The 138364-nt window shown below is 39.5% G+C and overlaps 23 protein-coding genes across 23 annotated transcripts; 13 read left to right on the plus strand and 10 right to left on the minus strand.

Moving 5' to 3' along the window:
• Nucleotides 1–6486: 6486 nt before the first annotated feature.
• MELLADRAFT_107919 (uncharacterized protein) lies at nucleotides 6487–9691 on the plus strand (the record flags this gene model as incomplete). The annotated part of the gene is made up of 7 exons (XM_007411611.1): nucleotides 6487–6518; nucleotides 6668–7595; nucleotides 7668–7777; nucleotides 7847–9083; nucleotides 9148–9383; nucleotides 9451–9563; nucleotides 9642–9691. The coding sequence occupies 7 exons, from the start codon at nucleotides 6487–6489 to the stop codon at nucleotides 9689–9691; spliced, it is 2706 nt and encodes a 901-aa protein (XP_007411673.1).
• Nucleotides 9692–11083: 1392 nt separating this feature from the next.
• On the plus strand, nucleotides 11084–13493 carry MELLADRAFT_48948 (uncharacterized protein; the record flags this gene model as incomplete). Its single annotated transcript, XM_007411612.1, has 7 exons — nucleotides 11084–11545; nucleotides 11651–11936; nucleotides 12010–12094; nucleotides 12155–12230; nucleotides 12311–12389; nucleotides 12462–12838; nucleotides 12912–13493. 7 exons carry the CDS (start codon nucleotides 11210–11212, stop codon nucleotides 13131–13133), a joined length of 1461 nt encoding a protein of 486 aa, XP_007411674.1.
• Nucleotides 13494–15789: 2296 nt separating this feature from the next.
• On the minus strand, nucleotides 15790–17772 carry MELLADRAFT_88345 (uncharacterized protein; the record flags this gene model as incomplete). The annotated part of the gene is made up of 10 exons (XM_007411741.1): nucleotides 15790–15941; nucleotides 16014–16059; nucleotides 16127–16370; nucleotides 16442–16456; nucleotides 16520–16608; nucleotides 16666–16680; nucleotides 16760–16810; nucleotides 16889–17025; nucleotides 17085–17509; nucleotides 17615–17772. 10 exons carry the CDS (start codon nucleotides 17770–17772, stop codon nucleotides 15790–15792), a joined length of 1332 nt encoding a protein of 443 aa, XP_007411803.1.
• An 881-nt stretch (nucleotides 17773–18653) lies between these two features.
• On the minus strand, nucleotides 18654–20817 carry MELLADRAFT_37062 (uncharacterized protein; the record flags this gene model as incomplete). Its single annotated transcript, XM_007411740.1, has 8 exons — nucleotides 18654–18836; nucleotides 18907–18978; nucleotides 19055–19152; nucleotides 19271–19316; nucleotides 19389–19632; nucleotides 19798–19958; nucleotides 20136–20296; nucleotides 20364–20817. Coding segments are annotated over 8 exons (1419 nt in total), but the record flags the coding sequence as incomplete, so codon positions are not given.
• A 542-nt stretch (nucleotides 20818–21359) lies between these two features.
• On the plus strand, nucleotides 21360–21642 carry MELLADRAFT_88347 (uncharacterized protein; the record flags this gene model as incomplete). Its single annotated transcript, XM_007411613.1, has 2 exons — nucleotides 21360–21562; nucleotides 21624–21642. 2 exons carry the CDS (start codon nucleotides 21360–21362, stop codon nucleotides 21640–21642), a joined length of 222 nt encoding a protein of 73 aa, XP_007411675.1.
• Nucleotides 21643–28810: 7168 nt separating this feature from the next.
• MELLADRAFT_64427 (uncharacterized protein) lies at nucleotides 28811–29656 on the minus strand (the record flags this gene model as incomplete). The annotated part of the gene is made up of 3 exons (XM_007411739.1): nucleotides 28811–28815; nucleotides 28846–29560; nucleotides 29630–29656. The coding sequence occupies 3 exons, from the start codon at nucleotides 29654–29656 to the stop codon at nucleotides 28811–28813; spliced, it is 747 nt and encodes a 248-aa protein (XP_007411801.1).
• Nucleotides 29657–30220: 564 nt separating this feature from the next.
• Nucleotides 30221–32939, minus strand: MELLADRAFT_64428 (uncharacterized protein; the record flags this gene model as incomplete). Its single annotated transcript, XM_007411738.1, has 9 exons — nucleotides 30221–30827; nucleotides 30891–31051; nucleotides 31110–31298; nucleotides 31359–31472; nucleotides 31542–31758; nucleotides 31825–31915; nucleotides 32214–32426; nucleotides 32488–32651; nucleotides 32689–32939. The coding sequence occupies 9 exons, from the start codon at nucleotides 32937–32939 to the stop codon at nucleotides 30221–30223; spliced, it is 2007 nt and encodes a 668-aa protein (XP_007411800.1).
• A 242-nt stretch (nucleotides 32940–33181) lies between these two features.
• On the plus strand, nucleotides 33182–34672 carry MELLADRAFT_48953 (mitochondrial ADP, ATP carrier protein; the record flags this gene model as incomplete). The annotated part of the gene is made up of 3 exons (XM_007411614.1): nucleotides 33182–33562; nucleotides 33629–33963; nucleotides 34033–34672. The coding sequence occupies 3 exons, from the start codon at nucleotides 33294–33296 to the stop codon at nucleotides 34380–34382; spliced, it is 954 nt and encodes a 317-aa protein (XP_007411676.1).
• A 1479-nt stretch (nucleotides 34673–36151) lies between these two features.
• Nucleotides 36152–37341, plus strand: MELLADRAFT_88351 (uncharacterized protein; the record flags this gene model as incomplete). Its single annotated transcript, XM_007411615.1, has 6 exons — nucleotides 36152–36282; nucleotides 36333–36393; nucleotides 36515–36620; nucleotides 36718–36861; nucleotides 36934–37248; nucleotides 37331–37341. 6 exons carry the CDS (start codon nucleotides 36152–36154, stop codon nucleotides 37339–37341), a joined length of 768 nt encoding a protein of 255 aa, XP_007411677.1.
• Nucleotides 37342–38377: 1036 nt separating this feature from the next.
• Nucleotides 38378–39161, minus strand: MELLADRAFT_88352 (uncharacterized protein; the record flags this gene model as incomplete). The annotated part of the gene is made up of 3 exons (XM_007411737.1): nucleotides 38378–38525; nucleotides 38595–38827; nucleotides 38910–39161. 3 exons carry the CDS (start codon nucleotides 39159–39161, stop codon nucleotides 38378–38380), a joined length of 633 nt encoding a protein of 210 aa, XP_007411799.1.
• Nucleotides 39162–40610: 1449 nt separating this feature from the next.
• On the minus strand, nucleotides 40611–40832 carry MELLADRAFT_124498 (uncharacterized protein; the record flags this gene model as incomplete). The annotated part of the gene is made up of 1 exon (XM_007411736.1): nucleotides 40611–40832. The coding sequence occupies one exon, from the start codon at nucleotides 40830–40832 to the stop codon at nucleotides 40611–40613; it is 222 nt and encodes a 73-aa protein (XP_007411798.1).
• A 3863-nt stretch (nucleotides 40833–44695) lies between these two features.
• MELLADRAFT_116926 (uncharacterized protein) lies at nucleotides 44696–52291 on the plus strand (the record flags this gene model as incomplete). Its single annotated transcript, XM_007411616.1, has 10 exons — nucleotides 44696–44787; nucleotides 44872–45420; nucleotides 45516–47754; nucleotides 47828–48106; nucleotides 48178–48257; nucleotides 48323–48606; nucleotides 48704–49245; nucleotides 49344–49522; nucleotides 49610–51704; nucleotides 51811–52291. The coding sequence occupies 10 exons, from the start codon at nucleotides 44696–44698 to the stop codon at nucleotides 52084–52086; spliced, it is 6615 nt and encodes a 2204-aa protein (XP_007411678.1).
• A 3359-nt stretch (nucleotides 52292–55650) lies between these two features.
• MELLADRAFT_72241 (uncharacterized protein) lies at nucleotides 55651–57198 on the minus strand (the record flags this gene model as incomplete). The annotated part of the gene is made up of 2 exons (XM_007411735.1): nucleotides 55651–56816; nucleotides 56897–57198. The coding sequence occupies 2 exons, from the start codon at nucleotides 57163–57165 to the stop codon at nucleotides 56231–56233; spliced, it is 855 nt and encodes a 284-aa protein (XP_007411797.1).
• A 2001-nt stretch (nucleotides 57199–59199) lies between these two features.
• Nucleotides 59200–60097, minus strand: MELLADRAFT_107931 (uncharacterized protein; the record flags this gene model as incomplete). Its single annotated transcript, XM_007411734.1, has 4 exons — nucleotides 59200–59477; nucleotides 59579–59635; nucleotides 59750–59899; nucleotides 59971–60097. The coding sequence occupies 4 exons, from the start codon at nucleotides 60095–60097 to the stop codon at nucleotides 59200–59202; spliced, it is 612 nt and encodes a 203-aa protein (XP_007411796.1).
• A 1813-nt stretch (nucleotides 60098–61910) lies between these two features.
• Nucleotides 61911–68244, minus strand: MELLADRAFT_75083 (uncharacterized protein; the record flags this gene model as incomplete). Its single annotated transcript, XM_007411733.1, has 6 exons — nucleotides 61911–62735; nucleotides 62896–63072; nucleotides 63146–63565; nucleotides 63710–64089; nucleotides 66169–66173; nucleotides 68194–68244. The coding sequence occupies 6 exons, from the start codon at nucleotides 68242–68244 to the stop codon at nucleotides 62686–62688; spliced, it is 1083 nt and encodes a 360-aa protein (XP_007411795.1).
• A 14101-nt stretch (nucleotides 68245–82345) lies between these two features.
• Nucleotides 82346–82902, plus strand: MELLADRAFT_88357 (uncharacterized protein; the record flags this gene model as incomplete). The annotated part of the gene is made up of 2 exons (XM_007411617.1): nucleotides 82346–82800; nucleotides 82869–82902. 2 exons carry the CDS (start codon nucleotides 82346–82348, stop codon nucleotides 82900–82902), a joined length of 489 nt encoding a protein of 162 aa, XP_007411679.1.
• Nucleotides 82903–87612: 4710 nt separating this feature from the next.
• Nucleotides 87613–87853, plus strand: MELLADRAFT_88358 (uncharacterized protein; the record flags this gene model as incomplete). Its single annotated transcript, XM_007411618.1, has 3 exons — nucleotides 87613–87645; nucleotides 87690–87708; nucleotides 87750–87853. The coding sequence occupies 3 exons, from the start codon at nucleotides 87613–87615 to the stop codon at nucleotides 87851–87853; spliced, it is 156 nt and encodes a 51-aa protein (XP_007411680.1).
• A 2996-nt stretch (nucleotides 87854–90849) lies between these two features.
• MELLADRAFT_88359 (uncharacterized protein) lies at nucleotides 90850–91381 on the plus strand (the record flags this gene model as incomplete). The annotated part of the gene is made up of 3 exons (XM_007411619.1): nucleotides 90850–90992; nucleotides 91063–91118; nucleotides 91239–91381. The coding sequence occupies 3 exons, from the start codon at nucleotides 90850–90852 to the stop codon at nucleotides 91379–91381; spliced, it is 342 nt and encodes a 113-aa protein (XP_007411681.1).
• An 8650-nt stretch (nucleotides 91382–100031) lies between these two features.
• MELLADRAFT_37066 (uncharacterized protein) lies at nucleotides 100032–100455 on the plus strand (the record flags this gene model as incomplete). The annotated part of the gene is made up of 2 exons (XM_007411620.1): nucleotides 100032–100262; nucleotides 100324–100455. Coding segments are annotated over 2 exons (363 nt in total), but the record flags the coding sequence as incomplete, so codon positions are not given.
• A 2567-nt stretch (nucleotides 100456–103022) lies between these two features.
• On the minus strand, nucleotides 103023–104953 carry MELLADRAFT_64437 (uncharacterized protein; the record flags this gene model as incomplete). The annotated part of the gene is made up of 5 exons (XM_007411732.1): nucleotides 103023–103145; nucleotides 103224–103484; nucleotides 103528–103746; nucleotides 103885–104447; nucleotides 104536–104953. 5 exons carry the CDS (start codon nucleotides 104951–104953, stop codon nucleotides 103023–103025), a joined length of 1584 nt encoding a protein of 527 aa, XP_007411794.1.
• Nucleotides 104954–119595: 14642 nt separating this feature from the next.
• MELLADRAFT_107935 (uncharacterized protein) lies at nucleotides 119596–120006 on the plus strand (the record flags this gene model as incomplete). The annotated part of the gene is made up of 1 exon (XM_007411621.1): nucleotides 119596–120006. The coding sequence occupies one exon, from the start codon at nucleotides 119596–119598 to the stop codon at nucleotides 120004–120006; it is 411 nt and encodes a 136-aa protein (XP_007411683.1).
• A 5971-nt stretch (nucleotides 120007–125977) lies between these two features.
• Nucleotides 125978–126738, plus strand: MELLADRAFT_107936 (uncharacterized protein; the record flags this gene model as incomplete). Its single annotated transcript, XM_007411622.1, has 4 exons — nucleotides 125978–126089; nucleotides 126160–126300; nucleotides 126377–126445; nucleotides 126581–126738. 4 exons carry the CDS (start codon nucleotides 125978–125980, stop codon nucleotides 126736–126738), a joined length of 480 nt encoding a protein of 159 aa, XP_007411684.1.
• Nucleotides 126739–129464: 2726 nt separating this feature from the next.
• On the plus strand, nucleotides 129465–131339 carry MELLADRAFT_88361 (uncharacterized protein; the record flags this gene model as incomplete). Its single annotated transcript, XM_007411623.1, has 5 exons — nucleotides 129465–130350; nucleotides 130420–130572; nucleotides 130673–130780; nucleotides 130857–131084; nucleotides 131164–131339. The coding sequence occupies 5 exons, from the start codon at nucleotides 129465–129467 to the stop codon at nucleotides 131337–131339; spliced, it is 1551 nt and encodes a 516-aa protein (XP_007411685.1).
• Nucleotides 131340–138364: the final 7025 nt, after the last annotated feature.

Raw genomic sequence — 138364 nt, forward strand, 5'->3', positions numbered from 1 at the left:
CAAGGGCTTCGATTTTGAGGATATTGAAGATAGAGGGCCTCCACCTCCCTCACAAAAGAAGAAGAGGAAGAGTAGAATTGTAAGATATTGTATTTAATCTTTTTGTTTGATTTGTTTGTTCAATTTCAAATCTTTCTCTTTCTTCTCTTTCCATTTCTTTCATCTAGTCTTGAATCGATGGTCTCACAGCTGCTGAAGCTGCCCTCAACGACAGTGGTAGTGACGAGAACAACACGCCAGAAAGCCGATTTGTACGTAGCAAAAGAAGTCCAATTGGACCCTCAGCTTCGACTTCTAAGCGCTCTCGAACTACCGGACCCAAACTAGTGGCTGAATCCATCAGGCAGGCTGTCAATCGAGTAACAGGAATGGAGGATAAGAATGACAGTGATAGGGTAGCTATCGCTAAAATCAAAACTGAACAACACCCAATGCGACAAGAAGCTATGGCAATCTTCAACAAAGGATGCACCAAAAACCTCAAACCTCAACACATCATTGTCGCAGCAAACAAGTTGAAAAAAGATGATACAGCATCTTTCTTCTACCACATGGATAAGAATTATCCGTGGGACTGGTTGAAAAGTGAAGCAAAAATATTAGAGCAGTATCAAGAGCAAGATGAAAATAATGAATGATCTCAACAGCTTCATTTCTTCATAGGTTATCTCATATATCTCATTTTTTTATTTTATATGTTTTATTTTCCTTTTATCTATCTCACTTTTTCATTTCATCGTTTGTATTATACAGAATAAAGACTACAGTATCAATATGTATCTTACAAATTAAAGCAGTAATACATATATACAAAGATGAATTGATTGAACTTTTGCTAAAATGTGCCACAAAGATTTTCAATATGAGTGTTATCCAGAAGTTTAAGCCTGCCTACGCGCCACTGGTGCATTAATAAAGTCACGGAAAATCCACTCGGCGAGTTGGTCCCTTTTTTCGGATGCTTGAGTGCGTTGATTCGGATTGGGCTCGACCCAATCTGGTCCACCGTTGTCCTCTCCCATTCTCCTTTCCAAGCGCTCCTTCAACATGTATTCATCATAGAAATAATCTTCACCCGATTCAATCCGGATGAGATTGTTTAGGACACAACAAGCCATGACAATCATCACTTGAGTCTTGTATGGGTAAGACGGCATGGTAGCTAGGATTGGAAAACACATTTTCGAGACGCCAAAGATACGTTTAATCACGATTTGGAGTGCTCAATGTCTGTGATTGTAAAGTTTTTTTGGGTTTTGTGGCGTCAAGTTGGAATTCTTCCATTCCTTGAGGTGATACCGCACCAATCGATAAGGCGTTAGAAAGCCTGGAACGTTGGCATAACCAGCGTCGGCAACGTAGAAACGATCTGAAATGGCCAAAAAGATCAATATGATGATATTGACGAAAAGAGGAATGAAATCATTCACCTTCTGGCACAACAAACCGTTCTTCTTCTAATGCTTGGTGAAGAACACGAGCGTCGGCGTGTGAACCTTCTAAACCAGCATACACAAAAGTAAACATCATATTAAAAGAGCATCCAGCTAATACATTTTGCGTAAGTAATCCCTTTTGGTTTCAATGGGCTGGATGTTGATCAGCAGGAACTATGCAGGGAATGTGGGTGCCATCAATGGCACCCACGCATTTGTCAAAGTACGGTGTGAAACAAGGGTTGTTTCTAATTTCTTTAGGGCAGATCTCCCCTCTGGTAGGTTGAACAATGTACATTGATTCAAGGGAGGCGATGGCGTGACAGACATTGTTAAAGTATTTACTGATGGTATGTCCAGAGCGTTGAAAGCGCTCTCCAGCAACTCAATTGGATCCAGAATTTCCAATGATAAAAAGAAAGATCATAACTTGCTCTTCCTTTGATACACTACACTTGCGGTGGATGACAAGCTTGCTTTCAAGGGCTTTGATCAAGCCCTTGAAAGCACGCTTGTCCATTCAACAAATTTCTTGAAATCGGACATCACTGCCTTTGAGGATTTTGTTTGTATACTGATTTCCTCGAAGCTTTGATGTTCAACAAGGCCTCTTCTCGGTGATTATCGAAGCAAGGTAATCTACTCCAGCCTTGATGATGACCTTCAGAACCGCAATTGCCGGTCAAATAGATATAGAGGACGCGTCAGAGTTGGAATCAGAGGAACTCGGCATGATGGGAACTTGGAAGAAGGGATGGTTTGGGTGATCAAAGGCTCGAAACCTTTCTTTTGTTCATTGCAACTCTCAAGACCATTCTGGTTTTCAAAGATTTGAAGACTGTCCTTAATGATCACCAAAGCAAACACTTCATTACATCATTTTTCACAAATTCTCACAAAATGCGAAGTTCGGTTTTTTTTACAAAAATCACTTTTCTACATGTAGAAAAGAGGTCACTCAGAATTCGACTTCACAAAATCCGGCTTAAGTGAACGCAGCCTAAAGGTCATCAACTTTTCAGAAACACTAAATTCCACAACAACACTGGCTTTGAGGTACAGGAAACATTTTGTGCTTATTATATTCAATCACATGATCTGACATCCCTCTATAGTGCTGCAAGCAGCTATACAAAGAATGTAAACCTTGATGGCCCCATTTTCTGAAGCAGTGATCATGCTACTTAAGGACATTATTTTAAACCACAGGGTGCCAGAAGGATTAATCACCAATAACAGCTCTGGATTTATCTTGAAGCAATTCAAAGACTATGTCAAAACTTTAAACATCAAGCATATCAAAAATACACCATACCATACTTAAGCTAAAGGCTTGGTTGAGCAATTCCATGGAAATCTCATGAATAGTGTTCAAGTGGTGTAGCCCATGCAGTCAAAACCTCTGGGACAAATATGTTAGCTTTTATTGTACTCTCAAGTGAAGAAGCTCATCTATCATCTGAAATTTTAAGCATCAACTTTGACAGTTCTCTTGCAAATCTTGAACTGATTTATTGTCAGTGACACTTGTGAATCTACAAGCACAACAAAATATGAGAAGAACCTGTTAATTATCTCAATGAGAGAGTAAAAGAACAATACAGCCAAACCACCGGAGCATACGCTGAACAGAGTGTTGGACCAGGTGATAGAGTACTCTGATGTTTTGAAGGAAGACCCTCTAAGCTACATCCCACATGGGATGGACCCTTTATTATTAAAGATGCATTCCCAGATGGTACACTTGGATCAGTGACTTCAAACAAACATGTTCTCAGGCACAAACTAATGGCAGTCAATTAGTAAAAATTGACTGCACAATAGACAAGCTCTACTATGCCTCTCAGCCAACTTGTCAATTCCACAACCAATTCAAGTGAGCTAGAAGCAGATCTGGTCAAGTATATTGATCTCTTTAGCAGCCTTTTCAACATCATCAATGAAGATATTTTTAGCAAAACTCTTGATAGATCATTCACAAAACTTCAAGATATGAAATATCTAATCTTGAAGGGAAAAGATGCTACAATCTCAAAGACAAACTGGTAAACTAAGAAGTTTATGGCCTTGCAGAGGGGATGATTTTATTCCCAATTTTTCATTTTTGCTTCCATTTTCATTGTTTCCTAAAGATCTACTTTCATGCTTTCATAACTTCTATTTTTCTTTGCGTACTTTTCCATATGGCTTTTTCAGGCAGACAGATCTCATACAGATCCGTCCCAATCATTGTCACTACCAATTTTTGACTGGGTCCAGCAGTACCAGACCTGGTCATTCCTTACCAATTAGACTCTCTTGTATTGAGGCATCCCCTTTTCCTCAATTTGTACCACCTTAAAATTTCCTTATTTGTACTGTAGTTGGAGATGTTTGCTCATATAAGCCACTTCCACCTCCCAAGAAATGGAAACAGCAAGTTACTTCCCATTCATCTTTTGCCCACAAATTGTGAGTGGATCATATGGGCCTGTTAATAAAAGATGTCATTATTCAATACACCCCTCAAGTTCTAACACCAGCATTAGGTATACTCATAGGGACCTAAGTATGCTTGGATTAAACCGTATAAGTCCAATGTACTTGATCTCATAGTAGTCACACTTATTTTGCTACTTGTTACATGTGTTTGGAAGATGCAACCTTTTGTAGTGTTATAAATGAAGGAATAATTTGATCCATTACAAAAAAAGTGCTGTACATTGAGTTTGTGCGCAAGGCCAAGGCAAACAACTTTTCTCTTTTGTCCAGACCAAGATACATATTTGGTACGGAAAAGTGTAGAGAGTTGGCGAGATTGCTCCCTGAAAAAGGGGCATCTCTCAGGTTATGGAGAAGTTTGTTGTACATAAGTCCCAGGCTCAAGACCTTGTGAGGGTGTGAGTGCGAGTGCGGGAATTTTGTTAAGTTTAACCCAGCAGATATTCTGTCCAATTTGATCTACAAGAAGTTGAACAATTTATAAAACTTGGAAAAATAAAACAAATCAAATGATGTCATTTATGACGTCATATCACAGTGAACGGTATAGAATAACCATCATGTGACACTCCATCACAATCACAACATGACCATCTTTAATCAAGTTATGTAGTAAAGACGCATGCGGTGATGAGGTTGTGCTACTATGAATGTGACACATCTGTGAGGTTGTAAGGTTGTGAACATGAGGAGCTCCATCTGGCAAGCAGAAGAGCAGATTATCAGCGTATACGACACGGTGGCACTGGGCCACACTGCCAATAAATCCAGCAGAGCCATGTGACAATGGATTTCAAACTACAACAGAGTGAAAATTTAAATCCACATAGCAATTGACCTTCGCCCAGCGCGCGCGTCTCGCGTTCACAAGTCGGTCGCCTGGTGGTGTAGGTTTGTTTGTAAAGCAAGCCACTTCTACTCCAGCCCACATAAATTGTGGAGCAAAAGCCAAACGGTCAAGAACCATATGTTGGCTGTTGTAGGCTGAAAGCAAAAGCCAGATTTCGAAGCTATGGTTTAGTGTGTTGAATTTGAGGCGTCAAATTCTTGCGGCAAAATCTAAGATCGACTTTTTTTTACAAGAGATCTAAGGATGCCTTCCGAGTCCGAAGCCAGTTGAGCTTGTATGTATGTACAAACTTGCATGGGATACGAGGTTGGATGCGTTTGACCACGACGCATGGATGATGGATGCCTTTATAGAAACTGTGTGTCCAATCAGTCTATGCCTTACTGTTATCCTTGGTCCTCGGATGGCTTGGTGCTTTTGCTTCGTCGTTTCTTTAAATTCAGAAGGGATCAGGCTCATCGGATGCTATTAAGGTTAACGGTATAATCCTCTTTTGCGAGCGCGCGTCGCGGCACGCTGACTCTTTACGTGGTCGTGAGCTACTTAGAAAACTCAAGTCACCGAAAGTGTGCTTGCCACGGTTGACTGATTGAACTTGACTAGAGGGTGCACTCTCGAACTCAACACAAAGCTCATCCCTATATTTTTTTGAAGAATGGATCCGTCCGGTGATGAGAAAAACGTACACTTGGTGATAAGGAAGGGAAACTAAAAAAACGGATAGAGATCGGGAGGGAGCTGTTCTCTTTGACCATGACGATCATGGCTTCAAAAGGAACGAAAAAAGACATGAACAGTTTGCTGGTTTACGTAAATAAAACTTGAATACCAAAGGACGGATCGAATATAATCGTGATTTTAACTCTGAAAGATTTCAAATGAGTTTTTCCAGGTGCTTCCATGAAAAGAAATGATTCTGGAGACTTATGTTTTTTTTTTTGACAAGTGATGTGATAACTGGTTTTAAATGAACAAGATAGCGAGTATCAGCGAGCATCTTAAAAATGGATGATACTATAAAACCTTTATCTAATTCATCCTTCGGTTGAATTTCTTAACTCGATAGACTGATAGTTTTGTCATTAGCGTTTGTCTTAAAATTGATCACGACTAAGTTCACGATGACATAAAAAAATGGACCATTCTTGGTTTTGAATGGAAATCAAATCGATCAATTGATATTTCACTTTTTAAAGTCGAATTTCTTTTTTACACATCTCTCTGATGGCAAGTTCAAATGACAAATGGTGAGTGAGTTGAGTTGAGTTGAATTGAATTGAGTAAATCAGATTACTTAGATTATTTGGTTGAATTCTGATTTCCAATTGATTTGAAATACAAACCCACTACTACCAATAGACTACGACTACTTCCATCAAATCACTGAGTAGCACTGAGTTTTTTTTTTCCACAAAAGATCTATAAAATGTACTCTGCCATCCCGCCCTCAAAGATTCCTCTTAATCTGAACTTCTTCCCACTAAAACTTCTTTAAGTCTTTTGCGTGTAATCTATTCAAGCCTATGACCAAAACAGGAACCGTTCTTTTTTAACCTCCCTACTCTACTCAACAAAAAAATATCAGTTTTGCTTCATAGTTCCTAATTCATTCCTTTGATTAAAAATTTTTATTATATTCTGTGATTTCTGATCATCCTACTGAAAAGAAAATCAACCACAAGGAGTGCCAAGAAAACTCAGAATACTCCTTCAAGAAACATGAATCCTAACGTTCTTCATCAATTTGCCATGTCGGTCTCCTTTTTTATTGCATATTTCTTTCCTTTTGACTTGACCATTTTCAGCAGTACATTTTGTTTGGGCTTGTATCCAAATCCTCGCTTGCTGAGTTTTTTCTATCCTTTCTGACATTTTTTTTTTTTGAATTTGTTGGTTTCAGGGGTGCTCATCATGATGTTAAAGAACGACCGGTCTCTTTGCTCTCGCGGCCCAACCGAGCTTCTACTGCCTCATCCGGCGGCGATGATGATGATTTATCTACGAGTTCAAACTCCAATTCGAACTTTCAATCTCAGTTGTCAATTGACGATCGATTAAGTCGATTGGAATCTTCGATTGGTACCCTCGGTTTGATGTATCAAAGAGATATGAACGAGTTAAGAACCCAATTGGATTGTCTGATGAACAAACCGAAGGACTCGCCGCCCTTCTCAGCTATCAATTCTAGTCATCTCAATAAAAATGCTACCCCATTTGTACCATTGACTTCTACCTACCTTAACACCAACACTACTAATCATCACGAAAACGACGAAAAAAATGAAAATGCCAAGAACCCGGGCGCTGTCAATCAACCCTTTAACTCATTATCACAAACTGAGCAAATCCATTCTCTTTCTCAACAAGTTAACTTACTCTCTCAAACCATGTCTCAACTTTTATCTACTTTGATTACATCTCCTTCTGCCAACACTCCTTCGACTGGTCTCAATTTACCACCTCAATTACTTCCGATTCAAAATCTTAACGTGCCGAAATTACGACCAGCTGTTAGCCAAACCCTTCCACAAATCCCTGCACAGATTCCTAATCCACCTATTCAACGAAGTCTGAGTATCAATAGTTTCTCGAGTCCACCAAATCGAGCTCATCCTGGACATCCACCTCATTTGAACTTCAACTCTCCTTCAAATGATTATATCCAAAAAAGGCTTTATGATGCTACTTCTTTACCTTCACCGCAGTTGGTGCTATCACCCGTCAATTCTCAACACGAGCCTTACCCACCCAGAAACATGCTTACGATCTCCAATACACTTGGTCCCAATGCGTCTGCCTCTGTACCGCCTTCTCCTATGAGCCCCGCTGTTAGTACCTCTCGATCATCTTGAGCAATCTTGCAGTATTTTTGCTGATCTTTTTTTATATACGAACAACAGGCTTTCGATCAATATCATAGCGGTGGTAGTGCACCTGCTAATTCCCTTGCTGGCAAGTGGGAACAGCTAGGTATCACGGGTGATGTCTTACGTGCTATCGTTAGGTTTGGGTACGTGTGCTTTATGCTCAGATCGATTTGAGATGCTCAATGGCTGACTGTGAACTACCCACATCACAGAATTGGCCCACCAACCAAGACTCAACAAAAGTCAATTCCGTTGATGTTGGTCGGCAAGGATTTGGTCTCACAATCTAATCCAATCCAAGAACGTATTCAGGCCTACGTGATCCCAGCGCTTCAACTCATCAGTCACTCTGCTCGTGGTCCATCTTCTGGGGCTTATCCCGCTCATTTCCAACTCAACAAACCAGCCGCGCCTCCTGCACCCAATCAGACGGTCAAAGTGTTGATTATAACTGCTACCCTTGATGAAGCCTCTCAAGCTTATCGACTTGCCAATGGCATCGCTTCCTTATTACCGTACGCTTTGAAAGTCAGCCATTGCTCTAGCGACGCCCAACCTCCTCCTTCGCACCCAGCTGTTTCAATGCACCCTCAGCCTCATATCCTCATTGGAACACCATCGAAACTTCTGGATCCTGTCAACGGTCTGCGAGGATACAATTTTGACGCTAGCGACTTTATCAGTGTAGTCTTGGACGAGATGGATCAACTCTTGGCTCGAAACATGACAGATATGGTCACCAGCTTGATGAATTTCTTACCTACAAACCAAGTCACCTCTTCGCCGGATCGTTTGAGCCCACCTTTGCTACCTAAATCTTCCACAGGTGCAGACTGCCCTACTCCCGCTTTTGATAACGCTCATCGACCACCGGGGAGTCAGTACTCTGTAACTTCGCCCATCGGTCCCTCCTTCAAATCTGCACCTTCACCACTTACACCCGGATTTCCTACTACTCCTCAAGACCCTCCTCGTGGTCGTCAGACTTGTATCTTTAGCTGTACTGTACCACAAGATGTGCTGAGCTATGCTCGCACGCTCAATCTTCGAGCCCGAGTGCTTGTTCGACGCGATGAACCCGCTTCCAACAACTCGGCTACTCATCAATCTAACAACGGCCCAGCAGGATCTTACGAGGTATCCGATCTACGTGGACAACTTCCTAATTCATTGCCTTCCCTCTCTGGACGAATCAGTCCACAAGAACTTGTCAAAAGCCTTCGACAATACTATGTTTCGATCCAAATGGGTGGAGGAGTGACTGGAAGGAGAGGACGTGAATGGAAGCTTGATGCACTTGTTGAATTGTTATTAGATCTTGATCATCCACCCGAGGCTGCTGGGGGTGAGCATGGTCAACCTTTTGTGTTGGTGTATTGTAACAGTGTTGATTCGGTGGAATGTGTGAGCCAAAAATTGATCTCACAAGGTATCGATGCTCTTGCCTTGGTAAGCCCGCTTCATACTGCTCATCGTTTTCACAAGCTGTTTACTTACAAAAAACTTAATGTAGCATCAAGATATGGGTCCAGCTGCTCGTCACTCCATCCTGACTCGCTTCAACAAAGCACCTCTAGGCAACGGATTTGGAAACCAAAAAGGTCCGAAGATGAAAGCTCTGGTCGTTTACGACGTACTTTCAAAGAGCTTAGTAGACCTACAAAGTTATCAATCAATCTTGCCTGTCGCGCGTCAAACGATTCTTGTCAACTTTGAACTTCCACGCGCTGTTGAGGACTATGTACATCGGTTAGTGTCTTTTCTCATTTCTCCTCTCAATGAACGATCCTGATGATTAGTTCTTCGATTTCTGTAGAGCTGCTTGTATGATTTCAAACCATAAAAGACCAATTGGATCTGGAGGCGTTTTGATAAATTTTGTTTCAGTTCTTTCTGATGTTGAGATGGTCAGATCCATTGAAAGTTTTTGTAAGTTTGAGTTTATCAACCGAATAAGATGGTTATATTTGAAGCTTATGGACTCTGTTATGTTTGATTTTGATACAGATCGATGTCAAATTAATGAATTACCGCATCACCATTTACATCTCTTGTAGCCACTTTTCATCTCATTTCCTTCTCCTGACTGCCAAAAAGTCAACTCAAAGCTATCATCTTTTCCATATACCTAGGATCGTATTGATCAATTCTGTCCACTTCTCTTCACCCAAAACTTGTACATTTCATAACTTTGATCATATACCATTTCCTTTTCGATTTCAATCTGTTTTCTGCATCTATTCTTCTATATGCTTTTATTTTGTGTGAGAGCGTGTTTATGTTTGTGTGTGTTTATCACTGCAAGTGTTTGTCTTAAGATTATCTTTTCAGTTTCTTATGCTATGAATTGTTTTTTTTTCCCGGTTTTGTTTTGTTTTTCTCTTTTCTTTTCTATCTTCTTGCCATGCATTATATTTTGTAACTTGAAACCATATCAGAAAAAAAACAAACAAGAAATCATACTTTATTTTTATCTCTCTTCTAACTACACATCATATTTATTTTCTTTTTTTTTTTGTCTTTCTTTTTTTTTCTTTTGTATTGATCTGAGTTAAAATTTTTGTTGTAAACAAGACAAAACAAAAAATTAAATCAAGTTGATTTGTTTTTTTTGCTCAGATTATAACACAACTCATTCCATGTTCTTTTTTTGTTGTTCTTGCAATGATCTTGTTGTTTGAGATCTTTTAAGTATCTTTTTTATTCTTTTGTCTCTTGGATTCTTGTTTTTGTTTTGTTTTTTTACTTGTAAGTATCCATCTTATTGAGCGTCCTGCAGTTTGCATTTTCAAATATTCAAATATGGAAAAACGTCATTGTTTGACTCATCCTTGGAATCAAATCTTCTTTATCTTTCTCACGTGGATTGAGGCTGCATTTAGTTTTTCCGCATCTTTTGTGATCCCAATGCCTCTCATTCGAAGATTAGCGCAGATTCTCTTTTATCTGAACCGGATCTTTATGAGTTGTATAAAACTTGGATTTCCTTTCGAGCTTTTCAGTATCCTCATCTCCTTCCTGCATGCCTATTGATAGAAAAAATCTGATCAAGTTGATAATTTTGAACGCTTTGTAAAACATTGATCCCTTCGCGTTAACTTTTGAAATTCGGCTGAAAGAAACCTTGATACGTTGAATTGTTCATCATTCCAAATACTTTCATTAAATAGACAATTCAACACAATCGACTCGGGATAGGCTGGACAGAGCTTTGAAGGCAAGTTTCAGGTTGATTTTTCGCATTCTGGGGTTTTGACTCATTTGGCGCTCCACAGCCACCGTACATGTTTGAGTCTGAGAGTAGAAATCAAGCTGGGGCTAAGCAAAAGGAAGTTCCCAAAATCATGGGTTAAGTCTAAGTATGAATGGCTTTAGCCAGGGATGATGGAAACCTGTCAATCGATCTGAATCTCAGCCAATCCAATTTCAAATCAACCAACTCAAACTCAAACAAAACGAACTAAAGGACGAATAGATAGAAAACTAAACAATCAAAGAAGAAAGTCACTGAAGAAGAACTTAAGGGCTGTTTATTCAACTGATGAATCTATTCAAAAAGATCAAAATCGAATGAAATGTCAAGTCATCCAGAAGGAAACCCATTACCAGAGAATGGAGTAGTCGACAGATTAACGAAATCACAATATTCAACAGTCAAATCATTTTGGCAAGAGTTTTTCAAATTGATTGATCAAGCACCCGAAAGAGGAACATGGAAAGCAACAAACGATCAAGAATCCAACGAATCACAAACTAATAATGAAACTAATAATGAACCTGTTCCTTCGAATATTAAAGATGAAAACTTGAAAGAAAAGTTGAGATCTGAACAAGAACTTAGGGATGCTAAAGCTGCTTTAGAAAAATATGGTAGAATTAAGTTTTTAGAAATCTTTTGGGGAATGATTATGGTCAGTCATTTCTTTGGATCTTCAAAACACTCTTCAAAATACTAATCTTCTTGTGTGTGTGTGTTTGCTTTTATTATACTGGGATACTCATACTCCACACCTTAGATGGACGATCCAGATGTAATAGTATTGAAATTTTTAAGAGCAAGAAAATGGAATGTATCGGCAGGTGTAGCCATGATGGCAGCATGTATGAAATGGAGAATTGAATTTGGAGTAGAAGACATTATAGAAAAAGGTGAAGAAGGTTTAAAAGATTGTGAAGGGTTCATACATCAAATGAAGATAGGTAAAAGTTTCATTCAAGGTACTGATAAACAAGGTAGACCTATTGTTTATATCACGGTCAGATTACATAAGATGTCGGATACTGGGATTAGAGCTTTAGAGAGTATGTTTGTTAAGTTTATCTTCCATTCAACTTCACAAACAAACCTGATCGATTTTTGATTTGATGTTCTTAGAATATATTATCTTCGTGATGGAATCTGTTCGGATCATGCTCACTCCACCTATAATCGAGAAAACAACAATCGTGATCGATATGACGTGAGTATCTTTTCCTCCATAGTTATTCTCTTCTCAAATCTGACACACATGTCTTCTTAGTGGATTTGGTCTAGCGAATATGGATTGGAAATCACTTGGGTTCATTTTGAAATGTTTAGAATCTTATTACCCAGAAGTAAGTTTATCAATTCAAGCTCTGCTCATCAAGCAGTTTCGTAAAAGTTCATTTCAACTGATCTTATGAACATGAATCAGTCATTGAATGTTTTGCTTGTACATAACGCGCCTTGGGTGTTTCAAGGGATTTGGAAAATTATCGCACCAATGCTAGATCGTTTGTCTCTACCTTTAATTCATTACTCATGTATTCTCCTAATGATTTTTATTTTTATCTTCGCCTACATAGCGGTCGTACGGGCCAAGATTCAAATGACAAAGACACCCGAAGAGCTAAAAGTGCATATCGACGAACGACATCTAACGAAAAACTTAGGAGGTACCAATGATTGGACATGGGAATACGAACCAGTGAAACCATCTGAAAATGAGAAGATGAATGATCAACTTGCTAAAGCTCGTGAGATGAGACACCGAAACACGTTGATAGGATTATATATGGATGCCACTCGAAAATGGTGTGATGAATCTACTGATTCTTCTTTACCTTCAATGGTAGAAATCGAGCCAGATAATGAAAAGACAGCTATGGCCATAGATAACAGTCCAGAAGCAATCTTAAGGAGATATTTTATGTATCATCTTAGAGCACATTATTTTATACTAGTAAGTTTGATTCAGTTCATGTGATGAATGGAGTGTAATGAACTGATTTTTATCTTATTTTCTTGACTTACAGGATGTATATGTTAGAGGTAGATCATTTTATCATCGTAAAGGACATGTAGTAGGTAATGGTTTGATTACATTTCAATATCCCAAGGTCAAAGATAAATCAGGGAAAGAAATTGATGAATGGGAAGTATTGGGTTATCCAATGAGTCGAGAACAGATTTTAATCTTGATTCAAAGAATGAAAACTTTAATGAAAAAACGTAATATTGCTTATCCAGATATATGATTTGATTTTTCCTTCTTCTAATGTTATATTTTCTAAATTATAGTTTCAACCGTTTACTGCAAAAATCTTATTTATTAATTGTCCTCTATTTTTTATTCAAAGCTTCAACATTTTACAGTTTAGGTCAATAGGACCAACTATGATCATATAGCTTCATCCAAAACGAATGGATGATGTTGATGTCTTAACTCTGATTTCTTTTCTTACATTGTTGTTTCTCTAACTTTTGTAGATATCGTTGTATTTTCTTTATTGATGTTTGATTTCTAAATGCAATTACCCAAAGATGGTGTAAAGTTTTTTGATGTATACATGATTGATGATTTTGTCTTTTCAGCAAGATTGAGTTGATATGCAGTTAATCATCTTGGTGATACAAGTTGACTCATTTAAATGCCATCAATGGTCACATGGATGAAATGTTTAAATTTATGTACTGCATGTTTGCCCTAAGGCTTAAACCGCTGAAAAGGATGAGATTATACTGGCATTCGGCAAACCATACCCATTCCCAATTGGCAATATACCGTGCCTTGGGTGGAGAATGATTTGATATCATCACAGAGTTTTGGGAAATGGGGAGTGTTCACCAAAATTGTTTGTGGTGAGGCTGCAAGAGACCTTCAAAGATCCAAGGTGACGTTAGAACATGTCCTGTATAGGTTCGGCCGATGAGTCCACGGTGACGGAGCCGGGTTGGCTTCCTTCGCGATCCTCCTCTGTCCAAATATACCATCAAGAAAACTTCAACGATTTACAAAGCTAACCAAACCAAAAATGGTAAGCTCAACTTCATATATTCTATGAACGCTCATATTGATACACTTCCTGACGATTTCTCCTTGTACGTTCTGTGATATCCCGAATCGATGATTGTCCGATATTTTGTATGAAGGCAAAAGCGAATGCAAAACGAATCACGGCTCAAAACCAACGTTTACTAAATCAGCTGTCGAAATTCTTATTAGGTTCAAACGTACATTAGAATTTCCTCCCTTCATGCTCTTATATGATCCCTTTGCAGTCTGTTCAAGCTCTTGCAAGAGGAGAGAAAAACTTGACGCAAAGTTACAACGCCCGTATTTTTCAAAATAAAATCTCGTCATGATAAAGACAAATCCGCTGATTCGACTTGATTTTTTTGGGCGATTTCGGGCTGATTGTGTTCACGACCAAAAATAAATTCCATCATACAAGGCAATTCATCTAATATCAATAATAATCTTTAAAAATTCAACAAAATCTTACCTTTCATTCCACACAATTTTATATATATTAACTTCCTTTTTATCTTATGTTTCTTATTCTTTACTTTATACTTCTTCTGGTATAACTAATAATAATATAAGAAATCCAGAAGATTTATCAATAGGTTTAAATCAATATTTAGTTGATTTTTGTTATCTTTCAATTTTGATTTGGACTACAACTGGGATTTTTTCTACTTCATTTTGGTGGCTTTATTCATTAGTAAGTTGAACTCATACCTATTTTTTATTGAAATATTAAACTGATTTTCATTTTCGTCTGTTTTTAGATTCCAATTTATGGTTTTTATAAAAGTTTTAATTTTCTTCGTTTATATGTTTTTCCTAGACTTTTTGCATCAAGATAGATCACTTATTCTGAATCTTAAACTAACAAGTTGTCAGATCTGGATGACTTACTTCTCAAGTGGCATCTATACCTCGTGAAATAATCGTGGCTGTGATGCAAGTGATGCTCTTGAGGAGCTTTGGTGCCCATGTACATATCAAGTCTCTGAAACATGCTAGTTCTCAAGTACCAAAAAATGAACTTACCGGAATGAAAACCTTGTAGATGTTCCAATGAGAATGATGATATGCTGAGGTTAGCGCGCCTAACCTTATGACTTAAATTAAGTCCATGATGAGGCGGACGTGACCGCGTCGGATGAGGGGCTTAGTTGAGCTTACCATAATCAATCCATAATAAAGAGCCATCGCATTTCCAAAAAAATCTAGACAGACTTTCAAAAAGGAAGGATACAGTAAGGAGCATATTGATGTGCAGACTACATAACGACAAGCAAACATGTGTTGCAGTGCGTTGACAGATATATCAAAACAGGAAGAGAAACTGAAAAAAGGGAAACCAGGAGAGAGAGATCAGTTCATCCAACATAGAATGAGCCATACACAACAAGATAGAACGCTCTATAAATGCATCCCTAAAATCCATCCACAATCTAAATCTAATTGATTAAGACGAATGACCCTTCTCTTCTTTTTAACTGGGTACAATAGATTCATCAATGAAGCAAGTAACCAAAACTGCAAGACAAGAAAGCATCAAATTAAATTGAAAAACTTTCATCAAAGCTTTTGAATAACTTTCTTTTGCAATAAGTTTTAAAGTTTCAGTTGGTAATTCAAAACCAATTGAAGATTGTTTTCTAATTTTTTCAATCATCTATTGATCCATCACAAGAGAAAACCAATTAATTAACTTCGTTTTCAAAAGTCTTTTTTGAGAAGTATGTAACTGTTTGTACAAACCTCAAGTGATCCTGGTCCAGTAATCCTTTTCTGAAGTTCTCGAACTAATACATTTTGTAAAATTGCTCCACTCTATTCCAGTAGATGAAAAAAGTCAGCTAGATAGGATCATACAAAGTGAATATAGAGAGATTGACTCAAACAATTGCAACTCCTACTACTTGGCCGGTATACCGAAACAAGTAAATAAGTGCTGTGGCAATTGCCATCTCTTCAGCTGAGACTGAAACCATCAAACCCACTGTGGACCATAAAGAGACTGTCACTATGTCTATTTGACTTTTTCTTGCTACACTTTTTGTTGTAGAAATGTAAAAAAAAACAAAGAGCGAGATGAGACGGAGGAAGGAAATCGACATACCAAGTAAGGAAGTTAGTACCGATGAAAACCCAAAGCCGATTGGAATCTAGGAAAACAAACAAACGTTTAACATGATAAGAAAGCCGTGATTAAGCATAAGGATTAGGACATACAATTGCAATCCATTGTGACCATGCTTGTTTTAACCCACTCGCAAGCATGATAGCTGAACCAGTTCCAAAGAAAACAGCACCACCCACGGTAATAGCTTTATGCCGCGAAGTCAGCCGAATGAGAAGCCCGGATAGTAGAGAGCCAAAAGCTATGGCAATGGAATTTGAGACTAGGTGGAGGCCTGCTTCAGATGAAGTTTGGGATGCGACAGTTTCGAGGTACATAGGGTACATGTATAGCACACTGTAGGAGCCAGTGTGTTAATCTCAGCCAATGACCTTACTTGGGTGAGGAGAGGAGAAGAAGTAATGTACCTGTAGAAGACCATACTGGATTGAGAAATGATATGAGCTATGGCAATCATATTGAAGCAGAAAGGAAAGAAGGCGCACCTGATCAAAAAGTATGTACAAGCAATCGAGGATGGTGACTTCTGCTTGAGTAATTTGATTGGTAAAACGGGCTCAGAAGCCACTCGAGCCTCAATATAGAGAAAAGAGATGAAGAAAACAATGAAGGAAAGTGATGTGAGATAAACTCGAGGATCTGTCCACTGGAATTCAGCAAAAAAAAGAGGTTAATCTTTTGTTCTCCTTTGTGTAACGCATGAATTGAGCATTAATTATACTGACAGGTAATTGCTGATCATTTTTAAAACTGAGCGATAACAATAAGCTCCCGTTCTATGATTTTTCAACAGAACGCAATATACAAACCATGGTCAGTTTGAATCCTACAAACCACGAGAGAGGGGAACTGACCCATAGGACTAAGCTCAAGCTTCCCCACCAATCTATTCGGCGAATCAATTCCGCTTTATTGGTAGCTTCACCTTCGCAGCGATAATCAATGAAATACGCTACCATTCCCATTGCAAGGACGAGGACTGGTACCTGGCCTGTCTTTAAACAGGTAAGAATACTAGTATCAAATCAAGAATTGAGATTCAGACATTACCTATGAATGGAGATCTCCAACCTAATCCCTCTGCAAGCCATCCACCCAAAGGTCCACCCAAGGCCGCACCAGCCCCAAAACAGATACTTGTAAGTCCTTGAACCACTCCTCTTCGATTGAGCGGTACAAGATCACATGCGATGATACTACTAGTAGTCATCACCCCGCCACCACCTGTCCCAGCCACGAAGCGTGCAATGATAAATGAATTCATAGAGGTAGAAAGTCCGCATGCTATAGTTCCAATGGTAAATAAAGTAAGAGCTATAAAAATCGACAAACGTCTACCAATTAGATTTGAAAGACGACCGTATAAAGGTGAGGTGGCTGAAAGTGCAAGAAGATAAGAGGTTCCTAGCCAAGATACCTCGTTTGCAGCTGAGAATGAGGAAGCTATTGAAGAACTCAAAGTAGCGACAATGGTACTATCGAGCGCTACAAGAAAGACACTGTGGCGATTGGAAAATCAAATAAAGGTCGGCTGAGATTGATAAAGTGAAGAGTTAGAAGATGAGAAATGAAGGACTAACCCGGTCCAAGTAGCAGCAAAGATAGTGACCTTTTTATAACTTGGAAGGTCAATTGGTCTTGCTAATGGTTCTTGAAGGTCATGGTCATGAGATCGAAGTAATGGAGTAGTTTCATCGTTGCCACTGGATTGATTTCGTTTGATGGCCATTATCCTCATTTTCGTCTTTTCTACTTATCATCAACATCAACTGATTCTCAATAATGTTGTATCAACTTTGGTCCATTAACCGATCCCTCAACGATCAGGTGGACACTAACTTTGAGCCCGATATCGGATCCCAAGACTCTTTCTTGATATACCAGTTTTGCGGGGTTCAAAGTCTATCTATCGCAGAATGTCAGTGAAGATAACGGCCTCCCAATGTCAGTCATACTATACGACTCTGAATTGACAAGATCTGGACCACCATCAAGCCCTCGGAAAGCTCTGGGGAAATGATCCGTCCTCAAAGCGGTCAAAGTCGTCAAATCCAAACCATACAAACTGGGCAAAACCCAGAATTTGTGATCAATATCGGGTTCGTCGGTAGGTTTCTACAAAAATCAACCCAAGGAAATCGCACACCAATATTTAGGCGACAATCTCGGAATACTGATGATGAGATTGTTCATTCAAGAATTCGTGACATGATCTTTGTCGGGATTTGAGCAACAAACCTGATTGTAGGACTTCATTATCTGGGGACAGCGAAGCTTCGAGTCACTTGTACATATAGCATAAATGATGACCAAAATGACCCGTGAACGAAAAAAATTGCATTTCCAATAAACACTAACAAAAAAAGTCAAAAGACGTTAAGAATTACAGCACTAAAGATATTGATGCTTAGTGTACATACCAACAGACAAATGTGTGGTGATAGATGTCCCAAAAGAAAAATCAAAGCATAGAGAAGAGACGCTACGACAGAGACAGGGAGATCAATTTTGCAATGTGCCTTATATTCAAATCAGAATAAAAATGCTCTATAGATGCTTCACTATAATTCTACCATCATGCAAATCCAAATGATTATCAAGTAGTTTTTCTTCTTGTTTTCACCTTTCTACTGTAGATTCATCAATAAAGAAGGTAGTCAAAATCGCAAGACCAGAAAGAATTAAATTCCATTCAAAAACTTTCATCAACCCTTTTGAATAACTTTCTTTAGCAATAAGTCTCAAAGTTTCAGTTGGTAAATGAGAAACAATAGATGATTGTTTTCTAATCTTATCAATGATCTATTCATCAAGCAACACCAATTCATCAGTTGTTGTCTTCAATCTTCTGAAAAAAGTATACTGTACAGACCTCAAGGGATCCAGGTCCAGTAATCCTTGCATGAAGTTCTCGCACTAATACATTCTGTAGGATTGCTCCACTCTACTCTCAGTAGATAAATAGATAAAAGTCAGCCAAATAGGGTTAAGAAAAGTGACCATAAAGAATTAACTCAAACAATTGCGACTCCTACTACTTGTCCAGTATACCGAAAGAGGTAGGTGAGTGCTGTGGCGATTGCCATTTCTTCAGTCGAGACTGAAGTCATCAAGCCAACTGTGGACCATAAACACAGGCCATTAGCATGTCTATTCGACTTTTTCGCTCCGCTTATTATGGTCGGAACAATGCAAAAATGTCAGAGTGACAAAACAGAGAATTGAGATTGACAAACCGAGCAAGGAAGTAGCAACCCATGCAAACCCAAATCCGATTGGAACCTAGCAAAACAAAAAAGATGTTTAATTACAATAAGGATGCGATTCGGATCGAGCACAATTCGCAGGACGTACGATGGCAATCCATTGTGCCCATGCTTGTTGCAACCCACTCGCGACCATGATAGCTGAACCAGTTCCAAATACGACTGTACCAATTATAGTGGGTGTTCTATGCCGAGAAGTGAGCCGGATCATGAGCCCTGCTAGGAGAGACCCAAAGGCTATGGCAATGGAATTCGGGACCAGATGAAGGCCTGCTTGAGAGGATGTTTGAGATGCAACGGTTTCGAGGTACATGGGGTACATGTATAGTACACTTCGGAAGCAAGCAGATTGATCTCAGCTAATGAACATATTTTCCCAAGTGTGCTAGTAGAGAGAAGGAATTAGGTAGGTCGATTACCTGTAGAATACCATACTATGTCGAGAAATGATGTGAGTTATATCGATCATACAACAGCAGAAAGTAAAGAGGACAAACCTGATCAAGAAAAATGTACAAGCAATTGAGGATGGTGACTTAAGCTTGAGTAACTTGATCGGTAGTACGGGTTCAGAAGCTACTCGAGCCTCAATGTAGACAAAGACCACGAAGAAGCAAATAAAGGAGAGTAGTGTGAGATAAACTCGAGGATCTGTCCACTTGATTTCAAAAACATATTAATTGTTTGTTCTTATCTTGTAATGAGTCGAGTTTTGATCGTACTGACGGGCAATTGCTGATTATTCTTGAAACTGAGCGATAATAATAAGCTCCCGTTCTGTGATTTGTGATTTGTCAACGCGCGATATAAATACGACGGTCAGCTCCGCTTATACAAAACACGAAAGAGGAAAACTGACCCATAGTACTAAAGTCAAGCTTCCCCACCAATCAATCCGGCGGATCAATTCCGCTTTATCGACTGCCTCACCTTCACAGCGATAATCGATGAGATATGCCACCATTCCCATTGCAAGAACGAGGACTGGTACCTGGACTAAATTTAAATAGGTTAGAAATCTAGAGTCTTCATATGAAGTCGAGATTTAAGAGTCAGACTTTACCTATGAAAGCGTACCTCCAACCTAGCCCATCTGCAAGCCATCCACCCAAAGGTGCACCTAAGGCGGCACCAGCCCCGAAACAGATATTTGCAAGTCCTTGAACCACTCCTCTTCGATTGAGCGGTACAAGATCAGACGCGATGATGCTGCTAGTGGTCATAACCCCACCACCGCCCATACCAGCCACAAAACGAGCGAGGATGAAGGAATTCATGGAAGTAGAAAGTCCGCATGCTATAGTTCCGATGGTGAATAGGGTGAGAGCTATAAAAAGTGATAAACGTCGACCAACTAAATTTGAAAGACGACCATATAAAGCTGATGTGGCTGAAAGTGAGAGGAGATACGATGTTGCTAGCCAAGAGACCTCATTCGCAGCTGAGAACGAGGAAGCTATTGAAGAACTCAAGGTTGCGACAATTGTACTATCGAGTGCTCCAAGAAAGACGCTGAGAAAACCGGGAAACCAGTAACAAGATTAGCTGATAAACTTGAAGACCGGTCAAAAAATTAGGCAATCAGAAATTAGAACTGACGCTGTCCAAGCAGCAGCAAAGATAGTGAACTTTTTATAATTTGGAAGGTCAATTGGTCTTTGACGATTTGATTGAGATTGAAGTAGTAATGGAGTAGTTTCATTATTGTCATTGAACTGATCTCTGACTTGATTACCGTCAGGCTCTTCTTCATTTCTCGTCATCGCCATCGTCTGAATCAACTTTTGTATGGTCTTGCTTCTCTCAATTCCTGAAATCAATTGGTTGAGACCCGACATCGAATCTCACGAGTCACAACTTGCTCCTTAACATTTTGCGGGGTTCGATCTCGGTACGCAGCCCTGCAAATCAAGTTTTATAACTGGGATGTTGCGCTGAGCTCAAACTTAAAACTCCCCGTGAGCCAGTACCTGAGCTGTACCAGCTCGCTCAAATTTGGGTAAATGTCCATATTTCATCTCTGAAGCAAGCCCAACTCTGCTTGAGGGCCTGAGCTTCAATGTTGTGCTCTTGGAAGTTGAATGACATCGACCTCATGGTTCGAACTCTGAGCCCCAAGTTGTTACTACATATACGTGAAAAGGTGGTCAGCTTTCGGCCCGCTTCGGCGGTGCCATACGTTAAAATTGGAACGATACAGAGAAGATTAGCATGGCCCCTGCACAAGGATGACACATGTAGTCAGAATGGATTCACCTACGGGTGAAGATTTTTTTTTCTATTGTAACATCTGAATGACTGTTATTTACATCTCTTCTTTGAGTCGACAAAGAGCCAAGTAGGAAACATCAACGTTCAGGATTGTAATAAATTTTGATCATCTCATATTTTCTTTTGGCTGCATGTCTCTTAATCAACTGATTCTTTGATATCATTTGTAAAGCACATCGGAAATATATGATCGAGATTTCATATACTATTAGAAAAGATTACAAATTGGTTCGTTTTCCGTTACAAATTTGTCTGGTAAATACACATCAACTTTTGGGAGATACCGTCTATGTAGTATTCTTCATCTTAAACACATCTCATATGTATGGAGACCATAAGCCCTAAGCCAATCAAAGAAGTCGAGGATGTATCTCAAAACTCATCTTTGTTCAAGATATAAGCTTAATTAGCAAGAGGCTCATTATAATTGTAGTCTTTAAAACATATATATATACTATTAATTGTCATGTATTTACTATCTACTGTCATGTATTTACTATCAACTGATTCAACCCAATCATCTACTACCTCTCATCCATTCTCCACTTTTACCAGTAAGTTGTTCAGATCCAAACCATTGTCCAGCTTTCCCACTACCTGGACCTAAAGGTGGTGAAGAGAGGGATTGGCCTTCAGATAAACGTCCGTGTGATAGACGAGGGCTATGAAACCAAGTAGGTGATCGACACTGTTTCATGAACAAGAAAGTCAACTTCAACTCAAAATTCCCTACGGGACGGAGATCAGTAGACATTGTATTATAATTGAGCTTGAATTCTAACCTCATAAGACGAAGACGATTTGGTCGGTGCAGAAGGTCTGCGCGGTTTAATAATGATAGGCTCAGCAGGCAGTATAAGTGACAAAGCACTTTCTTCTGAGGATTCAGATTCCTGAGGCATGGTCAAAATAGGACGACTTCGTTGACCAAGGATAGCATCCCTGAACCGAACACCAGTATGCTCGCTTTGCAGTGCTTGAAGCGCTGCACTTTCCGTAAAGGCTTGATTTTGTTCATGGAGGCTACCGCCCAAACTATTGTGCGGCACCAACTCCATGGACGATTGATTTGTCTTACTCTGGGCTGCTTGTAAAGCCCTTAGCCGAGATGACAAGTGGTGAATGTGAAGGATGTGATGTGATAATGCCTGTGTAAGTTGATGTACAGATCTGTTGATCGTGTCCAAAAATGGCGGTCTACATGATACGCACAAGTCAGTAAAATCATCTCTCGAGCTCATGAGAGGAAATCAGCGTCTTACTGCATTTGACGACGCCCCGCCTTGAGACCGACAAGTCTTGAGCGCAGCGATTCCAGGGCTACAGAAACTTGACCCGTACCAAGCTTGATATCCTGGTTTGATGTAGCAAGATCAAGTTAGGCAAGCGCCGAGTCACAATAGCACAGTAAGATATTCTCACTTGGAATGACCGGCGCATACTTTTCTGACGCGCTAATTGGACTGGACTCAGTTGACGAGATCCCAACACCCTAAAATATCCAGGATCATTGTAAGCCCGAAGGATACGCTTTATCTCGTCGTGTTTCAATTCGGCTAAGCAGGAGGTGTGCATGAGTATCCAGCGGGGGGGTAATACGTAGACAATGAGGGACAGACCCTTGGATACCCCACTCTCCAGCGTACGAACAATCTGAAAACGGGAATCTAAGCGTGCGATTTCTATCTGAGCTTGCTCAGTCAGCGAGTTCACATGTCGAGACAATGTCGGAAGATCGGCCATTTGCCATTGTTTCAGCGTATGCTGGTCAGTCGTGGAATCATGTGGCCGCAGTGGTACTTTGCAGGCTTCGATGTAGCTTTGACAGGTATGGCAGACAGAGGCGAGCTTTTAGGTTATCAAGCAATCAGACGGCGTCAATGTGTTGGTGATTTTCTCAAAGATAGTACTCACTGATTGTAATGTCGAGGAAGAGATGTCAACAACTCGCAAAATGGCTTGCTCGATCCCGACCTCAATGGAGGGAAGGGTCTCAGGTTCTGAGCTAGCTATGATCTTTGGGACAAGGGCGTGATCTAATGATGTGATGGGGAGCGAAACTGTGGCTGGTTGAGTGGAAAACGGCAGCTTCGGGTCGTGTGGTGGCGGACCCTTTGTGCCGGACGGCGATGCAACCTTGGCTGGCGAAGCAAGTAGACTCGAGGGCCCACCCATAGTGCTTTTTTGCGTGACTGAGATTGAAGAGAAGTAGCATCAGATTTTCTTTGCTTAGTCCATCATTTATATGGTTGGGGTAAAGAGAAAATTGTGATCACCTGCTGATGGTCCCTCGTTCTCTTGCGATACTAGCTTCGGCAGATTTATACCGACAGGCCCGGCCAGCTTCGCATTAGCAAGTAGACTTTTACTATTGGCGCCGCCAGGTGAATTGAAAAAAGAAAGCTTTGGACCACATTGGCCTTGTTGATCGCGAAGACCTTTTGATTCTCCGGGTCTGCTTCCAGATAAATCTGGCTTTTGGGGCGTCCCAACACCAGCTGAGGACTCTAGTAAAGTTGGCAAGGACACCGATTGGTTGATGCGCGAAGAGCTGGCGGCGGACGTTACCGAAGGATCGGAAATACTGCGACTGAGGGAAGTCGATGGTACATGAAGAACAGACGTTGCCCCCGCCAAGGAAGGCGTCTTGGATCCGACCGGTGAAGTGCTATCAAGATGTGGGCTTCGATTTCCTGTCAATGCTGATACAAAAGGCGCGGAAGAGGTGGTGTTAGCAGACGTAACCGTCTCAGTCTGCACAAACTCACCATGTGTGTTCTGCAGCGATTGCTGCGACTGTGATGAGACCCGAGGTTGATTGGAAGGAGAATCCCGCAGAGGTGCTTTGGAAGCGGTCACAAAGGTAGGTGAATCACTTGGCTCCTGCCCGTGTGAATCAATCGAAATCTTACCTTTCGATGAAGGTTCGGGAGATAGCGCGGCCTTCTTTTTGTCCTCCAGTCCCGCTGACGCCATGGATGTCAGGATCTGTGAACCCGATGGAACAGGTCTTATAGGCCAACAAACAACGGTGTTAGCGTCTGAACTAACAGCATACTTTCGATATGACTTCAACATAGAATACGAACCCGCTTGGACCTACAGAAGTGACGTCTTTGGCATGATTTTCGGGTTGTTTGAGTTCTGGATCAGTAACAGAAGCTGAGCCAGTTGTCCCACCAGGTAGACATTTAGAGGTGGATTTACCGATCCATGATTTCTCAGAGCCTGTGGCTGAAGAATGTTCGGACCCAGAGTCAGATAGAGGAGGATCGACGCCACGAGAGGGGGTTATGGATGTAGATGGGACAGCATCAGCTCGGTTGGCTTCAAGGGATCGTGAGGAGCCCCGATGTTGAGAAAATGAAAGTTCATTTCCCGAGGGCGAATTAAATGTGTTGGAAGCCTTAAACGAAGACGAGCTCCCAGCAAAAGAATTCGAATTATGCTTTGTCGCATCCACATTTCGCTCAGTTGGCGCACCAAAAATGTTGCCTGTGTCACCTTTTGAAGGCGTAGAGAAACTCGTTTCACTATTTGAGAATTGTCCAAATCCTCGACTAGCTGAAGCCCCCAATCCTGGGGTCACAGCAGTTGCTTGGGGCGATTGTAGTGAGATCGAATTTGGGATAGATGGAAGTGAAAGGTCATTCCTCAAGGAAGAACCAACAGTGGCGAAAGCTTTAGACGAAGAGAGGGTGGCAGGAGGAGTACCCAAAATAGCATTCGTCGCAGAAGTCGCATTCCCCTTACCGGAATCAGTTTCACTTGGAAAGGTAGGTATTGGCCCACCAGAGATGTCGGCTGTCCTGCATTTTGAAGGCGTAGAGAAACTCGATCCGCTGTTAGAGAATTGGCCAACTGCTTGACTACCTGAAGCCCCCAGCCCTTGAGTTTCAGCTGAGGCTTGGGGCGATTGGGGTGAGGTCGGATTTGGAGTAGATGGAAGTGAAAGTTCATTCTTCAAAGACGAACCAACAGTGGGGAAAACATTAGACGAGCTCCCAGGAGGGGTACTCATGGCATTCGTCGTAGAAGCCCGGTCTCCTTCATTGGAAGCAATTACACTCGGTGAGGTCGGTGATGGCCTACCAAAAATGTTGACTGTCTCACCTTTCGAAGGGGTAGAAAAACTTGATCCACTATTAGAGAATTGTCCAAATCCTCGACTAGCTGAAAGCCCCAATCCCGGGGTCACAGCGGGGGCTTGGGGTGATTGTGATGAGGCCGCATTTGGAATGGATGGAACTGAAAGCTCATTCCTCAAGGGCGACCCGAAAGTGGTAAGAACTTTAGACGGAGATGAGCTCGCAGGAGGAGTACCCTTAATAGTACTCGTCGCAGAAGCTGCAGTTCCTTTATTGGAAGCAATTTCACTCGGTGAGGCAGGTGTTGAACCATTAAAAATGTCGGCCGTGTCACCTTTTGATGGCGTAGAGAAAGTTGATCCACTTTTGGAGAATTGACCAAATCCTCGACTAACTGAAGCCCCCAATTTGGGTGTCTCGGCTGTATTTTGAGGTGAGCGTGGCGAGGCTTGAAGCGGAGTAGTTGGAAGCGAAATTTCATTTCTCAAGGGTGAACCAACAGTGGCGGAAACTTTGGGCGAAGACGAGCTCTCGGGAACTGTATTGTGATCATCATTTGTCGCAGCCGGATTTACCTCATCGGAAGCATTTTCATTCGGTAAGGTAGATGTTGATTCACCAAAAATGGCGCCTGCTTTCCCTTTTGAAGGCGTAGAGAAACTCGATTCACTATTAGAGAATTGTTCAAACCCTCGACCAGTTGAAGACCGCAATTCTTGAGTCTCGGCCGTAGTTTGGGGCGATCGCGGGGAGGCCGGAGGGGGAGTAGATGGAATTGAAAGTTCATTCCTCAAGGGCGAACCAAAAGTGGCGAGAACCTTAGACGACGCGGGGGTTGCAGAAAGTGAAGTCTGACCATCATTTGTCGCAAGCGCATCCCCCTCATCGGAAGTCACTTCGCCCGAGGAAGTAGGTTCTGCCCCACCAGAGATGTCACCGGTCTCAACATTCGAAGTTTTAGAGATACTCGGACCAATTTCGACGACTTGTGCAACTCCCTGGACAGCGGGAGCCTCCGATTCTTCGGTCTCGTCAGCTATGGTTTGGGACGTTTGCAAGCGTTCGGATGATGTAGGGATGCTCGAGCCACCAACTTGTAAAGCAGAAAGGGATATGGTGGTAGACGCATCAGGACTGCTAGGTGTAGGTACATCAGAAGCGACATTCTGCTCAGGAGAAGCACTGGTACTCGAGGTGCTGGATTCTGGCTCCCCTTGCTCGGAACCTGAATCCGCGATTTCCTCAGTAATGACTGTTGTTTGCACAGATGAACCCAAGGGAGCGGAGTTACCGAATTGTAACCCAGATAGAGAAATTTCTGTAGGCTCATCAGGACTAGTAGATGCAAGCTCCTGGGCGAAACCATCCTCGGGAGCAATAGTCTCAGATGAAGGAATGACGGGGGACGTAGGCGTTATGTCAGTCTCTGTAACTTCGGCTTGTGTTTGCGGTGGCGATGTCAAAGAGCCACGAAGCTGAGTGAATGACACAGTGTTTCCTGGCGCAGACACTGCTGCAAAAGAAAGTGGACCATTCGAAGTCGAGTTTCCGGAAAAACTGCCAATAGGGGTTGCACAGGATGGTCGTTGTGGGGTTGAACTATTGTTGTCGCTAGCTCCCCAGAGGGCAGGAGTAACTGCATTCTCCCTGGGAATATTCGTGGTACTTGATGGAGTGGAAGTTGAAGCTTCAAAGATATTGCTAACACCAGCAGACGAATCAGTAAGACCGCCTGCACCTAGTTGAAGAGACGAAGAGGCGTTGTTGAATTGTGCAAATCCGCCAGTACTTTTTGAGCCTAAAGTGCTTGCTCCAGCAGTTTCTTGCAACGTTGTAGTTGAACCTGGATTAGCAAATGCAGCGAAGCCGACTGGAGTGGTAGATGAAAAACTGGAAAAGGATGTACTAGCTGGTGCAATAGTACTTGTAGAGCCAGGCTGTGTGGCCTGTCCGCTGCCGAAGACAGATGTGTTGGCTGATTGTCCAAAGGCCGATGAACCAAAGCCAGATTGACCAAAACCGGGTTGACCACTGGAAAAGGGTGTACTGGCTGCTAGGGGAGTACTGGTAGAAGCAGGCTGTCCAAAACTGGTCTGCGGGGTACCGAAGGCCGATGTGCTAGCTGATAGAGGTTTGGTGCCAAATGCCGAAGGTCCAAAAGACGTTTGACCGAAAGCGGTTTGACTACTAGAAAAGGGTGTACCGGTTGGTGCAACAGTACTTTTAGGCGCCGGTGGTCCAAAAGTGGCATGTCCGGTTCCGAAGACAGATGTGCTAGCTGATTGAGATTGGGTACCAAACGTAGACTGTCCAAATGCCGATTGACCAAAGGCTGATTGTTGGCCAAAAACTGTTTGACCAAAAGCCGCGGTACCTTGAGATGGTTGACCAAAGGCCGAAACTGGCGTAGCCTGTCCCGAGGAAAATGCAGAGCTTGTCGAGGCTACAGGACCGAAAGCAGTTGTCTGTTGTTGAGGAGCTGAGTTACGTTCAGGCGGATTGTTGGATGGACTTTTTGTCTGATCAGCGGGTGGTGAGTCAATTCCAGAATCCATTGACAAAACCTCCTGGTCCATCGCAGGAGCAACCCAAACTGGAGGATCGCCTTGTCCTTCAGGCGCGCTTAGTTGGGTACTCCATAGACTAAGAACACCATCGGTTGTGTAAGACCAAATTATCGAACATGTGGGTGTTGAAAAGGTAGCAGCCACCCCAAGAGGTGAAGCAGGTTCGCAAGACTCTTCCGAAGAAGGGATCTCCAAACGATGATCTTCGCTTAAAATCAATAGTGATGGTTCCGATGCATCTTCGAAACCAATGATACCCAACTCAGTGCTATTTGATAAAGAGACGATAATCAGATATCGCCAAGTTGCAGGAGAACAACTAGGTAATCTTGTCATTAATCGATTGGGACTTGTTTCTAGTACTCCTTGCGCAGGTGTAGGATCTGGACATAATCGAAATGAATAATCGATTGGCGCCGTCTGTTTCTTGACATGGAGGGCAAAAGTCTCGGTGGCTAACTCGTCAAAACCTTCTTTGGCGACTTGTTCGCAGAAAGTGATGATATAATCCTTCTGATCGATCCATTTGATATGAAGTACTGCATTTTCCCACAATGAGATACATCATGGTTCATGAGCTAAGATCATCCTAGAAATTTTTCAAATAGTGTTCACTCACCCTCCATACCTTCCGCCTGTGCTGGAGCTTCGATCACTCCCTTGGATTGCCCATCATGTGTGAAATATTCGAGTTTTCCGTCTTTGTAGCCCACAATTAGTCGTTTGCCCATAGGACTCCATTCAGCGGCAGTAATTGATTGAGCTTCCCAATGAACCTTTTGAACATCGTATAAATCAAGTACTCTGATAGTTGAATCGGCGTAGACCACAGCTATCAATCCCGAAAAACTTCCACCAGGTGCCGGGTTAGGAATCAAAGCTTGAACTGGAATATTCGAATGAGCAGTTAACTTTCGTAATGGAGTGATGTTGGTCTTGCTTATAAGATTTTGTAATGAGAAAATTGATAAAGTCCCATCAGAAGTAGCAGCCACAATCAAACGATCGGAAGCAGCGAACGCCAAGTGAGTCAGAAACACTGAATTCGGGTCACAAAAAGTTGAGATCGGTATCGTAACATGGGCGTCTTGTGAGGTGATCCAAGTATTGACATGTGGTTCTGCATTTTTTAAACTTTGTGAAAGTTTTTCAACGCGAGTGAGTATAAATGCAGGACCAGATTGATCATTTTCGAAAGATTGAATAGCTATAATCGCCCATCCGAATTGATTCGAAATGGCAAATAGACAAGATCGAATGTTCGACTGAGGTATGAAAGGTGTGGATAGTCGAAGATGTGCTCCAACGTTGAAGGGTTTGACTAATAAAGTGTCCTAAGACCAATCAATCAAGTGAATATGAATTTTTATTTCTTCATAAGTGAATTTGATCAATGTGCTAACCTGAACGTCCTTCTCAAGCAAGTCCATCATGTTCTGGTCATCAAGTTTTACAATTCTAGTGGACGGTCAAAGGGGTGAATTGCTGATCGACAATTGCAAGTTGGTTTTAACTTTTTAGCATTCATTCATCCTTGAAACTGTACCGTGTCTGATTCAACACCCGACCTTTGAAGAGGCACCGGATCTTGGGCCGGTACATAACACCGTCGATGTGCAAGTGCCATTCCAAAAATCCTCAATCTCAATCTCAAGAGCACTTGTAGGATTCTCATGTTTCAATTTTGAATTAAATGATTTCAATGTCATCAAATAGCACACATACACGTGAAGTCAAGTTATGATTATCCATCAGCAATCTTGAATGACCTCCTAACAAGCACCTCCCAAGGTATTCAATCATAGGGAACACGTAAATACATAAGACATAAAGCAAGTGGTGATCAATACCGCTTAAGATTGCATTATGTACTACATTCAAACACATTGATTTTCATGTGATTCAAGAAACATGAAAAACAACTTGCCAGTAAGCAGTAAGAAACCAATGATGAGTTTTGTTTTGTTACATATCCATTCAAACACACATCCACTTTAATCAGCTTCAATATCATCTTGAGTAGGTCGATCCAAGACAGCTCTTTTCTGTAATCTAACCTTGGATTGTAATCTGAGATGTGAAACTAATGGAGCTTTAGAAGATTCCGATGAGTTTTCTAAAAACCTTTCAATTTGTGATCTATCAGATGGACCAAAACTTAAACCTGTTCTACATTCTTCAATCCAAGAAGAATTCGCTTCAAGTTTTTCTACTAACACTCGGATTTGACTGGCTAAATTACGATTGGATGCTGTTTTTCCAAATCGTCTTAGCGTCACTATGGCTGGTAAAGCTAGTTCTGGGAATGCAATCGATTTGGATTGACAAGTGTAGTATTCGAGTAAAAGGAAAATCGTTTCGTTGGCTACTGTGTCGGCATAAGCTCGGGTATGTTCGTATTGTTTTGGGCATCGAACAAGGTACTCGAGATCAAGTGGCTTCAGGTTGCTTGGTTTGGGTCGACGTTGGAAGAGTGCAGAGTCTACTGTGTCAAAGAGGAATGGTGCTAGCGGAATAAAAGTACCGGTTCGTTGCATGATCCGTAGAAGTAGACGAGCACAATGTAATCGCAATGGGAAATATCGCGAAGTTGGAATCAATCTGGCAACAGGCATTTCGGTAAGTCAACAACTAAAAAAAACTTCCAAGACAACTAAATCTTACTTCATGACACCTGTGGTGATCTGGACCAAAGGGTATATCAAAGGTTGAAGTGGTGAGGGTGTCTTGCTAGAGTTAGCTGTGTCGCATGCGGTCGAAAGAACAAGAGACCAAAAGTCTAGACTATGGATGTATTGCCAGTTGTATACGGCTTGGAATCCCTCCTAAAACAGACGGTGCTTCAGTCAAAGTAAGCAAATAATTCACGAGCTTATAACTTACCTTTGTCTTGATCTTCATGCTGTTCCTCAGATGAATTGCCAGTTGGCGAATATAACTAAAGATGATTGGATATGCCGCTTCTTGATTGAGGAGAAACAGTTCCGATGCAGAGTTCTTCATAAGATTGATGGCTGGTAAAGTGAATGTGGCGGTATGTTTTGAAGCGCGGATCAGATTGGTATACACGCCCTGAACCGCACTACGAGTCAGCGAGGGATACAATCACTTGATGATAAAACATAAGCTCACCTTCATCAGAGATTCTTTGGTTGTATCGGCTGATGCGACAGCCAATCTACGCAGGGCCAGGAAAGACGCCATTCGAATCTGATCATCGGCAGTTGACCACAATTCTAACAAGGCCTAAAAATCAATGTGACATCAGGATAAGCATGTAAAATGGAGTCGATCAATGTGGTGTATTTAACATACCTTGGTCCAGTTTTGAACGATCTTGCGATTGTTAATGATCCATGGGGTCAGTTTAGCACTCTCTCGGACCGCCTGCTGTATCATGCTTTCATTTTCATCACCCTTGCCTTCACTAGATCTCGAAGGCAATTGTGAGATGAGCTCGAGTAAAGAGGAGAAATATGACTTCAAGATCCGTTGCACACTAGCATGCATCTTGCTGTTTGAAGCCACTTTGCTGTAGCGATGATCAAAGCGTCAATATCATGATCATGCCTAAATCACAAGGGACAAGACCACCCACAATTTGCCATTGGGCAACTCCTTGGCCGGTACCGTCAAATTCATGAACACGGGGATGTATCGGAAAGTAGTCGAAACCAAAGAATTGAATACTATGTTGCACATCACAAGCGACATCAGTACATGTATGAATGCACAAGATGAACGTAAGGCGCACATGTAGAGGATTCGATGCTGAAGGGAAGTTGGAGTTCTCCGTCTGTTTGTTTTGCGCTGAATGCTGCAGACCTGAATGCCAGCAACAGTTTCCGCAAAGCACGTATTGATTTGGTCTGATCAAGTTTCAGAAAATCACTAACGTCAGTCTTGTTATTACTGAGAGACTAGATTGCAAAACAGAGTTCATACTGACTTCAATGATTGACTTCTGCCAGCTTCGAAGAAGCTCACGGGTAAGCACAGTCGCAACATGAGCCTCTGCTTTGTTGTCTTCGTCGTCATCTGATAGGTCTTCATCATCAGATTCATTTTCTTCCGCATCATCTGCATCCATCTTGTCTGCATCAAAGTTGAGCAGTTCACGATCATTCTCTTCTAAATATTTGTAGAACTCTGGGTCTTTTTCCTTCAAGGCCTTAAGGTCCATTCCAGTGCTCAAGGAACCTATTGAATTGTGAGATGTGGTCAGGCAGGAAATGTACGGTCGAATTTGGCTTAAATTTACCTTCCGCACTAGCTAAAGATTTCAAGTCGTCATCATCGCTTGAGAAACCGTCTTCGTTTTCACTTTCACCGCCATCAGCTAATCCTTCTGCGTTAAGTAAGGCATCCAAAGACATATCGAGTCTGAAATCCATGGCAGTTAAATGAGATAATGTAAGCAGGAGGCTTCGAATATGCTAGCTAGCGAGTGACAAAAGCACACCTGGGCCGAGTTGAAATGGGATCCTCGTCATCATCGTCGTCGTTTCCACCTTCAGCATCATCATCATCGCTTCCGGCAGGTTTTGTAGTTGATTTAGGACCATGACCACGACCTGATTTCATAGACCGAGCCTGTTTACGACCTTCTATCTCTTGCTTTTTGGCTTGTTGTTTACGACGAGCTTTAAGGGTATGATCTAAATGATTCTTGGTGAACTTCTTGGTTCTTTTGGCTACTTTTTTACCTCCCATGGTTCGGTTTGAAGTGCTGAGCTTGTTCTTCTGGTTTGAGAAATCAAATGTTCGAATCCAAAAAAAAATCACATGTGAAAGATTAACCACTGATCTCATTCAATACTAGCATATTAGTCTTCTACTACATACCTGTCGGATAGTAATAGTACAAGTACCGTGCTTGCTCATGTAACTCGGCTCGGATCAGCCTCGAGTCAGGACTCAGAGTGGTGCTTCTGTTGTTGGAGAGACTGAGGAAGGGAACTACTATGAGGATGAACAGCAAATGAAGGATGAATCAACCAACTCACTAATCACTCAGACTATTTAACTCAGTACCAACCATCAAGCATCAAATTGGTTTTTGAATGAATGGCAACAAATCAAAAACCCTCCAAACAGACATCAAATTCAGATCTTATAATCTTACTTAAATCAGGATTAGCCGGTGGAATTGCAGGATGTGTTGCTAAGACTATCGTTTCTCCTTTAGATCGAGTCAAGATTTTATTTCAAACTGCACATCCACAATTCTCTCATCATTCAGGTTCGATTACTGGTGTGTTTGGTGCGATTCGTCAGATTTATTCATCAGTTGGGTTCTTGGGTTTGGTTCAAGGTCATAGTGCAACACTCTTACGGTGAGTTATCGACACTTTTGATGTAGGTTAGAGAAAGAAGACTGATGTGACGAATTTTTATATTAGGATCTTCCCATATGCAGCTATCAAATTCATGGCATATGATAGTTTTCACAATCTTTTAATTCCGGTTCATTTACGAGATCGACCACCTTCATCACGTCTTTTCATGGCTGGAGCACTCAGTGGGATCACAGCTGTCTTTTTTACATATCCTTTGGATTTGTTGAGAGTTCGATTAGCATTTGAAACTAAACAAGGTTCATCAAGGGTTAAAATATTGGATACCATTCGCGATATTTATACCGAACCTGCTAAAGTTGGACATTCGGCATCTAATCGATTATTCAATAATGTACCCTTCACCAAGTTCTATCGAGGGTTCACTCCCACACTCTCGGGTCAGTCTCAATCTTTCATTCTGCTTTGATCCTTCACTTATTCTACAATGTTCAATATGTCTATCACAGGAATGATTCCATACGCAGGCACCTCTTTTCTAGTATGGGGTACACTTCAATCCAAACTCTTACCAAACCAAAGATCGTCCAATACGATCCTCAACCTATTATGTGGTTCAGTAGCTGGTTTGATCTCTCAAACCGCTTCATATCCTTTCGAGATCGTCAGAAGAAAGATGCAAATCGGTGGTCTAGGTTTATCTCCAGTCATGAACATGTCACAAGTTGCTCGTCAAATTTTCCTCACTGATGGATTTAAGGGATTCTTTGTTGGTTTAAGTATCGGTTATCTTAAAGTCATCCCAATGACAGCTATCAGTTTTGTAACTTGGTCTACTCTCAAGATTCGTTTTGAATAAATCTCGTGTTTTTTTCTGGTTTTGCTGGCTGGTGTTCTGTATCCTACCTCCTTTCTTCTCGTCGTCTCATTTTTTTTCTTGTAGTTAAACTCGCATTTTTTCATCGTTGTGGTCAAGGCTGGTTTGTATGACCTTCAAACGTTGTATTACAAGATTGTGTGTGATAGGTACCGTTGTTCCCTAACAGACATTCTAAAGTTGATCAGCAAAGTATTGGCGACTAATCAGTGAAAGTACGGATCTGTGGATCCTTGTAAAGAATGTAGACTTGATTGATCGTTTTGTATTTGATGATTCCTTGGTTCAGCCACGGTAATAGGAAGACAAGTCAGAAGGTTGGCGGGTAGATATAATTTAAGACGACGTAAATATCATGGAATTTGGGTGTGCGTCTGTTTGCGTTGTGGCGAATGTCCCAAGGCGATGATGATGACGAGGTGACGGTGGTCAGAAACCTACACCCGATGCACATCTAGTGAGCACTTCTCTGGATGATCAATCGCCGAAAGACTGCATATGGTACTGCTACAATGATGGCGCCTAACGTCGGGAAGATCACACGTCATTGAAATCAGCTTGTAGCTTCAGATCTGAACTTCAAAGTCAACCAATGTCTTTGAGCTTTTTGTTGCTTTATTTTCAGCTTTGTTTTTCAAGGGTTTCTCTTTCAACTCTTTTGACTTCGGGGGGTTTCATCATCATCATCTTTCTTGCACTACTTTTTATTTATACTCATCTGTTGATTCCATCAATCTGTGAATTATTTCAAAATACTGCGACTTGAGTTTGCGGTTTTTTACTTTCTCTGGTCAATTGTTCCTCTTGTTATCAATTCTCTAAATTATCTTTGACTCGACGTTCAATATCAATGATCAAAATGCCTTCATAATCTTTCAGTGTTCTCTGCATTGTAGCTTTCTTTCATCTCACATTTATTGGGTTCTGACTCATTGGGTTCCTTAGCTTTTTGTCTTTATTTTTTTCGCTTTCCTTCGTCTTACTTGTAACTTATCACTTGTTTTGACCGTAACGTGAAACTCTTATTTCTCTGTAGCATAATTGTTGACTGTGTCATTGAACTCCATGGTATAAAAATATTCAAAGTAACGATATCCTGTTGATATCAAACAGGCGGTCCAAGTTTCCCCGCAAAGCAGAAGGAAATTGGGGCTGCAACATAAATTTTTGGTAAGCTTTGCAAGATCGACATCATTTACCACGTAATATCACAGTCGTCACGTCCTGTCACGTCGGATGTTTGAGAATGTTTGGATCGGAGATATGTCCATGGCGGACGCCGATGATACTATCTGAGACCGCAAGTGATTGCAGTTTGCACAGTCTGTAGCTTGTTTGATCTTCTGTCCAGACTCCAAGCTGTGGTGAACATCATCTTCTTTTAACGAAACCAAGCAAGTAGGAAGATGATACCTTTATATTCACAATACCCTTATCAATTGGGTCAAAGATTAATCGTATGTCCATTATTATCGCTCATGTTAGAGATTCGACGTTAACGACCCGAATCCTTTCCATGTCTCATCATGGAACAGCCAGCCAAAACCCAACTCATCTCACTCATCCCACCAGCTATCTTCTACTCAGTCACTCCCATCATGACCAATTTGATCAAGTACGATAACAAAAAGTGGCAAGATTCTTTATGCAACATCAGAGAACAACTCGACTACATATTGAATGCTTCAAGTAGAAATCCTGAAAAGTTGATAATTATCATCCTTTCATTTCGTCTATCACCTACATCTGATATGGGTGATTGGTCAACTGTACCTCCCGAAGGAAGGCTAGAAATCTTATCTGCTATCAATGCAAGCGCTGATGGTGACTTATTCAAGTCGTTGGCTTCCCAGAAAACTTGGATTGTCATTCTTGAAGCCTGGTTAGATCAATTGATGCTCATCGAATTGAAAACGCAAAGATACCTAAAAGTAGCACCTTTTCAACAAAGGATGTTATATTGAAGAATACCTTATTACTTTCCCTGCTAAAGGTTTGTCCCCCCCAAAAAAATCCATCAATTTCAAAGATACAGTATTGCATTGTATATGCTCTGCTCCATTGTCTAATATTTGATTATCCTCATCTCCTCGATGATTTTGGATCATTTTCAGATGTTCAGAAGAATACCAATTACATTAGAGATTCTCAAGAATTACACCTTTGCCACAAAGGTGATGCAGATCAACAAGAATTCTACTTCTCACCGTTTCTCAGATAGTTGAGTACAGCACAATCTGCCTGCCCCTGAAATCCTTCCAGAAATCTCAAATTTCATCTTGTTCTCAGTATTGACTAATCGCTTCATGATTTCAAGATGCCAACGTCTTGGCTGGCAAATTGGTGCACGAGTGGCGGCAGATGGTGAAGCTTGAAAAGACTCGGGTTGATAAGATCACCAATGAGTTATCTACACGTCCAAAAATTCCACACAAACCAACAAGATATCTAACCTTTCCAGGTATTTCAAGCCAGGAACTATACTATGTTTCAGGCAATTGCTTACCTTGATTTCTATCCCCCAATTTTATAGTTCAAATCCATAAGCCAGCGATCAACAGTAATACCAGCATGTCAACTACAATGAAGAATTTGACCCCAAGAGTATCCAGGAGGACCATAGACACATTGGAAACACCTAGATCATTTGTTTTATCCAAGTTTAACCCTCAGAGACCCCCGACACCCAAGGATACCCCCTCAAAAGCAACACAATCTCCCCACCGGGTCCGAGGAAAACCAAGTCTGAAAGCTAGTCTGAAAGATATGAACACTAGACTACTCTCTTCATCCTTACAAGATCCTGGCAAGGAAAGAAAGGTTAAACAAGCTAGGTTTGCTAGTGATGGTGAGTTATGTAAGATGATCATCTTTGAGACCTTGGAATGATATTTGTCTATATTGTACTATTTTATTTTTTGCTTCCAAAGAGGGTTTTTAAGTTGGTCTTCGTCAGTTTGGTAAAAGATAAGCCTGTGGTTTTTTTATCGGTTATCCCGGATGTCTTTTGTATTTGCATAGGATTCAGTGGTCAAGGATGTATGTAGAACATGAATTTAGTCAAGGCTAGGAAGCTTTATGGGTACCAGTTTATTTTCGAAAGTGATGTTGTATGTCTAGTAGATCACCAATTTGATGAATTGTCAAGCCAATCAAGAATCTTGTCTCGGGATTGAGTTTTCACCATTTGCTTGCTTTTTCTAACACTGTGGCACGTGTGATGTTACGTTCAGTGATGGGGGTGGCTCACATCTTACACAACTCCAGTAAAAATTCTCTGACCTCAAAGAGTCCATTTTTTGATGAGTTACAAATTAGGGTAGTTCTGGAATACTTGTGTTCTCTTGTAACAAAACAAAGCATTTTCGCAACATGTGTTGTTAAACCCACTCAAAGTGACCGCATTGAGATTATTTATCACAGATAAGAATTCCTTTCAAATAGCAAATACGACATGTAACAGCTGTTAAACTTTACCCCAAACAAGACACAGATTGTATCTATATAAAAAAAAATCCGACGAAGTGCTTATTCACGAATTATCTAGAGCCCCAAACCTACTCGATCTCTACTAATTCCTCCAACTATCGCAATTGGTTCGGTGAGTAAACTAAAAACGAAAGTGAAACAATAAATGAAAGAACGGAATGTCAAAGCAGACCAATAGAGATACTTAAAAATTAATGAAATCCATGCAGAATGAATGGCAACATTGATACGAAGAAAGAATGATATGCGGATGAAAGTCGTAAAACACAAGAAAAATTGTTGTAAATAAAGACACTAAAATATACACAAACGCGATTATATATATATATATATAAAGCGTTTGAAATCGGCTTTCTCTAGGAACGACGAATGCAAAAATCTGGTCTGATATTCTTGTTGCGAAAATCAAGACCCTAGTGAAGGCATTTGGAAACGAAAGCTTGAGCGAAGCCTACTCTGGAAGTTGATGAGTTTGATCAAAGTCGTGATCAATTTTGACGAGAAGAAGCCGCATATGGATGTGTGTAGAGAGAGCGTTGAGCAGCAGCCGAGTAGGGATGCGGGGCTAGAGAGTGAGAAGAAGTCGCATAGGGATGTGGTTCTAGAGGAGGGTCGGCGGGAGGAGTGTATTTTTGACTAGAGGAAAAATTCAAACCAAAGATTGTTAGATAGAGATAGAAGATTGGTCAAGGAATTGAGACCAACCTTAGGGGTGCACCAGAAATGAGTTCAGTCCTGGATTGTGGTTCGTTTGCGTACACATACCCGGGCGGGGGAGCGCCGTAAGTTTCTCGTTCTTGCGTGACCGGGTCAGAAAGAGGTGGGGCATGGTAGAGCGGTTGTGGGTTGTAGACAGGCCGATCACAGGATACATTAGGCGTCACATTCGAGGGACAAGGTGCAATTGCTGTCTGAGGTTGGGTTTGACCGTGGTAGCGCTAAAATCGTCAAAGGTGAAGGTTTGTTAATTTACAGAAGTTATGAAGACATGAAGAAAACAATGATAAAACTTATACTGACGGCAGAGACGCTCTGGGTCTGCCTGGACCGATATATACGTCGGAAGAGATATGAGAGACCAGTGAGAAGGATGGCACCGCAGATCGAGATGGCTGCTGCGATAGATAGACGGATGCCATATGAGAGTCCCTCGCAAATGGTCCGACCAGTGTGGGAATCGTAGTGGCAGCTAGCTGATACTTCATGGACCAAGATGAGAATGACGATGATAGGTAGGTATTTATTTTTCTTGTCAATCAAAGTAGACAGCATGATTGAATGATCGACTGAATGAGTGAAGCGTTTGTTGTAATCGTGGTGGTAGTGATTCCTAGTGGCTATTGTTCCTGTGGATTTGGTTAAATGTGGCGATGGTCTTGAGAATTTCTGCACGATGAAGATGAGGAAAATATGTAAAGTAAAAGTACAGCTGATAAGCTATTATTCTGTATTTTGGCGCGCAAACTTGGTTCAATTGTATTGCCGTGCAAAATACCGACCAGAATCATCGGAGAAAATCGATAGTATTAAATCACTTTCGGTTCACACGTCGATAGAATCATCCTATCGAAACATTTTGACACCATGATGGGAAAAGCTCATGACTCGAAAGCTCTCAAAAGACGTGCTGAAGGTTTCCCATTCAAACCATCACTGGCACCGTGTAGCGACGTGTACATGACATCAGTCGCCAGTTCGCATCAGTACAATGGGTCCTGCATGAGAGTTTGCCAGTTTTTGAAGGGAGTTATGTGAAGCACCCCCACGGTCCACCTCACACCATCAAGCCTTGAGGTATCCACTGTGATTGCTATCTGTGCGCTTTATAATCTTGGGTTTTTCCAATCAGGAGCTCAGTCTGAAGTAGAGGACTTACCCTTTGAATTGAAAAGATCTGGTTTTATTCAATCCTTCATCTTGAATTTTGAAAGGTTTCATTTAAGATTTTGGTCCAAGATTTGATCCCAGTGAAAAAGGTAGTCCACAGTGGATGAAGTAACTTATCAATCTCGTCGAGTTTCTTTGCTGTTGGGGAGGTATATTTCTGCAGTAACACGCACAAATGGCTTTTGCATCCACTTCTACATCAGCAAGATAGTTAATTGATCATACTTCACTCATATCATCTTGAGGCACTTTTAAGTTCTTGTGGATTTGGTTGATTGATAGATACAAAGATCGCTACAAGATTCATGACGAACTTCATGTCTACATGTTCCGCCAAGGTCCGGACCCAAAAACTCATGATATGTACATGGAAATTGACCATTGAATGTCTTGCAAGTCACCAGAAGAATAGCAGCTGCATTTGTAGAATTACGTGCAGGTTGCGGGGCGATGCATCTTTACCTTTTGTTCTCATTTGCATCAGAATCAAAAGAAAGATCAAGACAAGAAATCAAACTCGGATCTGTTGTGTCACGTTCCCTCAACAATCCAAAGATTTGGACATGGTAAAATTGTCTCTTGGGTGCTGAAGACCATTGTGTACTATCTGTTATATATAACTGTGGGGAAGAATATATGCAAAGAGGAATCATAGTAGGTTGACCCTTGACAGCTCAGCAAAGCAAATAATGCATCTCCTGCCTCCCAATCAATGGACAACAAAATGATTGCTCTTAACAAAGGTTTGATCACTGATTTCACAATGATAATGAAGTTGTGTTAGATCCACTCTCACACCACCCATGTTTTGGTAGAATACTGTGCTAGTTTCTTTCATTTTTGACCATGGATGTGGCATTGAACTGGTCCAACTAGATCACAATATGGACATCCAGAGGGTGGGTTTCCACTTTCGCTGGCATCAATGGCTTCGACCAAAGGCCCATCAGCCACTGTCATTTCTTCTTCGCTCTTGACACTGTGAATAATCGAACTAAAAGCTTGATTGAAGGCTACAAATGCCATGAAGATTGCTGCAAAGATGCTGAGTTTCATGATTATATCTAATTGGGTGACCAAGTTTTAGATACCAAAAATTGCGAAGAAGATTTGGTTGAATATTTCAATACTCACCTGGATTCTAAAGCCACAGGATTTAAAAGATTGTGTGTGGTTGGGTTTCTGGTGCAAAGTGATGGTATCTAGGCCAAGCAAAAGAGTGAAGTAGGGGACCATAAAGTATGAGCTTGGTTCATGTCTTTCAAGAAATCCTAAAATTGGCTGATGAAAATGTTGAGAAACATACCCAGGCAAGTGTGCAGGTTAGAAAAACAACTCAGTAGGATGATTGGATAGGGAGCAAATTCTCAGCAAATTGGTCGGCCTTTTATGTTTTTTAAAGACCGCCTGAGTTGCTGTCCGTCCAACTCTTTCCAACCATTGTGCCATTGATCATAATGCTGTGCTTGTTTGTATCACCTTCTGCAGAACCTTATCATGTTGACTTACAACATGTGACCATGCTGAAGTCTTGTATTGTGGAGAAGCTGGTTGAGGGGTTGCTTGACAAATGTCTCTGACAAGTTCTAGTCTCCACTTGCTTCACATTCTGGTGGGCACAGATCCAGTCCTTCATTGTGGAGAAGATGATTGTCATGTAACAAGTACACCCTTCAATACCTCACAACTTGTTTTTTCTTTCCGCTCAGATTGCGTAAACCAATTGGTGTTTGTAGTTCTCTTTGCTTTGCATGCAAAGTGTGATTATTGATCAAAGGTCAGGAGGAAAGCTATTGACCCTGCCACATTGATCAAAATTGATGTACACATCCCCACACCTAGGATTTGTAATCATCGGGTTCACAACAGGCCCCGGCCCCGCCGCTGCAGAACTTGAATGATTACGTAAACCACTTGGAGGGGACTGTACATGTATTGGTTGACTTGCCTGGAATCAAGACATTGGGGATCAATGGGTTTGAAACACAATTGAAGAAAGATGCATGGACTGGGCTTGCAACTTGAATCTTTGATCTCTGCTTTCTTCATGTCTTGGTGGTTGCAGATTGATTTTTGTATTGTGAGAAGCTGATGGCTGTGTACAACACCACCACGCTCCTATAGATGTATTATTGGCAAGCAGGGCAATCCAGCACTAGACCTAGTGCCCAAATTGCTCTGCTCTAAATTTTGTGTTGCTATGACTTTCCAAAGCAGTGCAACAGTCCGCGCCTATGGTTGCATTGACAACATGAGTTAGTGCCAGTTCAACACTAAATCATATACAGGTCCATAGTGGACCTGTTTTAGGCTTGCAGTCTGTATGACTGCATCAAATCTTGCATCCCACTTGTTCAAATCTTGCATCACACTTGTTCAAATCTACGCAAGCCTACAACTTGATGTAATAAGGGGTTTCAAGTTTGGATTTTTTTTGCATATTTCTTAAAAATTTGGGCAAGTGTTTTGTAAAACTAACACCGCTGTAATCTGAGACACCTTTCTGGGTGTCCTGCTGTAAAACAATTACACATATTTTACAAAAACAGGAAAGTTGTTGTAGCATAAAAATGCGTAAAAACCTTCAACTTGAAACCCCCTATTGTAGACTTTTGGTGCAAAAAATTGGTCAACAGCCACCAATACACATGCATCCAGCTCAGCACTCATTGCTTTCACTTGAAATCTTCCCTCTGGCCTCAAGGTTTCAGTATCTCAAAAGTCCTTGCCTGCTCAGAACTTGCTAACAAGCATTTTTTTGTAAAAAAAGATCTCCATGATCGATGTTAAGACCCTGATGATGTGAAGGGGACAAGAAGGCAAAGGTGACCGTAGAGTGATAAGTGGATTGCAACGTGAGGAAGCAGAAGTACAACATGGTTGAGCAGCTAGTATGGTTGCTAGTGCCAACAAGCGTCAAATCTTGGACCGGATATTTATCAAAAACTACACTTCAAGACAAGATTTAGTTATGTTGTAGAAACCAACTAAAACAAGAAGTTCAAATATTGAACTTCCAATGGCATATCTGGATTGCCACTAATGTCAGGAGTCCAACAGTATCCTTGGCTCCCAAATTCAGTGAGTTTTGTGGCTCGGCCTCAAGTTGGCCAAGTCATACTCGCTGGTCCAACCTTTGACGCTTCTTGGCACTACCAACCATAGTATCAAAAGTCTGACAGCCCTGTATAAGCATAAACCCTCTATTAGGCTGATTACATCATTTCACCAAGATAAAACAAGATGCGAGAAAGCTTGTTGCTCATTGTCAACACTTGAAGCCTTGAGTTTGATTCTGTATGGTCAGCAAGGTGATCATTGGCATACAAGTGGGTTGGATGTGGTTCAGTGAGATACTTTATTTTGATTCTTGACTTTGCCATAGCATATAAAGTGTTTTAAGAATGGATCATTGTTGGTAAATCAGACGGTAAATCATCCCATTGTGGATTTTATGCTCTTAACAATTTAGTTCCTACACACATAATTAAATTTTGCGGTTGGGACCACAGTGTTGGAACAAAGTACATTCACGTTAACAACATATATTTCCATTTAAACATTAACAATGATTGAACACATGTAATGAACTTTGTCATGTTATCATACTCACGAACTATGTAATTTCTAAACCTAATCACGTGATGTATCGCTAACTTAACTTATCAATCCATCCGCTTTGAGAAAAGCTTTCTTTTTCTTTTCTTTAATTATCTTTGAAAGCTTTTCTTCACAACTAAATATATCATCTAATCACTCTGGAACATTCCTTCATTATTGCATTACTGACTGATATATTTGTTGTTTGGATTGATCAAGGTATGATCTTGTTGTCTGTTTGTTTATGTTTAGTTTTGTTTATTTGTTTGATAGGAGATTCAATTATCTTTGAAAGCTTTTCTTCACAACTAAATATATCATCTAATCACTCCGGAACATTCCTTCATTATTGCATTACTGACTGATATATTTGTTGTTTGGATTGATCAAGGAATCTAAGATTCCTATACACAGAATTTACAATAAAACACTCCCACCATAGTGAATGCTCTAAGAAAGAATGGACCTATCTTGGCATTTACATACATTGTTTACCTCTTTAAAAGCACACAATATATGGGGCAGTAAAAAGACATCACTATTTGAAAGAGGCTGAAGGGCACATTCAAAAAAATGTTGTTAATATGAGGAATGAAGCCACTTCAGCATGTTGACACACAGTGGAAGTGTTTTATTCTCACATCATTGTAGAACAAAGATACCCATGCATCACTGCCCATTGGGGGTTTCAAGTCAGAGAATTTTTGTGAAAACTTTTTTTTTCTGCAAATATACGGTCAACAGCATTTGGGACACCTAAAAAGGTGTCCCCATTTTTCCAAATTTACGGTATATTTTGCAACATTGGACAACTTGTTGGACTGTAAAATACTGTAAATTTCTTGACTTGAAACCCCCTATTGTATCAGATTGAATACTGTCATCAGGAAGGTGTTTTATGATTTCTGGGATCATTTCATTTGGAAGTGATCTTATTCCTTTGGTAGCAGGAAGTCTTTTTTTGAACTTCTTTGGTTGATTTTGACTGGTTCTTGAGCTCTGTGATCTGATGGAATCATAAGAAATGTGTGGTTTGAATCCATCTCAAAGCTTGATTGTGAATTGGATGGAGATTTGGTTCAGATCACTTGCGAAGAAATCACATTTTACACAGCACAGAACTCGTGTTCTGTAAAAGTGTAGGAGTTGAAAGTTTATGGGTTTGTATCATGGGTTTGTGCAGTGATCTTAAGCCAGGGTTGAATAGTATTTTACCACTTTAAGCACTTCTTCACTTCAACACCAACATCATCACCATTTCTCATCCACATCCTCATCCTCAACAAAACTATTGACTATCCATCAAAACCATCGCATCCATGTTATCATCAACAAATGACAATCTAATCAACCTGAACACAATCATCAACCTCAATCCAATATCAAATCAAATCGAATTTCATCCTGAACTGTTAGTACACCTTCTTGATCACCCTCACCGTTTGATCAGAAAGAAAGAACTGACTTAAACTTTCATCAAATGGGTTCTAAACAGTCTCAATACTATCCTTCAACTTTTAAACTCATCATCATCATCGATCGAAAGACCATCAACTGATTTAAGTTTATCAAATCATTTCAGTTCATTGATCTTAGCAACACTACCACCTGCCTACTCAAGCACAAGTCAACACCAAATCACACCAGAACAACTCATCAGTTTCTTAGCGGATGACTTGTTTTCAAAATTCAATACTGAAACTCAACCTAGTAGAGTATCAGAATTGATTGCGGACTCGATTTGGGTGATTGAACAATCTATTGAAGCTAATCGATCTATAACTCAAGAGACCATCAAAAATGCTCAATCTCCTACTCCTACTGCAACAGAACGACTATCCATTCTTTCATCAGCTAGACAATCACTCATCGATCTTTCAAAACTGTTGATCTCTCCTAATTCAAATCCTCGAGGCATCTGTATCTTAGACATCAATCATTGTAAATTAAGTTGGGAATATGGTTTCTTATCTGAACTTGGAATCATTCCTTTTACGGCTGATCTTATTGGAAAACAAGCCACCAGACTTAACACAGGACTTCAGTTCAGTTCATTCATCTTATCATCCAAATTCAAATCTTCATCTTGTAACAAACACTCAATCGCGTCTTTTTCTTTTTGTGGTCATCATCCATTAGCTACAAACAACAAAGATTCAATTTATTACGAGAAGAATCAGAAGGATATTCACATCTAGCCACCGAATTACTCTCATCAATGGGTCCAGGAACGACAGCAGATCTAGTCCAATCAACCAGTCAAGGGGAGCCTACTTCGTATCCTAATCTGAGATCAATCCTGATTCCTGGTGAATCCGAAAAAATGTTAAGCGCAAGAATAGAGAAAGTGATCAATAATGTGAAGGCTTTGATTGGATTCTTTGACCTCGATCCAAATCGAACACTGGATATCATCTTGGATGTCTTTTGTTATAGCGTTACCACTCATCATAATTTCTTTTGTGGCTTGCTAAAGAAGACGCATTGGTTCAAAAAATCTAATCTGCCGACGACTACCGATGATCGTAATACAACACCGAGTGTAGGAAACGGCTTTCAAGGTGTCAAGGAATGTGAAAATACCAATTCTGGCTCAAAATTGATCTCCTCGTTACTTGGATTCAAATTTGTACATTATCAAAACCCCGATGAAACTGATTCAACACCTGAAGAGCTCTATCTGATGACTGCAATTTTGATTTGGCAAAAGATCATTTCTTTATCTGATATTCTTTCTCATCTAACACCTGATCCTGAAGGTATCAAGAAAATGGAATCAGATTGGAAAGATGAGGTTTATAATCAAGCTGCTGCTTCTGGACCTAAGAATGCACTTAGTATGGCAGGTGCATTAGACGGTTCATCTTCACTTGTACTTTCTTCAAATTCGAAACTTCCTCAAAACAAATCATCAACCGACACCTCGAAGCATAGAGAAGCTCTAAATCAAAAAACAGGACTCTTGAATGCTTTGTTGTCGATCGGAGCCCTTCAAGAATCTATCTTTTTACTCTCCTTACCTAATCATCAATTCTTAGCCTTTCGAAATCCATCCATCTCTGGATTGTTATTAAGATTAATCGATGTGGCTATCTCTCCTGCTTTCATCAATGCTGGACTATCACTCGCTGATCCAGAAATCAAGGAAAAACTTTCACGACCGAAGAGAAAATATGTTGGTGGAGCGTTACATCAATTAGTAGAAGCTGAAACACCTAAAGCTGTTCTATCATCCAAAGTCGGACCGAAACCTTCATCATTAATTCCAACTGTACCAGCTACTATTACTAAAACCGAATGGGTATTTTTCTGGGATCATTGGAAAGATAGAATTCCTGAAGCCAAGAATGGAGAAGAAGTGTTGGATTTGGTTTGGCCATTGATGAAATTCGTAGGACCATATGGGAATATGAATACATCAGTGTTTCATAAGATTTCAAAATTGACTGCTAAAGCTTTTGAAGGTGAAATTGAAAGTACTGATATTAGATGGCAACATATCTTACGATGGTATCTTTTACCTTCACTTTCGATGATGGAAGGATCTATTGCTGCTTCAAATTATGTTTGGGGTATACTTGAAAAATTTCCGTATGAAAGTCGATATATGATTTATGGAGAATGGAAAGAAAGAATTTATAATCGGATACCTGAATTAAAAGTTCAAAGAGTCAAAGCTGATAATGAAACCAAGCGAGTTTTAAAAACGATGACATCTGAAAATCTGAAAGAAAAATCAAGAGCTTTAGGAAAACTAGCATCATCGAATCCTTGTATTGTTTTTAATGCTGCTTTACATCAAGTTCAAACTTACGATAATTTGATTACTTGTGTCATTGAGACTTTACGGTATTTGAACATTTTCTCATTAGACGTTTTAACTTATTCGATTGTCGAATTTTTATCAAATCCAGATAAAGATAGATCTAAATCAGATGGATGTAATTTAGCATCTTGGTTACAAAACTTGGCTAAATTCGTTGGAAATGTATTCAAAAGGAATTTAATTTTAGATCCGACTATCATTTTACAATATTTATCTAATCAACTTTCAAAAGGAAATTCAAAAGATTTAATAATTTTAAGAGAAATGATTAGTAAGATGGCAGGAATTGATGTGCTAGTTGATCTTTCTAATTCACAAGTGATTGGTTTAAGTGGTTCGATGACTCTTAGATCTGAAGCTATTTCGCCTACTACTCTTACTGTAAAGAAAACTTCAATGTTTAATAAAAGTTCGAATCGGTTGATGAAGGCTTTGAAACAGTCGGGTTTATTGGTGCCTATTTTAGTTTTGGTTGCCTTACAACGTCAAAATGCGGTTCTATTGGCTGATGAAGATGCTCATTTGAAGTACCTTGGTGTCTTGGCTGATAATGTCAGTCGTTTCCTCTTTTCTCTCATCGCGCTTTCTTCCTTTTACTGATAATTAACCTTGACTGTTTTCATAGTGTCAGCAAGTTTTATTTCAATACTTGGAATTCTTACAGTCTCAACTTGATTTAGATCAATATTCGAAAATCTTACCATCAATTTCGGAAATGTGGGGAAAATTCAATTTGGAACCATCAATTGTGTTTCATACATGGAGACCAATCTTAGCTAATCAAGTTAGACCGATGGTTAAAATTGGAAATGATGGTGAGGTTATCATGGTTAAGAGTGATGTTGATGTAGTGATGGAGAATGCAGGAGAGATCGAGAATGGTGCGAATGGGATTGGTGAACAGGTTAGTTATTTCCTGATTTTTTACTTCTTAGTAATTCGTGCTCATCGTTTTGTTCCTGTGATTTACTGTAGGCGCAATATCCTAGTAGTCTTGATCCGGTTGTTGCGGTGGCTGAAAATATGTTATCAGAACAAACTAGGAAACTAGTCGGGTAAGCTCTTAAACGATAAGATATTGAAATGTAGCTGATAATCTCTTTCTTACTTACTATAACAGGTCACATTTCTTTGTCACTTTTTGGCAATTGGAACTTTATGATATCAGAATGCCAGATGAAAGATATTTAGCAGAAACGACTAGATTGAATAATCTTTTAACTGAATTAGATCGAGAATATGCTAATCCGAATCCATTAACATTCAATAAGGATTTAAATAGGGCAACAAGAGCTAAGATTTTAGAGATTCGTTCGACACTGACTAAAGAGATGAAAGTTCATATTAAACATTACGAATTAACTAGAGCTAGATTGGTGGCTGAGAAATCTTTTTGGTTTTCACGTGAGTCATTCAGTCGATCTAAACCTTTTGATCATTTAGTGGGTTATCCTTGTCTATTAGCTTTACTGATATATTTTATATACGTCTCTTTGAACAGAAATCTCGGGTAGATCACCATTACGAGCTCAATTACTTGAACACATCATTCAACATTGTTTAAACCCAAGATCAAAACTATCACCAGTAGATGCAGCCTATACAGCTCAATTTGTGAAAACCATTCATAGTTTGGGTACTTCATCATTTATGACATTAAAATTATTTGATCGAATCTTTTCACCGGATGTAGGACCTACCATCTTTGTTTGTTCGGAAACAGAAGCAAGTAATTATGGAAAGTTTTTAAGAGATTTATTAGGTTTAATTAAAACTTGGTTTGATGATGAAAAGATCTTTAAAAAAACTGGTTTAGGTAAAGATAAAAAAGGTAATTATTTACCTGGTTTACGTATGAAATTAAAAGGTGGGAATGGGGATGAAACTCCTGTTAATGGAAATGGAAATGGGACAAATGGGAATGGAAATGGAAATGGAAATGGGAATGGGAATGGGAATAATGGGGCGATTCCTGAGAGTGATATGTTATCTCATGATAATTTACAAAAGGTTTTCAAAAAGTGGACGGGTGTGATGTCCAGTGTCAGTCAACCAAAACAGCATTATCTGATTGATTACGAAAAATACTGATATCTTGTTTGGAATTGTTTCTTTTGCTGGCTGGGGTCTATCTTTTCTAGGTTTGTAAGGATGCGATTCAATGTGGTGAATATATGCATATTAGGAATAGTATTGCCGTTTTGAAAGAATTGGATGGATTAGTACCTTTGTTTGAAGATCAAGCTGTTCTTTTGGAAGGAGCAGTGACAGGACTATTGAAGAATGAAAAAAGAGAAGATGTTAAGGTTTTGGTCTATGGGTTCGTAGTCTTCCTCTATGTCTTTTACTCTCTTAAGTCATGCGGAATTGAATATAGCCTTTAACATGATTCTATTTTTTTTTGCAGATATCAATCAATGTTGAAACGAGCTGCAAAATTTGTGATTAAAAATAAAACTCCAGCTTCTAGTTCGGCTTCATCAAGTCTAGCTACAAGAAAACTGGACAATAAAGATAAAGCTCCTCCAGCTCCCTCAACTACAACCGGTCTACCAACAGTAGTGGCCCCACCTCCTGTTCAGTCAACAACATCGACTGCTACGGTCTCAAATGATCAGCCCCCACCGGCACCTAACGTGCTATCGACAAAAATAAATGGAAACGGGATCGTCACTCAGCCCGACTTGCGACCACCTCAATCATCTACTTCCTCCCGACCAGCCGGTTTACCTGAAAGACCTACATCTCGTCTTGCCCCACCACCTCCTTCATCCGCAGCGAGCGTTGGGCGTCACGAAGCTGATAGGAAGTTAGCTGCTCAAGGACCACCTCGTCCACCTGCACCTAATCTCGCCCCACCTGCACCACGACATCCTACGAACGTCGAGCTTGAAAAGAATGGGAGATCTGGAACAGATTTAACGAACGCCAAGGCTATAGCACCTCCTTCAAGACCTTCAGCCGAAGCTAGTGAAAGAGAAGCATTGGCTCGAGCTGCTGTTCAACGATCTCGCAAGTTTGCCACTAATTCGAATGGTGCTCTCTCTCAAAACCCGAATAGCGTTATCCCAAATCCTAACACGAGTAGCCTTCCGGGTTCTAATTCACCCGGAACAGGGGTAGTGTCTTCATCACCTCGACTCAAAGAAACTTGGCCACCAGCTGATGATCCTCGTAGTACTCAACATCGTCATATGATGGCTTCTTCTGGGGTTCGATCGAATTTGAGTAGTCCTAGTATGATGAATGGAAAAGTTTTAGACAGTGGCCCAGGAGGAGCTCGTTATGTACCATCTGGACCGAAATCATTAACATCAAGAACGATGAGTGGCAAAACAGAAGAAATGAGACCACCTTCAGCACCTAAAGCAGAACAAACTCAAAGGTTTCAACCTCATTCTTCACCCGTGACCTCATTGGTTAATTCAAGTCCAAGACATTTGAGAGATCAAAGTAATGTCAAACGTGGAGGAACAGATGATCATCGGATTAGAGAAAGATCGATTACTGAAGGAGCAACAGAATATACAAGAAGAGAACCAAGAGAAGAACATCATCGGAGGACTAGAGGAGAGGAATCTAGTGGAAGTCGAACTAGACAAGGTAGTGTTGAATCCATTAGATCAGGTAGAGATCGAGAGAAGAGAAGTAATGGGAATAGTAGTGGTGAGAAGAGGAAGAGGTCTAGATCTCCTTTGCCTGGAACGTCCACTCCAACGATTGATTTAACTCGAGGTCATCATCGTGATCATCGTGAGAGGGATCGTGATCGTGATAGGGACCGTGATAGAGATCGAAGTGATAGAGGGGAGCGAAGTACCAGGGAACGAGACCCGGACAGAGAACGGGATCGAGATCGAGAACGGGATCGAGGAGAACGGGGAGAACGGGATCGGGATCGAAAGGATCGAGAGACACGACATACTACGAAGGAAAAGGAGAAAGATGGTGGAGAGACGCGTGAAAAGGATCGAGGTGTGAGTGGTAGTGGTGAACGAAGATCACATAGAAGAGATAAAGAAAAGGAAAAATTAGAAGAAGAAGTTGGTAGTACCAAAAGACGAAAAGTTGCAGAAACAGGAGGGAATGGAACGACAGGAACCACAGATATGATGAACATTCCATCTGGACCAAGAGCATTACAAAACCAAATTCATCATTCACAACATCAACACCAACATCAACATCCACATCAACATCAAAGATTATCTAATAATGGAAACACAAGAATGGGAGTCAACAATGGATCCATACCGATGAATCGAACAGAACATTCACAAGAAATGATTGTTATGGATAAAGGAGGAAATATGATTACAGAACCAAAGAAGAATATCAGTATTAGAGGCATGGCAGCTAATGCATTACAGAAAGCAAATGAAGATAATGCAAGAAAAGATCATCGAAAAGATTCTGCTACTTCGCTTCCTTCATCAGCTGTAATGATGGAAGGCGGGGCAACATTATTAGCTAGAATGACAGATGAAAGTAAAAATGGAGAGGTGAGTGATTAATCTCGATTTTAGATTCTTACGGTTTCTTGTTTTTTATCATTGAGATCTTTATTAATATCTTTGGCATTGGTATGGTGTTTGTTTTCTTTTTTAGGATAGCTCTAATGGAAAACGTAAAGGAGGAACAACAACTACAACAACAGAAGATCAAGAGAATGGAAGAAGACGAAAAGGATCTGGAGTGGTTGTAGAAAAAAGAAGAGATAGAAGTCGAGAGAAAGGTGAAAGAGAAAGAGGCGAAAGAGGTGATAAAGAAAGGGATAGAGGTGATAGAGGTGATAGAGATAGAAGTGATAGAGATAGAAGTGATCGAGGTGATAAAGATAGGGATAGGGATAGGGATAGAAGTAAGAAAAGTAGTAGACATTGAAAAAGTCATGGGGTTTTTCTCAGATTTTCTTTTTTTTCATTCTTTTCTCTTGTGTTATATTCGATTGGAAGAAATAAACAGAAAGTTGGAATGAGATTGAGTTTCTTTTTTTTGAAAATAAACAGTTTGGTTTTTGTGAAAGTAGTTATGGTTGATAGTTTGAAAGAAATTGAAAATGAAATGAAATTTGTTTAGGTTTAAAAGGAAAGATTTCATTTAAAAGGTTGTACATATATATACCTTTTTTGTTTCATGGTAGCAAGTTGATGAACAATCTCTTTTGTGACACATAATCGAAATAAGTGTTCCCCTTGAGAACACATCTCTTATTATATATCACGAAATCGGAGAATTTCTTTAACGCTGTTTGGTCTGGTGTTACAAAGAAATTAATCAAAATATTGTAATATTTTGGGACCTTCGACAACTTTAACTGAAAGAAAGAGTTCCTATGACCCAAAAGAAGCTTTAACTCATTACTTACAACTAATTCTTACTGTTTTTAGAATACCTCTGCTTGGGTGATGCATGTTTTGAACGCTTTTGTCTTTGCAGTCATGAACTTGTTGGAAAACCAAGATCGGACGGAGAGCGCTTTTTTCCTTGAAACCAAATAATCTCAATGTTTGTTGTAATCTCTTGGGAGAATTGAATATGGTATAACATTTAAGATTGTTCAAGTACCAAACACAGTATAATCTTTGGTCTGTGACAAATCTGAAGTCTTATACTTACTCCCTTGAATGGACATCGAGAAGCAAACGAAAGGAAGGTTGATGTGTTGATGATCCTATAAGCTGCTGCAAAAGTCATCATTTAGGGTTTTCCGCTTGATTGAATGCTTCACATGAAATCAACAATCATGTTGTGGTACTATCAATACTAGGGGAACAGAGCCACTCGTACCAATACCAAATAGAATCGTGATATAAATGCAGTGCAATAGAGTGTGATGAAGTCCGGATAGATTGGGAGTCCGACATCAAGGTTCGAACTCCGAGACCTAAGTTGTTACTACATATACGTAAGAAGGTGGTGTACTTTCGGCCCGCTTCGGCGGTGCCATACGTTAAAATTGGAACGATACAGAGAAGATTAGCATGGCCCCTGCACAAGGATGACACATGTAGTCAGAATGGATTCACCTACGGGTGAAGATTTTTTTTTCTTTTGTGCCATCCAAAGAGAAGTTCGAAATACAACTTATAACTTATTTGGATGGTGAATTGTATGAAAATAAAAAAATCTATTATGGGACTTCTTTATTACAATTTATCTACCATCCCGATAAAGGAAAATATGATACTGATCTGAGAGGACCCCGGTATGCTCCTATGAAGGGTACAGATCTAGAATTGTGACTTTTGAGCTCGCGCGGAGATACAACATATGGGATTAAACAGTGATCTCTTGGATTTTACCGGTTTCTGCCTGAATTTCAGAGTTGCTAAGTCCAATACAGCTGATTAAAAAGACTAAACCTGTCTTAAAGCTATGGGTAAAGCCAGGGACAAGTTTCCGAGCGAGCTCAAAAGTCACATTTTTGGATCTGTACCCCTGATAAGAGCATACCGGGGTCCTGATCTGAGTCATGAGTCAGTAAAGAGTGAATTACCTAAACAAGTGTTTTTGTTTGTCCTTAACCTTGGTTTGAGTGTCATGAGAAAACCCAAGCTATCTCCTATTCTTCAGTATTTGTGATGATTCACCAATATATGTATTAAAAAACACTTTGGCAAAGCTATCAAAATCAAAACTTAATTCATATTTCATAGTATTACTTTTGCTAAAAAGCATGGCCCGATTGAGAAAAAATAAAACAGAAGTAGACCCAGAATTTCGCCGCAGTCGTCACAACGCAGCAGAGAGAAAAATTTTGGGGGTGCTGTGGGCTGTGGTGCAAGGTCCCTTCCATTCCATCCGTTTTATTCCCCTGCTGCCACCAAAAAAAAATTCATACTCTCCAAATCCCCATCAGTCACTTTGTTTTTGTCATTACACTCAACTACGGCCCTTGCTGCTTCTCGCACCTTGGAAACGTGTCTATTCATGGCGGACAATGGATTTCCAATCTCTGTAAGAAAAAAGTTACACTTTATCACTACAATTCCTCCCATTTCTCTCTTCAGAGCATTTCATTCGACTTACTGATAATCCCAAATATCTTCTCTGGGTATCCTTCTCCAATACCCACCACCATAGTGTCCCGAGTTGAACACTCAAGTTTGGATTCAAGGTGTCAAAGTTTGATGTATGGAGATCACAAGTTTTATTCACTAGGTCAAATCCGGTCAAACGGATCATACGTTGTGTTAAAGTTTTTACACTGTTCCTCCGATGTTGATAACGAGCGTTTGTTAACAAATGAAATTAAGGAATGATAAAGCTTTTATGGAGCTAACTACTGTGCTAATCTGAGAAAAAGGGCAGGTTGAATGAGATGTATCTTACATATCAGATATTCAAAATGTGCGTCAGCTTTCAAGGTGATTGAGATCATCAATATCATTGATTAGTTATGAACAATATCAAAACCAGCCAATTCCCGATTGATTCTCCTATGACTCATGAGAAAATCCTATGATCGCGAGTTGAGAACGATCTCAACTCTCTTATGAGGACGATAAAACGTAGATCAATGGGTTTGAAGTCATCCAAACCCACAGAAATTGTCTATGATGCTCTTATGAACGAGATCGAGCTTGTGTCATCCAAACCCATTCAATTTGTCTATGGTCCTATGAACAAGATGAAAAACGATCTCAGATTTCTTGAAGACATTCAAAATCCAAAGATTGACTGGTTTTGCTCGATCAAAACCAATCGACCTTCCTGTGTGTCTATGGAAGAGATTGGGAACAAATATCTCAGCTCCTGATGTAATCTAGAGACTGTTTTTTTAACAAGATCAAAGCCGATTGATTTGCTCGTGATCTTATGAAAACAATTGAAACGATCTCAATTTTCACATCAATCTTATCTAGAATCCCTTGATTCTAATTCCTATACAATGACAATTTTCTCTAAGTACAATTCATCTATTATAGACAATCTAGCTCGTTAATTCAGCTGTAAGGGCTTATGAGCTACCTTCCGGATCCGTTCAACTGGATTTGAATTTTGACCTAGACAATGAAATGTGTGATCTCCGGACATCAAACTTCAATGCATACTTCAAATTCGATAGGGTTCAGCTCGGGACGGTTTGGTGGTAGGTATTGGAGAAGGATACCTAGAGATGATATTAGGGATTATCAGTAAGTTGAATGAAATGCACTGGAGAGAGGAATGGGTCAAATTGAAGCAATCAAGTTTATCTTTTTGCTTACAGAGATCAGCAATCATTTTCCCACAATGGATGAGGCGTTGGTTGAGTTTAGTGAGCAAAACAAAGTCATCGACAGGGATTTGAAGAATACGAAAAATTATTGGTGGCAGTGGGGTAATTAAAAGGAAGAAACGGATGAGAGCTCAAGTGCACCCTAAAACTTTTTTCTCTCTGCTGCGTTGTGACTGCTGCGGTGAAATTTGTTTTTATTTTTTCTCAATCGGGCCAAGCTTTTTAGCAAAAGTAATATAATCTTTTCATGTTTCAAAAGAAAAAACTCCCGGAAGATATTTCGAAAATCACAAATGGTATAACAAATCAAATAACTGAAATGAACAATGTTTTGAAAAATAAATGAAACAACATGAAATAAAACAAACGCAAACGAAGCGAGAAAAAAAACGAGTTTGTAAAATCATCAATCATTCAAATTGTTGTGTTTATGAAATCTTGATCAACTGTAATGATGTTCATGTAAAAGAAGAAAGAGAACAGAGGAGGATAAGGAAAAAAAGGTGCGGGAAAAAAAACAAAAGTAAAGAGAAATAAAATCGATTGGAGTGTTTGAATCTTCGTGTATGTATAGGTATGAGTGTTTGAGAAAAAAAAGAAATCAAGATGATGACATAGAAATGTTAGCTATAAACAAAAGAAATTGTTGTAATCATCAACTTGTATAGATAAAAAAGATGCTTATGAGAACCAAAAGAGAATGCAAAAGAAAGATGACCAGGTTTCGAATGACTGGTTTGATTAGAATACATATGAACACAAGCCTAGCATTGATAAGACTTTTGACTTTCGTTTCTTGAAGAATCAGATTAGGTCCGAAGAAGTAAGCAGAGTAGTAAGTTGATCGATAGTTGAAGTCCGTTCAGAGTTAATCAAATCAGCATAACTCATAAAATTCAATCGATTCGAGCTCGATCCATGATGATCATGAAGGATAGATGAAGTTTGACGCGGTTGGATTAAAGTCGAATGAGAGTCTGATTTTGGTTCAAAGTTTAAGCTAGATAAAGGTATGATAGATGGAGAAGAACTTGAACTTTCAGGTGACCCATTGGATTCGTTTAAGTTAGTCGTAAAACTAATCGAAGAAATCGAATCTGATAATTGATGATGATGATGATTATGGAAATTCAAAGGAGAAGGTGGATCATCCAAAACCGAACTGATCGGTGAGATTTGTTGATCTAAACCTGGTCGTTTTCGAATCAATGGTGGAGTAGAAGGGATTGATGAATCTAAAATGATGTCTTCTGGATGAGTCGTACTCGTAAGAATCTCAACGGCTTCATCTAGGACTGATGGGATGGCTAATTGAGTAGCTTCGTGTGCTGTGAGATTAGGTTCTAAGAGTTCTACATCTCTTTCAAAGATTGATGAAGTAGATGTAGACCTTTTTTACGCAATTCAAATCAGATGATTAGTAAATCGAATTCTGGGGAGTTTTGTTCATAAATCATTCTTCATACTCACATTCCTTCAATGATATCATCTCTTGGAGTTGGACTAGGTGGACCTGAACCCAATAAAAGTAAAGTATGAGTAGGAGATTGAATTAAGTTAGATTTGTTGGATTGAAATGGTGAATTGGGTAAATGTTTAGGAGTCAGTTGAGTTTGATTTGATGGAAATATAAAAGGTTGAGTTTGAGATGGTGGAGTGATTGGACTTGATGATGGTTCGATCTGTTCTGTTGTTGAGAATGAAGTGTTAATTTGAAGTGAACCTGTTTTGGTATTCATCGTTCTTGTTGTTGTTGTTGTTGTTGTTGTTGTTGTTGTTCTTGCTGATGGGAAATTAGAAATTGGAAATTCAAAAAATTGCAGTCTTAAGGCTTAAGTCTTAAGTACTTATGTATTAAACCCTTTCAGTCTTTAGTTTTGGACTTGTTTGCTCCAAACAGAATGTCTGACTTTAATCAACAATCGGCTTCATCTTCGGATTTATCAAACAAACTTGACAATGATCCCACTATTAGCACTCATTCCGAATCCTCTCATCATCGGAACCTCTTTGTGTAAATATTCATCCGATTTTACTTTCATTTCGGGATCGTAATCTCACTGATTTAAATGTTCTATGATTCTATTTTTAATCCCATTCCTTCTTGCTAGATATGGAACATTAATTAATAAATCTATCTTAGAACGCGTTCTTGGCAGAAAATCAAGTGACTTGAAATTCGAAAATGGTTTGATATCAGTTTGAGTTCATTTCTTAAACCCATCAAAAAAAACATTGTAGAATTGATTGAAGTCGATCATTTTATCCGAACAGGATCACATTCGACTTCAACTACGTCATGCTGAGTACCCTGCTCTCGTGCCGAGTCATGTGGCCCAAAATGTTTTTCAACCTCAATTATCAGCTGAAGAAAGTCAAGTGAATGGTTTATTAATCATGGGTTTGACATTGAATGATTTTTCCAAATTGGATGAATTTGAAGGTGATGTAAGTAATCTTTCAAAGAATCCAATCACTTGATATCCAATTGATCCTTTCTTTTATATGATCCCAGGAATATATTTCAAACCCAATTTCTGTCAAAATCACTTCATCGTCTCATCAGATTCATGCAAAAGTTTATCTTTATTCTGAAAAGTTTTATTCTAATCTTTTACCTAAAGTTTGGTCATATGATCATTTCTTGAAATACCATTTTCAAAATTGGATAAATGATCCTAATCAATTTCTTGAAGTGGATCATCTAACTGAAGCTCAAACTGAAACTTGATCATTGAGATTCCATTCATTTGTTGTAAACCAGCTTAGATTATATGATTTTTTTGTATTCAGATTGAAAATTTAAAGGAGATTCTAGAAGAATCAGTGTTTGATTATTGCCAAGATGAGGAATAGATGGCATATTTCCTTCTAAGTCAAAAACACAGATATCAAACCTTTCAAGAAGGCCCAACTTGGAATCCTGAGTTGGCTTTAGGTAGACAAAATTTGATTGCATCCAGAAAAATGTGACATGTTGCCCCTTCCCATCCCATGGATTTTTTTCTGCAGGCTCAAACCAATCTTCCATTTCAACGCTGTCAAACTCTCTTGCTCAGGTTGACAACTGCAGCTAGATGAGGCAAGACAGTGAAGAATGGGGACACAAACTGAGCAGGGAACCACTTTGAGCCTTATGATTCTTTACATTTATAGTTTCTCAAGTTGTCCTGAGGAGACATGCAGTGAGGAAAACCTTTCAATATTTTTTACAATACAAATGATCAAACAACATATGCAGTGTCATTGTACATAGAGTCTTTTCTTCAGTCTACAGGTCATTGGGTTCAGATTTTTAAATGAACAGACAACCCTTCAAAGAAGACTGATTTGGATGTGGTGTGATTCCCTTTATAGGAATGTTGTATTCCAGTTCACTCATGTCACATTGGTTAGGGCTTTCTTACACTTATTGTATTGTACTATCCCTCACTTTTTTTGGGTTCCTTCCAATGTCCATATCAATGAAAAGATTAACACATTGTGAATACAGTCTGCCCGCTCCGAGAGCAGGAAAAACTCTGCAGCGGGGCACAAGCAATTCTCAATATTGTGAGTTTTACCACTTTATAAAGCTGAGATGATTGGCTGAGTGCCCAGGAGAGACACTCTGATGATAATCTATAACACATTTTTAACTACATACATATAGATATGATCCAGAAGACTGCTTGACTCCAAGGATTCTCAGTGGGTGAAGTTCCTCAATCTTAAGTAAAATGGTTTCAATTTTCGAATGAAGATAGATACATAATTTGATCTTTTTCTAATTTTTATTGGTTAGCTTGCAAATATTTTAATTCCTGTACCAAGGTTTCAATCTCTGCATTGATCTCGGCTTCAAGACCATCTGAACAGCCTACATGATGTTTTCCATGGACTATGTTAATCATAGAAAGTACGTAATGTGATTCTGTTGGTTTGAAATGAAATCGTGCAAGGTGATTCATTTGTTTGCGATCTTGTGGGAACCGTATGTTATATGCATTTGTAAATCGACCTGTCATCTGAATTACAAGCTCGTTTGAATTTTCACTCTCAACCACCTTGCCTAAAGATTGGTTTCCAAAGAAAGGTCAGCCTTTTGGAGTAGATTTTCTTTTAAAAGATTTTGATGCGGAATGAAGTCTTTCATCTGATATGATGACACACCGTTCAAGAGGACTTTAGTCCATTGGTCTAATCCTTTTTGGAAATGAGCAAGAGCATCTGTGATTTTCATCAATCCAACCAACGTTTTTCGAATCCAAAGAATCAAGACCAAAATGAATTGTATGATTAATCACCACTTCACAAGTCAATCAACATTACCAGCTCACTTACCTTCATTGAACAAACCACCGCTGACATGTTGGCGCTCAGGAAAATATGTGATCACATTCACAACGCCTTTGAACTTTGTATCTTTTCGTCTGGCTAATGCCTGATATTGTTGCATGATTCCATCCATCACAACTTTTGGATCGGGTATGCCTAAAAACAATATCTTGATGAGACTACACAACCACGGATATTTTCATGCCTCAAGCTGTATTGTAACTCACGTGGATCTTCATCAAGATTGTGAGCAAAGAGGTTGCCCTTCATGAACATGGCAAGTGATGGTGTTACCCACAGAGTAAAGACACATGATATAAGGGCAATAATTTTTTTAGACTTGAGAGGATACATGATGGGAACAAGATGAAGTAGAGTATTTTTTGACCTGAGAAGATATGTGAAGGAACTGACCAAAGAATAGGTAAGAGAGCCGCATAATTTATAGACAAACAAAGTACTAGATAAGGCAATCCCTGGTGCAAATTCACTTGAAGATTCTATAGAAACGCCTGCCAGTGAAACTCGTGTTCTAGCTGATAAATATAAATGATCATACATGATTGAAGACGAGTTCACTTATGATGTAAAGTTTTCTATTATCAAATCAACTGAATATGATTCCTTGTTGGAAAGAAGACTCAATACCCTTCTGACTATCTATAGAAAATCATTCACTGCAGGTTGCCTCATCTTTCAATGTCGCGCTCTTGGCCGGTGTGATAAAACACCTGATCAAGATCTTGTGATAAGTAAAGTCTCAATTAAAATACCTCTTATGTAAGATCTCACTGCAAATCAACAAGAAAGAAACTGGTGTAAAATTTATATGACATGACCTTCCCCGCCGGATTGCGCCGATGACCCCTATTTATAAAAACAATGCCGGCTGCGAATGTTTTGATCCTCCACGCCGCATTCTGGACCGGTCTGACAAAACACCTGGTAACCTGGCGAAGAGTAAAGGCTCAGTTAAAAGTTCTTTAATCAAAGGTCTCACTGCCAATAAACAAGAAACACTGTAGTAGAATACAAACTACGTGTTATATGTCATGATTTTCCCTTCCGGAATTACACCGACAATGAACCATTACTATAATTGTTTTTTTGGCTTTGAGGACATAGGTTTCAATGCTGCGATCCTGACTGGGCTGATAAAACATCCAATAAAGGCTCATGTAAAAAATAAAGCCTTGATCAAAATGTTTCTTTTTAAATTATTCACTTCAAATGAAGAAGAAACAGTAAGGTACGACATCAACCACACGTTATATCATACATGTCATGATTTTCCCCACCAAATTGCATTGGTGACCCCTACTTATAAAAACAATGCAGGCTGTGAGTGTTTTGATGCTTGAATGATGCATTTTTGACCAGTTTGAGAAAACACCTGGTAAATATTCGTGATAAGTAAAAGCTCAGTCAAAATGCTTCTGTTTAAATATCTACTGCAAACAAACAACAAACAGTGGGGTATGTTCAACTATGTGTTCATATGAGATGATTTTCCTCGTCGGATCACACCGGCAACCACTACAATTTTCTTTGACTTTGAAATATATTCACATTTCAATGCCAATAAAGGATTGATCAAAATGTGTATTTTCAAATCTTTCAATTCAAAGAAGCATTTTATCTTATACTGTCAAAGGCTTTCTCTCACAGATTTACTTACTTTTTTGGTTCTGGTTTTGGCAATGAAAAAGAAAAGTATGTTCAGATGACCATCCAGAACTAAATACCAATCAATCAATCAAAAAACCCATACCATTTTCTATCCTTGACATACCTATCTTCTTCCACTTCATATCCCCCTACCTCATACCTCATACCTCAGTCTCAACCAAACCAAACCCAAACCCTTTCTTAATCAAACATAATAAATATGTAATGCTGGATAGGTGATCAAAGCCTAGTTTGACAATATGAAAGACTCGATATAGTGGTAGCCAATACCAATGCAAAAAAATACTTTTTCAGACCAATCTGATTCAAAGAGTTTTGAAAAAATCAAAAGAAAGTTATTTACTTGACCACAAAAGTATATGAACATCCAAAAATAAAAAAAATTATCAACAAACTAATTATCAAAAAATAACCCATTTTTTATCTCTCTTTTTCTGTTCACAAATAATCTGTCTGTCTTAAACTAAATAAATCATATACCTCAAAGTACCTACCAACTTGTTTCTTAAAAATCCAATCCATCATTCACACACACACATGTCACACACACAAAAACAAAAACCACACCCATAAGAGCCCATAAAAAGGAAAGACGCTACAAATAAAATGAATTGAAATGAATTATTTTCTTAAAAAAAAACCCCACACCACCCTCTAAAAAAAATCCAACTTCTACTAAAACTTCAAACACCCTTTAAATTTTTTCATTTCTTTCTCAAAAACTTTTTTTTGCATCAGTTTCTTTCAACTTTTTTTCTTTGATGGTTGATTTTTTTCTTATATAACGTAAGTATATATTTTAAACCTCTTCTTGATCAAACTTTAATCATTAGAAAAATAAGAAACTTGAAAAAAAACAAAAGAAAAGAAAATCCAAGTAACCAATATCAATATCAAAAACTCCAAACCCTTTCTTCTTCTTTAGTTCCATCACATCAACCTATCTACACCTCTTCCTTCACTTCTCTTTTCCAAACCTAATAACCTCAAACCTCAACCCACTGTAAACCTCCATTCTCCAGTGTTCATCCAACCACTTACCCATTCAAACAAAAAAAAGAAAGAAAAGAAAAAAAGGAATGATTTATGTTGAAGATAAAAGAAAACCTTGGCAAAAAGAAAGAAACATTTTTTTTCATGGATTGATGGATCGAGTGATCGAGTGATTCAAAAGTTTAATCCAAATTATTTTTACTCATGATGAGCCATGGAACTTGAACTAGAAGAAGTATTCGGACGATGAGGATGATGATCTAATCTATAATCTTGAAAAACATTCGAACCAGTAACATTAGGAGCAATACTCCCATTCAAACTTCCCACCAGTCCCGTACTCGTACTAGCACCAGCAGTAGTAGTAGCAACAGTGTGATTTCCATTACTTCCCATCCCACCCCAATTTCCAAACGTTCCAGGTCCGTTTGGATGGTTTGAAGATGGATGATGAGTTAATGGATGATTACTGGTTTTCCTTTTGATCGAACTTTGTCCGTAATGTGATTCAGCATGTCGGGATAAGATTTCAATCACCGGTCCTAATAATCTTGTGAACGCCTTTTCCCCTAAGGCTGCTACTCTTAATCTACCTCCAATGGCTGTCACGGTTGCTGCTCTAGGTGCCGAGTTCAATAATGCGAGCTCTATTTGATGGTAACAAAAAATATCAGATAATGATCTCATTAACCTTCGAAAAGGAAGAAGAAGAAAACGTACCACCAAAATGATCTCCTTTTCCTAATGAACCGACAACTTCTGATTCATCACCTTCTCTCTTTTTAGTCACTTCAACTCGACCCGATTCAATAATATAAAACTCTCTACCAATCTCTCCTTCCTTAACGACTTCGACTCCTTCATTAATCGTTCTTTCTTCCAAAGAATCCGCAATCTTCGATCGCTCACCTGCAGTAAGTGAAGCAAGGATCGGAACTGTCGAAAGGAAAGATTCATACATCTTTCGTTTTCGCGAAGTGTGTTCCATCAAGATCGATCTAAATGTGACTCGATCGAGAGCCCAAAGGGTGGCAGATTGAGAAGTAGCCACCACCGTAGCTGCTCGAGGTGCGTTATACATCAAGGCCAATTCACCAAACGATCCACCAGGTCCATAGGAATGAACCTTTTTAGCAGGTGCTTGATGAGTGACGGTGGTCCCACCCACAGGAGTTTGACCACGTTGAGCGATGGGGTCTTGTTGAGATTGTTGATCGACTGGCAATGACAAAGTTCCAGTAGCCCCATTGGCGATCGGTGGAACATAGGTATAGGTAGCCGGACCTCTGACATAAACATCAAAGGTACCTTCTTCGACTACATAAAAGAAATCACCCACTCCACCTTGTACAATCACTTCTGTACCTAAACTGACTTTCAATTCTGACATCGCATTCAACACATCATTGTATTGTTCTTCATCCAGATTTCTGAATAATAAGTTTTCTTTGATCGAGGATTCGATTCTTGATCGTTGTTCGGTAGTCTTTGGAATGACTACCTTTGGTAAAGAAGGTCCTGAGGCAAGGTTCGAGGGTGATAAAGATTCAGCAGAGACAGATGTACGTCTTCCAAAGTTGTAACCGGATGGCACCATGGGTGGTTCAGCTGAGTCTGATTCGTCTGAAGCTTCTTCTGACGAGGATGATGATGGTGGCTTGAGTCTTTGATCGGTACCACGTTGATGAGGCATTGTAGCAGAGGCTTCTCTTGGTGAGAATTCTGAATGAGGAGCCATTCCGTAGACAGGCTGAGATGTTAAACGGTCGTGGTTAGGGGTTCCACCGGTGACCCTAGATGAAGGTCGGGATTGATGGTGTGAGGGGGAATGGTGGTGATGATGATGTGATGCGGGAGGTGGAGGAGGTGGATGATGATGGTGATGATGGTGTGGTTGAGGAGGTGAATGAGGATGATGATCGGTAGGACTGATACGCTGATGAGTTGGAGTAGAACTAGGACGACCGAACGAATAAGCGCGTTGTTCACCAGAAGCTATAGCTGGTGAATGGTGTTGATGAGCATGAGAATTTGAATCATGATGATGGTGATGATGGTGAGGTGGTGGTGGTGGTGCAACATGGTTTGAATCGATATGAGTAGGATGAGTTTGATAGATTGGTTGAGAAGTGAGATATTGAGTAGGTTGAACTTGAGCTTGAAACGGATTAATATAAGCTTGAGGAGCGATATGATGAGTAGGAAGAGGAATAGGAGAATAAGAAGGATTCAGAACAGGAGAATAAGCTAATTGGATTGGAATCGGATTATAATGATGGTTATAAGGCAGAGTAGTAGTAGTAGTAGTAGTCACTGGATGAGAATAAATGTCTTGATGAGTGGATGGTAAATAACTCAAAGTAGTAGCAGTAGGAGTAGTAGTAGTATTGGTAGTATTAGTACCCAAATTTCTAATTCGATCTTGTTCCAACTTTTGAAAGAACCAATTAGCACAATATTGAAGTGGATCAGAAGGAGAAGCACGTAAGATATCACGATTTAGTTCGTTTAAAAGACTAGTATATGCTGATGGTAATGACATGATCACTCTTCAGTCAGTCTTCAATCTGAAACTCGATTAATCTAACTTTCACTTTGGATTGGTGAATGATTCGATTCGATTCGATTTGATTTGTTTCGCTTTGATTTGTCGATTTGTCGATTTAGATAGGCTGGATTTGATTGGTTGATTGATGGTCAAATGGTTTGTTGATGATAATGATTTGGATGCTTGTTGATGATGATGACGTGTGATTGATTTTATTTTAATTTTTATTTTAATTTTTAATTTCTGACTTTAACCTAGCGAAATCCAAGTGACCCTCGCTGGAAGTTCCTTTTCAGGTAATCCTATCTTCACATCACTTTACTATCTATCTCTTCTTTCGGTAACACATATCACAATCAACAAAAGATTCTTCAATCCTCAAAGTGATATAACTCATACTTCATTCAAAACAAAGAATTCATGAATTCCCTTTAATTACTTCATTCAGCTTACACTTGTGTGTACCTATTCAAACCACTTTGCTTTCTATGCCAGAATACCCCCCATCGGTTGATACGCTCATGAGATTTGGTTGGTACATAATGGTCGTGTTGATATCTGAAATTCTCATGATCTAATAGGCAACTTGAATTCGACCATGAGCCTATCACCAAACATTGTTTTGCATAACGATGTCAATGATATCAATCAACAAAAGAAAAGAATACCGGGTTTAGATATTGATCAAATGCATCTGAAGCTACCTACAACGGGCTTTCAAACAAATCATATCGAGTGTATAAGGGGAGATATCGATATCAAGAAGGTCAGTTAAAGGACTTTCAAACCTAAAGGCGATATTTGTCCCTTCAGATATCACCACTCGTCTTACCACCAGTTCATCCTATACGAGCACCCCTTTGTAAAATATTTTCAAAGGCCATGATCAAATCTAGTTCAAACATCACCAATCAATTCCCTTTTCCTTTTGGAAAATTGACTCCTTCATCCAATCCTAAAGGCTTTTTTTAAAGCCTTTTTGTACCCAAGATTTCCTATGAAAGCTTCAGGACATTTCAATTGATCAACTCATGCGTGCTAAATCAAATTGAGATAATCATAACTTGGAATCTTCATTACAAAAGTGAAAAAGCAAAAAAAGAAAGTCGATTTATAAATTTGGTAATCTGGATCTTCCAATACACAACAAGACATTTATATCATCTGAATGTTTCTTTCTAAATCCGAGTATTACTTTTGCTAAAAAGCTTGGCCCGATCGAGAAAAAATAAAAACAAATTTCACCGCAGCAGTTACAACGCAGCAGAGAGAAAAAAGTTTTAGGGTGCGCTCAAGCTCCCATCTGTTCCATCCTTTTGATTACCCCACTGCCACCAACAATTTTTCATATCCCTCAAATCCCTGTCGATGACTTCGTTTTGCTCACTAATGTAAGGAACAAGATACACTCTACTGCTTCAATTCCTCCCATTTCTCTTTTCAGTTCATTTCATTCAACTCACTGATGATCTCTAATATTGTCTCTAGGTATCCTTCTTCAATACCTACCACCACACTGTCCCGAGTTGAACGCTATTGAGTTTGCAGTATGTGTTGAAGTTTGATGTTTGAAGATCACAAGTTTCATCATCTAGGTCAAATCCAGTTGAACGGATCCGGAAGGCAGCTCATAAGATCTTTACAGCTGAATTAACGAGCTAGATTTTCTATAATAGATGAATTGTTTTCAGAGATGCTTGTCATTGTATAGGAATTGGAATCAAGAAATTATAGATAAGATTGATGTGAAAATTGAGATCGTTTCAATCTTCTTCATAGGATCACAAGCAAATCGATCGACTTGGATTTTCTCAACAAAATCAGTCTCTAGATTACATCAGAGAGCTGAGATTGTTCACAATCTCTTCCACAGGAACAAAGAAGGTCAATTGGTTTTGACTGAGCAAAACCAGTCGATCTTTGGATTTTGAATGTCTTTGAGAGAACTGAGATGATTTTTCAGAGCATCCACAACGGTCCACCTACTTTGCGAGCCCTGGAACAGACCCCCGATCCTGATTTTGTGGATGTAGGGGGTCAAAAAAACAGGTGTCCACAGCGGTGCACTTGAAGTCAGGGGCCAGAACTCGATTGAGTGATATGGTATGCTTGTACCATATCATCTTGTTTCGAGTGCGGTTTGAGACGTGACTATATCGGTCACGTGGAAGCAGTGGCACGTGATATTGGGAGCCCCTATAGACCTCGCAGATGTGGGGGGTCCGGATGGAAATCTGGAGGCCCCCGACGTCTCACCCCCGATTGTGCGAGCTCCGTTGGAGCGTTTTTTTGCGTTTTGACCCCCTACATCGCTGGGGGCCCGCAAAGTAGGTGGACCGTTGTGGATGCTCTCAGCTCGTTCATAGGACCATAGACAAATTGAATGGATTTGGATGACTTATTCAAACCCCATGATTTCTTAGTTTTATTGACCTCATAAGAGATATGAGATTGTTCTCAACTCGCAATCATATGATTGTCTCATAGCAGATTCAAAGGGATCGGTCTTGATATCGTTCATAATCCATCGATGATCCTGTCAACCTCAGTTACCTTGAAAATCCACTCGCATTTCGGATATAGCTTTCATAAGGTATTCAATCTCAGACTTTTGTTATTCGGCTTGGTACTGGACAGGTTGAAGATATGTAAGGTACTAAAGCTTCAACATCATGTCTTTGTTTAATTTTTTAACAAATGCTCGTTATCAACATAGGAGGAACACTGTAGAGTTTCACACAACAGATGACTGCTTTCCTTGTCGAGCAGCGTTTTGTTTCTTGGTCATCGAGGGCCTACATCTCTTAGCATTGTTATAAGATGTAGTATCGTAGCCTTGGAAAGTCCTTTCTGAGTTGAGAAATCTTGAGGAATCCATTGCTTGGTTTGTCTGGATCGTGTGCAGTGGGTGGTGAAGATGACAGAGGGAGAGGGAGTGCAGGCAAAGCAATCGGTTTGTGAGCAGCACAAGGGGTAGTGCCAGTGGGATCTGGCGAGGTGTGGTTGTCTGAGCACCCTAAAACTTTTTTCTCTCTGCTGCGTTGTGACTGCTGCGGTGGAATTCTGGGTCTAATTCTGTTTTATTTTTTCTCTTTTGGACCAAGCTTTTTAGCAAAAGTAATATCACCAACAAAAAAAAGAGGTGAAACAAGCCTGGCTCGCAGCGCTACGTAGCGCTACTAGCCAGGAAAACGTTAGGGTAGTTACGGAGTAAACCCACAAATCTTGGTAGCTTTAGCGGTGACGAAAAAAAAAATCGGACCAAAACCATAGCAAAAAGCGTAAATATTTCCGCCGCGCTACTCAGCGTTACTAGCAAAAAGTGTTTATTTATTTATTTTTGAAGATGAGAAAAAAACAAAGGTGAGAGTCAACATAGTGTAAACAAGTGTAAAGAAAAGGCAAAGTAACAGTGTAGAGGAGTGTAAAGAACAAAAAACAATAAAAAAGATTTTTTGATAAAAAAACTCAAACACGAGTTTGGTGGTGTGGAAAGCAAACTCCATCCAACCCTCTTTCTTTTATATCAATGCCAAGCACCAGGTAGGCCTCATACAGAGCTTTAATTGCCGAGCTCACATTGTCATCCTCAAGGCCTGTTCCAGCTTCAAACACATCATTATTAAATTTAAATCTATTTCATACCAGAGTTGAACTATATGAATTAAAGGATAACAGAAAATTAACAATAATAATTAAAGATGACCTTCTTTGTTTTTTGCATTATATCATTTATAAACTCATTGAGTTCAGTTAAATTCAAATCGATCACAAGTTTATAGTCTCATTATTCAATCTCTGTAGAGTCAGGATCAAAAATGCAAATGAATCGAGGTGGATGCGATGGGAGGTGAAAACTTAACAATTGATTGTTCTATATTGAGGAAGCAATCATATAAAACAAAGAATGAATCAGTAAAGAAGAAAAGACAAAGAGAACATAAATGAATTACTTACTTAAATGAAGACCCTACAATCAAATACGAAATGAAATGGATCTTTGTCCTGGTATGAACAGTCAGAATCCAAATTGATGAAGGCAAGATCTAATGAAGAAGGATTCAAGAAAATAACAGAGAAAGTCAGTACAATGAGAGAGTGGAGAATGAAATGAGGACTTACTTGACATGATCAACAGTCAAAATCGAGATTGTCTTGGGTCAAGATGAGGGTAGGGGTTGAAAGTGCCAGAATCGAATTTGAGAGGAGGGACTGGGTTCAATTTTTGCATACAAACCTATGATGCACGTAGAGAAACAGGCTGGGATTGAAAATTAATTGAATAATAGATCGATTTCAAGGTGAGTAGGGTGGTGAGTCGAGAGAAACGGTGGAAGGAGATGGCTGGAAATTGTGTGGGCTGACTGCAATTGAAGATAGTGGAGTAGGGGAAAGCGTACCGGTAAAAATCCCAATCCAGAAATCCTAGCGCAAAGCGTAACGGCTGGATTTTTTGAGACCCGGGTAACGCAGTGGCCACGCCCGGCACTACGCCACGCCGCGCTCCGCGCTACTTTCTGCGCAGCAAGCCAGGCTTGGGTGAAACAAAAGAAAGATAAGTTAATAATTTCACATATGGTAATAGTATTCAGGAAGGCTACAAGATCTTCAATTGTCTCATGAACAATTCTTTCTTCCCTCCCTTTCCCCCTTAACTTGTAAAACAAATCTTCCGAAGTGATTTGTATAAAGAAGGAAAAATATATTTAATAAGAAAAAGCACAAATCAATAACAACCAAAACAAAAGACCAAGCCATATATATTGGAACAGTAGGTGGTTTCAAGTCAAATTTTTTACGGTATTTTGCAGTACATCAAGTTGTCCAAGACCATAAAATTTCACGCAAATTTCAAAAATTTGGGACACTTTTTTAGGTGTCCTGAGTGCTGTTGACTGTATATTTGCAGAAAAAAAAACACTGTAAAATTTCAAAAACTTGTCTGTTTCATAAATATCTTCACAATAATATCCTGACTTGAAACCCCCTAGTATGTGGTGCAGCACTTCTTTGAGTCATCTTTGTAAATTAATGATGATACATTGGGGTGTGAAATTAATGATGATTAGATATGAGTTAAAGTAAAGAGAAATTTGGCAAAAAAAAGCAGGAAAGATAAGAACTCTAAGATATAGTGTATGTAGGTAGATGTTGTCTTTCAAATGTATAATCATTGGGGCTCTCTTAGCCCAACCCATTGGTCAGTTTTTCTGATTTGAAATGGACTTCACCAAAAGATAAGTTTCAAGATTACTTCTTCTCAATTTTTTTTTCTTATGCTATTAGCTTACTTGTCCTGCAATCCTGCTCACATGCTTGCTACAACCCTGCACCAGCAACGTCAATGTTGCGTGTTGCTCAGCGGCGCTTTGCGGTTTTTTGGCCCCGCCACACAGCAGTGTTGCGGGTATTTTTGTGCTGTTTCAAACGGCACACACCAAGGTATTTGGTTTTTCAGTTTTTTTTGAAAGGCAACATAACACGGTTTACGGGCCTCAGAACTGCAGCAGTTGCGGTGTTACAGCCCCGTGTCAGGCCCGGATAAATTTCACGCTATGCCCAAAAGGGCAAGTCCTTCTCCACCACCAACATAGATGCCTCAGACCACAAAATTTCACACAAATTTCAAAAATTTGGGACACTTTTTTAGGTGTCCCAAATGCTGTTGACCATATATTTGCAGAAAAAAGAACACTGTAAAATTTCAAAAACTTGTCTGTTTCATAAATATTTTCACAAAGATATCCTGACTTGAAACTCCCTAGTACGTAGCAGTTCTTTGAGTCATCTTTGTTAATTAATGATGATCTATTGGGGTGTACAATTAATGATGATTAGATATGAGTTAAAGTAAAGAGAAATTTGGCAAAAAAAAAGCAGGAAAGATAAGAACTCTAAGATATAGTGTATGTAGGTAGATGTTGTCTTTCAAATGTATAATCATTGGGGCTCTCCTAGCCCAAGTTCAATCCATTGGTCAGTTTTTCTGATTTGACATGGACTTCACCAAAAGATAAGTCTCAAGATTACTTCTTCTCAATCTTTTTTTCTTATGCTATTAGCTTACTTGTTCTGCAATCCTGCTCACATGCTTGCTCCAACCCTGTACCAGCAACATCAATGTGGCGTGTTGCTCAGCGCCGCATTGCGGTTTTTTGGCCCCGCCACGCAGCAGTGTTGTATTTTGTTGCTGTTTCAACCGGCATACAACAAGGTATTTGGTTTTTCAGTTTTTCTTTAAAAGCAACATAACATGGTTTACGGGCCTCAGAACCACAGCAGTTGCGGTGTTAAGGCCCCGTGTCAGGCCCGGATAAATTTCATGCTGTGCCCAAACGGGCAAGTTTGTCTCTATGTTTCATCAACCATTATCGTACCACCATCCAATGGAGGTACATCTTTTCCATTTCTAGTATGCACCATGCTGCCATTCAAGATTTGATACATCAGGCAGCCAGGGGATGACTGTGCCAGGGTTGATCAATGCAATCTATCACATACATTTTCTTTCCTCTCCCCATCTGCGCTTGATTAAAGATTTTTTCTGACACCTCTTCTCTCCCAACTAACATCTGACTATCAACATCAATTCTTACTCCTTTTAAATTTTCACTTCACTTACTTGCTACAAACTTCTCTATCCCGTCTTGTATTAATTCTACAACCCTCATCAAAACTATCTCTCCATATTTACCAACCACAATTAGAATTATCGCCATCAATCACTTCATGATTGTTGTCAATGTTGTCTCAACCTATACTCCCTCACACCTTGCATGCAACTGAAACCAACACTCCACCTAGACCAGTTTGGAACCGCAAGCAGGCCAGCTACCCTAGCATGGTCTTGCCTTTGCCTGACTCTTGACAACAACTCAGTGTTGAAGCAGAAGCACCTAGGCTCTCAAAACGCAAGCGCAATGAGTTGAGTCAAGATTATCAAGATGATGATCAAGAATCTGTTACGTCTGTAGATTTTGGCAGGAAAAATAAGACAGCCACTCCACAGATACCAAAGCCAAAGCGTAAGACAAAGCCTAAGTCATCAGGCTCAACAAAGAAAGCCACGGCCTCCAAGGTTGAATCTGATGAAGTAAGTTATCCTCATCTAGACAATCCAGACATATAAACTTTTTATTGATTCCACTTACATCTTCCAGCAAATTTCAGAGAACATGACCAAAACAATGTTAAGAGCAGATTCTGATGAGGAGTTTGTTTCCAAGACTCAAAAGAGACGCAAGCTTGAGAATCCAGATAGTGATCTAGCCAAACTTTGGGCTTATTTTTGGCCACCGACGCATGTAATAGGTGATGTAAGTCATGTTTCAATTTCTCTCCGTCACTGAGCCCTGACTGGTAATGTTTCTTCAAGGATCAATCAAAACCACCCCTCTCATACGCCTGTTGGTTCTGCAAGAGGGATAAAGATGATCCTGTTTGTGTAAGCTACAGCAACATGACAGGAAGTCTTTGGACTCATCTCAATGGATACAATTCTGGCGGCCGTTCTGAAGTTGGCTGTCCTGGCTGTCTTAAAGCCCACAAATCACAAACAGTTCATGTACCACCTTTGGTTGCCGAGAAATGTATGGCTAACGTCAAGAAGGGCACAGCACTTGACCAGTTTGTAACTACAACCCCGGGTACCAAGTTCAACAACATCATGTTAAAACAGATGGCTTGCACGTGGTTGATCCGCCACACCCTCACTTGGAAGAGAGTTGAGGATCCAAGCCTGTGGGGAATGGTTCAATTTCTTGGAAACAATGCCAAGTTGTATGGCCAAAAATGGGTGGCAACTGAAGCTAAGAACATCAACAGTTCTTTGAAACAAAATGTATTCAAAGACCTCAAAGTAAGATAATTTCCTGTCTCTCCACTCATTCTTTGCTATTTCCTATTTTAAAGTAACTTTTTTACTGACTGGTACTTTACTTTTAGCAACTCACTTCACAATTCAATCTTGCCCATGATGGTTGGACAAGCAAAGGGAGCCGCCACAGTTTTATTGGCGCTTCAGTTACTTTTATCAATCCAAAATGGAACTATCACGTCCGTCACGTGAGCCTTAAAGTGGTGGCTTGGCATCACCATGGTCCGTGGTTGGCTGAACCAATCATAAATCTTTTGGTCTAGCATGAGATTTATCAAAAGATAAGTGATCAAAGCTATATTCTCTATTTTAATTTCCTTAGTATTTTGATGATTTGTATTTCAATTATTTCATAAGATTAATACATGCTTCTTTTTATGTTTTACATCCTCTGCCAGACCACGGATTCTGGCTCAAACAACAAAACAATGGCCGCCAAAATGCATTGCCAATTTGCCTTGCAACCACAACAACCCGGTATCAAATACCAATGGGACCCTAGCAAAATGCATATCTTTTTCTTTTGCCATAAGCTTGCCCTCATTGTCAATGCTGGGCTAGCCAAACTTGGAATCAAGGCGCCTCCCCCTGCTAAAGCCAAATCAGCTGCCCGGGGTGTCTTTCCCACGACTGGAACCATTGAAGAAGTTGACCAAGGTGAGGAAGATAATGATGAAACTGTTGAACACAACGAGGATGATCTAGAAGATATTACGCCAGTGGAGCCTGAAGAAACTGGAATTGACAATGAGGACAAATGGGATGCAGCCGACGCCGAGGATGGAGTAACGCCCACTGTGATCTTGGAAGAATCGGTGGCACCCACCCATTGTTGCGAAGCAAACCAGGTTTATTTTATATTGCAAAAGGTAGAGTAGTTCTTCTGAACCTTTGTAATCTATATCATCATACATTTAACCACAGTATTATCTTGTAGGTTGACTTTATCACTTGTAAAATTACACAGTCAGCTGCCTGGCAGAAATAATTCGAGTGTGTTAGTACCAAGAAAGATTTCAAGGGGTCTCTCATTGCAGGATATGGCATCAGGTGGAATATTAAGTACACAAGCAGGTACAAGGTGTGGCTTGCAAGGGAGGTGAGTCTTTTAATTCATTTTTCATTATGGACAGCACTATTTGGCGACCGCTTTTTTTGACCCGACGCCCTGTAGTTTTTCGGTACTTACCCGCGCTTTTCGCGCAAACCCGGACCTGACTCTGCCAAATTTGGCCGCAGCCGCCGCAATACCAGCTTCTGTATTGGAAACAGGGCTTCTCACCATAGAAACCGGGCTATGACCACCTCCGATCACATATCAAACCGGGCTACCACCAACTCTCTACCACTTATTTACATTGACATCGACCTTCAACACCGTTCGATCTGTTCAATACAAAGGAGCTTCTCTCTCAGTTTTGATCAAGATCAATGATTGATCTGAGGTTCTCTTTTTTTCCTTTTGTGGTTCTCTTGTTTGTATCTATCATGAATAGATTTTTGTTGTGGAAGTTATCTCTCAATTTGTGATGCTCATTACATTACAACATACACTTGTTTGTCTTATCACTTGTTTTTTTTCATCTTTTATCTCTACTTCTTTTTTTGTCGTTTGTTTTTGAAATCGATTGCAAAAAAACAATTTGTGTATTTGATAAGTGATCCGATCTTATGAGTCAGTTGAGGTGTCTGTCAGTCGCGGGTTCAGTCGAGGGGTGAGAAATGAGTCACGTTGGTAATTGGCTTCATCATGTGACAAGAAAATGAGCCAAAAGTTGCTGAGCAAGCCGGCGCGATTACAAATTAAACCGGGCGATGTTTTAGTCAAATAGGGCGATGAATAGTAATTACCCGAACTCCGGGCATCGGGTCAAAAAAACCGGTTGCCAAATAGTGCTGTCCTTTCATTATATCTTGAACTGTATGATGAAATTTGTTCTACATAGGTTATCAATCAAATGCGTAAGGAAGATCTTGATTGGGTACTTGCGGTTGGTCAACATCCTAGGAAGAATGGGAAGTCTTACGGCTACTTCCACCAGCTTGAAATCACCACTGCCGAGTGGGCTCAAGTTTGCCGTATCAATCCTGAACTTGAAGGATATTATCTTTATAATATTTTTGGTTAATGTATATTTAAATATGTTTTTTTGGTTCTTTTCCTTTTACTTCATTATCCAGATTCTCCTTGTTACGACACTGAAAATGGAAGGGGATGGACCCATGGGATGCATGATCATTCTGGAATGGGTCAAGCTTTGACACAAGTTACAAGAGAAAGTTGCAAAATCAAGTGCTACTGACGTGGTATACCCAATGTTGGAGAATATGTTAGCAAAAAAACAAGAGTACCTGGCCAAGGCCCTAGGGTGTGAAACACTCATCATGGCAACACTTCTACACCCACTCTTCTGCCTCAAGTTTTTCACCAAGTGGTTCAGTGGAAAGTTTGGTGCCATTCTGATGAAGGCCAAGTCAATGTTACAACAAATATACTCAGAATACAAAACCTCTTTGCCGGCTCGTCGCTCTGGAAATCCAAATGATGGATCTGAATTGACTGGCTCCAATCCATCAGCTCCACAAATCAAGTTATTTCATGTCTACACAGATGAAGAAAATGATGATGATGCGGCAGAATCTGTGGACACTTCTTTGGAAAATTATTTACGGAAGGCGGACAAGATGTGCCAGAAGGGTTACAACTTGGCAGACCCAAAGTCAGGACTTGTGTGGTGGTTGGTAAGTAAACTGTGTAATTTGTAAATGTAACATATGCTAACATCTTTCCTGCTGTTGGTTCTTCAGCATCATGAAAAAGATTATTGAATCCTTGCAATTATGGTGTGCAATTATTTGGCTTCAACAGGCTCTTCTTGCACTTCTGAAAGAATTTTTTCATGCACTGCTGATCTATGTGCCAGCAATTGTAGTAGTCTACTTGCACGCGCCATAGAAGCTTTGGTGTTGAGTTGACTCTGGTTGAGGGAAGGAGTGGATTTGGGAGTAGAGTTCTCAGACCTAGCTTCCGTCTTCAAGGCGCTAGGTGTAGTCACTACAAAAAGTATAATCTTTACCAGGCGGAAAAGAAAAGTAATGATGTAGAAAAATCCTGAGACACCAGGAAGAGAGCAAAAAATCAAAAAAAAATGTACCTTGTTCCTAGATGTTGGGGCGTCATGATGAGTAATTTTTTGTATTCTACACACAGATGTTGGTTAATGTACTAACAATAAAGGTTGAAAATCATCAAAAACCCACCTGTAACAATACCTGAAATTTGGCTCATGATTTTGAAGACAGGATTCTGAAATCTTCAAAAATCAATAACTTTTTCAGTTCTGCAGCAAATCACTCGGTTTTAAGTTCATTGAAAAGGCGAGTCTTTGCTCTACAATTATTGCTCAGACATCACATCTGTAGCTGGTCTGCAAAAGATTCTACATAGCTATTCATGTAGAACTGTTTGAACAAACATAGAGTGTTTACATGACTAGATAACACCTGACTACCTTTATGAAATTTGAAGGAGACTAGTTCAGCTTTTGAATGAACCAAAAATCAACTTTTTGGAGCAGAATTGAAGAAATTATTGGTGTTTTTAGACTGCAAAATATTGTCTCCACAATCATGGCCCAAATTTCAAGTATTGTTACAGGTGGGTTTTTGATGATTTTCAACCTTTATTGTTAGTACATTAACCAATATATGTCTGTAAAATACAAAAAAAAACTCATCATGACACCCCAACATGTAGGAACAAGGTACATATTTTTTGGATTTTTTGCCCTCTTCCTGGTCTCTCAGGATTTTTCTACATCATTACTTTAAAGATTATATTTGTTGTAGTGATACCATCTCAGCTTCAGAATCATTTTCCACAATGGGGGAAGAAGATTCAGATGAAAGGGACAGGGAGGTTGTTAAGGGCGGTTCTTGGGGTTTCTGGTGACAGGATTGAAGGGTCACAGGGAGTTCTTAATCAAGTATCTTCTTTCCTTATGATGATTGTTGGATGAGGGAAAGAGAGAATACAACGTGGCGCAGTCTACAAGTGCTGATCCCAATCTGTGACATGTGATCCCAGGGTGTCACGTGTTCAGTTCATAACAGAGGTTTAAAAGAGAAAAACACATATGGCACAGTCACACATTTGGAGCAGGTAAAACTTCTACAATAAAAATCTACTCCGTTTCTTATCCCAATGCAGTAAGAACCTTCTAACACTCTCCTAAATCCCATCACAATATCACCCTCATTCTAATAGATTTTTATGAATCCAATCTCAATCAGTCCAGAGGCCAAGAAGAAATTGTACATAACTCCTTAATGGTTTTGACACACAAAATTATTCTCCAAAAACTTGAGGTGTTTAGGAGACTTGCGGTTAGGAGTTTGGACAGATGAATGGGGAGAAGCTGGGGTGCTAGGGGGCGTGAGGCTCATTGAAAACTCTGGGGTATTGGTGTATGAGGCGTAGTTGGAACACATGAGGGAGGCATGGTGTCTATATTGGAAAGGATTATGATGATGAGCTTGAGAGGGAAAGTGAAAATACAGAGATACAGTTGCCAAATGGTACGCACAGTGAGAAGACTGTTACCTTGAGGAGCTTGATTACTGAGTCAAGAGACTGGATAACTAATAAGCTTTGTAGATGTTGTGCTTGAAAAAGATGGTATCAATTGACACCGCTGTTGTTGATTTTGGGCTAAGGTGAGGGGGAAGGTCGGTTGTGTTCCAGCCTGAAGCCAGGGATAGTGGGTGAGACAGCGGTGGTGATATCAATTCAGACTGAGCAGAATTTGATGACTTGTCCAAATGAGAGTGGCTGAATAATGAGGGGTCCTGTGCTTTGGTCAGGGAAATGGGTGTTTTGTGTTGAAGATGAGGAAGGGGCCAATTATGAATACAGATGAGTGTTTCTACAATAGGACCAGACCAGCACAATATAAGTTCAGATTGAGTGCATTTGATAGATCAACTGGAGGAGTTTGGCTGACTCACTAACAGATCAGACCAAACTGTTTGTTTTTTTAGGATGCACATGTTGTGTGACACAAATTGCTGTTTCATTGTGCCTCAGTAGATCATGGTCCACTCCCATGGTTTATTTTAAAGTTCTGTATTTTTTGATACACTAGAGAACAGGCGGGCATGCCATCACCAGGGACCTGGTTAAAATATCATTTAGCTCCTTGCAGTTACTTGACTTAAAATTTCATGAGGTGTAGATCATGAGTATGACTGTTGTCTGAGAGGCCAATTTCAAACTTTATCAACATCACAAAATTTTAAGTCTTGTTGAGAGCCAAGATCAACTGCCATCCCAGAATAAATCATGATGTTATTTTTGCAGTCATTGCAATGATTTACTGGTGTGTGTTTTGCATGATACACCTCTTGGTATAAGAATTGGTCAGTGTACTCAGTTCTGTGATATCATTTTTCCTACAACCACTGTTGCTTTGGTTATCTTTGCACATTGACATTTGCTATGGGTAACAAGAATATTAAATGTTGTAGTTGTTTCACCCATCAACAAATACTGATTGTTCCATTGAAATCCACATGGTAATTTCAAGATAAATACTATTCATCTATCTAATCAAGAGAAAAAGGTTGACATTACAAAAAATTGCCAGGAAGAAATTCTATAGTCAATTGTTTACTTTTGACAAATTATTAGAGGAGACATCACCAACAGTATTCATACACCTAAGATTTGATGGATGTTTTGGTGTAAATTATTGGTTATTGTCCACTCTGCAATGTCCTGCCTTTGAGTTGAGTTGACTTCTTGTGAAATTGTATACCCTTTGGTCAGGGTATGTGACAAAGCCAACTGGATGAGTGTTGAAAATAGCCACAACAGAAACTACTCACAATTAAGACACAAAAGTGTTGCAACATTTAGAATTGTGGTGCAGTACAAGGTTGTCAACCAAGAAATCATATTACATACTCTGCTGGTTATACACATCAAAAATTGCTGATGGTTTCTTTGAACTCCATAAGGTAATTTTAAGAAAGATATTGTGGATCTAATTTAAGATAAATGACTCTGATTTACAAAGATTTCAAGTGAAGATAATTTTAAGATACACTCTGTGACTGTGACAAAAACATAACAAACCTTCACCAACAGTATTCATGAAGGCTGAGCCAAAAGAAATTAATGTTCAAGTCTCAATTACTGGCTGTTGTTTGCTGTGTACCTATGTTCCTATGTACAGATTTATGGTTTGTTATATATAACAGCGTCAATTTGGAGAATGTCCAAAGCATTATCAAGAAATATATATAATTACTCACAATTGAGACACCAGAGCATCTTTCAATGCAAAATTTTTAGTTTTGGTGTAGGTTGAGTTGATGAAAAAAGACTATAACATGCTTTGATGCTTTACAACACAACAGGACTTTGTATAGTTGTCCATGTGAGAATACAGGATTGGGTAGCAGGACACCAACCTTGCTCAAACTCTGACTGGAAGGAGATGACTAAAAGTTGAGGAATTAAATCAAAACTGCAATAGGATGACACATGACTTTGTAGATGTCCATTGTACCAGACACTCTTACGATCTGGCCCTGACTTTGGTATTGGAGGACTTGTGGGTAGCCAAGCTCACATGCAAAAAGGCAATATGTAGATGATGGAAAAAAGTATTGAATACAATCTTTTTGAGTTCAAAATTAGCAGAGAGGAAAGGAGAAAATGTTGATTAAATGACATTGGAATGGGTAATTCAGAATTCTGTTGAAGAGTGCAGTGTGGGCAAAATGTGCGGTTGAATAGCTGAGACAACCGAGTATTTTATAGGCTAGATGAAGGGGGTTGTCAAGAGGCAAATCAGGCAAGAAGGGAAAGCAGTGTCACCCTATTGTCAAAACCTCAACTGCAGGAAATTGATGGAGGAATGAGCTGGCAGAAGGTGGTACCTTTTTAGTGGAGACAAAATGATTGCTATTGTTAAGTTTTCCACATTGTAAACATGCAATCAAGTGGGAATAGATCCATTGATTAACAAAACTCTTGCCCTTTGTAAGATACACAAATCAGTATCAAAAGTCATTGAGCTTTTAACAATGGCAAGTGAGAAGTCAGTTGGGCAATTGACTTGCTATGGAGATTGATCAACCAGATAATGTTTTCAAAGTGAAGAGGAAAATTTGTGAAAAGCTCAAAAGCCCTTAAATTTGGAACTATATAAAGAGTACGCACCCAAACGGAAACTTGGAGGACCAAGCAGAGAGAAGCAAACCCCGGAGTACCAAATGGTGGCGAGTCAGGATTGCTTCTTTTTAGTTTTAAGATAGTGGGTGACTATGAATCACATATATTAATTGTGTTATCATAACATCACTATCCTTGCTCTCACCTTGCCTCATGGTGAGGTGAGAGATATGTGGGAAAGTACACAGAGTGTGCACCTCTTTTGCTCTAGGTAAACCAAACCTTTAGTTCAGCAAAACCAAATTCTTGGTTGTGAAGACCAACGGTAGATCAATTTGATACTGTGGGTGTGAGCGCCCTGCGCCCTGATCAAAAGGATGGTACCTTCTCTAATGGGTGGGTGGGAGGCATCATGCAATCAGATAAGGATAACTTGAGAGGTGATGAGATCAAAGCTTTGGCAGCGGTAAATGTGATGCCTTATTCTCAAAGGGACAGAATTTAGTACTTTGGAAATTCTGTCTTTAACCTCACCTTGGTCTATGACATGTTACTAGACTGTCACTTCTCATTTCACCGTCAGTGGACACTTCCACCAAAGCGTTCCTTAATTGGTGTATCACACCCAACGCTTGGATTGAAGGAATGCTGATGGCATTCCAGGGGAGGTTAAGGGCGCGTTCACTTAAGGAATTTCTGACCAAAAATCACATTCTGGAAAATTTTTAATGCAAAAATGAAACATACACCACCAAATAGACACTTTAAAATTTTGCAGAATGTGATTTCTCACCAGAAATTGCTTAAGTGAACGCGCCCTAAGGGTTCATTGTAGGCAACAATAACTAGGACGGACAAATCTAACCAGTGGTGATATGTATTAGCTCAGACTGAGCTGATTTGATAAGCGGTCTGATGAAATTGGCCAAATGACTGACATATCAAGACAAATCATTTTGGTTTGTTGGGCATTGGAATGTTGTGTGACAACGAGGAGGGGTGTGGCAAGACAATTGTTTTGTTCTGTTTCAGAAGAGGGCATGTTGCTTGAGTCAAAGGAATGCTGAGCATGGCCTAGACCATTTTTGGTTGGTGTACTGAGGATGCAGTGGTGGTTTGTTGAATAAGATCATGTCATGCATGTTACAAGCTCTCTTGATTTGACTCCTTTTTCAGCGAGTCCAGACTTGTTGGAGAGGCAAGGGTTATGTATTTTTCACGCCTATACAGAGTTTGCTGATTTCTCACTCAGGCCTTGAGGCCTGAATTTGCTTGATTCTTTCTCTCTCAGATTCAACTACTGATGCCCACACAAGAGGAAAGAAGCCTTGTGCTCTTCATTGCCCCTATAATGTGATCTAGCACATGCGGGTCTGGTTCAAATGTCACCCGTGATAAGAGATTGTAACATCTCTTCAGAATGAAACTTGTGTTGAGATTTGCATTACGTATATGGTCACAGTTGATTGTGAAACATTTTGAAGTTGATGAAAAGTCATGGAGTGATATTTACATTGATTTTTCTCACAAATGAAATCTATTGTTATCACCAATCAATTGCAAATCAAACAGTGATGAAGAGTTGGTTGGACAATTTATGTACTTGCAGATTGAGTAAAAGTTTGGGATCAAATATGATCCTTTATGCGTGTGTGGTACAAGTACTCTCTGTTTCTTCTTTACGTACTTGCAGATTGAGTAAAAGTTTGCGATCAAGTATGATCCTTCATGCGTGTATGGTACAAGTCCTCTCTGTTCCATCGCCTTATTGCCTCAAAACAAAGATTCAACAGATACACACCTTTGGGAGGGGAAAGCGTCATTTAGTTTTTCTGATATAAAGAGCGCTGATTCCTTGTGCAGGAACATATTCCCAAGGCTTGAAGTCGCTTGATTCCTTCTCTTTTAACTTTCCATTAGTCATTAATACACTTACTTACTACTGCTATAAGATCCTGGTCATTTAGAGCTACATATATATTGGTTCCAGCTACTAGAAACAAATATTGGTGGGTACTTTTGATTCAGCTCTTGCTTTTGATCATTCTACTCCATACCAGCAATCTTTCACTTGTTAGACTAAGACAGTCAGGAAATATTAAATCACTTTAGATCCTTATTATTCCCCCCACTAATCCTCTTTACACCTTGACAAACATTATCTATGTCTTACTTGTCCAAAAGGATGATTGTTTCCTATCAATCCCCCTATATCTTCTTATCTCAATAATTCCCTTCTTCAATTCCTGACCTTTGATATTGGTCAGAGCCTTGGGCGCTGACATTCATATTGATATTTTTAACAGCTTCCCCAAGATGAGATTTCGACAGATGTTTGTTACCATCAATGTGTTGATGGACCACACTACTTCTGGTTATGTTATCCCTCAAATCGATGGTGCTAGTCACATCAGAAACACTGAAATAGCTAGCCCAGATTTCAGATCCACTGGAGTAGTCTTATCACCCAGTAATGAACGTCTCCATCAGCAACAGAAAGAAGTGGACCAGCTTGAAGCACAGGCAATGAAGACCTTTGGATCCCCATCTGTTACCATGAAACATCGAAAAATGCAGAATTTGCCAACAGCACCACCAGGCACAGGTCATTATCCAGTTGAACCAATGAACCCATCAGAATTCATGACCCCTGAACCAACCCCACATGATTCGATCAACCCATTTGCAGTGGCAATTGGGATAGTTGGTGGTTTGGCTGCTGTTTGTGGGGGTATATTATGTTGCCTCCGGTTTGCTCCTGAGGGCAAAGGGTGAGAGACCAGTTCATAAATTTCTTGTCACAGATATCATCACTAACATCTGTTTTGTGACTTAAAAGCCGTCCTGAGGTGAAGACACAGACAACAAAGTGAAAGTGCAAGCTGCATTTGAAACCTGCCATAGATAGTCATCTGAAGACACCCAAGGCAAATCAAAGACTTGATATCCCATCAGTGGAAAGGGATGAATGAAATTTCCAAACCTTTATATCTTCCTTCATATGACCATCTGTCAGCCTGAGTCTATAAAGTTGTAGCTGTTATCAAAGACTCTTGGTTGAAATGATGAAACTTACTTAAAATAAGTCAAGGCTTTTTTTGATAATTTGTATGGAGATAAATTTGAGCCAGAGTTCAATGCTTCCTGAGAATCAATAGTCTTCTACAAACGGGTAAGTTAATGCCCCTGTTCCAGGGCAAGTCTATACTCCACTTGAATTGAGATATAAGGAATAGTATTCAAAATCTGGTAAAAGATGTCCCAGTAATGTTTGAAAAAGATTGTTATGAATGAGTCTTATTACGGTAGACAACCTTTTGTAGAAAAAAGCTAGGCTATAGCGCAGGTTTTAAAACCACGATAATCAAGAAACTAGAATGTATCAAGTATAGGATAAGTTCTAAGTTTAAAGTGTTTGGCTGGGGTTTTAAAAGGCTGCTATATATGAGTGTTTAGATTTCTAAAAGTAAGTTGTATTGGTGTGTTATAGGATGGGGATCTATTATTTGTGGTAAGGATCTCTCAATCTTATAGCTTTACAAATTATGCCACAGTAATGATTTGATTATATCATTTTTAATTATTTAACATATCCTGACAACAGTTGCTTTAGAACTGGAACTGGTCAGGGCTTTGAATGCCCAGTCAGGGTCCTATTTGATCCCTGGCTTTGTATCTTTTCTAGTTTATATTTTCTTCAGTCAGAGTTATAAACAATTTTGACTGGTTTAATCATAGTACATATATGATTTCACTCTTGAAACTCAAGTGTGAGGTGTAAGGGTTGTATATAACATTTCCCAATCTTGTTTGCTCTCTAGACTGAAACCCTCTACAATTGAAAATTCCGGTCACTTACTCCTTCTTTACCAACCTCATCTTGTTTTGTGTGTCAAAATTTTCACCATGATCCACTTTGGTGAATCATAATCATAACATCATCATAAATTATCATCATAAAACTAAAGGCCCAACCGTGTTTCTCGGCAAAACTGGATTTAATCCCTTAACCCCTTAACTCTCAACACTATGCCCCTTTGGGGCTCCCTAGGCTACCACATCCCAATCCAGTTGCAACAAACAATACCATCCTCCTCTTTTGTTTCCCTGCTGATGTCAAGCCTGCCAGTCAGAATACTTTGATTGCGTGCAGGAAACCTACTATTTATGCATCCATAAGTCCTTTCCCTCATCCTCTCAATATTTCCGCCCAATGATACAAGCTTTCTACCACGTTGAAAGATAGCCAACTGGTTTTGACAATACACAGTGACATCTTGGATCTGCTCTCTGCCCCCAACAAGGAATTTGTAATCCAACATCATCATTGAAGGCTATATATCCATAACATACTCTTGCCCACTGAATCAGGATGTTATTGCCTGTCTGGAAAAGCTGGTGTTGGGGCACAGTCTTGAGCTGGTTCAGGATCAATGTACAAATGCCATTTAAACGGACACCAACCAAACCCCTTGCCACCTTAATAACCAATCTCTGCAACCGCATCCTGCACCCAATTTCTATAACTGTTAATCGCCACTTGCCAATCCAGGTTGTTCAATTGATCATTGAAGAGATCATTTCAAGAGACCCACCCATAGGTCCTGACCTTGCCAACTCCACCAATGTTGCGTTCTTGCATCACACCTATGTCACCCGCTCTCTGTGCTTACGCCTCATAGGCAGATCATGGGAGAAGACCATCTTACATTTCATTTTTGGCACCCTTTGCCTTGAAAGTGGACCAATGACCGGGAACCTGATCCCAACGTGGACACATTCGTTTTTGACCCCTGGCTTTCCCCATCTCAAACAGTTATACCTTGATGGGGTATGGCATTCATTTCCGCTTATCCAACAAAGCAGCATCTGAAGCTCACTGTCTGACAACAATCCGTGCCCTTACTCTATCTTACCTGAAGACACTGCGTCCATAATCGCTTTATGCCACTTGACTTTAACACATCTAAAATTAACACTCCACAAAATTTAATCTTTACCAGGTGGTAAAGAAAACTACTGACATAGAAAAATCCTGAGGCCACAGGAAGAGAGCTAAATATCTGAAAAAATATGCACCTTGTTCCTAAATGTTGGGGCATCATGATGAGTATTTTTTTGTATTTTACACACAGATATTGGTTAATTTACTAACAATAAAGGCTGAGAATCATCAAAATTCCACCTGTAACAATACCTGAAATTTGGCCCATGATTTTGAAGACAAGATTTTGAACTCTTCAAACATCAATAACTTTTGCAGTTCTGGAAGAAAACACTTGATGTTAAGTTCATCAAAAAGGTGAGTCTTTTGTCTACATTTACCATTGAGACATCACATCTGTAGCCGGTCTGCAAAAGATCCTACAGATCTATTCATGCAGAACTGTTTGAACATATGTAGAGTGTTTACATGACTAGATAAAACCTTGCTACCTTTTTGAAGTGTAAAGTAGAATGGTTCAGCTTTTGAATGAACCAACAATCAATTTGTTTGGAGCAGAATTGCAAAAGTTATTGGAGTTTTTAGACCACAAAATATTGTCTTCATAATCATGACCCAAATTTCAGGTATTGTTACAGGCAACACCCTTGGCGCTCCGCTTGCGCTAGCAATTTTTTTAGATCACGGCTTTTGACCATTGCTATGGCTATGGTCAAACCCAAAAAATTATAGCGCTTTTTATATGCGCTCTGTATAGCAAAACTTTGCAGTGCTATAAGGCACCATAGTGCAACAGAGGGCCAGGAAACTCATAGCTCCCCGAGCGAGATTGAGCGCCATCCATTCACCCTTGTACTTATGTCAACCTCACATAATGAGGTTGGAACAAGAGTATGGGAGGATGTGTGGTAGTGTGATAAATGACAATCACCCTGGAAAACCTCCTCGCAGCTGCTTGTTCACCCTGCCAATCAACCACAACAGGGCCAAAGAAGGATGTGTGCCTGTCTCATTGGACATCCATTCTTGTATTTATAATTGAGTTCATAAAGAGTTGTCAGAGGTGGCCTTCCGTCCTCTTCTCATTATATTCTTGGCAACAATCTAGTGATCCAATATCAAAACCTTTGACCTCATTTGGCCTTTCTCATCACCCAAGATCTATCTTCAGGTCTCATTTGAGAGACAACCATATTACAATCAAAATCATCAGTCAGTTGGGTCTTTACTTTCTGAGAATCAAGAGGACTACAATCAGATGGAGATTATGAACATCATTGATGGTTGGATTTCCAATACTACTTATCATCACCAATCTGATCTCAAGACCTTCAATGAATCACAAACAATAGCTACTCAAGAGACTCTTCTCAATGACTTAATTACCCCTCTACTAGGACACAGCCCAATGTTCTATGTCTGATGTGAATGACTGGTCAGTGATGTCATTGCTACAAGTGGAGAGTGACGCGACAATGCAAAGAAAAGAAGTCTTCTGATTAGGTTTTCAATTGGACATATTCCTAGAACCGATCTCACAAGGCTTTATCCAAACTTTTATCAAGTGGGTTTGTAGATATCAATTCAGAGACGGTCACTTTGATAACTTTGAATGAAGTCAACAATTCACATCATGAGACAAAAGTTGATTTTGATTTTGGACAATTGGTCGAATGTTAGAAGACCTTCATGCCACGCCTGATTGAACTGATATTGGCTTCTACGCAGGCCTAATCACTAGTCAGTTGCTTCTTTATTGCACGATAAATTGCAATTGATTTGCTGATAACAAATCATTTGAATAATCTATATATTTAGGTTTATTTGCCCTTTGTCAACTTTGTACCAGTAAGTCAAAGAGCCTGATGACACAGATTACTTTCATCCAGATCCATTTGACCAATTTACTATCATCTGATGAGTGTTACTTCAATTTCTATAGACATTTGGTGGGGAAGACTTTCTGATTGGATTGGAAGAAAACCAATCCTATTGACTGGACTGACAGGTTTGTCAATTAGAATCATCAGCTTTGGATTGTGAACTACCTTTATTGGATTATAATGGATCAATGTAACAATAGTTTTGAGATTACAAATTAAATCTCACTATTTCTCCCCTTACATTATACAAAAGTGTTATTCTCTTATACTTACAATTTTAATGATTCTTGGTTTCCTTTTTGTCTCACAAGTTCAATGTTTCATCAATTCTTTTTGATTTTGCTCCTACCATCTTATGAATCAATAAGTGAAGTGTGTTCTTGATTATTTGCCCTGTTGTGGCTGCTGCGCTACTTCCACAACACAATAGTGTTGCTGGCACAACCAAGGACACTGTTGCGCCTGCGGCGCTGCTGTTGTGTGCCTAAAAAGAGTTGCGCTCCCGGGTAGTCAGGTTTTATGTTGCGGTTTGAAACGCAGCGCTGCAGGGTTTGTGTTTTTTTGTGGCGTGTTGGGGCGCGACACAACGCCCGTTCGCAACGAAACGCAACGAAAAAAGTCAGAAATTGCGCTGCGCAATGAAAAAAACATTGCAATATGTCATTGCGTTTCGCTGCTTGCGCAATATCCGGTATCCAACTGGCATTTCGTTGCGCCAAGTCTCAACAAAATCTCAGTGAAAAAAAATACTCACAATGCAATATAATTGCAAAAATTGTGTTCAAGAAGTGCGCACAAGCGCTTTTGATTTCATTCCCATGTATACTAACAGAACCCATACACATACAAAGGTGAATTCCAATGTTGAGTGTTTTCTTCTATCAACTATAAGGTTTTATTCCCTTTCTTTTGTCTTCCCATAATCTTTTCCGCGATTTTCATAGCTTCTCCGTAGTCTCCTGGCGGCACAAAGCGCTTCTTGAGCCATTCACATAAGCCAACGGCGCGCTCGATTGTTCGAGAAGCCAAACCACCTCTATCGGCAGTGATTACATCTGCCGCCGCACTGAAAGTGCGCTCACAGGCACATGACGTACCTACGCAACAAAGATAGTCACGTGCCAGTAAAGCAAGCGTAGGGAAGTGTCGCTCGTGACACTGGTATGCACAGAACTCAAGTCAGTCTGCTGAGATATGCAACGCATGATTGTGAAAAACATCACTTACAGCCCACCATTCCAATATATCCTGGTTATCATCACACATATACTTGCGAAAGGTAAGCGTGAAGTTCTGCATCACCCGGTATTTCTGCCGCATTTTGAGACGCAAAGATGTTGCGCTCAAAGAAGATGTTTGAGGGTTCGGATTCCTCAGCTACCTTGGAAGTCGAGGAGTCAGGAGGTGGTTGATCCATGAGTAACTCTTCATAAACCATCTTCAATACGTCATGTGCTGACTCGCTGTGATTGGGAAACATGTGCTCAAAAAACTTCCCTCGAAACTTGGGATTCAACATAGTGGCGATGATGATTGCATAGCAGTGAAGCGCTTCTTCTTGATAGTCTTCAAGTCGGGATATCATAATTTGAATCATATCGGCTAGGCGAAGGTACGTAGTGTTCGATTTGATCTGCTTAAGAGCGCCGATGATGGTAGCGTATTGGAACAACACTGATGCCGCGTTCGGTGCGTCACCTTCCATGCATTTGGTGGAAGAGTAGAATATCTACATATCATATCAGAAAAGAACCAATAAATACCAATCAGTGCCCATTTCAAGAGAAAAATGGAGGTTTACTTACATGGAGCACGCTGATCAGTGACTCAATTGCCTTCCACTCCTCCGGAGTAAAGAGTGTACCATCAAAAAGGTCGGAGTCATCCTCGTTTAACATGCGATTAACAATCTGAAAGACCAAAAAAAGATACGAATTAGTCATTTGAGATGATCTTGATCATTTTTCCAAATACATACCTTCTTAGCCTTCACAAAGCGTTCTAACATGTCAAGGAAGATATTCCAACGCTGACCATGGGCTGCAATCAAGCCTGGCCCTGTGTGGCTTTCTTCTTTGGCAATTGCATGGAAAAGCTGCATCAAAGGTCCGTTTCTGGATATTATTTTGTTCACCTTTGCGCACTGTGAGAGGTGTGTTTTGATTAGTATGTGTCAAAAGGACTTGGAGTTTAAAACGAGACAAGTGAACATTTGACTGGCCTTGTGGATGGCTTTAGAGAAGGAATCACCTTCTCGGATTTCGGTTTCGCTTATTGAGGCTCTTTCATCATCATCATCATCATCATCGGCTTCAGAGTCTGGGTTGTTGTCGCATGGATCAGGGTTGTCTTCTGATGGCGCTTCTTCAAGGTCTTCATCTGATTCATCAAGTGTATCTTCAACATCATTCAAAACAATCGAGGGTGGAGTCGGTGGTTGAATCCTTTTGGGAAGATTGGGTAACAGTAGATTCAGTTTCCGTCCTTTCGGTACAGTCGGCTTGCACGTTCCTGCGCGAACTTTGAGACTGGCAAGCCCTGCCTTGACAGTCAATGCTAGCTTGTGAGCATAGCATTGAATCTGATGGCGGCTTGAATCCCAGTTGGTTGGGTCATCTGCCGATTTAAACATGTCTTCCAGCTCTTTAGCAGTCAAGTTATTAGTACCACCCGAGTCGGTGGTTTGTGCAACCATGTGGTTATCCAAAGATGAAAAAGTAAACAAAAGATTAGAATATGTAGTATGTGTCATAATGATTTAAAAAGACTTATCTTTTTATGAAGGCCGTGACGGATAAGAAAGTTTCCAACTGGGCGAGCCAGGAGGGCTCCGTAATGGTTCCAAACTACTAACTTGAGTGTCAAATGATGGACGTGGTGTTTCCATTTCTCGTTGATGTAAGAAACAGATACACCAATGAAAGCACACCGACCGCGCTTTGTCGTCCATACATCATGGATAAGACAGAATTTCCCCGGCAAACTCTAAGTACAGATCCAATATCAGGTGATTGATGGGAGGAATGTCTGTACGTCTTGGTTGAGAGATTCATAGCTTACCTGTAGTTTAGCAATTACATCATTATGCATGCCTTCGTATAACTTCATGGCCTCCTTAGCTGCCCAACCGGGATTGTACAAGACCGCAGAAGGATTGGCGAACTGAAATCCGGCAATGAGTAGCGGATCGGCCATCCGATTCCAAGGTAAAGCATGTCGGACTAGCCATAATACAAGCATACAGTTGAGTAACCAAACTGTGAACTTAGGTATCTCCAAAAACATATCGAGAAGGGATGTCTTGGGTCCTTTGGCTGCTTTGGCTGCTTTATTCGATGCTTCAAGTGCTTCTTGATAGGTCGGAGGAAGTTTAATACCAGAAGAGATAGCTTTCTCTCGGGAACAGCAGGGTTTACGGCCGTTTCCACAATCCCTGTGACCTTTTAGGTTAAAATGGTTGGTTGATCCATCTCAATACTTTTTACCACACCACAAACAGGGGTACAGCTTCTTTTCTGTATTTTCAGGCTGAGAGATGGGAGATGATTGATGTGGGCATGAGACACAGAGTCAGTGAACAGCAAGTGCATTTGAATTCAGATCAACTTACATGAGCGGTATCCCATTCAGGATCACCGTAGTAAATGAAAAGCGCGTCAGTGCTTTCAGCAGTTTGCTTTGATTGGCCAGGTTTTTTCGGATTTGGGTTTGGAATCATCTCGATGTCAGAGTCATTCTCAACCAAACCAACAAGCGCCTTTGGAACTTTGGTACGCTGAAAAAGAACATTGGTTAGCTTGAATAACGGAACTGTAAGCAAAAGAGTACACACTTTTTTTTCCCTTTTGCCCGACTCTTTCCCCTTTTACCTTTTTTCTTTTTTCTTTTTCCTCCGGATCGAGATGCTGTTGACTCGGCTGATGTTGACTCTTTGTCTGATTGAGATGAAGATTCATCACTACTGTCACTCTTTTCGACGAGGTTTCAAGAGGATGAAGACTGGCGAAGAGGAGAGGGTACTGCAAGACGAGAGTCGCGTGGCTGGGCAACGAAGCCTGGATCCGTTTGAGTTCCTTGTGGGCTACGCAGACGGAGGCTGCGGCTGCCAGAAGGCGAAGGAGGGGGGAGCAACAATGTTGAACTTGGAGACTTTGAACCTTCCACAGACTTGGACTTGGAAGCTTCCAAGCGAGCTTTGTTTGCAGCCTTGAGGTTGGCTGCAGTGGCCGCACCCGGTGTATAACGAGGCATTACGAGGAAGGTAGGTAATGTTTGTTTTTTAACTTCTAGAGTCAAAGACTTGACTCATATACTCACAAAAAAATAAAATTTTCACCCCCTTGCCAACACACGGGCTTCCTTCCTCTTTGAGCCTGCGTAGCAATGTCTGAGGGGGTGTATCTCAAGGTGTATTCAGTAGGCTTGTTCTGGATGGTCTTTCCAAAACAAGCCTACTACGCCCGCAACATTTCATACCTTACCCTTAGGGTAAATTTGCGCAATGAAACCGCAATCAGCCTATAAAATACACATTTCATTGCGATAGAACGCAATTACCTCAGTGCAAGAATGCATTGCGTTGCAGTTGACCGCAACGTAAATGTGGCCATTTCTTTCGCACAGCGAAACGCACTAAAATCCGCGAAAAAATTTGCTGCTGGATGGGTGTTGCGCGACACAAAAAAAAACCCGTGGTGCGCGCCTGTGCGTTGCTGGCGCAGGGTTGCTTGCTCAGACCACCAATAGCAGAGGTAATAACCACCCTATGGCTGCCAAAGTTCAATTGGTGTTTGCTTGTGCAGAAGAACCAGCGACTTGGGATGGACCATCACATCATGTGTGATGCTATGCCCACAAGCTGAACCTGGTAGTTGGGCATGGCCTCAAGGCACTTGGTCGGAAGGTAAATTATTCAAAGCCAGCTCTGGAAGTTAATGACGGGGAGGACAAGCCTGATATTGACAATCCTGATCCCAAAGAAGATGATGATGACTTACCCACTGTGCCTGACAGTGTTGACAAAGATGGTCATGAGAACAAACCTGTGGTAGCTTCTGATGAAGAGGATAATGTGTCAGTTGCCCTGAAGAAGCTATGTACTTGTTTTACCTTTATTTTCTCTTGTGTACATGTACTGATTGTCTTGTTTTACTATAGGTTGACACTGTAATTGGCCAGAGCTCTAGCAGTGCAGCCTGTTGTAGTGATTTCAAGACTTGCTCAACTCATATGGAGTACAAGGGGTGTATGCTCAAACAACCATGCAAAACCAGGTGGAATAGTCACTATGAGAGCCAGAAGCTCACTTGTGAAGCACAAGAGGTATGTATTCTTGTCAATCATTATCTTCCCCTCTTTCAAAATCTCTCAATTTGTCCTTGCACATTGACCATTGTCTTCTCTCCTTTTCACTCTCACTTGTTTTTGTCACAGGTGATCAACTTGATGATTGCTGCAGATCAAAAGGCGTGCTTTTTTAAGGGTGTTACCATTTCACCTGCCAAATGGCATGCAGTTGAAATGGTTGAAAGGGTACTGGAAGTAAGTACTTGTTCATAATTTTGCTGTATCTTGATGACATACCTGATGGCCATTTCAATTTGGTAGACCTTTGTGGATGCAACAGCTCATGTCAAAGGTGATGGTCCTACCGGTTGTATTGTCCTAGTGGAGTATAAGCAAGTGATAACTGAGATTCAAGTCCACCAAGTCAATTCTCTGGAGTTTCCCAGCCTGGACACTGTGATAAATGAAATGATTGATTGGCTTGTGAGGTACCAGGACAAAGTACTCAACTGCCATTGCATCACTCTTGCTGTCAACGGTATGAGGATTATTGCGGAGCAATAATCCCAAATACATTGCCAAAAATCCAAAAACTACATTAAAAAGAAAACTATAAAAAATACATTTTATAAAAATACACCTCTACACTCAGTTTCAAGAGTGCCATTTGAAAAAATACCAAATCAGTCGATATTAATATTTTATCCCTATAACGATAGAAACCAAGACCATAACCAGGGATAACTAGACCCTGAAGAAAGAAACCCTGACCAGGCCAAAGCGTATCAACAAGGTACGATACGATGGCTAGTCAGGGTACAACTAAGATTAATGTATTACTGATAGTTACTAGAACAGAGGAAATTGAAACCTATAAAGATAAACGAACTTACGCGTAACAGAGAAGAATCATCTCTTTTTATCACGATATACAAATATAAATTTTTCCTTTAAACTTTTACCCTATCAGGAAAGTTTAAAACAAAAGCATTTTTTCTCATCTACTTAGTCCTGATCGAAACCAGAATAGTTTACTTATTTAGAACATCTTATTAAATTAGACTTCTTATAAAAACTATTTCTCTATTTTCGACCTAAGACACTTTGGATACGATTACCGTTTTTTCCTTTACGAGTTACGTTATAGATCATTTGGGTAGTTCCAATTGACTAACGTTCTCAAATCCTCAACCTACACCCCCTTTTTCAATAAAAGATACTATCAAACCTCTGCTGAAGCAAGCCTAAGATATACCTGCCTTTCCCAAAAAGTAGTCAATCTTAGAAGATTTGTTCTGTGAGTGCACAGAACATCTAACTGGCAGCAGTAACCATTCTGCACCTTAGACAGACTACAGTAGTACTAACAAACTCTGCTTTATTTTCCAGCTCTGCTCACCAAGAATCTAAAGCTAACTTTAAAGACTTATAGAAGAACCTCATCTATATTTCGTGGATTTAACTTTTGTGAGCATCAAGAATTCAACTTTGTCTTCCAAGTTATCAACTATTTGGAGAAGGCTGACACTTGCCACTATCCTTAATCCCTGCTTTTGAGTCAAATTCTTTACAGTAAATTATCCTGAGCACAAAGCATCAGCAACTGTAGCAATTGACTATGCATATAACAGTCTTGTGGAGGAAACTGACATACATGAGGGAACCCCAACACCTGATTGATCCTAATATCATGCCAAGGCCAATGAATTTGACATGGTCCAATCATATGATGTCAGCCTCAAGACAACTTTTACCTCAGAGTTAGAAAATTATTTACAAGGTCTTTCCCAATTAAAAGAGATCAGTCTCCACTTGATTGGTGGATGATATGTACTTTCTCCTTCTTGGTCTACATTTCAAGTTGCTGACCTTTCACTATGTTTATTGACAGGAACACAAAGCCAAATCACCAATCCTGTCAAGACTGGCACACAATTACTTATTGGTATCTGCCACGTGTTGTGTTTTCAGAAGCTTCTGATGTTTGTTCGCCCTTGCAAGGCTCAATGATTCCCAAGACTATGGAACGTCTGGTGGGATCTCAAGCCTGGTTGAAGGAAGGCATTGTACCTGATGGTCCTTTTTAAGCAGCTGCAAACACCATTGAAGCTTATATGTAAAGTTCCAAGAAGAAACACAAATGATATCTTCCATTTAACACTTCCAGATTTTATTTTTTCTTTCCCTTTATACAAATGGACAATGATAATAATCCCTTTTAATCTCTAGACTTGTTTTTTCCTTTCTCTCTTTATACATGCAGTCACTTGTTTTCTTTTCCCTCTTTACAATGTCTTCATTCAACTTTCTATACACAGGCAATGATAGTAGGTTTTGCCGCTTTGGAGCGCTCTTTGTGAAATATTGTGTGCTATCTGCACATATGAGGCTTTTTTAACCAAGATTGTGATTGTTTGCGTAGGGCCAGCGCAGTCTGTGCTTTGCAACCCAGAGGAGGTCAAATCTCATTGTGTTGTGTAGCGGTTGTGGTATTGCCCACATGGACCCTTTCACAGACCAGCTACACATTTGAAGTATTGATGAAGCCTCTAGATGAGACAGACATATTTTAAATGCACCTATAATTGATGCATTTTGTTGTAGATGGCACAAGTTGTGTTTTTTCTTAGGATGTCAAATGCTCTATTTATCCTCAAGATCCAAAAATTATACTATATTTCACTATATTTCACTATACTTGGTATAGCATAGTCCAACTATACCATACTTGCACTATACTTGATATAGTAGAGTCCAACTATACCGTACTTGAACTATACTTGATATAGTATAGATGAACTATACTCAGATATACTGAACTGTATGTATTGTGCAGTATAGTGGGAAAGTTTTGTGGAAAACATGTGTATGTACATAACACTTTTCCAGGTATACTTGGTACAAGGATCCTATACTGAGTGTAGTTGAGTAGAGTATATGTAGTTCAACACTATAGCCAGTGTAGTATAGTATGGTTTAAACAATACTATACCTAACTATACCTATACCAGTATAGTATAGTTGCACTCTTGCATGTAGTAATATAATGATTATGAAGATTTATTGTTAGTATATTCATCAATTACGGTACTCAAAGTTGTGTATAGTTGTGTATACTTCTTTGCGTATACTTTTTTTTGGCATCTTTTTCCCCACCAAAAAAAACTATACAAGCAGAACTATACACAACCATACACAACTTTGAGTACCGTAAATATAGATGATAAAAATATCAAAAAATACTTGCACTGAAGGTTCCACATCAGCAAACAAAATGATTTTTTTCCATATTTTTTTCCATCTTTGTGGCATCTTATTATTTTTCTATAGTGATACTTCTCTTTTCTGTGCAGAAAATATAAACTTTTTTGTAGTGTTGGAAGATGAAGTACCACACTTCAGACTGTCTGGATTATCAAAGTTTACAATGGCGATTCTGTTTCATGATGACAGACTTGAAAACAGAGTTGCACCACAGGAACAGAAGGGTAAGTGGAGGAGGATATTCACTTGTAAAGTAGTTTTCACAATTATCCAAAGACTTGATTTAATTTTTGAACTATTTGTACAGCAATACTTTCATGTTGTATGGGTGCATTTCCAGGTCTAGTTGAGGGGTTTGGTGTTAGCTCAAAATGATGGGACCAAAAGCTTACCTATGGTATGTTATTGGAGTGATCCAGTCCAGCAAGAAAAATGCCATGAAAGTATCCTTGATGCATTTGCTCAAAATCCTGACTTCACATTTTGATGAACAAATTGTTAGCTTGGTATCACCCAGGGAGAAAATCAAACCCAATCATAGTAGAGATTCAGGGTGAGGCTTCAAGGGAGCATGTGGGTTTCAGACACATGTCATGTTGCTGTGTGATGACAAGAAACAGTTTCAATCCAAGCCATACATATCTCACAGTTTCCAAGCTGGTCATGATGCATGCACCAAAGTCAAAAAGTGTTGATAAGGTGGAATTTCATGAAAGTTGAATTTCCAGTTAAACCCCAACTTCAATAGGCAAATACAACAATCCAAGGAAAAATATTACAAATGATACCTCAACAAATTCTTGGATCTCAACCCAAAATTTCAAACAACTGTCCTTTGCATTGATCCAAATAAACCACAAAAATATAGGTCTTTCACACATATTTTCATGTATTTTATGATTATTGGGTTGGAACAAATATAGCAATGTTATTGGGCTGTTTTCATTTCACTAATTATATCCACAAAATCTGATCATATCTTTGAAAGTGAAAGTAAGAGAGGATAGGTGAATTCAACTGTGTTGACAAAGCAAAATCAAGAAAGTAGCTAAAATAAACATTGTGACCAGATTCTATGATGAGAACTGGTGGCTGAATATTCTCAATAAAGTGGAAGAACAATCCTTGATTTGAGCAAGGCAGTGTGAGTTATCATACTTTTCCTTTTGGGGAACATTTCCATGATCTTGGGATGCCTGATCCAATTCAATTCAAGTTTTTATATACAGCTATGATCTATTCCATTGTATGATGGAAATTCAGAAAGTTTCACAATTGAATTTTTATTTTTATTTTTTCTCAAACTCCAACCAATGTAATGGTTGTCTGGATCAGGCTTGCTATATGGGCCACCCCTTTTTGTTCCATGGCTTATCAAATTGTGTACATATGTGCACTGGAATTGATCTTAATAAAGCACACAATTGTTAATTATGGCCAGCCAAACCATCCATCATCTTTGTCTACTTGTGTGTGGGGCATCACCGGTGCCAGAGCGCTAAGGAAAGGTACTGAGAGGAGGAATTAGAGGAATTACATATGTCAATGAGTTGTCACCCTTTTTAAATGGCGATTGATGAAGGACGCCGAGTTGAAAAGAGAAGTTACGCCGGTTTTTGTTAGCTTGGATTAATCAGGAAGCTATACAGTTCGGAAAAACCTGAGGAGCCTTGAGGACCTGTAAGGTGCTCCAAAGGCTTCAGAAACATTCTGAAGCCAGTTTTGGGGATAGTCGGTGTCATCCCTTTTGGATTATTTTGAAGCTCTGACACCAGCCTCTTGGAAATTTGACACCGTAAAGAAAAGATTGCAAGGTTACTGCTTTTGTTGGCTTTTGTTCACGCCAATGGCACAGTGGCCTCTGATTACCGAACAGCCAGGACAGCAAGTATATGTATCACTCCTCAATCTGATTCTTGTCGCTGATTTTGAACCGTATTTACGGAGGAAAAGGCTTAGAGACCATCTATCAAACACTTCATTCACATTTCTTGCACCCACAAGCTCTAAACCAACTTAAACACCTGACTCTCAGTCCTGAAAGCTGGGTCCGTACAGTTTTGATTCCCGAGGTGTCTTTACGGATGATCACGGACAATCTCAAGGTATTCATTTTGGATCCTCAAGTTAAAGATACGCTCGAGAGATCTCAAGCATATGGGATGGCTATGTATGTTCCCAGCTGACGAGGACAACTTTTGAGATTGCACCATATTGAACGGTTCGATATGAAATCATGAGTGTCCTTATTGAAGGTCTTCCGCTGAAAGCACTTACCGAGGCTGATACGATGTATATAGGTGAAATGCAAAATGATCATGAATATACTAATAATGAATCCAAATTTAAGCAGTCTCTACTTGTCTTTTCTACTTGCCCTTTCTACTTGCCCTTTCTGCTGCTTTTTTTCTGCTTTGCGGGTGAGCTTGAACTTTTGGATGATTGATTCTCGCGCAAAAGTGTCATACTCTCAATGACACTGTGCGTGAACATACGCAAGGAATGCAACCATTGGTGGGCTCTTGTTGCATGCAAACAAGCCAAAAAATCTACAAGGGTATTGCCGCAATACTTGAAGTCAGCGTCTCACATGGGAAGTCGGTGTCAAGCTTTAAGATCCACAAGGAATGACACCAACTTATACACACCCAAAAACCGGCTTCAGAATGTTTCTGAAGCCTTTCGAGCACTTTACAGGTTTCTCAGGTTTTGTCGAGCTTTATGTATAACTTCTTGATTAATCCCAGCTAGTAAAAACCGGCGTCAAACCAGTTTTCATGTCGGCGTGGTTTATCAATCACCTTTTAAATATGGTCAGCGAATCTAGATTGTCTACTTCAGTGGTCGGGACCAAACTTAACAAAGTCCCTCGCCAAAGGCCCGAGCCCCAGCGAGGGACTTACCGCTAATAATGGATTTCTTGCGTGAGAAGTAGCCTGTATTGGCTCAGAAATCTCTACATCAGTTTACTTTCTTTATCCCTCAAGAAACCACATCTGGTGCAAAAGAAAAAGATAATGGTAAGGTCTCATTACATATGCTCCAATTTCAACCTCCTTTGTAACTTGCCGGAAACTTACACTTATGAGTGATTGAAGATCAATCAATTTGACCTTTTTCTAAGAAATACAGCCTCCGAGCGGGCTCGCCAGTCAGGAAAAGTAAAAAAGACTCATTCTTTATCATCCAACAGCAGGTGTTCCAGACAATATACAGCAAAGCTTGCAATTGTAACACATGTAGTGGTTATTTTTTGTCTCACTTTTATTTTGCTTCGAGCCTGGTTTATTTATAAACAAAACGAGGATTTTGAAGTAGTGTTTTTTGAGCCGATACAGGCTACTTCTCACGCAAGAATTTCGTTTTTAGTGGTAAGAGCATCCACAGCCGTGCCGTAAATCTGTGACGTACAGATATTTGAGGTAGTTTTATGCACAGCCATCTACCTCAAACACTGACTTAGCTTAGGCATTTCTCTACGTGCAAGCCAAAATAGGCCAAATATGTTCTATTTCGGCTCGCACCTCAAATCCTTCTGTACCTTGCTTCTCCCATGATCTCAAACTATCTCAAACCACAGTGCCACTTTTCCTACAACTACAGTTTCTTTTTCAATTGGCATAAGCATCAGATTCAATTGTTTGCTTGCACGACCGCGTCTTCTGGTTCAACTGCGTTTTTTTTTGCTCAATCACACCTTTTTCGACCATGTGTTGACTATCAAAATTCCCATCTTGTCATCATCAACTCAAAACTAACGGAAATTGGGACAGAGTGAACAGTCTTGTGTCAAGACTTCAATTTTGTTCTTGTGAATTCAAGAAAGGATTGAGAACAAATGAAATCGGAACGATCATGTTATTCAAAAGGCATGAAACCGAATCGATTTAGCTATTTTCAAGATTATCATATTCTGTTCAATCCCAAAATAATGTGCACTTGAAAGAGCCAAGAAGATTGAGAACAATCACTGTTGAAATGTTCAATAGAACACTTGATCACACTTTTTGAAAGGTTGAAAGGCTTATGTTGAATCAATCATTTCTGATTGATCTCGATCATTCCCAAGCAATGAAAACTGCAGTCTTTCTCACTCATAGCATATGAGAAAATCATGCTAGATTATGCTACTAACGGTACTGTAGGGAATTACGGCTGTGGAAGGGGTTTTTTTTATACCTCAAACAGTGCCCTAACCGATCTGTGCGAGCCTCCGTACGGCACGAATTTATGGCACGGCTGGGGATGCTCTAAGTCCCTCGCTGGGGCTCGGGCCTTCGGCGAGGGACTTTGTTAAGTTTGGGTCGGGACGCTGGATTCGACATCTCTCTGTGACTTCGATGTCACAAGAGTGACAGGTTCGATTCAAAACCTAACAACCAGGCCAGCGGGCTGGAAACCAGCGATATCATCAGCTTAGGTCTATTTATGCTTCGCGAGGCCACCAATTCGTGTATGGACTAACTTAGAGTGAATCGAGACACCTCCCAACCTCGCATCAAGATCCCATCATGGTCCGTCTTCGCAAGATCCTCTATAGATTACACTCCTGTCGACGAAAGAGCCATGCTGACGGTGACGCAATTTGAACTTTACTTCCGTTTTACTTGAATCACTCCAGGCCAAAGCCGCAGCAGCCGCCTCCTCAAGCCACCGAGCACAGAAGAAGAAGAAATGGTCAAAGGGAAAAGTGAAAGACAAAGCAAACAACGCTGTTGTTGTCGACAAACCTACTTTTGACAAGATTTTCAAGGAGGTTCCTACCTACAAAATGATCTCACAATCCGTCTTGATCGACCGAATGAAAATTAACGGCAGTCTTGCTCGAGTGGCCATTCAACATTTGGAACGAGAGGTTGGTTTCAATTACTTGATGTGCACTTGTCACTTGACTGATCAAATCCTGCCTCTATTAGGGTCTCATCAAACGTATCGTTCACCACCGTGGTCAACTCGTCTACAGTAAGGAACATCGTCAAGTAGTCAACCAGAATCACAAGCTGATGAGATTCATTGGGCTTGCCCGCTCCCTTGATTTCTTTTCATAGCACGAGCAACTGCCGGTGCCGAGTAAACGCTTCATCGTACATCACTCGACCCTTGCACCCTTGCCAGTTCGCTCAACCTTCGAAACCAAGCTCGTTTCAATGATGCCCATCCGACCACTCGATCTATCCTCTCATCTTCAGATCTTGTGGCCGCCTGCTCCTCATGACTGCTGTTCACTGTCTTCCACACCTCTCTTCGCTTGTTAGGCCTGGAGTTGCGCCCTTTGTGACCTCATCTCCTGTGTTTGTTATGCTAGTCGACTATTCATACACCTTTATGTCAAGTATATGCAGTATTGTCTGTGATACCTCGTCACCCATGAACATGACCTCAACTTGCTGGGGTTAGCCTACAAGATACCAGAGCGAGTTTTACCGCAGGACCAATGGTGTTTACCGACCCTCATTAGCAGTGACCTCCACTGTCTCAGAATTTGTAGAACGGCATAAGCTCGCCCCCATGTACAGAAAAGAGTGAAGTCGGATCAATACGGTCTGATCATGGCGTGCTTATCACGTGCATCGAGGCCGTGATTGACACCCACGCGGGCCCACCACACATTGTGCTACAATTTGATGTGCAGAACTTCTTACCCAAGTTTGAGCTTACCCAAGCCCCGGATCTGATATGGCCATGTCTGCTCTGGGAGGGGGGCTTGGGGCTTCTGGGCTTATACCCCAACCTTGGCCTGAGACCAGCAGGATTTCCATATGATTTTGCTTATGATGTCTTTTTGAGGGCTCTAATCATTGTGCAACCTCACAAAATGTTGAACAGAGCTTCCCATAAGCCTTGTACACAAGCTTGTGCCACTTTTAGCATCACTTTACTTGAGCCAAGTGACACAGTCAAGGTGTTGGGTTCTTGTAGATCCGGGTCTTACTCAGTGTGTGGGCCTACACGTGCGCTAAACCCGTTAAAATTGCTTGATACTTGAATCATATTTCCTCACAACCTAGGAAAGTGACAGGCTAAAGATAGTACAAGGAGAAGCAGAAGAGCTTGACGAAGTCCTGCTGAATTGATTGCAAGGTTTTGCAACGTGCAGAGCCCTCAAAGAGGGATTTCAAACACAGTGCTTGTAATTCTTGCTGGTCTCAGGCCAAAGTCAGGGTATATGCCCCAAGCCCCTCTTTGAGAGTGGATGTGGTTGTGTCTGAAGAGTGGCTTAGTTATGCTTACCCCAAGTTGAATGTAATTCTGGAGACCAATACAAACTTGATATACACAAATCAAAACATTTTATATAACTACAAGTTTGAGATATCTGCAAACACCAGTGAGAAAATTTAGCAAAGATGGTATGATCAATTTACCATGGAGGAGGTAAGGCAGCTTTAGCAGTGCTACAACTTCAAGGTCATAAAGAAAAGAATGACTGGGGGACTTCCTCGTACCTTTTGGTGGTATCCTCTGGTATTGAAAGAGAGATAAGCTTCAAAAATAAATATGGTGCTTCAGCCAATGTAGAGTTTGGTGATACCACAATATTTATCATTGGTGTAAGTTGACCAAGCTACAATAGCAGTTGCCATGTAAAAGCTGTAGGTTTTTGCCTAAATCTTTGGATCTTTGATATTCTACAGCATGTTGGTGTTGGCTCAGGTGGTGTGTAGGTAGCTGGGTCTCAGTCTGCACCATGCATACCCAACTACCTGTTCTACACTGAGGCAACAAAGGGGTTGCCTCACTTGTACCATGGCTGTATCATGCTTCCTCTTGCAAAGCTTGCACTCTTACTGCTTGAAGGCTCAGAAACACCTTTGCAACACATCTTGGATTGTAATATTTGTGTCAAGTCTCTTCACCATGTCTTTTCTGGATGTACACCCACTTCTTGGAGATTGATACATACACAAGTTCACATAACACCTGTGGCTGGCTTAATACTATTGGTTTTTGGTGTTGTTATTGGGAGACAAGTATTTCACTTCCATCAGATTGTGCTTGCTCAACATAAGGAATATCAGATTCCCGATCCTAATGACAAGAACCAAATCAGTGGAAGCTGACTTTATGGTGATGACGGGCTATCTTGACGAACAAGGTTGAAGATGCATGTTTGATTGGATTACCAAGAAGAAACAAGAACAAAAAATAGCAACGATATCACAATCAGGACGACAGGAACAAAATCAGCTGGAGCGCTATTGTAGGCAGCAGAGGCCACAGGGGGATATGGGATAAGGGGCTGTTTAGTAAAGTCAACTATAGGTCATTTTGGGATACTATTCTAGATTAGGTAAGAGTTTGCGCAACAGCCATTGAGTAAATATATGAACAAGATGTATGGCTTGGTGGTATTAGATCTTCGCACATGAAATGAAGAAAAAATCAAACATGATGAATAGAGAAACACACATATCCTTTAACATAATCAAAACGGATAACATATTACAATGCAAAGAACGTGTACTCGGAATCAAAGAAACTTGGTAATTGTACAAAAGATCGGCGGAAATTTTCAAGGCCAGGGCTGGTCGTCAACTACATGGCCAATGGAAGAAGACAACGTGCGTTTATCACCTTATGATGAATAAGAAGGCTTTGTGACCTTTGGACTGCGTCAGTCTCGCAACGGAACCGAAAAAAGTAGGCTTTCTGGTTGCGTCAATGAACTGTTGACATTGAGGCCATACCAGCTATTAGCGAGACAGACAGAATCGTTATATTTACTGCGAGCAGGAAGCTGTATTCAATTGACGTTTAGGGTGAGTCAATCATTGGCTTCACATCACATACATCCATGTCTAGTTGGATTACGTACCGGGATGGATCCTTCGATTTTTAACCATTTCTCAATGCTTTCCTCACATGTGTGAAAGGCCATGTCATGGTGTCGACCTTCCTGGAGAGTTTTACTTTTGACCAAGGAAGTCGGGGTCGGCTGAGATTTCCAGATCATTCTAACGTGAATTTTCTGAGCGATTTGTTTTAATTTTTGAGCCACGTTATCTTCAGATTGATAAGCTTTCAAACGGATAATGTAGTAAGTCGTCTGTTTTTGTGGCATAACCTTCCATGAAAACTGTAGAAGACAGTATCAAGATTTGCTCAGCTCAGACACTCACACTACGTACAAGGATAGCATAGTGACGAACTAAGATTTTGATAGTTGTGGCCCGATCGTTCATCATAACGGAAAGATCGGCTCCCAGCGCTTTAGAACGAGTTATCCGACATGGAGTTATGGGCATCGATGTCGTGTACGTTTTGCGAGATTTGTCTGGTGAGCTCTGTGAGGTTAGTCCTGGGACTCCCGTGATGTTGAACATATATTGCATGGTGCCCTAAAAGCGTTGATATCTTGTCAGCACTTGGCCATGGAGTAGTGTACTATGTCAAAGGAAAACACTCGCCAGATTTGCCCGCTTGAAGGACGAGTCATTCGTCCCATCGATGTTGGGTTGAAGACAATAGCACTTTACCTGATCAGGCAAAAGGATGGTGGCCAATAGGCGGTATGTGCCTAGCTGCTCGCCCGCTGCAATATATTGGGACTTGGGTGGATTGCTGAGCGAAAATATCGAGTAGGTAGTTGAACAATTCCTTTCAGTTGAGAAGTTGGCGTGCCATTTGGGCTTGAAGTGACATATCTGACAAGTCCCGACCAAGCTGAAGAAAAGCGTAGATTGTGACCATGGTAGATGTTTGCCTTGTAATTCAATCCCTATCTCAATTTTTTCATTGGGCTGCACCCCCCCGTTGATGGAGGCCGGCGCAGTCAGAGCAATGACCTGCTTCGCAGAATTATAAGTCAATGAGTGGGAGCTAGATGTGTTGTAAGTAGAGTCTGAGGAGATCGAAGTGTTATTATCTAGGATGGAGGATGGTGGCTTAATTTTCTTCGGGATAATTTCTTTACGCTCAGTTACGACAGACAAGGGGCGAGAAGTACTAAATTTTATGTACTTTGGCAAAGGTAGCGAAGGTGTCGTTTTGGGCGAAAGCTGAGATAGACGAGATGCCAAAGATGTACTTTGTTTCTGGCCTTCAAAGAAAGCATCTCAAGCATGGTCAGGAAACCTCGGAGTGCATTTGATTTGAGAGCTTGGAGCCAAAGAAAGGGTTGTGCTCACAAACTAAAAATACTTTAAGGTCATGATGGTCTTGACAATACTGCTCGAATGCGTCCTGTAGTCCAAAGTTCTTCCCGGAAAGGTGATACATAAAGAGACGGAGAGCCTCAGTCGTATCTAGGGAGCAGAGTTGTATCAATGTAGACTGATTGAAGTGAACAGCGATCTCCGGCGTGTTGATCAGCCGAGTTCGATGCGTCGCTAACACTTCCTCGAACTTTTCCGGTTCCGTAATATGCTTCTCGAGCCACCAACTCGAGTCCTGCAGTGGTATAGAAGACGTGAAAGACGGGCTGAATGTACCATAGGGCTCAATCACATTATCGCCTTCAGTAAGTAAAGGCTTCAGCAAGACTTTCATCGTTGAGGTCCACTCTAAACCATCGTCTTTTTGATAGATAGAAGTATCCTTACACATTTTTAACCACCGGTATGTAGGCCTCGGGGATGTCGTGGAATGTGAAAGTATTTTCACTTAATGATGGCGAGGAACGGACAAACGTTCTAATTGCTCTCGATAGACCTTTATACATGTATGATTCGAACTTCGCAAACGGGCCGGGCAACACTCTCTAGAGTCTACATCTTATGAATTGGCGAACTCCCTCGCCCGTCAACCCTGACGATATCACATTTTCGTCTTCGACTCGCGTCAGCACCAGTGATTCCTGGTGAATCGTGATTCAATCAAACTTAACTAAGCCCTTCCCACATGGTTCCGTTTTACCAGGTTTTACCGGGGGAATGTGATTAAGTTTCGGCTTTAAGGGGATTTCCTAACTTAACTACAGTAGTTTTCAAAAAGCTTGCCGCTAATTCACCGCCAAATTGCTCGAGTTTTGCGGGCAAGTTTCGGCAAGCTTTTTGAAAACGACTGTAAGTCCCTCTCGGACAAATGAGTAGTCGAGAGAGGGACTTAGACCTTATACCACCTCTTTGGCGTATGAGCCAGAAAAGTTTGGCTGGGCACATTTATAATCCTCCATATCTTTGTAGCCTGTATACAAATATCTTCTGGACCAAAGAAAGATCCTCTGCGCCTGATCATCCTACACACACACGTCTTTTCAAATCCCTCCCTTGCCGCCAGGAAAGCCCTTAAAACCAGACTTGAAGAATTGGTATTTGTGTAACATTTCAGCGTGTTTGGTGTGAGCTTTTGACAGGTTGTCAGCTTTTGGCCTGATTTTTGTATTTTTTGCAAACTTCACACTTGCATTGCTCTGTGGGTTTTGAATCAAGTTCGAAGCAGGCTACTAATAGGTGTGTAGATTAACCAGGCGCAGATGACTTTTCTTTGGTCCAGAGGACATTTGTTTACAGGAGACGGAGATATGGAGGATTGGAACCGTTGTAGAACTTATAACCCAACAAGGGTTATACAGAGCTGGAAGAGGATAATCTACTAATAAAATGACTAGTAGAAGTTGTCTAAGGACTGCTCTTCTAAAACAACACAATCAGAAAGAGCTCTGTTGTATTGAGTACTGATAAGGCACCAGAGAAATATAACTTCACACGTAATTTTAACTTCAAAAGCACACTTTGTATTACTATCAACACTGCTATAGTGTTATTCCCAATTGATAACTGAAAAAAAATAAGCAATATCTGATTGATATTATTCCCAATAAGTCTTTATGACTATAAAACTAAAGTAAATTTCTCTTTATAACTGTAATAAAGGGCGTATTTAAGTGACCAGGTACTATTAAAATAAGTTTATAATGATAAACAAAATAATAATGGCGTAAATGATAAAGAACAAAGGGGAACAACAGTCCCAAAACCCTCTCAAAGTATATATAACAATGTACTAGAACTTTTACAATGGTCAACAGCCTCAAAACCAATCAAACCCGCCCAAAATTCCCTAAAAACCCTATGATGACGCAATGTAATGATTTTGTTACTAATAAATGATGTAATTTTCACAGCTAAACGTGATCAATGACGCAATAATATGATGTACAGCACTTCTTATGATGAATACAGGTGATTTTTTCCTTGTAAACTAGCTGAAAACCAATTTTTGAGATTACGAATTTTTTCAGATATGCTCCAATTTTTGATTACTAAAGTGCATCTTGTAGCCCATGTGTTACTGATCATTTCTGACACCTACATGACCTACTTCTGATGAGTGATGAGTAAGATATTGAGTTGTGAAGTTAAGGTTTTTAGTGTTACATGTGACTTGTGACTGTAAATTCGAGATTCACACCAATTCTTTATTTGTCTTATACCTTTTTACATACACCTCCGTTACTAATGATTTAAAGTTTGTACATTATGTAATCCACTCTTCTGCGTTGAATGAGCCATCTACCAACCTATTCTGACGTCATTTGACATATGTAATTAGCTGAAAACCTCCATTTTCCACGAATTTCACCCATTTTCTTCACTTTTCACAGCTACTACTCTCTTTTTCTTGCTTTTGTAATATGACATCATCATCTATAACCTTAAAAATCCCGAAAAATCCTCTTGGCAACCTTAAATTCCATCACTACCACTATTACACAACCAAACTACACGTGTACCTCTTGTTTACCAACTTCGAAAAAGTGCCTTTTCCCTAATAACTTCTGTTTCTACTTATCAACCTTGAAGATTAAAATTGTCATAGTATAATATAATGTTGTTCTTTCATATTCTAACCTCATAATACCCATAACTTTATTTTTACTAACCTAAAAACCATTTTCCAACCTTTGTACCTATAATTTCGAATTTTTCTTATGTTTTTCTTTCTTTCTTTTTGTAATAAATTTGTAAGTAAACTATAATGATCTTAATATATAATGTGAAATAAAATGATGTAATGTTGACCTAATGACCAATACATAAGCCTACAAGAGCTTCAATTGATCAAAAACCTCCATTTTGAATTTTCTTTCCTGCTGAATCCTGCTAATAAACTGGTAAACTGGTAATTGTGAATTTTTTAATTGATCCCATAAATTGATCACCACATCCTCCTCTTCTTCCAAACTGCCCCCAGTTTATCAATTAAACAATTCAATTAAACACTCCAAATCACTAAATTCTCGAATTTTCCTTTATTTCCAATATGGTCAACACTGTTTCACCTTCTGTAGCTTCACCTTGTGTCCAATGCCGGATGGTAAACTCCTCCTTCCACTATCAAATCAATCCTGCTTGCCAAAGATGCCATAGTCTAGGAATAATATGCTGTAAGTCCAATTTCTTTCTTCTATTTCTTTCTTCTTTTCTTTATAATAAGTTTCAATGTTTTTATTTAATTCTTTTACTAATTTTTAATGTCTTTTCTTTATTTAATTTTAATAGCCTACCCTGCAGCGCCTTCATCCAACAATTCACCTGTACCTAATTCTCCTGCCAACAATTACCCTCCACCAAACACGCCTAATACTCCTATCAGAATAAATTTCCTTAACCCTTATAATATTAATTTAAATAACACGCCTTCAGCACCTGATTCCCCTAATCCCTCTATTACTTCATCAATTGAAACCAACTTTACTACATCTGATCCATTTTTCAAAAGATTATATGAACATAACCTGGCGTGGAAAACTGATTATATAACTTATCAGAATTGGCATTCTTGGAGGATTCTGGATGATACAATCAGACAATTTAAAGAAGCAGGCTTTGAAGTTCCAAATATAATTAATAATCATTATCATTTGTTGTGTGCACATTCTATAGCTGAGTATGTTTCAAGAAGGGGTGAAGATGAGTGTTTGACTGTAGCAACTTTTATTCCATTCCTTAATCATGCTGAGCGTGCAAATGCTGCTATTTTATCCCCCTACAGTACTCCTTCTACCAATCCTCCTAATACTGAACCTCCTCTAATTAATTATGTTAATAATAGTCCTCCTGTAATTCCCGCTGTAAATTCTCCTTATACTGATTATAATTATTCTGAATATACTCCTACTATTTATGAACTTCCAAGCTGGCTTGATCCACGCCTTTTCCCTTCTTCTCCTTAATTTTTTTTTTATATCTTTTAACTTGTACATTTTTAATCTTCTTTTAAACTTTTAATATAATTATTATACTGATAACTAGTGAAACATATCCTTATTATTTTTTTTTTTTTAAATCTTATCTTATATTTTTATTCTGCTCTTTTAATTCTTTTAATCTTTTATATATATTTTTATCTTTTGAAATTAATAATATTATTAGTGGTAATTTATACTTATAATTGCGCCTCTTCCTCTTCAATGCCCACCTCCTCTTCTTCTGCTAATATTGCCACACCCCTAGGATAAAATCTTTTAACATGTTCAGCAGCATATTTTTGTGATAATTGAGTTCCATCTAACTCTTCTAGAATATAAGCACCTCCCATATGTTGTTCAACTACCTTATAAGGCCCATTCCATCTATTTTTAAATAATTTTCCCCATTGAAATTCTAAACTTTTGTTATAAGTTAATACCAAAGTTCCCTTCTCTAATGGATTTCTTAATCTATGCGCATTTTTCTTGTCCCAATATATAATTCCATCTACTCTTGCCTTCATCATCTTTTCATAAGCCTTCTTAATTAATTCTTCTCTTCCCAATAATTGTTCCATTCTTGCTTTTAATAAATCTTCTCCAGTGTAAATAATATCCCAATCAATACCTAAAAATGTCCCAGCTTCCAAATCCACAGGTAAAATTGCTAGTTGATTAAATAACATCTCATAAGGAGATAATCCAGTGGTTCTTTTCGTGGAAATCCTGTCTGCAAATAATACTTGAGGTAGAAATGTTTCCCAAGAAGTCCCAGTCTCATCACTTAATTTTACCAAAGCTCCTTTAATATCCTTATGACCTCTTTCAACCATTCCTTCTGACTGTGGCCAATATGCCGTGGATTCCCCTAATTTTGATCCTGACATAGCAATTGCATCTCTAAATACCCCTTTAAATTCAGAACCTCCATCCACAGTAAAACATTTAACAGAACCATATCTCATTAACCATTCTTTAGTAATAACTTTGGCCACTGCAGGTGCTGTTAACTTCTTTAAAGGTGCAGCTTCTACCCATCCAGTTAAATCATCTCTAGCTATTATAGCATAATTATAATTACCCGCCTTAATATGAATTGCATCCAAGCTCACTCTTCCAAATAAAGTACTTTCACCAGTTGCCCTTCCCATTTCTTTTTCTTTCTTTGAACTTTTCTTCTGACATATTTCACACGTCAATACCCAATCTCTAACAAATTCCTTCATTTCAGGCCACCAGAATCTTACCAAACATCTTTTATAAGTCTCCTCAATTCCTCTATGTCCTAATTCCTCATGTAATTTCTCTAAAATAAACCTTTGTCCTTCTAAATTTGAAACAACCAATCTTCCATAAGGTACTCCTCTTTTCTTCAATCTTTCATTTTCCACGTAATAAGAAGGAGCTCTATTCTTAAGCCTTTGAAACTCATCATCCAAGCATCCTTCAGGTCTTTTTAAAGTTGTTAAATACTCTTGTAAATACTTCCAAACACCTTCTTGCGCCCAAATTTTTCCACTCTCTTCCTCCTCTTCTTCTGATGTTAAATCCTCATTCTGCAATTTAAAACTTTCATATACTTTAATATCTTTATCCTCCTCATTAAAACTCTCAGCTGAATCTGAATCACTTCCACGCATTCTTCTTGATAATCCATCTGGCATTCCAAAGCTTTTAGCATGTTTATGAACTAAATCAAATGAAAATAATTGAATGAAAGCTACCCATCTTGTCATAGCGGCATTAGGTAAACTTGGCGTGTTAATCATCTGAATTAAAGCCTTTGCATCCACTTGTAATTCAAAATGTTGACCCCATAACTTTGTTCTGAACTTTTTAAGAATCTTTGCCACGCCACATAGCTCTAATTTGGGTTGAGAATACCTTGATTCCACCTCAGTAAATACTTCTGATTCATAGAATACTGGCCTGACTTCCCCATTTCTATCCGCTTGCATTAATACTCCTCCAGCTGCTATATGACTTGAATCCACGGCTAGAATAATTGGACTTGCTTCTTCATTATAATCCAAAGCTGATAATATTATATCTTCCCCAACAATCTTCTTCAATAAATTAAAAGCATCCTCACACTCTTGACTCCATATAAACTCCACTTTTAATCTTGTAAGCCTTCTTAAAGGTGCTGCCAAATGACCAAAATTAGGAATAAACATTCTTACATATATACACGTGCCCAAAAATCCTAATACTTGAGTTTTATTTGTTGGAGTTGGCCAACTTTGAATCTTATTCTTCTTTTTAATTGATATACTCCTTCCTTTCTTGCTTACAATATGTCCAACAATTTCCAAAGCAGGTACACACACAGCAAACTTCTTTCCAGACACAGTAAGTCCTGCTTCTTCAATCCTGAACAACATTCTTTCTAAAACCACGGCATATTCCCAAATAAATTTTCTTATACCATTATTTTCTTTTAATACTTCATTATTATAATCTGATTCAGGTCCTTTAATACCACCATAATCAATAAAAATTCCCACGTGTTGAGGAATTTCATCTTGCAATATCCACATCATCTGAGCTTGATATACAGCTACTGAATTAGTTGCTCCTTGAGGTAATCTAGTTAATTGTAATCTTCCCAAAGGGGTTTCAAAAGTTGTTAAAGGACGTGAAAATGCTGCTAATTCCCTTTCATCATAACCTCCCATTATATCACCAAGTCCATAACAAGCTCTTCCAGCAAAGGATTCCACAAAATCTTCAGGAGCAGGTGGTACCCCAGAGTCCTTAATTGTTACTCTATTTAATACTTGTAAATCATGTACTACCCTTAATTTTCCATCACCTTTAAGTACACAGAATACAGGACTAGTATAACTTGATGTGGATTGTTCATAAAGACCTGTTCTTATTCTTTGTCTAACTAATTCAATGAAATCATTCCTTATTGCTACAGGTATAGGAATAGGTCTAATTTGCCAAGGCTCATGTTCCACCACGGGTATTGCATAAGGTTGTCCATATGAATGCTTCAATAATCCTCTTTCTTCTTCACAATAAGCTATTGCTGCTTCCCTTAATACCAATATTAATAAGAATAATTTCCATTCCTCCTCACTTAACCATTCTGCAGGACCAAAATTGCATTGCTTAAGCCTTTCCACCGTGGTTTTCTCAGTTTCTTTGAAGACTGGAGGATTTTTAATTAAAGGAGTAATATAAGGATCCCTTGATAAAGGTGGTCTTTGTAAAGGAAGATTTAAATACTGTGGCATTGGCGCATTTACAGGTTTAACCTTCTTATCTACAATCTTATATTTGGTACTATAACTCCTTAAATCCTTGAGTTCACGCCCTCTCCCAAATATTTCTTGATCTTCCAAGCACATAATTAAGCTTAATTCATTTATTAAATCATAATCCACACTTTCCTTCTCAAATTGCAACCCAAATACTTCTTCTTCATCATCTTCATCTTCAACTATATCATAATCAATTCCTAAACATAAATCACGTGCTGCATAACCTTGCCTTTCTTCAATTTCCACATTTAATTCCCTTTCCCAATTTCCTTTATCAGGTTCACATAACCTCACCTTCATCCATACTCCTCTATTATCTTTTAATGTCATCATTTCCCCTAAATCTTTCTTGAAATCCAATTGAACAGCATAATCAAATAAGAAAGATCTTCCCAATATTATTGGAGTTTGACTCTCCTCAGTTACGTAGAATTGAACCAAGCCTTCAATATTTCTACCAATTCTAACTTTTACTTTCTCAGCAATCCCACATAAAACAGTCTTCTGTCCGCCAATTCCTCTTACTGCTCCTTTAATATTAACCATAGTTTGAACAGGTAACAATTGCATAAACTTCTGAGGAATTATACTAATTTGAGATCCTGAATCAACCAATGCTTTCAATTTAATTTTACCAATTGTAATAGTAACATATCCCAAAGGCGTGGAATATAAAGGAGACTGAGGTAAATTAACTTCCAGAGATGAATTACTTTCAGAATCAAATTCAAAGTCAGATAAAGCTGTACTATTAACTGCTGAAGCCATTGTTTCTTGATTCATATTTAATCTTCTCTTTGAAACCCACTTCTTAACTTCTTCAGATACCACAGGAGAAATGGCGCATAATTCCTTAACTTGAATATCAATAACACTCTTCATTAATTTCTGAACCACGTCTGTTACAACTCTTGGATTGTCTGCAAAGACTGGCCTTTCCAATTTATTCTTCTGTTCCCCGTGTCCTGGCATTATATAAGAAGGTCTAATTGTTTTATTTGAACCTTCCTTAATGTTTCTATTATCATCATCAGCATGAATTCTTCTTAAGCTTTCCTCCATTTCATTTATACCAGCTTCTTCAATATTATTTTCTATATCTAAATCCATACCATCATCAATATCCTCAGCTGCTTCATTAATAGTAACCTTCTTCTTCTTCTTAGGTTCAGCTTGAGTTACAGTCTTTCCACTACGTGTATTTGCTGTAATATCATATATTTTAGTTCCACCTCCTCCCAATAATTCATTCCCATTACTTCTTAATATTTCAGGCATCCTCCAATTCCCTTCAAGAATACCACAACTTGTTTTAAGCTCTTGAATTTTATCTTTCCCGTCATTTTTAGTAATAATAGCTGTAGGAGTTACAGGTGATACTACAGGTGTATTAACATGTACAGCAGGAGTTGTTACACGCTGTTGTTGTATATTTTGACGTGTAGCATCATTGGCTTGCTGTTCAGAATATCTAATAACTTGCTGCCTGATTCCATCTTCTCCTTGCTTAAACATCCTTACATTTCCTGAAGGTAAGAAGAAACCATCCATCCTATCTTGCAATAATCCAGCTTGCTTATCTTGAATTACCCATCTACATCTTCCTACAGTATGTCCTTCAGTATTACAATACACGCAAAAGACAGTACTTCCTTGATTTCCATTTGGAGGTGGTGGAGGTTGATAAGTATTTTGATTATTTGTATTTGGATTTTGAGGATTATAAGGTCTATTAACATTATTATTATTATAAGGCCTGCTGTAATTGGGCTGTTGTCCTTTATAATTCTGAGCTGGAAAATTACGCGGCTGATTATTAAAATTGTTATTATTATTATAAGGTTGATTAACTCTTTGATAATTTGACGGATTTTGTTGATGTTGAGCTCTAAAAGGTTCAGCTTGTTGATGGATTTGAGTTTGTAAAGAATTTGAAACAGGAAGATAAGGATGCAATGCATTTACAGGTGGTAATAATAATGGAGCCTGCACGTGATTTATATGTAAATTTCCCAAGTCACTACATAAAACCTCCATTTGCTGCGTGGCTTTTGCTTGCATTCCTCCTATTTTAGCAACTTTATTACTAGTATCCTTTTGAATTACTTCACTTCTAACACCAGCAATTTCATTCTTAATTGCAAACTTCTCTTCTCCAATATCCTCAAAGATTAATAAAGCTTCTTCTTCAATATAATGATCCACAACCTTCTTTAATTTGTTTAAATTAGGTAACCTATATCTTCCACTATCCACCTTCTTCATTAACTTCTTTCTAATCATTCTTTTCTTGAATTTCTTTTGAAGTTCATCAGAGAAAGCATCATAGAAATGGCGTGCAACTTCTTCATCATTTGAATCAATATAATCATGTCTTGTTAAATACTGATGAATTTTATCGAAATTAATTCTAAATGTTTGATATTCAGCTTTATTTGTAACACCACCAGTCCTAGCAGTTCTTTCTGACAAAGTTCTTAAATGATCAATTGAATATCTTGGTTGCTCCGTGGTAGTTTGATACCTTTCAATTAATTGTTCCTTAACTTTCTTCCAACTCCATTCACCAGTACCCCAACCATCCATTTCACGTATTTCCTCCTTCAATTCTTCTCCAACAACAAAGCTAGTAACTTGTCTAACCATATCAAGTTCTGAGGCGCCATTTGCTTCAGCTTGACTATGATAATTAATGATAAACTTCTTAACATTCCTTCCAACTTCAAATCTAATACTTGAATCAGTATTATCAATTCTACGTGGTTTAATATGACTTCTAGCCTCCTCATTCCTTTCTTCACTACTAACATCTCCATTACTAGTTGAATCATCATCTGAAGAACTTGAAGAACTTGAATAATCTCCTCCATCATCTTCTTTAATAATTTTCTTAATAACCTTCTTGCCTTTACTCTTTTTCACGACTTTTACCACTTCTTTTTCCTTCTCCTTCTTCTCTCTTTCTTCCTTAATTCTATTATTAGTAATAATGTCTGCCACTTCTTTTTCTCTTTGTAAATAATATTGTTGTTGATTATAGAATTGTTGTTGCCAATCCGCGTCTTCCTCATGATCAGAGGGTAATAATGGTTCCTGTTCCCTGAATCCAGTAAAGGCTGAAGGTGGAATTGGATCCTCAGAAGCAGGTGGTTCTTCACGTTGTTTTCCATGAATAGTTGATCCAGAGGAAGGTCCTGGAGGTGGTGGTGGTGGTAATATGTTAATAGAAGTAGAAACATCTGGAACATAAACTCTGCTTCCAGAAATTCGTGGAGTTCTTTTATAATGAGATGTTGGTGGTAATTCTAATTCCTCATCTCCATCATCCGCCACATCTTGATTATGCATTTGAATAACTGAAGACATAGCTTCTTTATATAATAAATTCTTTAAATAAGAACTAATTTTGATATATTTTTAAATGAGAATGAAAGATAATGTTTATGATTGATTTGAATAATTTTAATTTTAAAGATCTTCTGTTGATAACCATGTGAATAATTTTTATTGAATCTTGATGTAATATAATATAATTTGATTATAGATAATGATTAAAAGAGAAATTGATTTAATTATAAGTTGATTTTAATTTGTCAAGCCCGGGCAGAGTCACCAATATGTAGAACTTATAACCCAACAAGGGTTATACAGAGCTGGAAGAGGATAATCTACTAATAAAATGACTAGTAGAAGTTGTCTAAGGACTGCTCTTCTAAAACAACACAATCAGAAAGAGCTCTGTTGTATTGAGTACTGATAAGGCACCAGAGAAATATAACTTCACACGTAATTTTAACTTCAAAAGCACACTTTGTATTACTATCAACACTGCTATAGTGTTATTCCCAATTGATAACTGAAAAAAAATAAGCAATATCTGATTGATATTATTCCCAATAAGTCTTTATGACTATAAAACTAAAGTAAATTTCTCTTTATAACTGTAATAAAGGGCGTATTTAAGTGACCAGGTACTATTAAAATAAGTTTATAATGATAAACAAAATAATAATGGCGTAAATGATAAAGAAAAAAGGGGAACAACAGTCCCAAAACCCTCTCAAAGTATATATAACAATGTACTAGAACTTTTACAATGGTCAACAGCCTCAAAACCAATCAAACCCGCCCAAAATTCCCTAAAAACCCTATGATGACGCAATGTAATGATTTTGTTACTAATAAATGATGTAGTTTTCACAGCTAAACGTGATCAATGACGCAATAATATGATGTACAGCACTTCTTATGATGAAGACAGGTGATTTTTTCCTTGTAAACTAGCTGAAAACCAATTTTTGAGATTACGAATTTTTTCAGATATGCTCCAATTTTTGATTACTAAAGTGCATCTTGTAGCCCATGTGTTACTGATCATTTCTGACACCTACATGACCTACTTCTGATGAGTGATGAGTAAGATATTGAGTTGTGAAGTTAAGGTTTTTAGTGTTACATGTGACTTGTGACTGTAAATTCGAGATTCACACCAATTCTTTATTTGTCTTATACCTTTTTACATACACCTCCGTTACTAATGATTCAAAGTTTGTACATTATGTGATCCACTCTTCTGCGTTGAATGAGCCATCTACCAACCTATTCTGACGTCATTTGACATATGTAATTAGCTGAAAACCTCCATTTTCCACGAATTCCACCCATTTTCTTCACTTTTCACAGCTACTACTCTCTTTTTCTTGCTCATGTAATATGACATCATCATCTATAACCTTAAAAATCCCGGAAAATCCTCTTGGCAACCTTAAATTCCATCACTACCACTATTACACAACCAAACTACACGTGTACCTCTTGTTTACCAACTTCAAAAAAGTGCTTTTTTCCTAATAACTTCTGTTTCTACTTATCAACCTTGAAGATTAAAATTGTCATAGTATAATATAATGTTGTTCTTTCATATTCTAACCTCATAATACCCATAACTTTATTTTTACTAACCTAAAAACCATTTTCCAACCTTTGTACCTATAATTTCGAATTTTTCTTATGTTTTTCTTTCTTTCTTTTTGTAATAAATTTGTAAGTAAACTATAATGATCTTAATATATAATGTGAAATAAAATGATGTAATGTTGACCTAATGACCAATACATAAGCCTACAAGAGCTTCAATTGATCAAAAACCTCCATTTCGAATTTTCTTTCCTGCTGAATCCTGCTAATAAACTGGTAAACTGGTAATTGTGAATTTTTTAATTGATCCCATAAATTGATCACCACACCGTGCCCACCAAAACTTTTCCGGCTCATCCGCCAAAGATGTGGTATAAGGTATAAGTCCCTCTCTCGACTGCTCGTTTGTCCGCGAGGGACTTACTTAAGTTAGGGGGATTTCATTGTCAATGTTCAAGTTTGATTTTTTCACCTATTTTAATGGAATTTGTGTATGGCACTGTTCAAGATGAGACCCGGACCCGGATTCTGGCCGGATATCCGACGGACACTCCATCGGGTCCGGATGCCGGAAAGGCCTTCAAGATTGTCCGGTGGCCAGGTAATCCGGCCGGTTCGGTATTTGGAATGAGGGCAATGTTGGGCCGGTGCGTTGCTCTGAGTGAGCAACACACCGCAACGTTGAGCAACGGGGAAAACCCCGCAAAGCAACGCAAAGCACCGGGCCCGACCCTTACCCGGTGCATTGCTTGATGGGGTGTGAGTTTTCACCCTGTTGTGTTGCCATTGTGGAACCGTTGTGAGCAACGCAACTCTGCAACGGGGTTTACCAACCAAATAGGTTATAATACCCTGGACCCACGTCCCCCTGTGTTTGATCTCGGCTTTGGCGACTTCTAATCATCAACACCTCACACAAACAATCCCTGCCCCTTGCTCAAATGGCCCCGTCCAGCAGTGGATTCGACTTCTCAGCCGGATGCACAGAGCACCAATATGACTTCCTCCAAATGCACAGGGCGGACAAATTGCTCTCATCAAGTAGTTCAAGATCAGTATATGATCATCCCATCATTAGACAAACCTTCAATTGAACACATCTGCCCACTCTTCACTCAGCCAATTCTCATCCACAGCAAGCTTATAACATTTTTAACTCAACTCCTCTTTGGAATCATCACTTTACTTGCAATAATCACCATTATATTTTGCCTCTCGTAACTGCTTCACCTCCAATACTTGGACTTGATCTTACTTTTTCAAAAGCTGTTTACAGTTTTCACTCAAATCATAATCACTTCAATTCTCAATATTACTTTTCACTTGTATTGGTCCCACTCTCAATGGCTAGTACTGGCAGCACAGAATCCCAATCCGATGCCTTGTTAACTCAACGTACCAAACCTACCGTGTCAACCCCACTCCGTTTCTCAATCAGGCCACCTACACCTCGTAAAAGTCAACCAGGTATGCTTCAGCCTTCATCTGATAGCTGGATCACCCTTGCTCTCCCAAACGCAACCGTCACAAATCCTCCAGCTCGCAAAAAGAAAAACGTCAAGCATAACGGGCAATTGCCATCAAGTTCACAAACTGCCAGACTGAACAAGAAACCGAAAAAAGATCTTTCCAAGTCTTCCCAGGTGAGCAATCATCCCACTCAATCACGCTTCAGTTTTATTATCAAAGTAATACAATTTAACAAATTTTGTAATTTTGATTGATTTTTATAGCCGCCTCAAGACGGCCTACCATCTGAATCCGAAATGAATCAGGATTCAGATGATGGCCTCACCAATCGTCAGAAAGCAAAAAGATTGAAGGTTCTGGAGCACGACAAGACTGAAGAGCCTGATTACGCTCCTTACAGAGACTACTTTGGAGAACCTGAATACAAGCAGGACGAGGTGAGAGAGAAATCTGTCTTCCAACATTGTCAAAACATTTTACTTACTCTTTTTATGTTTAACAGCCAAAGGTTGGGAAACCTTTAGGTTATCCATGTCTTTGGTGTAAAACAATAGTACGAGTGGTTCCAGATTCCCTGAACAATCTCAAGATCCATCGTGATGGATACAACAAAGGTGGAAATCAATTCCCATGTAAAGAACATCAAAAACAATTGACAGTGGTATCCTACTTCCTCCAACAGTTTTTGATCAAGTCACTTCAACAGGTCAAAAACAAACGTCCGACTTCTTTGACAGCAAGCTCCCGTTCAAAAACATTGTACTCAACCAGATACTCGCAGTTTGGATACTTGCTGAAGCCTTACCCTGGAATCAAATTGAAGACACACTTTTACAACTTGCTTTCCGATATGCTCGGCAAGATTGCAAGATTTTTGGACGTACTTGGGTGGCCCGAGAAGCTGCTGGCATGTATACATCCTTTCAAGACACCGTTTTGAAAGAAATTATAGTGAGTTTGATATTGATCATTATTGTTTTTGGTATTGATCAAGATTATTTTGATTATGACACACTGACCTCAACATATCTTGCATCCAACAGACCAACAAAGGTAAATTTACGTTGATCCACGACGGCTGGACGACTCACAACAACATCCACATGTTCTTAGGAGCAGCTGTCACCTTCATCAACGCTGATTGGAAATACCAGGTCCGCCATCTGACATTGAAATTGATAGCTTGGCATCACAAGGGCGTGTGGCTTGCTCAACCATTAGTGCACTTCATGAAGAAGCACAATCTGCAATATAAGATAAGTTCATATCTTTTCAATATCTACATTATTATGATTTCTCACTTACATTACATGTCAAATATCTACATGCTTGCGCAGGTGACCGATTCTGTGTCAAACAATGTTACCATGGCCAAAGAAATGCATATGCAATTCTTGATGCATGAAGAAAGCAAAGAGACCATAGACGATATCACCAAAGAAAACCCGGCCTCCCTTCAAAAGTACACTTGGGATACCAGTACTGATTACGCCCGATGCTTTCTCCACAAAGTGACATCTACTGTCAAGGGAGGTTTGGAGGAGCTTGGTCGGCCAGCACCTTCGCGCGCTCGGGAAAGCGAAGGATTACTTGGAGTTTTTCCATTTTCAGGCACTTTACCTGTCATCGCCGAGGATGATGAAGACGCTTTGGAGAACACAACTATTGTGATTGACGACGACAATGACAACAATGTCAACATCCTTCCAGTACCTGAAGAGGCCAATACGGATCATGATTCAGCAGATGAAAAAGATCTTGAAGTCGCTCCAGACTACGATGAAGAAAATGAAAATCAGCTGGATTAGAATACGGAGGCTGAGGTACCTTTTGAGCTCAACATCTCAAAAGGTAATATGTATCACACAAGCGCTTCGCGGAAACAAGCTAATTTATTGAATGCTCTGATTAGTAAGGTAAATCTTGTCTGTCCTTTGGACTTTGTGTTCTCAGACTCTGACTGTGTGTTTAAAAGGCCAACTTCATCTCATGACGTGTGGCATGTTCGGCGGCGTGGCGTCGTCATTTCACAAGGATTGCCAAAAGCATGAACTTGAAGCTTTTGCTGCTCACTCCCGGATACAACACCACTTGATGGAACACTGAGTTTGATTCACTCAATCGTTTAGTCCAGGCACGAAAGGTGGGTCTCAAAAACATGTCAAGCAGTTAGAATCTTCTCTGCTGATTGTTTGTTTTGATTCAATTCCACAGGTTGTTAACAAGCTTTTAGCAGATGACCTCGAGCTTGTCAATTCAAAGAAATATTGCAGGGGCACCCAAAAGCCACGTGGATATTTCCACAAGATTTTTATCACTCCTGATGACTGGAGTCAACTTGAGGAGTTGACCAACAAACTTGCTGTACGTTTTTTATGATCTTTATGTATGTTATTTCAAATGAAAAACCAACTTGATCCTATTTATTTATTTCTTTCCACAGCCATTCTTAGAACTAACGAAACACATGGAGGGCGACAGACCCACTGGTTGCTTAGTGTTTCCCGAATTCTACGCACTCAAGGTCCATCTTGCGTCCCGAGTGGAAGAACTCTGTATGGGTGATGCACTTCTGCCCATGCTTCATTCGATGCAAGTACGGGTTGACAGATACTTCGAAGAAGCCTTGCAGTGCGACACCACTGTAATGGCAACTATTTTGAACCCATTCTTCCGACTACAGTTCTTTGAAAGAGCGTTCGGTTTGGATCACGAAGTTACTGTTCGAGCACGCAAGCTCCTTCAAGGAAAATTTGATACTCCCAAGCTGGAGACGCAGACTCAGGACGCCCCTATCACTCAACCAGCTTCACCAACAAACCAGCCTCAATCTCATGACCTCTTTCAACTTTTCATAGCTCAAGGCACTGAGGTTGAGTCCAACGAAATCGCAGCTTACCTCAAAGGAACTCATCCAATGTCTGTAAAAGATGATGCACGAGACACTAAGGCTGTTTTGCCGTGGTGGAAGGTATTTTTAATTTCATTTCTAATTTTATTTTTGTCTTTTCTGATTGTGTAAATAAGACACTGACGAAATTCATCAACATGTGAACTGTGTTGCATTTCCCATACTGGCTTCTCTGGCTCAAGACTACTTAAGTTTATCGGCGAGCTTGGCAATAGTGGAGCAAACATTTTCAGCAGCAGCTGACATCTGCTCTTTGGACCGGGTGCGCCTGGTACCACGTACCATCGAATGCTGTGTAGGTTCACGCCTATATTGGCGTCAAGGTGTACCTTTAGTGCACCAGTACTCAGAGGTCAATGATGCTATTGAGTCTTTCAGCGGTAGAAAAGCTGGAAAAAGGGTGTGATATATTTCTTTTTTTCAGATTTGATTGTGTTCCTTTTACACTTGTCACTATGTATGCCCGACCTTTTTTTTCTTCTTATGCTATATTCTTCTTTCTGTTTGCTATGTCCCATTGTGCAATTCCCAATGGTTTGCTTTATGAATGAATGACATGCTAGAAGTGCACGCAACGGGCGCAACGAGGTGTGCAACGTGAGCAACACCCCGGTGTGTTGCCAGCAACACAACAGGATTTGCAATTGCCCGTTGCGTTGTGAGGTTTCACATGAGATTTCAATACGTTGCGTTGCGCGCAACAGCCGGTTGCTCACAACGCAATGCAACGGCCCAACGTTGATGTAGGCCGTCGACATATTGAAGAATTTTGTCTTCTTCTGACTTCCTGACATGCAAACTTAAAGCTTCAAATTTCAAGTTATAATCCACAGTTGACATCTTGCCTTGTTTACAAGCATCCAGTTCTTCACGCGAGGTCTTGTCTGAATGTTTGTCGCCAAATTTGTAAATCAACTCATCAAAAAAATTCAAAAGACTTGATAATTCTGGTAAAAGGTAGTCAAGACTTTTCAAATTCCCATATGGATTCCTGATGCCTTGATGAAACACATTCCTTTCCAACAATCCCATGAACCATATTTGCGTGGTTGATGGAGTCGAATTGAGCAAATTGAAATGTCTGGCAATCCAATTAATTTTCATTTTATCATCAGCCAAAGTAATTTGATCTAGTTCATCATGTATTTCAACCAAGAATTGTTTGAGTCCTTTGTTGTCACCAAAGAATCTCAAATTATCATGTATCTTTGGGGCTCAATTATTGGTTATCACATTGACGGTTCGGGCTCTTGACGCTGGCCTCTGGAAAGGAACATTCGGCATATGATGAGGGGCTGGTTGCTGCAGAGGTACCTGGTGAAGATTTGGCGCGTGATTCATAGGCATTGGTTGTGGTTGAACTTGTTGTTGGGTGTGTTGAGGCAGCGGAGGATAATGTGTCTGAGGATGAGTTTGACCAAATTGAGGCTGGAAATGAGTTTGCGGAGTTGGAATGAATGTTTGAGTAAAATGGTGAGGGGGTCTTTGAAAAAACGGAGCTTGTTGCAAATTTTGAGGGCAAAAAGATTACGCTCCTGCAGACATCTGAGGGACATGAGTCATCTGCGGTTGTTGGTGCAGTGGGTAACCTGCTTGATGTACAAAACATCAAGTGTAAGTTCCAGCATCCAAATTATGTAGACCTTGTGTCAATCGAGAAACAGGAGTTTGAGAGTGGGCAAGACATTGAGGGACAAGATGATGAGGACAAGGAGAATCAAGAGTAATGGCATTTGGGTCCAAAATCTCACTGCTTGGAACCTGATGCAGCGGATTATCTCTGCCAAAAACTGACAAAATTGCGGGACTTGTCCTTTCTTCTCTCCAAGGATTCATGTTTTTCTTTATCAAGAATTTGGAAAAAATGAATTGAATCGATCCAACAAAGAAGAAGGGGTTGACCACCTATCTCTAGGTGAGAGATTTGGGGAAAGATTCGGTGATTGAACTGCTTGAATTGGTGTCAGTCTTGGTAAAGAATCCAAGGAAGTTGGAGGAGTGCGATTAGTGTCTTGATAGCGCGTCAATCTTTCCCAGTAAAGTCGATTGTATTCTTCTCCTTCAAGGAATAATAGGTGATTGAGAGCTTGGAGAGTAAGAGGGTGGGGTGTGAAACAATTTGAAAAAGGATTTTCTTCTGGAAATTGAAAGTAGAGTAAATCTCTAAAAGTCGCGAACAAATCTTGTGCTGAAGAATTTAAAAACGGGCTTTCTGTTGGGTAGTTGAAGTAAGGTAACTCTTCCAATGAAAGTAATAAATCTTGAGGCAAGAAATGAATTGATGCGAGAACGTGGGAATCCCAAGATGAAAAGTCCAGAAAAATATATGCTCCAGTTAAATCAATGCCACCGAATGACATAAAAGGGAAGGAGCTTCCTTGAAAAAATTTTGTTTTCACGACCCAAAAAATAAGATCAGAATAAAGATGTGATGATCAGGGTTGTAGCTGAAACTCAACAAGCTTCACTACTACGTCTCAATCGGAAAATATTAAATCGAGAAGGCTTAAACAAAGCTCTTCCAAAAGGCGTCTCAAATCAGAGAAGTATTTAATAAAGAATACACGACTAGAGTCGTTTTCTGTAGTGTTCACGAGAGAAGGGAAAGTAAAGAAGATAATCATTCTGATAAGGAAAACAGCAGAAAAGATCGAAACCAAGTACATGATTATATAGTTTAACAAAAGTTATGTAATACCACAAAATGTCCTTGTTCCTGAACCTGAATATACATCACATAATCACTACGTCATTTTTAAATCTCATGTTACAAAAATAACCGTTAAGACTTAAGATCCTTGATCCGTTGTTCCTTGTTTGTCCAGTACAGTTCCTGAACTGAAGTGCGATCATGACACTAGGCCAGCCCTAATACAGTATTTGAAACACAACTACATATGTCACTAGCCCAGTCCCTTGCCATCTGTACCTAATTACCAGCTAGTCACTCACACACTACTAAGATATTGTAATTCAGCCTAGCCATTATAATGGCCCTGGCATTATATCTCTGTTATATAAATTGTTCACCATTTTGTTAGAAACAATTCTTACTTTATAAAAACCCTTATTGCTTTTATCTCATATCACAATAAATCTTTTTATAAAAGAATTACTTCTTAAAAACTCTTTTTTCTGATCCCAACCCCTTTGAATCCCACCTTCAAAGCATTAAAGCCCGTCCCACCTTTTAACCCGATACTTCCCCAGATCTCTTAAAAGCCTTGACGCACTCCTTTCCCTTTGAACCCGAAGTCTTCGGGTCTTTTCTGTCTTGAATCTTTTTCCTAGGACCTTGATTCTTAAGGACCTATTATACTTACGTGGGTTATTGACAAACCCCGTTAGAGCATCCACAGCCGTGCCGTAAATTCGTATCGTACAGAGCGCTGCACAGATTGTTTAGGCAAGTGTTTGAGGCATAAATTTCGAACAATGCACAGCCGTGGTGCCTTACAGTACGGCTTGTAGCATATTTTGTGAAGTAAGTTATGGGTTAGTTGATCATCAAGGGAGATATTCTGCAGGGAGTGCGGTCGTGGAAGTGGGAGTTATGGGAGAAGCGAGGTACAGATGAATTTAGGGAGCAAGCCAAAATAGAACATATTTGGCCTATTTTGGCTCGCACGGAGGGAATTCCCTTAGCTACGTGAAAATTTAGGGCATCGGCTGTGAATGATTTTGCCCTGAACTTCCGTACAACATGGTTTACGCCACACGGCTGTGGATGCTCTTACAACCGCCCCTTAGAGCATCCCCAGCCGTGCCGTAAATCTGTAACGTACGGAGGGTCGCACAGATTGTTTAGGGCAGGGTTTGAGGTATGAATTTCAAACGATGTACAGCCGTGGTTCCCTACAGTACGGTTTGTAGCATAATAGGGGAGATGTATTATGGATTAGTTGATCATTGAGGTGTGTGATTTGCGGAGAGTTGGATCGTAGAAGTCGGATTTTATGGGAGAAGTGAGGTACAGAGGGATTTGGGGTGCGAGCGGAAAAAGACCATATTTGGCCTATTTCAACTCGCACGTAGAGAATTGCCCAAGCTAAGTATGTGTTTGGGGGTAACGGCTGTGGATAAAAATACCCCAAATCTACGTACGGCACGGTTTACGGCACGCGGCTGGGGATGCTCTTAGGGCCTTGTTGTTTCTTCCTGCAATTACATAATTCGAGTCAGACCCCTCGGGGCCGCCCTGCGTTATTTTAAGCAGTCTTTCAAAAAAACAACCCCATCCTGTACCAAAGACTACGTGCCGATATTATTCCTTCATGATCTTGGCAATTCAATCAGATTAGGACTTAGTAATTCCGATTGAAGTACATATGTCTTTAGAGGGGTTGATTGAGGTGAAGTCTAAGACTTCTTTAAAGTGAAACCCATCGATTTACTTTACTTGGTATGACTAAGCCTATACGCTGAAGTCAGTCCTATTAAATTCTTGCTATCACGAAACTTACCTTTCATCAAGCTCGATCAAATTTCTCGGAACAAGGCATTTACCGGTGTCCACTTGCGGTAATTCAGTTTTCGCATGATTCGAATCCTAACTCCACTCCTGCCTCATGTCAAGACAAATGGAGACGTGAATTTTTAGTCCGTAAAACTTTGGCCGGATACTTGAAACTCAAACTTAAAGCTAAAGTAACATTTTCAAAATGGTGCAGCAGTCAAGTCAATCCTAAGGCTGATACACAAAGGATGACTGTTAGATGAGCCGAGGTCCAGGATGAGCAATATAAAAGGGACACCGACTTCACTGGTTCCTTCCATCAACCAAACCTCTTCAACAATATCATCTTACACTCTCATTTTTTCACTGAGCCACACACACAGGCAAACCAAATTTTCATATATCTACCATGATGAACAAATTTTCACTTCTAGCTACATTCATTACTATCTTTTTGGCTGCTTTCAGTCGAGCCTTTTCGTTTTCGGAAAGTTTAGAGACTCTATCTGGTCATAATACGGCATGTGAGTGCTATGATCTTCACAGCCCGACCAATCGATAGATTAAATTCTTATCATTCTTTACTTGATCTAGTGTGGCAAGACGGAGCAAAAGACGCCGTAGGTAACTTCTTCGATGCGGTGGATGAAGGCAACATAGAGAATCTTCAAAAGACAATCTCGAACCCAAAGGCCGCTGTCTTCAGTTTTAACGGCCGGGAACTCAAGGGAGAAGGTGCGCCAGGTGTTTTTCACGACATAAACGGAATACATTTTTAGTTATCAGATTCACTGACGCTCTGAATTTGTAGCTATCATCCATGCATTCCACGACGCAGCAGTCAAGAGTGGCAATACGTTCGAGAAACAAATCACTGCAGGTAAGCCCCAAGATTGATAATTGATATATGCCTTCTCTCAATGCTCTTATACTTTCCATAAGGTTCATATATCTTTTTAAAGAAAGATTGAAATTCTAATGATTTGAAAAAAATATCTTTGTTTCTGATCTACAGTGAAGTGCTTCAAAAATGAAGATAATCAAATTCAAGTTAACGTGGAGGGATTAGTTTCCAAGAACGGAGGACCAGGAGAAGCATACAAAGCTACTCTGATTATCAAAGATAAGAAAGTGGAAACATTGAAAAGTGTCTTGGGTTCAACTTCGGCTTAAAGGCCTTTACATTCGAGTTTTGATTTTTTTCTCATTTTCTGAAACTCAAGCAAAACTCAAAATAAATTGAATGTATCTCTTTCTCGTCTTTTTTTTCTTTCTTTGTCTCATATTTTTCTACTAAAAAGGCTTTTTGTAAAATCCAGACGGTTTGATAGAGGATTTCATCTTTGTAGGCTCATGAGTTATCTTCTCAAATAGTTAAATCATATTTTTAAATCAAGCTTATGTTCAATACAAAGACACAAAAAAATTCTTTCTTTTCAAAAAAAATTATGCGCGCCACTTTCAGATAAATTTGATCTAACTACTTTAGATCCAAATCCACTGAGATGTCTTTAAAATCAAAGTGAGTAGACCCTAAACGGCATTCGAAAGACCCATTTTTTAATACTACGGTTGTGACAATTTCACCCTTGACATTTTTACCGTGAGGCGTGCCCATTAGACCGCCATCAAACCATATCTTCCTTGATTTCTGATCAATTCATCAATGACATATGTGGTAGAAACTTTACATATCCATGGTAAAGAGTAGTATGAAGTAGTCATGATGACACACTTCCATTCACTCTCTCTTGGTAATTTTACTATGAGGTTCCTCTATTTCATACTTCAGTACCACACTTCAGAACATGTTTGTTTATCCTTAAGCTCATCCTGAATAAAGGAAAAGTACTTTGTGAGGAATGTCCTATTGAATTTATCTACTATACTCATCAAATCATTAATTGATTTCTACTACCAAAATCCTGGCCTGATGATGATCAAAATATCGAATATGTAGCTTCAAAAAGTATGGGACAAGATCTTAGATCATGAGTGTTCCAGAAATCACTTTGCCATAAGAATGAAATAGTGATGAAAGATCATAAATGACGTTTAGCAGTTCATTCTTGTTTTTTTTTGTGCACAGAAAAAGCTTCCTTTTCTGCCTCTTTTTTCCAACCTATAGATCTTCAAGAAGACAAGATGAAAAGTTCTTTGGAGTTTACATCAATCAATCAGTCAGCTTAATCAAGACATTCTAAAAGGAACTTATAAACTGATTGACTTCATGGTATAAACAGTCTAGTAGCATGACATTGGAAGTGTAATCTTTTGAGAATTTTCAGTTAAAACACATGACTAGGGTAAATATTAAAGTGTGCAAAAAGCATCATTGATTTCAATCAGAATTAAAAATACTCTGGTTACCATGAGTCTGAGGGAAGTGGAAGAGTGTTTGTGTGATTGAAACCAAAGGTTGATAACCTGAAATGCATGATGAGGGTGACTTGTTGGCCGGGCATCTCCCCAGAACCATTCCACAGCACTGAACAGAGATCAAAGTTTAAGATGAAGTACTAACCCAAAGCTTTCATGTCTTCATAGCTATTCCAAGTTTGTTGATGATATAATACTGTGCCCTCACTTCTTTATAGTTCCTAGGCAGGTATGATCATCAATGTGGACCATTAGATGTTGATTGGACAGGACAGGTTGAGAGTATATCATTATGCAGGTGAAGGTGAAGAGAGATTGGATGTGTCTGAGGTCAATAATAATTGTGGAGCTGAGATTAGTAAATATAAAGATGGTAAGCTTTAGGCTAGGTGTAAGGTAAGGAATAATATATTGTTCAAGAGTTTTCAACATTTCTATTTTACTGATTTGATGAGAATTGATCAACAAAATGACTCTAGACACTAGACATTAGAAACAGAAAGAATTATGGTATTCAAACCTCAAAATTAATTCGTGCAAGTTTTGGTACAAGTTCTCTGTGGAAGATATGAATAGAACTTGCACGGATCTTGCACAAAACTTGCAAGAGTTGGTCTTCCACGGTTTTTGCACGGTTTGGAACAGTACAATAACTCGGGTTGTCAAAAAAATTAATGTGCAAGATTGGTGCAAAAAATCTTGCACAGATCTTGCACGTTGGTCTTGCACAGTTCTCGCACAGGTTTGAACACCCTAAATGTACAAAAGATGATTGAAAAGATGGTATGTAGACTAACATGACATGTAGAACCTTGCATAAATGATTCATTACATATGACATAGATTGATGAATGACCACTTTACCCTCAAAGTAGGAATACTCTAAAGATCAACATATCATCAGATCATTCACATTGTTGGTTTAAATTGAAGATGGGGCCTTGAGTGAGAGACTTGGGGTTGCTTATGACTTCTTTAAACCCATGAATGATTCACGTGACTTGGTATGGATATAGAGAGAGTTGAGTAGATAATTTAGGGATTAAGTGATTAAGTAGTTTAGTAGATATGGTGATATTACGTAAAATGATGAGTGAATGTTCTAATTTCTAAATCGTGTTGAAGATCATTCTGATTTCCATGAAGGTTGAAACTGATTTGATAAAAGAAAGAAAGAAAGAAACTCAAATCAATGCAACCATCCATCAATGGTCTTTGAAAATCAAACATGAAAAATATTATACTGTAAACCAAACAAACCAACCAACCAAGAAAGATAGATAGATTGGATTGATCAAGAAACCAGCTATTCAAGATCAAGAAACGAATTCGAGTGATAATCCAACAAACTTAAATAAACAAGAAATTGAATTAAATCAAGACTACATAGATAGATGAAAGTGATCAAAGGTTTGTAAAAGCTAAAGTAAAGGTAAGTTGGTTTGATTGATTTGATTGGTTAAATGAAAAGGACAAAAGAAACTAACGGTTAAAACGGTTTATTATTTAATATCAGAATCATGTCAACAACATCAACACCCACTTCAACTTCAACTTCAACTTCAATCGATCCATTCAATTCATCTCAACATCCTAATCCAAGAAGAAATTCGATTTGTAAATCTACTTTACCTATCAATCCTATTACCAACACTATCATCAAATCTAAACCACCAAGACATTCGATTCATCAAATCATTAACTCAAATCCAATTCAACCATCATCAACTACAAAACCAAGTTCACCATCTAAACCATCAAATCATTATTCCAACGGATTTTTAAATTCATCTACTTCTTCTACCACCACTTCTCTTACCTTACATCATAATTCATCTCCTGCTTCAATCTCATTTGATAAACCTTCTACAATCTCATTCTTATCAGATTTGATTTCCAACAACGATTCGATTTCCTCACCAACCCATCCACTCAAACTCAATCGATACACTCTAAGTTCTTCTACTTCTACTCCTCTTAACTCTTCATCCAACACTATGCCCAGTTCACCGATCACCAGTACAAGTAATTCGAATTCCACTTCCACGAACTCTTCAAACCTATCAAACCCTCATATCTCTACATCTAGCACCACTCCTACTCCAAACACTTCATTGACAACTAGTACCAGAGCAGGTCCTTCACGTTCGAATACCTTGACCGTCCCATTGAACCATGCATCCAACTCGATCAATAATCCAAGGAACGGTAGAGGACTTCGCTCTTCTGATGCACCTAACAATCAATCACTTCAATCTTCTTCTTCTTCTTCACAATCACCACAACCACCTCAACAAGTACCCACCTCGCCTTCTCCCTCCAGAGGAGAACCTAGCAACGGCGCGATCTCGACAAACCCTCAAACAGGTCAATTAGAAGCTAAAGTAGTGATCTTAGGAATGCAAGGTAATCCTTAAACTGTCATCTACCCAAAGACCACTTGATTGATTTTTCATTTTCCTTGGGATTCCATAGGAGTAGGAAAAACTTCAATTGTACATCGCTATACGACCGGTTCATTTAGTTATTCATTAGCATCTACCATTGGTGCATCCTTTTGTACTAAGAAACTATCAGTGGATGGATGTAAAGTGAGATTACAAATCTGGGATACAGCAGGACAAGAACGTAAGAGTTTTCCATGACCTAAATCACCCCAAAAGAAAACCAAGAACATTAAATTGATGTGGTTTTTGGTTTTGGGTTTGGTTGTTTTTGGGGCGTGTAGGGTTTAGAAGTATGGCTCCTATGTATTATAGAGGTGCAAATGCTGCGATTCTAGTTTACGATATCACCAACCAATCATCATTCGAAGATATCCAAAACTGGCTCCACGGTACCCATTCCCATCCTCTCCTGCACATCTCCTTCAACCTAATCTAACATTTTTGTTTGATATTTGGATGAAATAGAATTAAGTGCGAATATGAGTCCAGAACTAGTGATTCAGATTGTAGGATCTAAAGCTGATTTAGCAACCGATAAAAGATCAGTGGAATTAGAAGTAGCTTACCAACAAATTCTCGAATGGACCGAATCTTTTCCGTTCACGAACCATGCTCAAAGTAATTCTAGAGGAGAAGTGGGTCATAGTTGGCCAGATTTGGCGATCACTGAGGTTTCGGCTAAAGACGATTTCGGTCGGTTCTCTTTTTCTCTTATTGATTTCTTGATGGATAAATTGATCCTTTGTTTTCTTTTTTTTTTGGTTTTTTTTAGGTATAGAAGATATGTTTTTAGTCGTCACAAGAAGATTGGTGATGAGAAAAGCAGAAATTGAAGAAATCAGATTAAGGAAATCAAGAGAATCTGTCTTGATCGAACCTAGAAACTTAAATCAATCTAATTCAAATCATCATGACCGAAATCAGAATGGAACTGGTTGGTGTTGTTAAAAAAACTTGTTTTTTTTGATAAGCTTTTTTTTATGAAAGATGAAGGTTTTTTTGAAAGATGAAGGTTTTTGGAGGTGGGGGTTTTTTGAGGTGGGGTTTCTTTAAGGTGTTGAAAGTTGGGTTGCGGATCCGGTGGGTTGTTTTGAAAGGCTTTCTTTTTTCTTTTTGGTTTTTTTTTCTAAAGGTTTCATAGATTTTTTTTCTTTCTTATATGAAATGGAATTTTCTTTACTTTTTTACTTTTTCTTTTGTGCTTTTGTGCTTTTCTTTTTTTTGAAAATGGTGGTTTTGTATGTATCTTCAGTTTTTTTTTTCTTTTGCAGTACTTTTTTTAATTTATTTTTGTGTGTTTGTGTGTTTGTTTGTTTAGCTTTTAGTTGTTCTTTCTTTTTTTTTAGTTTTTTTTTTAATTTTTCTTTTTACTTTTTTTCTTTTTTTCTTATTTTCTTATTTTGGTCTTCAAGGATGGATTTCTTTTTCTTTAATGAAATGTGTGTGTGTGTGTTTGAATGAATGGAATATTATACAAAAGGAAAAACAAGAGGGTTTTAAAGAAGGGACAAATTTTAATTTGTGATTACGTTTTTTGAATGATGAAGATGATGATGAAAAGAAGGTAATGGAAAGTATACTTGTTTGCTGGAAAAAGGTTTTTGTTTCCAGGGACTTATGCATATAGTAAAAGAAATTGTATGAGATTGGTTGGAGAAATTTTCCCAAGACCCAGTCTTATCATAAAACTTTTTTAACAATTTAAAAATGTCCTCATCTCAATGACAAAAAACATACCAACTTAAAAGTGATTTTCACATTGAAGAATTGATGACATTATGATTTAGAGCAACAAAAATATATCTGCCTATTCTACAGGTATCCCTTGATAGCGGGTTACTCACTTGTCTTCAAGTAGAGGCACATTTACGGGATACAAAGTAGAAGCCGGGCACGTGCCCGGATTCTACTTTGTATCCCGCAATTATATGTGTATAAGGCCGCGTTCACTTAAGCGAATTATTGCGAAAATTCACATTCTTGAATGTCAAGAATTCGCATTCTGTGAAATGCGTTTGATATGTTAATTACAAGCATTCTGTAATGTGCAGAATTCTTGTAAAATGTGACTCGTGAGTCAATTTCACAGAATTCACTTTTATCGAATTTTTCTTTTCATAAATCACATTTCGACTTTTTCGTAAACCTTTCTTGAAATCTACAAGTCCCCTTCCACCGTACGGAACCTCTACAAATCCATCATTCACCATCTTCATCAAAACCCATCACCGTTCTCACTTCAAAACCATCGTCTTCCTTCGTATTCCTTCATCTTCTGTCGACTCCACTCTCAATACATCATGGCTCCATCCGATTCTGAATCCGAAGAAATTCAAATTACAAACTCGAAATCAAAAAGTAAATCAAAAAGTAAACCAAAAGCGAAACCAAAAGCGAAACCAAACAAGTCGACTAAAGTTAAAGATAACAAAAAAGATCAAGTCAAAGATAAGAAGGACGATAAGAAGGACGATAAGAAGGAAGAAGAAGTAGAAGATAAAGACACATCTGGTGACTCATGGAATCATAAGGAAACACTTTACCTCATCGACGAAATTAAACATCAAATGGATATTGGTAGAGGTAATGATGGTGGCCTCAAGACCGAGGGTTGGAAAGCTGTTTTAGAAAGCTTCAACCTCAAATTCAAAAATAACGCATCTTTGAGACGATTAAAGAATCATTTTCAAAGGGTCAGTTTCATTTCATTTCATTTCTTTCTTTCAATCATTTCAACTTGGCTGACTGTCTTTATGGTTTATTTCATTTGTACACAGTTAAAGAAAACTCTCAAGGCTTTCGACAAGATTATTGAGTCTTCCGGCGCTCCTGGAACCGATACAGTAACCGGCGAGGTCAGTGCTGATAAGGATTGGTGGTTTAACTGGATTGAAAAGGTAAGTGACTTTCAATCAACTATAATATATGTAGATGGTTGATTCAGGTGAAGAAATACAATCTTTACGTAATAGGAAGGCAATGGTGATGCCAAACCGATTCGACACAGCGGTTTTCCAGCCTATAAAGCTGTAGAAACAATCATGCCTCCAAAGAAACTTTGAGCTAATGGTAACGACGGGTATGGAACTCAAAGTAAAAAGAAGAAGCTAGTCGAGTTACCTGATGATGAAGATGAGGAAAACGAAGAGGAGGAAGATGAAGATGAGAACAAAGACGAGAACAAAGATGGTAAGTTTGATGATCTTCTCTTCTTTGTTGGCTACAGTAGTTGATACTGACAGATACATCTTCACCTATTGTATTTTGATGAAGGTTCAAATGAAGGACATGATCAATCTCAATCTCAATCTCACATATCTGAATCAAATAAGGACAAGGAATCCGATTTTGGTGATATTGAAGGTACAGGTCCTCCACCTCCTTCACAAAAGAAGAAGAGGACCACTAGAATTGTAAGATACATATTCTTTTTGATCTATTTGTTTGTTTCTTTCTTTGTATGTTTCTAATCTTTCTTTTTATATTATTTTCTTCTTTCCATTTCTTGTTCTATTCCTTTCAACAAGTCTCGATCTCGAAACGATGGTCTCACAGCGGCTGAAGCTGCCCTCGACAACAGTGACAGTGACGAGGACGACAGCCCAGAAAGACGATTTGTCCGAAGTAAAAGAAGCCCAATTGGACCCTCCGCTCCAAATTCCAAGTGTTCTCGAACTTCCGGACCTAAGATAGTAGCAGAATCGATCGGCAAAGCGGCTGCGATGGTTTTGGAACATGAGGAGAAAAACGAAAGTGATAAGGTGGCTGTTGCCAAAATAAAAAGTGAACAACACCCGATGCGAAAAGAAGCCATGGCGATCTTCAACAAGGAATTCCTCAAAAACCTCAAGCCTGAACACATTATTACAGCAGCAAATGAATTGAAAAAGGATGATACAGCATCCTTTTTCTACCATATGGATAAGAAGTATCGCTGGGAATGGTTGAAGAGTGAAGCACATATATTAGATCAGTATCAAGATAAAGATGGAGATAAAGATGCAGATAAAGAATGAATATCAACCACTTCATTATCTTATTTTTTTATTTTATATGTTTTATTTTTTCATTTATCAATCTCACTTTTTCATTTCATCCTTTGTATCTTACAAAATAAAAATTACAGTATCCATATGTATCTTACAAAGTAAAGCATATATAGTATAAAGTAATACATATACAAAGATGATTTGATTGTACTTTTGCTAACTAAAATAACAAGCCACAACTAGTTTCCATATGAGTGTTCAAAGGATTAAGCTTGCCTACGCGCCACTGGTGCATTAATAAAATCATGGAACATCTGCTCGGCGAGGTTGTCCCTTTGTTCGGATGCTTGAGTGCGTTGGTTTGGATTGGGCTCAACCCAATCTGGTTCACCATTATCATCCGCCGTCCTCCTTTCCAAGCGCTCCTTCAACATGTATTCTTCGTAGAACTCGTCTTCGCCTGATTCAATCCGGATGAGGTTGTTTAGGACACAGCAAGCCATCACGATCATGACTTGGGTCTTGTACGGGTAAGGAGGCATGGTTGCCAGTATCGGAAATCTCATTTTTGAGATGCCAAAGATACGTTCGATCACAATTCGAAGTGCAGAGTGGCGGTGGTTATAAAGCTCTTTGGGATTTCGAGGTGTCAAGTGGGAATCCCTCCATTCCTTGAGGTGATACCGCACCGATCGATAGGGTGTGAGAAACCCTGGTACGTTGGCGTAGCCAGCGTCGGCAACATAGAACCGATCTGGAAAGATACAGGTCAATACAAATCAATGTGAATTGGAAGGAATCAAAACGTACCTTCTGGAACTACAAATCGTTGTTCTTCAAGTGCTCGGTGAAGAACACGAGCATCGGCGTGTGAACCCTCTAAACCGGCATAAACGAAAGTAAACATCATATTGAAAGAGCATCCCGCTAGGACGTTCTGACTCAGATTTCCTTTTCGATTTCGATGGGCTGCACGTCGATCCGCAGGAACAATACAAGGAATGTGGGTGCCATCGATGGCACCCACACATTTGTCAAAGTAAGGTGTGAAGCGAGGATTATTCCTGATCTCCTTCGGACATATCTCCCCTCCGGTAGGTTGAACGATGTAAATGGATTCAAGGGAGGCGATGGCATGGCAGACAGTATTAAAATATTTGCTAATGGTATGACCAGACCTTTGAAAGCGTTCTCCAGCGACCCGATTAGAGCCGGAGTTGCCAACAATAAATAGAAATATCATGAGTTGTTCTTCAATAGTAACACTGCGCTTTTGTTGAATGACAAGCTTGCCTTCAAGGGCTTTGATTAATCCCTTGAAGGCACGCTTGTCCATTCGACACAGTTCCCGAAATCGAACATCACTGCCTTCGAGGATCTCTTTTGTATATTGATTTCCTCAAAGCTTTGATGTTCGACATGGCTTTCTCTCGGTGGTTATCGAAGCGAGATAATCTATACCGGCCTTGATGATGATCTTGAGAACCGCGATAGCCGGTCGAATAGATATGGAAGACGTGTCAGAGTCTGAATCCGATGAACTTGACATTATGAGAGCTTGGAAAGGATGGTTTGGGAGGGAGGAAGGCTCAAAGACTTTGTTCATTGCAACTCTCAAGACTTTTATGGATTTCAAAGATTCAAAACCGCCCTTAATGATCATCTAAAGCAAACGCTTCATGACCTATTTTTTCACAAATTCTCACAAAACGCGAATTTCGGGTTTTTTTTACGAAAATCACATTTCTACATGTAGAAATGAGGTCGCTCAGAATTCGACTTCACGAAATCCGGCTTAAGTGAACGCGGCCTAAGTGTCAAGTTATATTTGCTACAATCAAGAGTCAAGTTGTGTGTATTCTCCTGTTTTCTTCCTTTGGACATGGCATGGAACACCTTAGTCCCATTCTCATGTCCAAATCCCATGTGTGAAGAGTGGTGGTTTGAACATTATCAACACACTGATGAGTACTTTAATAAATACATGAGGTGACCAAACATTTGATATATTTCAACTATTTCAATCCTTTGGATCAGAAAGTATGAATTGTGAAATTCATTATTTGGACAATGATATCAAAATTGCCAACCAATCAGTTTGCAGATCTTCTTGATGTCTGCTGGATTTGACCTGCCAAAATCAATAATACAGGCATTGAACAGAAAGTGGGCATTTAGGGTACACAAATATTGTTCTGTCAAATTCCAGAATGCCAGAACCCTTTGGGCAGGTTTCTGGTGTTCTGGAAAAAAAAAAACTTTCTGCTACAGGCCCCGCAAATGAACCGGGGCATTCAAAGTTCCAGAACGCCAGAACGCCAGAATGCCAGAATGCCAGAACACACCAAAAAAATAGGGGGCTACTAAAAAGTGCCCGCAAATAAAACCTGAGACCGCCCGCTTTTAGAATCCGATGATTACTAAAAATGTTTGACTGAATTGTGGTTCACTCCCAAGGTAATAATTTGTAAGAAATCACACGGAAAGCGGGCGGTCTTGAAAATTATCAAAAACCCTACAAAACCTCCCGCTACATACCCACATCTCATCCTTCATATCAATCGTTTATCTCAACTGGATTGTGCAGCTAAACTCAAAAGACATTCAAAGCACTGAACACAATCAGACCCTCTCAGCACCCCCTCAGGCTTGACTACATATCCTCTGTCAATGAGGCCAGAAGCCTGACAGGATTCAAGGCTCTATTTGAAGGGTTCCCCAGAGTTTGATGGCTTCACTTGGTCCGGCCAAAGTCTCAAAGGTTGAGGCTAGAATCAACATCACTTGGATTCAAAACAGTTTTGTGGATTTCAGGGGTTTATTGCAAATTTGCATAGCCTGTAAGTTGAATAACGAGTGGTAAAAAACCTTTCAAACCAATGCAAGACACATCTTATTGCATTCCCGAATTTCTTTGCTTCAACAAGCAAGACATGTATGCAATGAATGCCAAGAAGTTTGTGGTGTTTGAAGCGAGAGAGGAAAAATAAACAAGTGCTAATCAATCATAGATTGACCGACTATTTTTGTGACTTTATCCAACTCTTGGATTAGCAACAGGCAGATCAAGGTCTTCAAAGACCAATCACATTGCCAACTTGGGTAAAAGAGACTGGCAGACAGAGGGGCAGTTCTAGCCTCATTGAGTTTGAATCTAGCCAAGTAAAAGCTGTTTGTGAGTGTACTCGTGTACTCAAGATCGCTTATCTCAACACCAGCCCATCAGCCAGAGGTTTATAATTATGGTATAGAGCTTGGTTAGAAAACAAGAAGAAACACAACAACTTGCTATCCTGGTTGTGAGATGTGGGTAGCGGGAGCCGGAGCAGGAGGTCTTGAAGGGTTTTCAATAATTTTCAAGACCGCCCGCTTTCCGTGTGATTTCTTACAAATTATTACCTCGGGACTGAACCACAATTCAGTCAAACATTTTTAGTAATCATCGGATTCTAAAAGCGGGCGGTCTCAGGTTTTATTTGCGGGCACTTTTTAGTAGCCCCCAAAAAATACTTCTGGTGTTCTGGAAACAGTGTTCTGGAAATTGCCAGAACAATATCTGTGTATCACAATTGAATGTAAGTTTTGCATTGGAATGATTTCCAAGCTTGGATTTTTGGAAGTTTTTGTTTGTAAATTTCAATATTCAGGGTATAAGTCAATAATTTTGAGACCTCCTTGTTCCAACACCATTTTTTGTGGACATTCAAAAAGACAAAATGGCTGCAAAATCAAAAATTGTCCTCACTATGTAAAATGAATTTTACAGATATTGTGTTTGAAACCCTTGAGTTCTGCAAACAGATCATTAGCCGTGCTCAAAGTTGACCTGGTTACGAAAAACCTGGTTGACCCAGTTGACTTTTTGGCTGTGAGCTGTCAACAAATGTCAACTTGATTCACAAAGTTACCGCCAAAAAGCAACTGGGTCAACTGGGTTTTCTTGAAACCAGGTCAACTTTGAGCACAGCTATTGCAAAATTCTAT

Source organism: Melampsora larici-populina (assembly GCF_000204055.1).
Source record: "Melampsora larici-populina 98AG31 unplaced genomic scaffold MELLAscaffold_26, whole genome shotgun sequence".
Lineage (NCBI taxonomy): Eukaryota > Fungi > Basidiomycota > Pucciniomycetes > Pucciniales > Melampsoraceae > Melampsora > Melampsora laricis-populina.